Raw genomic sequence first — 144,179 nt, 5'->3', positions numbered from 1 at the left:
GACTCATTTGTTTGCAAATGTCAGGGAAAATTCTGTGCATAAATAGGGAAATTAATTTGATGGGGAGAGGAAAATAAAAGGAATTGAGGGGAGGATTGGGGGTGTAGCGAGGTCCAAGGCCAGGCTGGACGGGGCTTGGAGCAGCCTGGGCTAGTGGGAGGTGTCCCTGCCCATGGCAGAGGGTGGAATGGGATGGGCTTTCAGGTCCCTTCCAACCCAGGCCATTCTATAATTCTCTGAATAAAAGCAGGATTTCGGTTTCCATTCCACCCCCTGCACCATTTGGGTTACATTTTTTTTTTCCTTTTGTTTTTGGCTCTCCCCTTGACAAGCATGTGAGTTATTTCTGCCTTCACTGTGTCACTGCAGTCACCCCCATTGCCAGCAGCCCTAGAGCACCAAAGGCAGAAATTAATCCTTCTGTGAGCCCTACAAGGAGCAGAAGAGGACTGCAACCTTCTCTTTGTTCACACTGAGTTTTTAAGTGTATTTGGTGTTACAGGTGTGATCAGCTGAAGTGCTTTACAGTTGTTGCTGATCTCATTTTTTTATCCCAGCGCTTGCCATGGGCATAAACAGAGTGGAGCTGGGCTTTCAGCTCAAGGTTCGAGGACCTTTCATGTCTAAAAGCTGCTCCTCTTACCCATTAGCCCATCCCATTATTTGTTCTTGCAGATACACTTCTTTCTTCTTTCCCGTTTCTGAGGGCTTGCAACAATTTGCAGGAGTTTCAGGGTGAGTGTGAAGAACTCTGTGTCAAAAGGGCAGAAAATGCTTTGTAGTGCTGAGCTAGAGCTGCTTTCCAGGGAGTTTATTTTCTACAGAGATTCAGACTGCAGAGGGGGCAGAGAAGCGATGCTGGCAATGGGGATAAATCCTCAGGAGCTCAGAGGATTAGAACTGATTACAGTCCTCAGGAACTCAGGTTGGAGCTTCCTCAGAAGTTATAATCCCACTGACAGAACAGAGGGCACGTGGAGGAGGAGCAGCAAAGTTTCCCTGGATTTTCCAGGCAGAAAACCACCCCACTTTCACCAGGAAGTCGAGTGCATTTACGGCTCATTTGGGTCCTTAGGTTTTGTCTGCTCGGAGTTTGATCCTTGGGGTTTGGGAGTTGAAACAGAGACATCCAAGTCTGGTCACTCCTTTCTAGTCCTGCCTGATTTGGATTTCCTCTGCCCATCCATTTTAATTCCAGCTTTCTGAATTTTAAATTCATTATTTGATACAGGTTTTAGAAACATTAAACCTAAGGATGTGAAATGTTAGGGAACAATCACATTTTATTTACCCAGAATGTAACATTTGGCAACTATTAGGATGTTGATACCCTCAGCTCAATTACTGCAAATACTGGGGGAAAGAGCAGTTTTCACACAAGATGAATTTTCAGAGTGGTGAGCGATCATTTGATGTCTGGAATTTCTACTCAAGGATGCTCCTTGTTTATTGTTTTCCATAAAGGAGGCTGTGCATGAAGCAGTGCATTAAAAAACAGTAGCATGGGAATGGAAAAAATTAATAGTCTTTTTCATATATATTAGCAAACTGTGATCATATACTTGTGGGGGCAAAATAAATTTACACATTAAACAGCTCAGCTAAGTAACCACAATTTTAAGCACCAATACAAAACAATTCCTCTAAAATCTGATAGGAATTTTTGGAAGAGGGCAGCAGAAAACCCCTGACATCGAGATGTTTTACCTCAATTCCTTCCGAGAGGCTCGAGGGCAGGAAGAACAGGGAACCAAGCAAAGCTTTTGCATCATTTCACATGGAGGAAATGCAGGAGGAAGGAGGGACTGGAAAACATGGCACTTATGGACAGAACCTGTATTTCCTTGAAATAAACTGTTCCGCAGCATCCCAAGCCCTGGGGTGGAAAAGCCCAACATATTTCGCCGAAAGCATAAGTAGAAAAGACATTAAACTGATAAAGAGACTCTGTTAAATATCACTAAGGAAACTCAGAGCTCTCATTGCAGATGTTAAAAAAGAAAAAAAGTCCTCTCTATTACCCACTAAAATATAGGGAAAGTTACTATTGATGAGAAAGCCTGGATTGTTACGGGATAATAAAAATAAATTAGGAGTGTTAAGGCCCAAATTCCATTGTAGGTTTGTCAGTGTTTGCTGTAACTGCTAAGTTATAACTCCATTGTGCAGAGCAGTGCGAGGGTCCACTTGAAGAGTGTTGCATGCCAGTTCTTACATTTACTGTCCACTTTAATACCCAGCCTGGCTGATTTAAAACACAGCTCAAGTTAATTAGCTAGTTCAGCATTAAGATTATCTCTGAGAGCCAAAAAGTTCCGTTTCAGTGTTAATCACAGTGTAGCTACAGCTTTTTAATTTGATTTTTTTTTTTTTGTTAGTGGAGACTCAGGATCAGTGGAGTGCTCAGTAGTGCAGAGCATTCCCAAATTCTTCATTTAATCCAAACTCATTATTACCTACAATTCATACCGAAGGCTAAATACATAGCAAACAGCGTGGCAGGACTGGGCTTAAATTGAAAACCAATCCCAAGACAAACATTATTATTTACACTTTCAAATACAAGCCTCTGTTCAATACCATTATTCTGCTGTTTTCCTGCTCTATAATTTCTCCTGAAAGATTTTTGTGCTTTATGATTTCGCTGTGCTCATCCTCCTGGTTAGATTTTCCTCTAGATTAACGACACTGAGTTTGGTCTGATTTTTTTTTTTTTTTTTTTTGTAAATGAAAAGTTCTCTCTGAATCCTGTGGTTGGAGGGATAAATTTGAGAGCTGGATTTCTTTCCCCATTTTAAACCTGTCACGTTGATAATGGGGGGTAATAATATTTTAATATGACACAAAATCAGCCAGGAGATGCCCTTGGTGGTGCCGCACTGATCCCATGGCAGCGGGCTGAGCAGGGAACCTGATCTGCTGGCATTCCACAGGGATCAGTCTCCCAGTTAAAAACAGGAGTGTTAGGACCACTTTTTGGATGCAGAATGTTTATTTTGGAGCAGATGTTTGGGAATCAATGGTTTCATGGCCATGGGGCAGATCCTGCTTCTTCTCCGTGCACTCGCCGTTCCAGCGGGGATCTCCGTGGAATTTCTTTCTGTGGAGAGGAATTTCTTCCTGTGGATTCTTTCTGGAATCAATGCTTTGATTACCTCCTCTGATTTCACGCAGTTTGAAGCCCAGCTTATTGTAATCTTGGCTTAACAGCCTCTTCCACACTGGCCAGGTCTCCAGCTAAGCAGCTCTTAGAAACCTCACTTAATGCTTTTTGTCTCGGGGCGAAGCAAAAGATTTTGCCAGCCTCGATTGTGAGATAAATGGCTCAGATATGACTTGGTATGAGAGATTTCCCAGGTCTTTCACTTGAATCTTATCACCATATTCTTATCACCATATTCCCTGCATTTCAAAGGTGCTACATTAGCTCATGTGTTTTATTTTGCTCTGTGTTATGGGCTCGACACAAGCTCCCCCTTTCTTCCTGCTTTTGTTTAATTGTGATTTCACATCTCTTGTGCCTCTCAGTTCCCTGCTGGGATTTCTTTATCTAATCACAGAAAGATCTGATGGTTTGCAGGAGCACTGCTGCTCTTAAGAAACAGCCAGGGAGATAACTTGCTTCTGTGGTTGAGAGTGTATTTACCACTTCTGGGGGTATTATTTTACTGAATAATGATCCAGTCTCACCAAGACCTCAGAGCATGTTAAATTACAAACTGCCTGCAGGTTCTGGGCTCCTGTTTAATTGTTTGCAATTTGTTGAGGTATAAAATGCCTAAATGCATGAAATCTTTAGGACAGAACTCGTTTTATTTCTGCATTTGCCCTCTGAAGGCACACTGGGGTGAAATTAGGCCTTTAATTCTTAGCCTAAAAATGGGAGTTTATTATAGACTGGAAAACTTGGTTTTCCCAAAGAATACGGACATTTCCCATGGCTTGATATCGGGGATTTACACATTCGCAGCCTCATGGAAGCTTCACTTTCTGCCTCAGACTTTTGTTTTTTTATTAGCTTATCCTCCAACTTTCAGCATAGGGCTAGATGAAGCTGTGTGGATACCTCAGGCGTCAACTCTGTCAGTGTTTTCAGCCTTCAGAAGTTCAGTTTCTGCCTCCAGGCCCCTTTTCCCCACCAGTTTGCCCATCCCTGTGACTGAGTGGATGCAGGAACCTGGCGTGAGGCTCTGCTGAGCAAGATCAAAAGTTTCCTTCCCTGGATACAGAATCCCGCAAGCCCGGAACGTGAATCCCATTTTTTTGTGAACAGGAAAACTCTTGAAGATCTGTAAATATTTATAAACAACTTTCCAGGTGACAGTTCAGTTCATACAGAGAGATTCGGCATGAGCTGCTCTTCGTTCTTGCAGCAACTCCTTCAGGGAAGCCTCAGCATCCTTCACCCCACAGCTGTGGATGTGGAAACTCATTCCCTTCCACTTCTAACTATCAAGAACATTTTCAAACTACTGCCCTTCATGCCACCCTAGCTAAATTCACCTTAGGAAGGAGGTACATGTGGCTTTTTATCTAAATAAGATATAAAATATTCAGCAGCAGTGTGAATCACTGCAAGCATGAAGAGAAACACTTCGAAACCAACACAAGACCACGTTGAGTGACTCCGTTTTGGCAGCTACATTTTAGTTTTGTTTCCTTTTCCATTTTTTCCTGAGGTTGCTGCCACTTTGTGAGCAGTAGACCACACTGATTTATATTCTCCATCACTGCAATAGGATGGGCACTGTAAAGAAGTCAGGCGTTGTGTTCTGGCAGTTTATTTTGCTTTATCTCATTCCTCTGGACTGATCAAACCACAAGAGTCAGACCTGGGGTGGTGGAAAATGGGAGGCTCCACTTTAGAAGATGGATCCTGATTCTTAAAAATGACAGAATGTAGTGAGTAGGTGAAACAAAGCTTGGTTGGTGTGAGTTAAGGAAGCTGAACTGGGTTTGTCATAGATTTCACTAAATACCAATATCTAAATGTTCTTTGGGAGTGAGGGAGGAAGCTAGTCCAGCAGCACTGACAGTGGAGGTGCTTCTCCCATATCTGCCAGCTCCAAACTGCAGCCTGGCTCTATTAATGGCAATTCACAGGACATTTGGGGCAATAACTCCACAATTTTGGGTTTAAAAAGAGATGTTTTTGCATGTCTTTCTATTTCAGCCGTGCAAGGAGAACACGGATTGAGGCAAGCAATACTTGCTGCTCTCTCCCAATAATTTTGTGTTGCTCGTGAACATCTGTGCTTTAGTAAGGAATCTTTTTAGAATGAAATTTTGACTCTCCATAGTCTCTTAATAACGAGAAACAATTCCTGGTGAGGGATTCTCTCTCTGTGTATGTGCCCGCATGAGCATTCACATTCAGCACAATCTAAATGTTCAGGAAATAATCCTCCCTTTCCACAAGCAGAATGGGAACGACAGAGGGGTGTTGTCTGGGACAAATACAGCATTTATTCAAGAACTCTCTCTCAATTATCATCTCAGTTTTGTTTGCATGAATCCTGCCTGCCTGCAAATAGGATTTGCAATTCGGAGCCAGATTTTAATTCAATAGAAACCACAGTGGAGGTAGCCATGGTAGAATCACAGCTTTTTATTTGAGTAGAAAGTGTTGCAAGTGTTCCACAGCCAAGCCAAACCATTTGTTTGCTGTTTTGTAGTCAACATTTTATAGCCTTCTTTTATAGTACAGGCTGTTCATTTAAAAGAGGGGGAAAACTGGTCATGGAGGGAATGAATGCCAGAGGTTATCTGCTTCCCTTGAAGAGGAGAGGAGCTTTATCTCCACTAAAAAAAGCTGGTGTAGAAGCCTTCAGAGAGTCTGGCAAAATCACCAAATAATTTCAATTTGAGGTGAAGGAGTAGAGCAATGTGTGCTGTTAGACTGGGAATTTGGTGTGAACATTGCTCTTCCTCCAGTTGCATCTTCCCAAAATAATAAGGGAATAAAATGGTTCCTGAAATGAGAGTCCACTGAGCAGCACAGATTTTGAGTGCTGTGGGGATTCAGTGCTTTATAAATTCATTTCCCAGTCCTGTTGACTCCGAGGAAAAAAAATCTGCAGTTCAACTCCTGAAATGTGGGATCCCATTTGGGACGTGATCAGTCAGTCACCTCTGAGGTAAAGACGATGCAGGTAAGTGTTAAATGAAATGGGAGCAGGTGGTATCACATTTTTTATATCTTTATAGATCTGCTTGAACAGTTTACGAGGATTTGTGCCTCATAACCCCACAGGAGGGAGCTGGGGATGTCCTGGGCAGGGACAGGTCGGAGTGAGACTGATCAGGCACCAAAGCAGATGTGTGACCATTCCAGGCTGTTGAGAGGAGAGGAGGATCTGGGGGCTCCTTTTCATCAGCCAGAGATTTGGTATAAATTGTGTGAATGCCTGGGCTGAGCTGGATGTTGGAGATTCTTGGGGATTGATGGATGTGAGGAATGGGGCCAGGCAGAGGCGAGGAACAGCTCTGCTCAGCAGAATGAGTTCTGCAGTAATGGATCCCAAATGGAGCTTGGCTGCTTTGCTGTTGCCTTTTTTGCTTTTTGGAGGGGGAGAGGATTTTAATCCCTTAAATCATGGTGTGGAAGTTGGAATTAGATGATATTTTAGGTCCCTTCCAAAGCAAACCATTGTGGGATTCCATGAAATTCAGTGGTTCATTTTTTAAGATGCTTATCAGCCTCTCTTTTCTTTTCATTCCTCTTCAGTAGTGCATCTCACTCTTCACTCTCGGGACTTAGACACATTTTTTTCTGGGACAAAGTTGTAATTGAATGGGATTGGGAAGAGAGGTTAAGGCTTGTTTTACTCAGTGCTTTTAAAATCTTCTGCATTTCATACTCCTGTGATGATGCCTTTCCAGTGCTTAAAAATCTCCTCCACGTTGTAAGATGTCATATTTCCGATGGACCTGTGTTTACTGTTAATTTAGCTCTGATTTATCCTGAAAATCTTGGGCGTTTTCTTTCATAGCATTGCAGGGAGAAAGTCACTGAAAGTCTTGGCACTTGTGTTAGAAATGCTGCTTTAGAGCCCTGAGCTGCAGCGTGGGCAGAGGCTCTCAGATAATCAGCACAGATATTTTGATGCTTTGTTATTCCACCTGAATATTTCTCTAATCTTAATACAGTCAACTTTCTTACTTGCACATATGATTATTATTTTTCTTAGTTAAGAGTTAGGCAAAACAGAAGTGTTTCAGATTCATGGAAGTGTCCAAAGAAAATTTAATTTTGGGATTCTTTGCTACACCAGTGAGAAAGGTAAAAGGCTAAAGCTACATGATTTTGGGTGTTGAATTTCAGTTCTCATTTAGCAACTTGCTTTCATACTAAAATTCTCCTTTTGGGGCTAACTCCAGCATTGTTTATCTGTTTTTTGGGGGTTTTTTTAACAAAAGTACATTTGGAATGACTTCCACCTGCTTCTTCAGATCTATCTTAAGGGCAGTGCAGTTGGAAATGAAACAGCAGCAGGGACAGGCAGGGATTCATGCCCATGGAATAAGGAGAAGGAAATCAAATCTCTGTCTGATTCCTCCTGGGTCTGGGCTACGTTGCTCCCTCACATTTTAATCACACTTAAAATTTGGGTCATTGTTGATTTGTAGCACCTTTGGTCCTCACTGACTAAATAATGTGGGGTTGACAAATAGAAAAGTGATTTTGTGGGGAAAACCAAAAATTGCCATATGGTTGGAGAAGGGTATATGTTGAGTTTTGCCTGTTATTATTTCACCAAACCCCAAAGTTTCAGGAAATTCTGTCTGGAACAATAATAAACCTCAGAAAGGATAATAAAAAAGTATCAGGTGTTGGCAGTCTGTTGAGAAAGCAGGGAGCTGCTCCTAAATCTAATTCCTGGGTTTTTATGGCGTGGCAGTAAGAGAGGGAAGCAGACAGCCTTGTTACCCACAGAGTCGGAATTAAATTCAGATTTGTTTCAGCAGGGCATTAATGGGGTTCCTCAGAGAGAGAATCTCTGGCTTTCAGTTTGTTACTGGGTGGAAAATCATCTGGACAGGGGTTTTTGTGCTGTGTCAATATGTTACAACTTGAATTTTTTCAAATTCAATTTATTATACCCGTTAACTCGTTTCCATATGAGATGTCCCATTAATTATCTTTTTTTTCAGCCTTTTTAAACAACTAAGGGGGATTTCCTTTGCCTTCACTTCTCCTGTCTTTATGGTTCACATCTATACATTATAATTCCTAAATTAAAAAGTCCAAGTAGCTCTGCTGATGTTACCTTGTGGAAAATCCATTCTGAAAGGATCAGTTCCAGTTTCTTACTTCCCTGTAAAGTTCTGAAACATGTTAACAACAGAATTTTGAATCTAAAATACCAATTCACCATTAAAAAAAAAAGCCCGGCACAAAGATGTGTCACAACATTCTGAGCCTGCTGCTTCCTTAAAAAGTATTTTCAAGTCTTTATTTATGGGTTTGCATAGATAAAACCCATTTTAGGGGTGTTCATAATGTTTTCTACAAGTGTAAAAGATTTAAGTGGAGTGATCAAAGCAGGAATACTCCCTACTGGTCCTGCCCAGCCCCAAAAGTTCAGGTACAAATTGTGTTCCTAGGTTCCCTCACTGACCCATGGGTATTTTCTCACCTTCTGCATCTTTTTCTTTTGTTAAATTCCCGAATTTCAATGCATTTTGTAGTTTATCAGACAGATTCTTTAGCACTTTAGTCAGCAGGCAAATAATAAAGGTTTGGTCCTAGAACTCCATGAAATTCTTTGTGGGTTTCTGATCCTCATGGTTATTTTCTCATTTTTTGGGGGGAAGTTGAAGCCAGCAGTGCCCTTCAGCAGCCGGGCATTTGTATTTTTAGCTTTGGCCTTCTTTAAGGTGCAATTATTTGAATTGCTCTGCCAATGTCCAGTTAATGACATGAGCCTCTCTAATCATTCCTGCATTTTTGTCCTCGTGCTTCCCAGTTTTTGAACCTCTGGAAATAGCTCAGGACAAAGCCTCAGGATTCAGGAGGGAGCAGCAGAATGGGGAATGTGCTGTGAACCAAAGCAGTCCTGCAGTAACAGGGAGTGAGATGAGTGTAACCCTGCTAAGTACTAAATTAGCAATAAATTGGCCATTTTTAGCTGCTGTCCCATTTTAGTCAAGCATTTTCATTTGGTACCTAGAATCTAAAGACTTTGGATGGGGAAAAAAAAAAAAAGAAGAATGAAGCCTTAATCGTAGTAATATTTTAGGAAACAAAATTGGCCTGGATGCAGAGATGTGCCCTCACATGAGGGTAAGTGACCATGGTAAAATCATTGCTAAATTTAAAATATAGACCAAATGTACACGAACCTATTACTTTATGCAGACACTTGACTAAAAAAGTCGGAGTTTTCCTTCTTTGTTTTACTGGTCAGTGTCTAATTTGGGCCTAAATATGCTTAAAATGAACATTCATTTTGCTGTTTCATTGCTCCAAACTCCTGCCATGGAAGCAAACCCATTTCCTAATCCTAAACCAGGCAAAAAAAAAGTGAGTAGATTTATCCTCAAAGGCAATGCTTGACTTTCTGAAAAGATTAATGAATTTTATGTCTTAATATCTGGTAGCAGAGCAGATCCAGAAGATAAAATTGGCTCTTACTTTGCTTTTTCTTCTCTCTACTACAGAAATATTTTTAAGTGTGTAAAAAAGTTAATTTGAACAGTAACACAGTATTTACCTTTTTTAAAAGGTGATTTTTAAAGAATTTTCCCCTGATTAATAGAATTGTGATCTCCTGCCATTTCAATTCTGGTAAGAACTTCCCCATTCTTAGAAACCAGGCGTTTATAAATGCACATATTTTGGATGGTTTGGTATAAATGCCTGCCTGGTGTGGTCTCCTCTGCCCTGAACATCTGGCCTGATGTTCAGGCCCATAGCTTCTTTAATTCCAGTGTGAATTTCCAAAGCTTAGAGAGGTGGCAACTTCGTCCAGATTTCAGTGCCAGCCACGTCAATCCCTGGCCTTGGGTTGGGGGATGATTTGTGAGAGGTGAAAAAAGAAAGTTAATAAGAATTTTTTAAAAAGGGTTGATAAGGAAAAAGAGGATTAGTAGGAATTTGGGTGGTTTTTAAGGATTTTTTTGCTATTAGAGGGTGTGATACAACATCACTGTCACTGTTTGATCCCAAAATTTGTGAAGCCACACTGGGCACGTCACCACTGCCTGGGATAGCTGAGACCTCCCTGGGCCCCTGCAGGATTTGGGTTTTTGGGATAAGGATTCCATCCTGGTGGAGTTAGGTGTGAATTCCTTGCACACACAGCACCCTGTGCATGTACAGCAGCAGCAAAAGGAGTTTCTGGGTGGAAATTTGATAAATGGCTGAGCAGATGGCAGCTCCAACGTGCGATGAACTGATTTGGAGCGATTAAGACAAGTGTAAAATTGGATTTTGAGCATCTTAAAAAGTGCACAGCTCACTTGCTTGGAGTCTCATGCAAAATAAGTGTAAGTTCTGTGACAATTTGTAAATTTGGCTGAGGGAAAAGCCATTAATAATGCTGGTGGCTGTCTCACTTCTTGAGGGATGCAAATGGTGCAGCCTCCTGTGGTGGCAAAGGTGAGGATTTACCAAAGGCCTTTGGGAAGAGAACTTTTACCCAGCTGGCAACGGGAGCTAAAAATGAACTTTCACACATTGATTGTTTCAAACTTTGCTTCTAGTGTTGTGTGAAAAAAGAAATTCTTTAAAATGTTGGTGTTACATGGAAAAATAATTCCCAGAGTGAAGGTTCAGTCCACATTTACAATGTAGAGTTTAAAAGTAAATTAGTCCGAATAAATAAGAGAGTTTTTTACCTGTATGATTACACAGGAAGATCTGGGTGGATTTGCAGTATTTAGTCAAGTTTGCCTTTTGGGTTCAACATTTTTTTTCCTAACTGTGGACTTCTGAATTCGTTTTCACTGCTTTATTGAGAGCTTCAGCTGTTTGCACCCTTCAGAACCAGCCTAAAGGGTCGCTGCTTAATTAGGATGGAATTACAGGACACAAACCCCCAGATATCAGCATTTTTGATCCCTCCAGCTATTGCCATCAGGTATTTTCTGGAAATTCCTGTGTGTGGGGCTGGATGGAGCTGCAGCTCCTGCAGGGAGGACACACCTGGAGCAGCACTTAAAATTCTGCCTCACGAGCGGCAGCGATTGCAAATTCACCCCCGAGCTCCTGCTGGATATTCCTGCTGGATATTCCTGCTGGATATTCCTGCTGGATATTCCTGCTGGCTCCTCTCTGAACAAAGAGTTCCAGCAGGTATTACCAAGGGGAATGCTGAAATAATATTGCACAGTCAACACAGATCTTAACTTAACCTCTTTTTCCTTTTTTTCCCAAGCCCAGAAATATAAATGTAGCCAGGCTGCTGCTTGGAAAGTAAATTAGGCAAAGCACTAAAAACTTGGGTTGGTGCAAATCTTTTGATGATAATTTCTTAGTCTAAACATGGTTTCCTGCAATCCAAACCTCCCATTCCCATCTGCAGGTCAGCCTGTGTGGGACCAGATTCCCAGTTTGGGAATGGGAATGGGACAGCCTGTGCCTGAGGCGCTGAGAAAATCAGCAGTGAACCCAGAGCTGCTGGGGGATGTGGGCTTGGAAATGAAGTGCTGGTGATGAAATTTAACTTCAAAAACTCTCTGAGAATTCAGTCAGGAGGGACTGGATCTTCATTTTAATTGTTCAGCTAAACCCCACCATTCCAACCATTATAGTGCAAAGTCTAGAAATTCAGATATTTTCGTTTTCAGTAATAATCTTGTTACAGTTGTGTAAATTAAAACAGATGATGGGAGTGCTGACTATGGAAATGCTGAGTCAGTGAGCCCATCCTGCTCCCTGAACACTTCCTGGACCATCATAAACTCAGATCCTTGGCTGGTTGAATCTTGGAAGCCTCCAGGAATGGGGATGAGCTGCCAAGCAGCATCTCTATACCAAACAAGCAAAAAAAACCCTCAACCCCCCCCAAAGAAGTGCCAGACAAACATCTCAGTTAAATCATGTTTTTGCTTTCTGTTTTAGCTCATATCTGTTGGCCTTTGGAGGAATGGAGTGAAAAGGAAGCTGGCAGGGTTTGGCAGAAATGAATTCATTAAATCTGGTTCTAAAGTTCTGAAGAAACAAAGAGATGAGGAAATCGGTGTAGCCTGACGTGCCAGTAAAGGAAATAAGGGCAAAATACACATCTTGGAGAAAAATACCTAATTTCTTGTGCTGCCATCCTAGAAAAGGCAGAATGGAATGAAGTAATGATCATTTGGAACCTGTTTTTCCTGCATTTTGCTTATACAAAAGCTGTTGACTGCGTGCTATGCAACATTTACCTTATTCACAAATGAGAATTTTAATAGAATGGGTTGATTTGGAGTTGATATTTGCATATGCTCTGACAATTTTTTCTTGTGGAAAATAAATTATTCTCTTTAATACATGGGAGAAATGAGCTGACTTCCCACAAGCATCCATAGAAATGGAGTTCCAAAGTCCTTGTGATGTAGGAGGAGATTGGCATCTCCACGGAAAACAGGAGGCTGTGATTTTTCCCTTTGTTTAAAGCAGTTCTCTTTTTGCTTAGATTTTCTCACCTGTAATTTTATTTATTGAATTTTCAACTAATTTGGTTTCAAAGCAGGTGTGGTAAACAGATGGAAAAAATACCGATATCCTTTGCCACCATGAAGCATATCCTGCATGCAGGAAATATTTCTGTTTGCAAAGAAGGTAACATTGAAAATTCCTCTTTGGAGAGCCAGGAAATGATTCTTAAAAATGGGGGAAAAAAACCCCTTTGTAAAGAGATGTATCTGTACATGTTGCGTGGGATATTAGGCAATAATTTATACAGCCAGAAGTGTGCTCACCTATTTTCAGTTTATGAGCACAGATACACTGCGAACAAAGCTCTACCTTCTGAGAAGATAAGTGCTTTTCAGAGATCTCTGGGGTCTCTGGGGTTTTAATTAGGGATTTTTATAGCTTTTGTATACGAGCTTCTAAGACCTTTTTACTTCCAAATAAAATTCAGATTTTTTTGTGTCCTCCCTTGATCAATTTTAAGGCCAACAGTAAAGGTAGAAAGGATCTGTTTCTAAATACTAATGAGTGCCTTTCTGAAAGGAGAAGGAACCTTTGTCAGTGTGCATGGGTAGGTGTAGAGATATCTATAAATGGATATTTTATAGATACAAAAATAATTGTAGAGCACTTGTAATTAACAGAATCATTTAATTATGCTCCCAAATTTAGGCTTTGGCTGGTGAATGCTGCATTGTGGGATTGCTGCTCCATGCAGTCCTTAGGATGTGAGTGATGTGTGGCTTTATTTATAAATCCTCCTAAAATTTATCCTGTTTCTTGTGCTGGTGATTAAATTGTTCTGGTTCCTTCTTGCTGAGGTGGTGGTGGGGGGTTTAAAAACCCCAAATCTGTGTGAGGACCTTGGTTTTAAGCTATGAAAGTATAAATGAACGCCCAGCTTGATCCCTGAATGCTTCCAGCAGCTTCCTGAGCCTCATCCATCACAGAGCAGCCCAGGCCGAGGCTGGAAAACAAAGAACCTGTAAGAAAATGTGTAAATAGAACAGAGTGGTTCGTGGGGAGGGTTCACATCTCCTGCCTTTCCCACCCAGAGAGCATTGGGATGTGTCTGTGCCTTGCGAATGCTGATCTGCACTGGCAGCACAGGAGACTGGAGTGTCCTGACTGATCCCACAGCAGGAAAGGGAGAAAGAAAAGCATCCAGGGAGAGCTCAGAGCCCCTTCCAGTGCCTAAAGGGGCTCCAGGAGAGCTGGAGAGGGACTGGGGACAAGGGACGGGACACAGGGAATGGCTTCCCACTGTCAGAGAGCAGGGCTGGATGGGAGATTGGGAAGGAATTGTTCCCTGGGAGGGTGGGCAGGCCCTGGAACAGGGTGCCCAGAGCAGCTGGGGCTGCCCCAGGATCCCTGGAAGTGCCCAAGGCCAGGCTGGAAGGGGCTTGGAGCAGCCTGGGACAGTGGAAGGTGTCCCTGCCACGGCAGGGGGGTTGGAGTAAGTTGATTTTTAATGTCCCTTCCATCCCAAAGCTGGGATTCTGTGATGTCTCTGTGAGAACCTTCCCCCATCCGAGCCCGTGCCAGGAGGTGCCTCGTGGCACCTGCAGGATCTCTCTGCACTGCTCCCCTCTGAAGAGCTGGAACCTCTCAGTGCCACAGGCTGGGAAGGAAGGAAACAACCCTGGCACCCAGTGCCCTCCTCCCACAGACCCAAGGGAGCTGAGGGGATGCAGACCCGAACTACCCCAGGGAGGGCGACCTCAGTCCTGCTTTTCAAATAAATGTCCTTTTAGACACTTGCAGAGCTGAGAGCACTGCATCCAATTCAGCAGTTTTATAGGGTTGGGCTGAAATGTCCCAGGATATCATTCTGTGTCCTGGCTGCCCATGGGGATGGGCTCTGGGCTGGATCATGTGCTAAGTGACAGGTGAGTTTAAAGGGGTTTGAGAGACACGTCAGGAGCGCGTTTCCCGGCTGTGCACCCGCCCTGATTACAGCAGGGTGTTCCAAATCCGTCCTTTGCAGGCTCCACTGTTGGGATATGGTTAGAGGATCAGGGGCATGGATCATTGATAGAATTATGGGATCAATAAAAGAACTGTACAAGCAAGAGCCTGCAAGCAAAAGGCCTGCGTGAGAAAAACTGTCTGCATGAGGAAAATCCCTGTGTGAGAAACAGGCCTGGGAAACAAAGAAGGGAGTTGGAAGCGATGCAGCTGTGCAGATAAGATGTGCTGACCAGGAGAGAAGGGAGGCTGAACTCTGAATTCTTTTAATCATAACTGTAGAAGCTTGCCAGTGTAAGTCCAATTAGGTAGAAGCAGAAATGCGCTTTGATAAGTTTTAAGCCACTTAAGAGCTAACAAGCTGGTATACTGTATAAGTGCCTCTGGATTGCTGATAAACGGAGCTTGCTCTTATCAACCACATTGGTTTTGGACTGCAATTCCTCCCCCCGCAGGAGTCCACGGACCCTTTTTTTCTGACACTCCACGAGGGCACAGACATTAAAACTGGCCTCTGTCAAAGGTGCTGAGCGTTCAGGGCAAAGTGGGTTTGTGTTTTCAGGGTAATTCCAGAGCTAGAAAAAAAATCAACCACCCTGCCCTTTGTGCTGAGAGCTCCTCCTAATGCAAAGGCAAATAGGAACAAGGAATAAAGAAACAGGAAAGGGAGAAAAATCTGCTTTTTTCACAGATAAACTTCCAGAAAGTGCGGTGCCACCCTGAGACTCGTAAGAGCCGGAGCAGAGTGTGAGGAGAAACAAGACCTGAGGAACAGAGGAAGGAATAAAGCCAGCAGACACCTCATGACCAAGAATCCATCCCCTACAGATGGTGGCAAGGGCCTGCTTTGGGCTGAAAATAACACCAAACCACAATTGAAATGTAAATTATGTAGGGATTTCTTTTAACAGGATGAAGAAGGCGATTTGGAAGCTGGGGTGGAGCTGTTTTCATCGTTCTCTGGGACATTTGACATGTCTGGGTGCCACTGGAGATGTCATTATTGAGGGAGGGGATGGGCTGGGGGAAGGGAAAGTGGAGGCTGTGTTGGAAGTGGATGAAAGCACCCCTTGGAACTGGGTGGTCAGTGTGATACAGAACTCGAGTGCAGAAAAGGAGGAAAACTCTGGGATAAAAAGGATATTCTAAACTGCAGAAAAACTCCCAAGTTTAAAACAAAATTGTTATAAGGGAGTCCTGAATATTTTAGTTTGATTATTCTGTGGGAACACAAAGAAGTTGTGGTGAGTCTTTCTTAGCTGAAATCAGCCCAGACCCCATGGAGGTGGCCCGGGGAGCCTCATCCATGCAGGAATTGGAGCTTTGAGATGTTTGGAAGTGAAGGGATACTCAGGCAGCCAGAGGGGCAGGTCAGGACCACCTCACAGCCAGCCTGGTGCCCTGCTGGCACCTCCTGAGACGTGGTGACAGCTCTGCCCTGCTCCCAGCCCTGCTGAGCCAGCTCCAGAGCAGGGCTCACAGGCAGCTCCGCTGTCAGAAGCTCCTTCAGAGATTAAAAAGATGCAAAGTTCACTTTGCTCCAAATTATTTCTGGTCTTCAGTTGCCATGGCTGTGTTGAAACGTCGTCTTCAGCTGGGGTTCCACTGATGGCTCTGTCAGAAGCTCTCTGAGTCAGCAAAATATTAATAAATAGTTGATGGCACCTCGCATAACACATATTTTATAAATATGATTTAGCCCTGGGAAAGAGCACAAGTTAAAGGCATTGTTGGCAGTCGAGTTCAGAAGGGATTTTTTTTATTTTTACCCACTTTTTGTGCATCATCTGCCAAAAGAAAGCCCCGGGACTGTGGAAGTTTGACTCAGGGTGTGACGTGAGAGGAAGCAGATGGCAAATTCCTCCCAGATTTCAGGGTTAAGCCATGATGGGTAAAACCTGTAGGAAAAGTCGTATTTTTAAATATTAGTGACCTCATTTTTTAAGCTGAGGGAAGAGGTGGTTTTTCTTACACATTCAATTCATGATTTGATGCAAGTGTTTCAAAACAGGAAGTGTGTTCTTCTCTTCAGCTTCTGTATTTTGAATTGGGGAAAAAAAAGTTCGGCTCAATAATTTTAATTCCAAAAAATAATCCCAGATCCAGCATTTCTAAAGTTATGATTATCATTGCAGGGTTTTTACAGATTATGGCATATATTTGTGTCTTCCCTGTTAAAGCTTTGTGTTTATATACAAATGTATATGAATATATACAAAAATTTCTTAAAGGTTGGGCTTGATTCTATAATGTTATGATTCCATAATTTTATGATTCTAAGTAAAAGCTCTGATGTGGGAAAAGAATTGGGATTTACAGGATAAACTTATTATGACAAATAGGGAAAAAAAAAAGAAAATAAGGCTTAAATGAATGTTTTTCCTCCAAAAAGAGTTTAACACGAAAATATTTACAGCTGGATTATCTGAACAGTTGTGAAATCAAGACAAGAGCTATGGGTGGTACTTTCAGCCAAAAATACCTGACAGAAGTCCTTTTGAAGAAAAAAAAATCCCTTTTATACAGTGTTTTTATATAGTATATCTACTCCTTTTATATAGTATATGGTATTTTTTTGTTTTATATTTACAGAGTGTTCTCCTTGGTAGAAACTCTATTTATTTACACAGAAGTCTTCGCAGGGATGAAGCTAGTGGCCATAGGAGAAAAAAAGGTGAATATTCTTATAGAGGGGAATAACTATTCTTAAAATATGTGGTTTTTTTCCAAGTGGGAATTAATTTGTGGGAAGTCCTTCACACAGGAATTAATTTGTGGGAAGTTCTTTGCACGTGATTCTGCTTCTGCTGGGGCAGTGGTGCCCTCTGAGTTGTCCTCATTGGCTTCATGACCTGGGAAATCTGGGAATGTTGGCCTCTGCTTTCCCAAATGGGCTAAAAATTGAGGATTGAGGAAATGAAATAAAGGAATTTCCAAAATCCCATTGTTTCCCTGAAGGCAAGGGTTTCCAGTTGGCCCTGGGCTCATTCAGCCCTGCATTCTTTTGATTGACTGACTGACTGACAGGTGATGTTACAGCAGTCACTCAGTGCCTGTTTTAAGATGTTTTGGATGATTTGTCTGTGCTGGGATGATTCATTGCTCCACTTTTATTTCATAATAAAGAGAAAGTGGGAAGGATTCTTGTCTTCTCCTGCACTTCTGGCTGCACTGGGTTGCCTACCTGTGTCCGTGGCCTCTTTTATCCTGTCTTAAAGTTCAGGAAAAAAAAAAAAAAGGTGGAAAGGAACACAAGAACTTTATAAAATAAATATCTTTTTTTTATAATATTAATTTTAATAAAAATTTTATAAAATATTTTTATAAAAATCTTTCTTTTGAATTTCTGCTGCCTGCAAGTTGCCTTCAATCTCTCTGTCTGGAGTAAGTTTTTGGCACCTTAAAAGCAAATGTGGAATCTCTTTTTATCCAAAGTTTGCAGTATTTGAACTGTTCCTCTGTAGTTTGTCTTTCCTTCCTGTTTCATGCCACAGGATGGAAAAAGGTGCTGACTTGGAGAGTCGTGGAATCATTTAGGTTGGAAAAGACCTTTAAGGGGAGCAAGTCCAGCCTTTGACACTGACCACCATGTTGAGATTCACCCACTCTCCAGCAGGGAAACACCACAAGGAGTTACACCAACAGCACCCAAGAGGTAAAGATCCCAATGGAATTTCTGCTCCAGAATGATCTGTTACGTCTCACAAAACACTGTTCTGTGTTAGGAAAGAGCAAGCAAAGTGAAATGGTGATGGATGTGAGACACCACGTGGAATTTCCCACTTTTTTGGGTTCTGATTTATGGATGTTACTGATTTTATCATCTGTGCTTACAGAAGTCCTGAAGTCTGATTACCAAAGGTGATGCTCCTGTACAGCTCTAACTGAAGCCATAACTTTTCTGAAAAGAGTCCTGTAAATGCTTTTCTGTGCTCTGCTCAGATTTATCCAAAGAATTCTTACAGCAGAGAAAAAAGCCCAGATTTTGGTGGGGTGTGTGCTTAGGACAGCCTGAAAGGCCCAAACTATGGAGCACTAAGGGATTAACATCCTTAGATCACTTAATGCAGCATCAGAAGGAATATTAGAGGGCAAATCCAAAATTAATCATTCACTCTGAGCTGTAGATAACTGTATGGAAGAGCAAAAGGCAGAAAAATGTGGGAATGCTGAGCAGTGCGTGTGTGAACATCCATATTCAAGGTTTGTATTCACAGGGGAGGAGGTGTATTCTCACTCCATCAGGAATTTTGCCTCTTCAATCAACTTGAGACTCAAAGTAGATCATAAAACATGAAACAACCCTATTGTTACCATACAATCCAGCAGCCATGGCTTTAGCTTTATGTTAAAAATTAATTTAGGCCATTTAGAATACATTGTCTGGATTAGAATATTTCTAGCTTTAAATAATCACCGAAACATCGTGATCAATTCTGGTCACTGTTTTAAAAAATATCTTTAGTTTTAAGTATATTTTTCTATCCCAGTGTCCAAAAATTGGATCTTATCTCTTTCAGCTGGCCTGAATAATACATTTTCCATCTTGTTCACCACGTAGTTTCTGGTAGGCTTTTAAGTTTGTTTTGATTTGCACTGCAAGGAATTCTGTGACTCAAATATGGAATTTCTGAAGAATCAATCTCAGAACTGCTCTTATTTGATGTTTTCTCTGGCCCTCTGGAGAAAAATGAGAGGATGCTGATGGAACTGGTTGGAAGAATGGGATCTGTGGGGAAAAAGAGAAGGGTGACAACAGCACAGAGAAGCTCTGGGGTGACATCTGATGAATAAAATAGCACGGAGTGTTTAACACGTGAGAGGGTGAAGTGCAGTGAATGCAGTGAAAGATGAACAATTTAAAAATAAACAAATGGAAAGATTTTATCAGGTGAGCATGATGGATAAACATGGGGATGCATCCCTCAAACTGGGATGGGGTAGGAGATAAACTGGAGGGATCTTAGGGAAGAAAGAGCAAATGAGTATTGGCAAACATTGTTGTTGATCAATTTATTGGGATTTAATAAACTACCTCTTACCAGGTTAGGAATGTGCCTGTGGATTTCCTTCTGGCTCTGGCTGGTTGTACAGTGTTGGTTCAAAGTGCCTTGTGTGAGGCGATGACCCACAGAAACCCTCTCAGACATGAACCCTGGACAATCCCATCCCAACAGATTCCACGGTTTTAATTTTGGAACACAGTCCAGCTCATCCCATTTTCCACCATGTTCATTCCTAACTCTTTGAAATGAACCATCCAGGACCCAAACTAAATGTTTCTTATGTTTTCACCTTTCATTAATCAACCCCTAATCTTACAAAGAGAAACCTCATTAGCTGGGCAATGATCTAATCTCTATAAACCTGAGTTTGATTGGTGTTAATTACACTTTTTTAGTTCTGTGCTTAATGAGCTCTGCCTCGGTCGTTCCATTCCTTGGCCTGGGATCATTGTCAGACTGATAATTATAGAATTACTTTGTCATCCTGTTTTTCTCTTTATTGTTTTGATAAAACATGCCATTTCTTTACCAGTTCAGAAAATTCCTGGTTTTTGAAGAGGCATTAAAAGTCAGCGATCATAAAGAACTTGTTGGAAGCCTAAGGAAGGAGCCTGTTTTGACCTTTCTCATTTATGATGCCTCTGTTTAATAGCTGTGTTTGGCATCTTCAATTCCTTTTTGAACAGAAAGTTGACTCAGCATCTCATGAACAGACTGAACCACTTGTTTTTTGGCAAAATAACAGGTAAGTGACTACACAGTGAATTTATTTGGGTTAATTTTTCCCTGTGTCAGGATCTATCCTGTGACATAAAATAGAAGCAGAGGCAAAATCCAGAGAAACGGCTCAAATACTGCAAAGTTGGATAAAGCAGGATTTTGGCAGCTCTATTCCACGTTTGATTTTAAGATCCCAAAATAAATTGCTGTGCATTAGTGAGCTTTCTGAACTTCAGGAGAGATGTTGTTTTTCTACTTCAAAAAGCTGATGGTGAAAAGCTTCATTCTCTGACCCTTTCCTGTCAGTTTTCCACTGCTTCCAGCTTCTGCTTCAGCTTCTTGAGGCTGGTCACCAGTTTCTTCTCCCAGCCACGGGTGCTGTCCAGCTGCTTTTGCTTCCCAAGATTCTTTCCATGTAGTTTTGTTAGGTTTAGTTGCTGATTTTCTTCATTACTGGGGGCACCTGTAACTTCAGCTTGAGAAAGTGAATCACAAGTATAGCTTAGGTTAAAATTTCATCCATAAAGCAGAGGCAGAACCCCTGAGTATCTCCCTGGGCTGCCTTGCTCCATCCAGGTCTGTCCCTGTTCCTTTGTGCACAGGAAAGGAAGGAAGTGAGGGGAACAGGACACCTCTGGAGTCACCCGACAGCAGCAAAGCTGCCAAGCAAAAAGAGCCTCTTGCAGGCACTCTTGTTCATCAGTCACAGTTTTGACAAGCTGCTAACTCACTCTCTCCAAGATTCCCTGCATCTCCAGGCAGGAAAGGAATGACAAATCAATGACAAATCACTCCAAGTTTAGACAACAAGTTGATCAAAGACTCAGCAGCGATAAAACTGCAATTCCTGGGGGTGGTGGGAACAATCCCAGCCTCCTCCTAAAATATCTTCAGCTCAGCTTTGTTGAGGCTTTCAACCCCCCTGAAATCCAGGCAGTCCAAGGGACTGGCAGGGAAAAGAGAAGCCTCAAACACGAGTTTGTTTGACATCAAAGCTGAGCTCCTACATCTGCCAGGGTGTTTTTTGTCTGCCTCCCCCTCGTGCTGCTGCTGCCACTCGCTCGGTCCCTGTCCCTCTCTGCAGTGATGCTCTGACTCAGTGCTGGTGACTTCGAAACTTCAAAAAACCCAAACTTTGCAGCTTTTCCAAGTGGTTATAACTTGGTTTTTAATGCTTGTGTAGAGCTAGATTTTGGCTGTGTAAATTCTGGAGTCCCAGAGTCACTTGAGTGACGATCCACATTCAGGAGAAAACAGCTTTTTGGCATCCCTTGGCAATCTTATTTTATGAGGGTACTTTGTTCCTTTTTTCCCTGTCTGCTTACACCCCAGTGTGGAGGAGACAGCAGTGTATAAAAAGAGAAGCTAATGCCATGTAAAATGGAGAGGGCTGCTCAGTGACTTCATGGAACAGGAAGGATTTTCTTGGACAATTCACAGGCACTCAGTGTTTTATTGCTGCAGAGCACGGACTGAAAAAAAAAAAGACACCGTGTGCCCCAGTGCTCAGCCATTCCAGTGTGTAAATACAGGATCCCATAGGTGCTGCCCGTTGTTGGCAGATATTTGTGGAGGTTTTTTACAGTGGTGTAAGAAGACTTGAAAAACAGTGAGTCTCCGTCAGCTAATAAAGCCTTTATCTCCATGCTTTTTATGGATTCCAGTGGCAAGAGATGCGATGTGAATGTACTGGTATTGCTGTCAGTACCAGTTCGAGTTCTTACACCCAGGCATTAAATTTTTTGTGGAAAACAGCCCTCAGACCATCAGAGTGGAATTTGAATAGCTCTGATATTTCAGTAAGTTATTTTTACCCTGGAGAATTCAAAATGTTTATTTGTGATTCTGAGGCAAAGAGGATATTCCTGGAATAAAACTCTCAGTGTTGCTGTGTTGAGCACCTTTGAGGTGATCCAGTGGCACATTTGAATTCCCCTTTTATAGGTGTCCAGGACATGGACTCACACTGGGGACTCTCCCTCTCCTTTCCGTGCTTGCTGTTGCCTTGACTCGGAATCCTCCCACACCAGGAACTCGCTGACCAAGCAGACCATAATAATTCCCTTATTTAGGTGAGTATTCCCTTTCTGGGGTAATCCTGATGATGAAATCCTACCTGTGTTTACCAAGTGAAATGAAAGAACAGTCAGTGTCATTAAAATCTGAAGAAAATCAACATCCAAAGCCACGAAACTCAAGCTGTGGACTCCTGGCCTTCTGTTTCTTTCCTTGACCTTTCAGCAGCAGCAAAAGTGCTGTGTCATGAACTTACCTATTAAAGCAATTTTAAACCACATTAGAACTTAATGAAATCTGCTCAGGCCACTTATTTTTTCGTGTATTTGCTGTGTATCTAATGCCATCTTAATTAATTTTACCCTTTGACTGAATGGGAAATGCAGTGGAGTGACCATGAGGTGTGACTTTTTGCCACAGCACAATTCATTTTTGTCTCACTGCTGTTAAAGTTTGATGTATGGAGGCTTTAGTTTAGTAGCTCTCATGCACTGAGGATGAATAGCACTATTCTATTTTTTTATGTTATAATAGATGACCATAACACACAATGTGCATACTGATTAATATGTTATTTTTTTAAGAATGCCCTAATTTAGTTTATTTATTTTAGAGAATGCCCAAAATTCAGTTCATAGTTTTAATGGCAAATAACAGGAATTTAGTTAACAGTGCTTATTTCCTTGCAAAGTATTTGTCCAGGAAAGTACAGACACAACATCCTGTTTATTTATCCTCATTTATTAGACTTTGTCCAGCAGTAGCTTGGAATTTAACTATTTATAAAGGTGTCCTATGTGTCCATGTACTCGAAGATGAAAATTCATTAACTATGTTGTAAAGCAAGCTTTAATATTTGGAAAATCCAGTCTAGGGATATTTTTTTCTGTGCCACAGATTCATTATTTCAGTATCTTTTTCAGAACAAAGCAGTGCAATAGTAAATCAGCATTTCCACAGACAGTTCTTGATGCTCTCGGCTGCATTTGCTGTTTTATCACATGAATCAAAGGTGTAGCAGCGAAACTCCAAATGACAACTCAGGCTCATTCAGCTAAAAACCAATCTACTGAAGAAAGAGGAGAAATCAAAGAGAAAATGGGGATGAATTGCACTGAAATAGCAGAACTCCATAATGATCAGCCTGGTTTCATATTTATTGAGCAAACACACATCCAACTTAGCAGCTCCAAATGCAGCAGCAGCCAAACCAGAGCAGACCAAACCCTCTTCATGGAGGTGGTAATTAAATATTTCTGGGGTTTTTCCACAGAAGGCCCCTCCTCAGTGACTGAGTGAACACTCTGTGGAACACAATTCAATATATTTCCAGTCAATAGAAAAATCTGGCACCTAAAGCAGAGCTAAGGTGGGATTGAAGTGTTCAGGTCAAAAATTGCTGGCCCCAAAATGCATCAGTCCCAGTTTATATTCCAAACACCTCATGGTTTGGGGCCTATGGGTGGGATTCAGTGGCTGTGGAGACTTTGGGGTTTTGGGGCATAATCTTTTAAACTTCCTGTGGTTGAGGGAGTCTTGGAATCTGAGCCCTCTATTTCCTCAGTCCTGGTCCAACCACTGGTTTGCAGCATCAAATAAAAGATGAGAGGTGGGAATCCCAGAATGGTTGGGGTTGGAAAGGGTCTGAAAGATCATTTCTTTTCAACCCTCCTGCCATGGGCAGGGACATCTCCCACTGTCCCAGGCTGCTCCAAGCCTCGTGAACCTGGCCTTGGACACTGCCAGGGATCCAGGGGCAGCCACAGCTTCCCTGGGCAATCTTCCACCTGTGCTTTTCTGCCTTCCATCAAAACACTGTCACGGTGTTGGACTCACTGAGTTTGTAGGACAGGTGCCAGTGTCCATCTTCAGGAGAGGTTTCCAGGCCTCACATTTCCCTTCTGGATATCATGTTCCTTCACTTGAGGATGGGGCAGCAGCTCAGACCCTGACACCCTTCCTGACTGAACACCCCAGGCAGCCACTCTGTGTTTCCACCTCTCGTTCCTTCTGGGAAAAGTCTCACAGATTTCAAAGTTCCACCTCAATTTTTGACTCCTCTTCGTGCAGAGCAGGGTTGGAATTGACCGAACAGCGCTTGAGAGCTTCATTTTGAGGCTGCTCACTCTCTTTGCAAAGGCTGTAACTGCAACCAGCCAAACACTGCTGAGCATTCTCTACATCATTTTTATTTAAAATATTCTTTTCAGTCTTACTATTCGCTCTCTACGGTCTGCAAGGCCCAAATCTGTCTGTAATTTCCCTGGTTTTTTAGGGATTTCTCTTTCCCTTCTCACTGTATCCATGATGTTTTTTCTTCTGTTGGAAAGGTTCTGCGTCATCCTTTCATGCTGGGATTTTGAAATGCTTCTCCATTTACATTTCTCTCTTTCAGGTCAATCTCCCCTTATTTGAGCAGCAGTTACCCTCTCTTCATGCAGGTAAATGAATTTATCATTCGAATAGACTTGCAAAATACTTTTATTTTCTTATGGCACATTTAAATATTATCAGTCCTAAAAAATATCTCAAGCAGTGTGTGAATATTCAAGTTGCTAATTCATTATGTTTATGAATTATCATTTCCTGTGTACTAAGCCAAGTCCAATTTGCTTAATTATTGGTTAAATCTAACTCTGACTGTGCTACATTTAAAGAAACTGAGTCTTTGATGAAACTTTTGTGATAACTAATTGCCAGCCAAAGAGAGGTAAAATTCGGTGTTGGAGAAGTAACAAATGGGATTTTGCTGTGATAATTTTCTTGTGTGGTGCATGCTTAATCCTGTGAAATCACTATGAAATTGCCATTATTCCTCTTCAATACAGTGCCCAGAAATTCTTTGATACCATCTTTGCAGGTAATTTACTCCAGAGAAAAAGGAGGTGGTAGAACACGATGTAGCGAAACTTCTGTAAAATCTGATTTTGTGTTTCAGGCCACTCAGGGCTTGGCAGGGCACTCCTTTAGCAGTGGATTTGCTTCTGTGAGCTCCCAGCTGTGTGTGTGCACTGTCCCATCCATGACCCCATTGCCTTCTCCCAGGAATATTTTGGGAACAATGCCCAGCCCTGCAGGGACAGCGAGGTCACATGGGGAGGGCTCGCACTCAGCTGGGCTTTGGGGCAGCGGCCGTCACTGTCACCACCATCCATCCCCTGTACTTGTGGCTGTGCTCATGAATTGTTTACCTGCCTCTAATCCCTGAAATCCCTGAAATCTTGGTCTCTGTGATATTTGTGGCTCAGGATGTCACAGGTGTCACCCTGAGTGTACAGACACGGATCAATTCCTGCCTTTGGTGTGTTCCTGGCAGTTTAAATCCCTTTGACTTCTCTTCCCCTTGCTCTCTCAGTTCCCTCCTCTCCATCCACAGCGAGATTTAAGTGGAATGTTCAAGCATTAGGGGGTAAGGTTGAGGGCAGAAGGATTCCTCAGAGATCGAGGCACGGTACTGAGAAAAGAGAGGGAAGAATGTGTTGCTATTTCTGCCTTCTTGTGCTTCATCTTTAAAAATTCCCCACCAAAACAGCCTCTGGTTGTGTTAGAACAGCTTTCTTTCTGGAGTGACTTAAAAGGGAGAAGAGGAGAACAATAATCTCCGTGTGAAAATAAAACAATGGAATTTCTGCAGCTTCAGCAATATTGCTAATTCCTTCTGCAGCCCAAGGAGAGCATGGAGCTCAGAAAGCAGCTGAATTGAAATTTCCCAAGGGCTCCTTTCTGGGCAGAAATACCCAGCGTTCCTGTTTCTCTTCTGGTTTGTGGTGACTGAGCAGTGCTTTTTCAATGTGAGGATCACATTTCAGCACACTCATGAATGTCTGTCCATGTACCTGTTCACTTTAATGCACTCCAGTTGTGCCTCTGAGGTGATTTTCATCTGTTAATTGTGGCACTTCCAGATGCAACCACAAAACCACAGGATTTAGACACGAGACTGCTTTAAATAAACCCCGAAGTTACCAAGTGTCTGCTACCTTGAAGCAGCCCTCTGAAGTGATTTTTGTTTTCCATGTTCGCTCGGGAAAGCTGCAAGGAACGTCATAGAAGATTTTATTTCAGTCTTCCCTAATGATTCATAATTAACTTTAAAGGAAAACGATACTTTTAACTTCAGATTTGCATCACACGTCAAAACTGATCACTTAGTCATAGTAGAGCTCTGTTACCAAAATTCCACAAAGAGAGTGGCTGTTTTTAGTCTTGGTTTTCCATACCTGACTCCAGAGATGGGAAGAAGGGGATGGCAGCAGTGCCTGTCCTGCAGCAGGGACACTGAGGTGTGGAGAAGGACCAGGGAGGAGAGTTCAGCACTGAATTCTGCTTTTCTTGGCAATTATGTGACCGTAAGGTATTTTAATTCTCTATTTATACTTTATTATTAAACAAAATTGATAGGAAGATCATTAAAAACCAGCCCCAAACACAGTGTTAATTCCATTAGAACCATCCAGTAGGGGAGGTTCGGGTGGATCCCAGGGAAAGGTTCTTCCCCCAGAGGGTGCTGGGCACTGCCCAGGCTCCCCAGGGAATGGGCACAGCCCCGAGGCTGCCAGAGCTGCGGGAGCGTTGGGACAGGGTGGGATTGTTGGGGTGCCTGTGCAGGGCCAGGAGTTGGGCTGGATCATCCTTTGGGGTCCCTTCCAACCCAGCATGTTCCAGGATTCTTTGATTCTGTCAGGTTTGGTTTTGGTGTCACCTCTTTGCTGCGGATCTGAGGCTCAGAACCGCTGTGGCATCCATGAGGACAAGAAGAGGAAGGTGGATGTCTGGTGTTTGATTTCTGTGTCCCACATGCACCCAAACCTTACCAAAGGTAACACTTCTATAAATTGTCCACAAAGGCAGCAAAACTTACCCTGTTTTGGGGCAGACACAATCAGTTCCATCTTTAAAGATGCACTTTTAGGTCAGGAGGAGTTCAAATCCTGTGCTTAGAGCATGGGAGAGACAAATAAAGTTAATTTGTCACTCATTTGATTTATTTAACCCCACCGAAATGAGCAGATTGAGTCCAGAGGAAGAGTGGAATAACACAGGGTTTAATCAAATCATCTCTCATTTCTGCTTGAGCTCACTTCTGCTTTTCTGTTTTGATGCTGGCTGCAGATAGTCTGCTGAAGCAATAAAGGCTTGTGTTGTTTAGTACAGAATTGTTAAAAAAAATTAAATCCTGTCTGGATCATTGTGCACATTATTTTGAATATTACACGAGTGTCTCTCTTGATGCAAACAAATTAAATTGCTTTCATGTATAGAAAGCATAATTATGCTCCACAAGGGACAGTGCAGTAGACACCATGTTTCAATGCTCCATATGCATTTAAACTATTGATTAAAGATGCAGATAATCTATTTTGCATCATTTTGTCAGAATCGCTTCCTAGGAATCTGGGGCTGCTGCCTGTGCTCTGAGCTGGTGGCACACCAAGGGATTCCATAGATTTAAACCACAGAAGGCAACTGGGGGCATTACTGAAATGGATTCCCTGAAATGGAGGCAACTCCCTCACCAAACATCTCCAAAAGCCAAAGGAGGAATTTTCTGAAGTGAAAATATTTTGTTAAAAATATTTTTTAAATAACTTGTTTATTTTAAAAATAACTTTCCTGAAGGTAAAATATTTTGTTAAAATCCTGTTGATAAAATCTGGGCAACAAGAGGGAAAATGATGCCTTCTGTATTTTTAAAACACTGTGGTTGAGCTCAGCAGTTATGAACCAATGGCTCTTACCTCAGTATTTAGTAAATTAATTGAAAAATAACTATAGAATATTAATGAGAATGATATTCCAAGGATAGATTGCAGCAGTCCCAAAAGGAAAATTTTCTTTCCTCCAGGGTGTCAACAAAACTACAGGTAAAGAAGTGATACTTGTCATTTATTTGGGGTTTTAAAAAGCTCAGGTACCTATTAAGAAAACTTAGAGTAATCACAGGGCAGGTCATAATGAACTTCCATGGCCTAGCAGCTGCTTAAGGAACAAAACAAAGAATGGAATAAATGGGATTAGCCAGTTGGAAACTGGGCTGAAGACTTAATTCTGGTTTAGTGTCTGATGGAGGTTTATGGCTTGGGTGATGCATTGTCATTTTTACACTCAGGATTCAGATAACTGGGCACTGAAAGGTCCTCGCTATCCATCAAAAGCAACTCCTCATTTTGTTTTTCAGCAGATTTACTCAATTACCAATAACTGTCATTCCCAGAAAATCTAAATAGCTGTAGGAAGGGGAAAGTTTTTATTACCTGATTGATGGAGAATATTTTCAAGTATGCAGTTTACACTGCTCCAGAGTAAAAAAATCCTCCTTTATTTATTTGATTTTAGTATTAGGCTGACAGCGGGTGTAATAACCAATTTGCATTTGGATACAAACGTGTAATTAAAAAAAATCACAGATTTTATGGGGGAAAAAACATTTATGGCAGATCATGGAGTTGATGTTCCTGTCCAAACAGAAAATTCTCTGCTTTGTGCATTTTTTGGAGTTGGAAGTGACAGCATTGAGCATTTAATGAGCTTTGTTCTCCCAGATACAGGAGATGCTGGGAACTTGGTCATGCTGGAGCTCTTCAAACGATCTGGAAGGGCAACAATGAAATCTTTTCCTCAGTCTGAACACAAGGAGATGCTTCACATCCCAAGATCTGCTCCGTTTCCAGTCTGCAGGCTGTGAATCCATGCGTGTGCACACAGGGAGAGGGGAGTGCACGGGGGGCAGTGGGCAGAAGGTGTTTCCTGTCTTGGATGCACATTCCCAGGGCTGCCACATCTCAGGGAAGTTGCAGGGCAGCTGTCAAATGGGTAAAAATAGGCAGCAAGGCAAGAGGGTGAGGAGTGTTTCAGAAGAAGCATTTTGAGTGAATATTGAGGAAGAAAGTCTTCTCAACCAGAGTATGAGAGAAGGGGAGTGGTTTTACTGACCGTGGGTAAAGGTGCTGCTTCACTGGAGATTGGCAGAGCCAGGCAAACATCCCTGAGGCAGCAGCAACAGCAGAGCTAATTTCATCCAGAGGAGTGTCTCAGAAGTTAAGCTCAATTATGTTAATTGGTGAGACAGTTCAGGATAGGGAGCGGTCGGAGTGTTGGCTTTGAGGGTTATCAGAAGAGGCAAGTGCTCTCTGTGGGGCAGTGGCACCTGTCTGAATTTCAGGGCGTTCTAGATTTGTGAATTGCAGTTCCTCGATGAGCTGCTCAAACTCCTTTTGAAGCCTCAGAATCCCCTAAACCCCTCCTGTGTTTATAGACCTGCATTGTCACAACTCTGCTGCTCCAGACTCATCTGGGTCTTGGGTCACTGTAAAGGAGTGGTTTAAGCTGGACCTCAGTGGCTTTATAAAGCTGCAGCTTTTGGTTTTGTGATTAGTATGGAGAGGATTCTTTCACTGTGATAAATCCCAAAATTATTGATTTTTGTCGTAGCTTTGAAGGGGCTTCTCAGGCTCGTGGATCTTTTCAGGTTGAATGTTAGGCAGGCTGAGCTCCTGTTTGATACTGTGTGAAGTTCTGTTTGTATCAGCCAGGGTTGAACGGAGGGTGAAGATGTTCTATCAGTGCCTCTCAGGATGCTGCTGTTTAATGATGCAAGCTGCCTTTTATTTGATTAGGGACTCAGTGCTATCAAAACAGCCATGCAGCTTTTATTACAGGTGTGCAGAGAGGCTGTTCTGTTCTGTTCCTTGGATGGATGAGTTGTTTTTTACACAAATCTCTGGGAGCACCTTTGTTCCTCATTATTTTGGGAGGAGGCCACCCAGCGAGCTGTTCCAGCGGAACAAAAAAAACGGTGTTTACATGTACCTGGGGAGGGTGGGTTGGTGTCACAACAATAATAAAATATGCTGATGTGATCTTAAGATCATTTTCACGGGTGGAAACAGAGACTTCTGCTCCTGATGGGATCCTGCTGATGAATAATCAGCTCCATATCTCAGCGAGGTAAACACAATCTGGGGCTGAATGGATACCAGGGGAAATCCTTCATGTATTTTCATGAGTCTTTGTGCACGGGTGTTATTCTTAGATCCTTTTCCAGCGGGGTTCTTTCCCTTGCAGCCCACTCCTTTTCAGCACCGTGGTGCTGCTGGAGCAGCCCTTTCCTGAGCACTGCTCTGGGCTCTTCACGGGCAGGGAAGGGCCCTGAGAGAGGGGCTGGGCATGCAGCATCCTCATGGATAGGCGCTGGCCACATCTTGGAATAATTTGGGTTGGGAGGGCCCTCTGGAGATCATCCACTTCAACTCCCTGCCAAGGCAGGGTCTTCTGGAGCAGGTGACACAGGAATGAGTCCAGGTTTGGAAAGTCCCCACAGAGGGAGCCTCCACAGCCTCCCTGGGCAGCTGTTCCAGTGCTCTGTCCCCATCCACGGAGAGCTCTTCCTCATGATGAGGTGGAACTTGTCTTTTAATTTATGGCTGCTGCTCCTCATCCTGCTGCTGGACACCACTGAAAAGAGCCTGGCACCATCCTCTTGACATTCCTTAGAGATATTTATGTGGATTGCTGGGATCCCCTCTCAGCCTTCCCTTCTCCAGAAAAATCAGGCCCAGCTCCTGCAGTCTCTCTTCCTCAGAGATGCTCCAGACCCCAGATCATCTCTGTGCCCTCCTCTGGACCCTCTCCAGCAGCTCCTTGTCCTTCCTGAACTGTGGAGCCTGGAATCAAAAGTGACGTTCCAGATGTGCCTCAGCAGGGCAGAGCAGAGGGGCAGCAGAAAGAGCCAGAAGCAGCTCAAAAAAGGGAGGTGAAGGAGCAGAATCTGATACAAAGTGAGAAATAACCACAACATTCCCCAGCAGGGAGAGATCCAGCAAAGAGTTATCCCAGCAGGGATCGTGGGGAAGCAGCTCTGCCCAGGCTGGCAAGGAACTGATACAAAAATAATGTTTGCAGTGCTATTTTTAATACCAAAAAAGCAACATTTTAGAACTGGGCACTCAGCTGCCACTTCCCATGGAAAAGATGAATGGCTGCAGTGATGCAGGTACAGGTTGAGCACCAGATCATCCCAATTTTCAGGCATTTTTCTGGAGAGATGATAGATGTTTGCTGACACAGCTTTCCATGGGATCTTTTCAATACTAATTATTGCAGTAAACATTCAATAAGTAAAGCAATTTCTCTCTTTATCTCGGCCCCTCACACAGGCCTGAATTCTGTCCCTGATGTGCAATCAATGCAATTCTGTCGTTGCAGCATAATGCAGTTATGTCTAAATAGGTATTTTCAGGCCATGATAAAATCAGCTGGAATGGTAGAAACCATTTAGAAACATCAGCTAATTAGGGAAACTTTATAAAACTTTATTTCCCTCTCTTAATTTTCTTGCCCTGCCTTGTTTTTACCAAGCAAAGCCCTCCCTTCAGTACCCTAAAGGAGATTTGTTGGCTTTAATTCCAAGGTCTCTACTAACGGAGGGTGTAAAAGATGCCATGAAATGAGAAAAAAAAAACAGACCTAAGAGAATCTTCTTCGTAATGAGTCTGCCCCTAACTGTGACTGTAGCACACTGGATTAAGTTCCAGTCGTGTCCCAGTTAACTAGGAGAAATATTAAATGCCATAAAGACTTCCTTGGTATTTGAGAATCTTCTAAAAAGGATATTTCATCTAAGCCATGAGTTTTTGGAAATTCTGTCGGGATTACTAGATGGAGTTACACCAGCTTTGCAAAAATGCTGGAAAGTAGGGCAGTATTTTAGTCAGGAAATGTTGAGCAACTGCCAAAAAATTTATGTTGCTTCAACTTTCTGTTTCATCCTACACCTGATAGTTCTGAGGTGTTGGGGGTTTTTTTTGGGGCTACTATTTCACAAATAATTGTGCTCTCTTTAGCTCAAATTAATCTGTTTTTCCACTGTGGAATAATAAGAAATAGACAAACTAAATTTGCGAGTTTTTCACGGTAGGAGCTTCCTCTTGGATTCCGGAGCGCAGATTCAAACCAAGATGTTCTGTTTCAAACCAGCTCAGGTTTTCCTGGGTGAATGGGATGTTTTCTTTTTTAATTACATCTTTAGCCATAAAAACTTTGCTTGTTGACTTACTGTGGCAATATTTGCAGCTCATAATGCCAGGGCTAAAGAAATCTCTGCTGTGCTTTTTATCTGGTTGTTATCACGGTGTTCAGGATGTAAGTGATGAAAATGTTAATGGTTATGGATTTATTTGTTTACTTTCAGTTATCTGCTTGCAATAATATCAGGATTTGGCCTATTGTTCTGCTGCTGTTGCATAACTTTGCCTAGAGATGCAAAAAAAAAAAAAAAAAGGCTTTTATGGGTGTTGTAGGATTATTTCCTGAATTATGTATTAATAGCTTTACCTGGAGGTGAGGTTCTAGCACTGAAATTGCAAAAGGGCAGTAGTGGAAGCAAGGACTAGAATAAAGAAGGTGTTAAGTGTGTTTCCACATGGTTCCTGGTGGATAATTAGTGGTGTTTGGGGGCAGTTGGAAGACACCAGACAGTAAAAAGCAACCTTACTTTTTTGCCACATTCAAATTCACCGTGGTCAGGATGGGATTTTTTTTGGGTAGAGGCCAAAGTCCTCAGAGCTGTGCCTTGAATAAAGCTGAGCTGATGGGACCAGCCTCGAAAGGAGAGGAGAGATCAACCTATTCTTCCTTTTGGCATTGAGTTTCCATTTTTTCTGGCAATACGAAGCAGAATTAAATGCAAAATAGAATTAAACAACAATCAGTCATGAACGAGGGCTGCTGTGAAGTGCAGAATAAGCAGAGTTTCCCGGTGGGGGTGGCAGAACCTTCACCAACTCCTGCAGCTCAGCCTTCCCCTCCGTGGAGCCTCCTCCAGAAGGCAAACAGGGGAGGGTTTGTGGTGGCTGTTCACTTCCAGCCTGGGAGCAGATGGCACTGGGCTACCTATGACTAATGTTTCCCTCCTGATACTGCGAGTGCAACAGATTGAAGAGTTCCTGGGAGAGGAGCTGCGCGGAACAGAGCAGATCTGCGGGCCCCTGAGCGGGTGGTGTGTAGTGAGTTCTGTGCTTTACCTCTTTTCTGTTGGGATTTGGTCAGAGGATCAGGGACATGGATTATTGATAGAATTATGGGATCAATAAAAGAACTGTAGCAAGAGCCTGCAAGCAAAAGGCCTGTGTGAGAAAGACTCTCCGTGAGAAAATTCTTGTGTGAGAACCAAGCCTGAGAAACAAAGAAGGGAGTTGGAAGCGATGCAGCTGTGCAGATAAGACCCGGAGAGGGGAGGTGAACTCTGAATTCTTTTAATCATAACTGTAGAAGCTTGCCAATGTAAGTCCAATTATGTAGAAGCAGAAATGCGCTTTGATAAGTTTTAAGCCACTTAAGAGCTAACAAGCTGGTATACTGTATAAGTGCCTCTGGATTGCTGATAAACGGAGCTTGCTCTTATCAACCACATTGGTTTTGGACTGCAATTCCTCCCCCCGCTGGAGCCACCGGGCCTTTTTTCGATTCCAACACTTTTCTGACTTAGATCCCTAAGTCTGGCTTGATTTTCCCTAAAATCCCTTTGTGAGCATGGGGAATTTCTGCAGGACACAAAGGTTTTCCCAGTCCCCTGCAGCTCTGCAGCACTCAGGGATGTTTCCTACAAATCAAAACCACCACCCTCAGTTAAATCCATCACCTCCCGTTCCTGTAAATCAGGGAACACACCTTTAATTTGCTTTTTTAGTTTAGGGCTGTAGTGCCAGCAGTGGTGCTGCATCTGTTCTGTGTGTCCTGTGATGCTGCATGTGTGGCTGCTGTGGGGAGAAAATGAGTTTATGGGGGTGAATTTGGTTTTAATGACCCTGCAAAAGCAAAAAGAGCATTGCTTTGGGTGTGGATGATGCCAGGGTAGGGTAGGGACCAAAATCTTTCTGCCTGGAACTTCTGGTTTGCTCCTTCAGGTCCACAAATGTCACGAGTGCAAAGAAACAATAATGAAAGTCCTAAAAACATAAGGTCACCCTAAACATGCCAGATTTCCTCTGTCTTCAGCCAGCAGTAAATTGATGCTTTATAAAGGCATTTCTCTTAAAAAAACCCACATAGATGAAATCTTCACCAATTTGTCCAAAACCTTTGGGCAGGAAGTGTCCTGCAAAAGTCAGGCTGAGAGTCCAAAACCTTACATTAAACCCTCAAAACTTTGTCTTTTGTGCTATTGCTGGCCATCAGATTTGGTGTAAAAGGCAGAGGGTTTCAATTCCCATTGTAAGATGTCAGTACAGGATTTTTGCCCTCTTTTTCTGTCCTCGCTTTCTGTTTCTTTCTTAATTTTTTTTTTTTTTTAATTACCCTAGAAGGCAAATTTCTGTGGGAAACAGTTTGGGCTTCTTTTGTAGAGATGGATAGAAGGAAATGAAAAGTTGTATTTTATTTTATTTTTTTTTATTTTATTGTATTTTATTTTATTTTAATTCTATTTTATTCTATTTTCTATTTTCTTTTATTATTATTTTATTTTATTCTATTTTATTCTATTTTTTATTTTATTATTATTTTATTTTACTCTATATTTTATTTTATTTTATTTTATTTTAATTTTCAGTTCTTAGTCCAATCAAACCCTTAGCAGCAAAGGGAGGCTCCGTAGGGATATAAATAGGTTTTTTTGGGAACTGTTCTTGTAACAGGGGAGCACTAAGAGCGAAGGGAGGACAGAGAATCCTTCCTGCTTTAAGTGTGAGGAGAATTGGCTGGAAAAGGGATAAGGAATTAAACCCAACACATGAGGATACATCCAGTAGTTGAGGTCTTGGATTAGGCAATCTGCTGCCTTCTAGCAGCTGCTCCTGGAGGTTTTCTTGGTCATAAATACTCAAAACTCCTCCCAGCCACCTGAAAACATGGAAATATGGAGCATTTAACTCTTTGCCTCCCGGGGTGGTGGCAGTCTGTGGCAGCTCTGCTGATGGGAGATGTTTTGTGGTGCTGAGGTCCCTCTGAAAGGGCTGAACTCAGCTCTGCTGAGGAATCCCCTCCCTCATTAAAGCCCTTTCCTACATTAGCTCCCAAGCTTGGATTAAAAACTCCCAGGAAAATCTCTGGCTGCTGTCAGCTCTGAAATGATCCAATCCTGAGTTTTAATTCATTGAACAGTTCTGTGGAGAGGGGAGAAAGCCATCTGTAATCAGCTGGAATTGCTGACACAGTGCTTGGCAGAGGTTCTTTCCCAGAGGTTTTTATTGCAGTTATGTAAGAAATCATTGACTTAGGAAGTTCAAAGAAACTTCCAAAACAGGTCTTTTTTTTTGGTTATATTTTCAAGCAATGTAGCAGGAGAGAGGGAAGATATTGCTCATAATAATTAGAGTTGGGAAACCTCAGGGAAATATGCCTGGGGAAAGGGAAAGAAAGTGCTTTATTTACAGAAAGTTTGGAGGGTGTTTTTAAAAGGGAGGAATGTTTAAAATCCAAGTGGCCACTGGGAATCCTGACACAGGGGGACAGGACGACACTGGAAATGAAATTGTTCTTCCAAAGCCCTTTTGCCTTGCCTGGGGAGCAAGGCGTGGAAAAAACTCCATTGGAGGGACTTGGCCTTGTTTCATCGTTCTTGTTGCAACAAATGCTTAAATAATATTTATTTTAGTTCTCTTGTTCTCCTGACTCCAGCACTGGTTCCTTTAATCCCAGTCTGTGCTCTTGCTCATACATATATAAATATTCTATTAATAGCTGGACCAATACTCCAGTTCAGTGTGGAGGAGTGCTCTGAGAAATGATTTCTTGCACAGTACACCACAAATGGCATCCTGACCTCTCTGGAGCTGTGGATTCATTAATTTCGGCATAAAAATGGCAATTTCTGCTTTGAAAATACTGATTTCCCCAGAACATCCTGGAATGTTGTCATTAACACCTATTTAGACACCTGCAGCGAGGTGCACCTGGGTTGTTTATGGAGGTTTAACTAATTAATGCTTTTTTAAAATGTTATTTTTTGAAGAGGCACTGAGAGCACGTTCACAAAAACCACTGAACTTCAGTTAATTTTTTTTTTTTGCCAGCCGTCCATAAATAAAACTTTTAGCCTAAGGGAAAAAAATCCAATTTTCTCCGTTTCAGGGCAAACTCTAAATACTCACTGAACCTTGCACCAGGCTAACACACAGTCAAGATCAGTTAAGCCCAAATCATGGCACAGTTGTATTTTCACTTCTGTTTTTTAATTCTGTTTCAGTTGTAGACGTAGAAACAACTTCACAGGGAAATCAGTGAGAATAAATTTATTTTAAACAATTACAAGGACACAAGATCAGCGTTTCATAGGATCGTGGAATCACGGAATGGTAGAGCTGGAGGCTTTTAATCTGGTGTAGATATCAGCACTGCACAAGGACCAGCTGCTGGAGGGCTCTGTCCTGCTCCATGCTCAGCAATCCTGATGGGAATGCAGGGACATGATGGATTTAACCACAATATTTATTATTCTGTGACAATTAATTCTTTTTTATTCACGAAATCATCTGTAGCTCCATGTTGTAAATATCAGGCAACTTAGTTTTAGGAATTAGGCCACTTAGTTTTAAGCAGATCTTTTTATTCCCCAGACAGTTCTAGTTTTATCTACTCCTAGTTAAAATCGACATTTTTAATTTTATACAGTTCTGGTGTTCAGGAGATTTAAAATGTGCCAACATTGAACAGTTCTGTGACAATGAGTGAAACCCCCGTGCTTGGTGAGTTAAAATTGTGTTTGCATTAAGAGTTCAGGCTTAAAACACACACAGAGCTGGAATTAGTGCCAGAAATAACTTCTTTTCGATATTTAGTCCCAGTATCAAGGACTGGCACAGTTTTTCTGCAGATTAAAAATTCTTGGCACAAACCTTGGGCCGTGAAGAAGAGAAATCTGTTTGATGGATGATTTATCTCAGGTTTAGGCCTGTGTTATGCTTAAATTTCTAAATGGGAGGAGGACTCTTGACATCAGTGGGGTTCTTCCAAGTGCCTGACATTTGAAGAGGTGGAAAAGTCTTGGAGTAGTTGGAATTGCAGTGAGCAATAACGTGGATGTCCTGTCAGTCCTCCTGAGGAGCTTTTCTTACCTGTGGCTCCAGCATTTATAAAAACCCTGCCATTTATTCATCCCAGCAGCTCCACATCCCAGCCTCTGTGAGGCAGGGAAGGATCTTTCTGTTCCTCTTGTCCCACCTCCCAAAGGAGACCGCTCGAGTTGGTGAAAAACCATGGATTTGGGAAAGGTTCTTTCCATTCCTCCTGTCCCACCTCCACGTGAGACTGCTGTTGTGTGTAAAATAAACCCTGCATTCGGGGTTCTTTCCCACTGCTCTCACACCAGTTTTACAGACTTCCCAGTACAATTCAGAGTTGTAAAACTGGGATGGCCATGTGGGGATGCACAGGATCTTGGAGAATCCAAACCTGGTTGACTCCATCTGAATTAGGGCATTGAACAGGGGGCTAATTGTAATTCTTCCCCCAAATCATTCCTGAGGTGTATAAAAATAACAAATCATCAGTTCTGCAAAGGGAGTGTGACGTTTGGGAGGCCTGGGGGGTGTTGCACAGAGCCAGTGCCAGGGGATGTGGTGTGAGGTGTCCTCTGGAGCAGAATTCCAAAGGTTTTCATGATCCATCCTAACAAAGATGATCTGTAGTGATGCCTCCCTGAAAAATCAACCTAAAAATCCTTGCAGCACATGCTAATGTGTTCCTCTAGCTACGTGTTTTTCATAGGAGATATTTTAGGAATACTGAAAATATTAAAATCCACTTCAGGTACTCGTGCTAAATATGTTCAACGAGCTCTACATGTTAAAATTAATTTCTGGCAGAGATGGGGAGGAAGAAAGGAAAAGGATCTGTTAATTCGGTAACACTGCTGAAAAAAAATGAGCTTTTTTCATAGAGGTTTTCTAATTGCTGAGAAAAATGCTGTCAGTATTTTAAAAAAGGTTTGGCAGAATACACAGGAATTATCGAAATTTAGGTAGATTTTCTGTATAAATTGAGATGGTTTGGATGGAAGGACTGGTGAGTGTCACATCTTTTACTGGGTGACAGATGCTGACGCAGGAACTTGCTAAAGCCAGAATATTTTGTTTTGCACAGAATATCCTTATATTGAAGTGGGGCTGTACCTGTGAACTGAGCAACCCCCAAATTGTGGAGATCGTCGTGGGCACCACCGGGGCTGGATCCAGGTGAGGACAGCTGGGTGGATAAATTGCTGTGTGAACTCTGCCAGCATCAACCACCCTGAAATCTCTCCCTGTAATAGAGGTCAGGGCACCCTGACAAAATTGCTTTATCATAATTTTTCTTACCTACTTTCCAGTCTTGACAGAGAAGAGAATTAGATGGGTGCATCTGAGGGGTTATAAAATAGAGACGTCACTGTTCAAGGGCCACCTCGTGTAGTCTGTGTGCAGTGACGGTGTTAATGCAAATTCTAGCCCAGGCCATTAGTTAAATTTCATTTAATACAGTCCATTTATGCTAAAAAATGTGAATTCCACTAGGAGCTGCGCAGAGATGGGGAGAGCAGCAGCTACCCCTGAGGTTTGGGTTCTGAGAGTGGGGTGTAGTGACAGAAATGTCTCTGGGGCCTCTCCTATCCAGAAGGAACTTCGTGGATCATCCTCCAGGTGGATTTGGGCTCCTGGGATCCTGCCCAGGATTCTCTTTTCACCCTGAGGACAGGAATTGAGGTGAGGCCTGAAGCAGCACAATGAAATTGTAGTGTCACACCCAGGAATGGCTCTGGAAAAATGAAAATCATGTCTCAGCACCCAGTATTCCATTTTTCCCCTTCACATGCAGCAGCTGTGTGGATTAAAGGAGTTATTTCACTAAACCCAGCTCCGCTAATTCAGACTCAGATCTTTAGCTCACATCTGAAAGTCAGAGAGTTCTCGTTCTGGTGCCCTGTCATCAGTAATAAATGTTCTGCAGCCCCTGACTCGCACCTTGCGTGGCCTCATTGCCTTGAGTGGGGTGATCAGATGTAATTAATGCACTCTGGACTTGCTTAATGATGCAGAAGCAGGAATAGATTCAGGCTCAGTCTCGTCACTGCTTTGTCTCTGAAATCTTAACAGGATTAAAGCACCATTAAAGAAATCCAGGGAGCTGTGTGAGCAGCGGAGTTGCTGAAGCCAGAATTCCTCTGGATTTGTGTCTTGTGCTTGATTGACTATTTAACTGATTTACGTGGAGATTATGTTATCTCTTCGTACACCTATAATCCCTTTCTGCTGCATATTTTGGCAGTTTCGTGCTGCTTGCTGCAGATATTCCCCAGTAGGATCAATAGTTATTAGGACAAGATTGTTCAAAACCTGTTTTCTCTTTCACCTCACCCCCTGGCTTTACAAAATTGAAACAGTTTTGGTTTTTCTTTGCATCTTTTACTGCTGCATTTCGATGGGGAAAAGCATGGGGATGTGGTTATGAGCTTGATAAACCCTGATACCATAAAATAAAGAAGATCAAAAAAAAAGTGAAATAAAGAGGAGGCTCTTCAGGATAATTCATAGGCCTGGGAGAATAAAAAGAAACAGTCACAGAGCAATCTTGCAATCTGCCAAAAGGATAACAGCGTTAGCAAGAAAATATTTACGACTAAGAGAAAATTGGTGGGAGTCAGATCAAGGATTTGGGTGAGAGAACCACACTTTTATTTTTACAAAACCTATTGTTTTATAAACCTCTGGGAAACAGTTGTGCTTAAACGGCAGAGTAGGATTTGAGGTCACCTGGCTCATGAATAGGGGACGAGTGTAGGTGCCCCCTCTTTCCTCTGAGCTCCCCACAGTGCAGCATTCCCTGGGAAAGTTCCTGGATTTTATGGAGCTCTCAGATTTGGGTCTGGATGGCCCCTGAGCTCCAAAATATCAGAATAATTAATGTCAGTTTGTTTCATGGAGGGAAGGAGCTTGGAGCAGCCTGGGATAGTGGGAGGTGTCCCTGCCCATGGCAGGGGTGGCACTGGATGATCCTTAAGATCCCTTCCAACCCAGCCTATTCCAGGTCACTGCCTCAGCGTTGGACATTCTTTATTCTGAGGAATTTCATTCATTTCTTCAACAGAAGGATTTTTATAAGGTCCTGTTTTTATTGGTTTCTCATGAGTGCAAAATCAGTCAGCTAATTGTGTTTAAAATGTGCAGAATTACGTAAATGTCACAAAAGAATCTCACCAAAATTTATAGGTCCTAGAAAATGCACTGATAACCTGGCTAAACTCTTACTCAGCATGGCAAGCATTTCATTCAATCTTTGTGGAAGTAATGCTTGTGTCATTCAGGAATATAATAAATCATAATTTAAATGTCATGTCCACTCACTAAGTTTTAGAAAACTCAAGCTACTCAGTTAAAGAAAAAAAATTATGAAAAACCAAGGAATGGGGAATTCAGGGATAAGTCCAGTTCCTGGAAATTAAATCAGTATGTGTAAGTTCACACAGACAGGAAAAGCAATAGCATTTGTGTGTGCTTGTTCTTAAGTTCTTTACAGCCTTTCATAGAATTCTAGATTATCAATTATATATTATGACATTTTCCTGTGTTAAAAACTTGTGGGGGGGTTCTGATTTTTTTCAATTCTTGGAACTAATCTTAAGCACCACTTCTCAAATTTAAGAATCCCAGGCCCTGCCTGTTCCATAACTCACTAAGATCACTCTCCAGGAGTAACCAGAACTGCAAGGTTAATAATTTTTAAATAGTGTTCTAATTTACTTTATTGTATATGGCGCGGACATTGCTGTAACAGCAATAACTACATTGGAACTAGGCAGAAATAATTTGGGGAACATCATTTTAGCAGCTGTGGCTGAGATTAGAACAGACAGAGCTTGTTAAGTTCAAAGTTATTTGTCCATTGTGCTGCTTCTGATTCTGCACTGCGGGAGGAGTTCAGGTTGTACAAATGTGCTTTTTGTTCAGCTGCAGGAAAATTCATTCCAGACAAAGTCAATAAAAACAGGTCATTTTCATCAAGTTGATGTATTTCTCCTCAGTTACACTATTACAAATCAATGGGAGTAAATCCATAGTTAAGAGTGTAACTTGCATAAGGATCCAGGGACTTCTCAGTGGCTGGACAAAAGTGCAGAGAAGGAGTAATCAAAGTTTAATGTCTGAATCCTTCCAATGAGAAGATAATTTCTGTTTCATGTCAAAACCTGTGATCAGTACAGAAATTATCTATAGGATTTATTGCTTTAAACCCTCAATGTAATGAATTTATTTGTTCCTCCTCCCTTATGGAATTCTCTGCCCCTATTTGGAGCAGCTTTTCCACAGATGATTTCATTCTGTGAGTGAAATGTAGCGGCAGAATTTGGGGAATTGAGGTGGAAGGTGAAGTGGCTGAGGATGGGGGTTGATGTCCTTTAACTTCTCTGCTTTGGGAAGTTTTTCCTTTAGGAAACTCAGGAAAACAATGGGTGTCCCAGCCAGCCAGAGAAGGATTTGAAGGCGCCTTTCAAGATAAATGTAAGTATGCAACATGAAATAATTTGTTTTACCTACGTGAGATGATTTCTGAGAGAACAAGTTGAGAGTATTTGTTTGGCTGATGGAAAGGATGAAACCTGAGGTGAAGCTGAGAGAACAGAACTTGACTAAAATACGTCTCTTACAGAGAATTTCCCTAATTAAATTGAAAAGTTGGCACCTCTGTCAGTCTTGAGCATTGAAAAGAGAATAATTTATGACTCGTGGCAATCCCTGTTTAATGGTACAGGGCTCAGCTAAAACATTCCCTGCACCTTTGGAGATCAGATCTGCAGACCTAAGACCTGGAATTCATAAAATCCAGGAACACAAAGTTATTTTAAGGTTGGCAGCTTTCAGTGAGGAAGGTCAGGACAGTTCCATTCCATTGGTGTGGCTGTCCAGGAGGCACTCAGTGAGCTGGATCTGCTGTTTATTGCTCATGTCTCTTCCTGAGGGAGTTTATAAATTAATAACCACATTCCCATTTATCCTGAAAACTCAGGAGAGCAAGATTTGATCTGTTTTAAATACAACTCTTTAAAGTTAATTGTGTAAAATGGAACATCCCCTAGTTTAATTCGTGTACTGACTTAATTTAGGACACAAAATGCACATGGATTTGGGAGATATGAAGTATTTTAGGATTTTTTTACCGAATTCCTTGATACTGAATACCAAGCGAATCGAATCAGTTTCCATTTTGGTTTTGGAACTAAACTCCAGACAGTTCCTGTACGTGGTAGGAATTTGCTATTTTCCTAATGAATGAGCCCACTCAGGAGAATCAGAAATTACTGCTGATAATTAAAAAACCAGACAAAGAAACATTGTGGGGAGAAAAGAAGGTACAGCAATCGAAACTGAATCAGTTAGAAAATTGCAGGCACCATGAGTTTGGTGGTATTGGTTTATCTGTCTCAGCTGGGAGAGCAGACACCAAAGATCCTCTCCAATATTGAGGCGAGACACTTGTTTTTCATTAGCTGGCTGATATTTATCATTGAGATCAAGATTTGCCTTCTTGTATGGGGGGAAAATCTCAGGATCCAGATTTTTCAGTTTCTAAGGGGGGAGACTTAAGAGTCACAGATCTGTCTGCCTTTAAAGCTATAAAAAAATTGAAAATTTAACCTCTCTTCCTCACCACCTTTGAGAAATTTAATCTGGACATGACTAAGTTAAACTTAAGAAGTTTTGTCTGACTCAATACAAGCAGTCAAGTTTAAGACTTGGAAATATTTCTTGGATTTAATAGAGAAAGGAGCAGGTTTGGTCATTATTTGTGTGCCTGAATAGTGTCAAAACCTCACTTGTAGGATTAAATACGACACAGAGCAGGACCTGTCAGTCCAGAACTGGAAGAGTCAGCAGGGCTGGGTGAGTGCCAGGTTATTCCTGAAATTATTCTCATTGCATGGGTGCTCCCATCTCGAGGGATCACATTCCCAGTGTTCCTGCAGCCCTTCAATCAAGGAGGAACTAAGACAGGGAGTGTTTTCAGCCTGGTAAATGAGGTGTGGGCAGAAATGTGGAGCTCCCAGTTTATCAGCAGGATGAAGTGGGAATGGAAGTGGGGAGTTTATCAAACCCCAAGTAACTGGAAGGAGCAGGGGTTTGCTGGGTCGGTGGCAATATTTCACTGAGGCTTTGAGACAAACTCAGTCCTGCAGCTCGAGTGGCAGTGATTTTTACAAGGTTTTGATGAGGGGACATCTGTGGCTGTAGCCTCAGCACAGTCCGTGTCCTTTATGGCATCAATAATTTATGATTATTTAATGGAGACCTGCAGAATATAAACCATTCCTGGTGGGGGATGACTTTATTGAAACCATCTTCTGGGGCTGAAGAGTCTTTGAAGTGTCTGCCTTCAGTGGAACACTAAGTAACGGATCCATTATAATTTTATTGTTGCACAAGAGAAAACCCTGTTCAGCTGTCGTCTGGTGGAGAGGGTTGTAACATATCACTTGCTTTTGTGTGAACAGAACAATTTCTCATCTCTGGTCTGCTCCTGAAAAATTCCCAGTGTGACTTGAGGAGAAAAGCATTTAAGAATTTACATAATATCTATTTTGAAACGTGTCTAAAGAAGAGCTGATGTGTTGCTCAGATAGGGTTCAGTAAAAATGCACAGCCCCAGTTCTAATTTCACATCCTCCACCCTCCTAAAACCAGAATAATTCTGGTGATTTTAATAGAATTAATAGGGTAGGACCAAAGATGTCACATCATCCTTGATTTGTGAAGGATAAATAACCATTCTCTGTGGCTTGTGTGTGAACTCCCTGCCTCAACCAGTTTGGAGTCTCTTACTAAGGTGGTTTCAAAGAGAGATGGAGAAATCATTATTGCTGAAAATGAAAACCCAGAGTGAGAAGTGAAATCTTACAATCCCAGAAAGGTTTGGTTTGGAAGGGACCTTAAAATCCTCAAGTGCCACCCATCTTCCATGGGCAGGGACCCCTCCCACTGTCCCAGGCTGCTCCAAGCCCTGTCCAGCCTGGCCTTGGGCATTGCCAGGGATCCAGGGGCAGCCACAGCTGCTCTGGAAAACAGATCCTTTTATAAACCCCGCTGAGTTGTGTTCACCCTCTATTTTTCATCAGATAATGCTGATGGGAATCATCCTCATACATGGGAATCATCCTCAGACGAATACTTGGGAATCAGTTTGTGTTGTTTCTACTGTTCACACATCTCCTGGCTTCAGGATTCTCCTAATAACTTGCTTTTTAAAAAAGAAAGAGTAATGTGAGAAAACAAATAATGAGCAAAACACCTTCTGGACTCATATTATCCTTATGATCCTCATCCTTATTATTTGACATATATTCCAATGTATTTTGGATCTTTTTCCTCAGCCTTGGCAATAATTCAGTTTTCTATAGATCCTACAGCCTTCCAGGAGGCTTTTTTTGGTGTTAATTCCCCCTGAAATCAGCTGAGTTTGGCTAGGGAATTCTGAAGGTTAGAAACCCATTTCCAGTCTCCTGGAAATCTTTCCATTTCCACTGTTGTTGCAAAGCCTTTTTTACATCCCCATTATATAAGTTAAATTAAGAACATGGGTCTAGTCGTAGTCATAATCAATTTTCTGATTATGTAGAGAAGGAAAAAGTGCTGGAGCATTAACAATTTTTAAAAGTACATTTAAATCATTATTCATTTATAGGGTTGCATTAATTTCTGAATAATGCAGCACTGGAGATGGATGATTCACAGCCATGTAAAGTCTTTTGTAGTCGTTTAGAGCCTCATTATTTGAATCTATCACTCACTGTTTCCACCCACAGACGCTTCTTGAAGTGAGGAGGCAAAACCACTCTGGTGCAGATAAAAGGGAGAGCCTGGCAAAACAAATACAACAACAATTTTAATTAGGCTGATGTTCCTGAATTCCCACAAGGTGAGCAGAGTACGCTGGCAGCCATTCCAAACCCAGCTGGAGCAGGGCTCAGCGCTTCCCAGCCAGAATGAGGGGCTGGGCCCAGCTGCAGCACCAAGCAGGGGTCACAGCTCTTCCCAAAAAAAGGGGCTGAGGTTCTCCAGCTGCAGGACAAGTGGCAGATCCAGGTTGATGGGAGAATTTGCTGACTTAGCACATCAGGCGCCAAAAATGAACAAAAAGTGAACCCAAACCAAACAGTGAAGACAGAAATAATAAAAACCAGGAGACACCTGTGGAGCCAGAAGCCGCTAAGGCAGGAGGGAGGTTGGCTGCAAACTGCTGACTCAGGCATTGCTTCACTTTATTTCTACTTGATTTGCAAAAAGGGATTTTTTTTCCTATTTGTTTCTTCAGATAATGACACCTCTGCATTGATTTTTTTTTTCTTTTTTTTTACTTCTTTGTTTTCTCTTTTGAAAATTTGATCTTTTGTTAGAGGTAGGGCTGAGTTATTAATGGCAATGTGAGCCTGGTGAGGGAGGCTGGGGCACTGCATCAACCCCAAACAATGAGTTGGGTTTCATTTCACTCCCCACGGAGCAGATGAGAGAGATGAGCAAGTTCAGGTGAAGTACAACCAAGGGCTTTGATGAAAAGAAAGAAAAAAACATCTGCTAAATTTAATATGAAGATTTTGGTAGCTCTTTAGGAGTTAATTTAGGAGCCATTTTTTAACTTCTTCAGTGCAGTTATCAGTTTTCATATAGAAGCTACAGGAAGCAGGAATTCCTGTGTAAATGCCTTTGGACAGTTCTTGCTGGAAGAAAAAGTTATTTTTCAGACAGAGAAATTTTTTTTCTATGTGTATTCATTATCTTAAAAGGTGAAGGATATTATTCTTTAATTGCTGGCTTAACAATTCACTATGTCTTTTAGTACACCCTTGGTGCTCAGACTCTGCCATAAGTTTCTGTTGTCTACCTGTATTTTATCTCGGATCGCAGAATCCCCCAATCCCAGAATGGTTTGGGTGGGAAGGGACCTTAAAGCTCATCCCATTCCACCCCTGCCACAGGCAGGGACACCTTCCACTGTCCCAGGCTGCTCCAAGCCCCATCCTGGCCTTGGATATTCCAGGGATCCAGGGACACCCACAGCTTCTCTGGGAATTCTATTCCAGGGCCTCCCCACCCTCACAGGAGAGAATTTTTCAGTGAGAGGATTTGCAATGCCAGTGGTGTTTAGAGAGACAAAACCCCTGGAGCTTCTTCTCTTGGAGCTCTTGAAACTTTTGGAGCTGCTTCTTGCTGACCTTTGAAAATGAGAGGAGATCAAGGCATGTGTGTGACTGTAGGATGTGTAGAAGCTCCCTGGGAGTAATGATTGAGACATTTGTTCTTACACAGAGGGTTCTGGCTGTTTATTTATTTATTTGCTTCTGGTATTTGGGCAGAGATACGAAAAAGCTGCAAAGCACAGCTCAGTTTTAAAGTCTGACACTCTGGAGAGCGTGCTGAGATCAGCACCCTGTGTATTAATCCAAAGGTTCTCATAAATAAATTTCCACCCTGTTTATCATTTTCCCAGGAAGTTTAATTTTTTTAGGAAGACAGACAGATTTTTGGCAGCTGGGCTGAAATGAATCCAGCCTGGCTTGTGCATTCAGGAGGAGCATTGAAGGCTTTGTGTGGTGCTGGGCAGAGCCTCTTCTTCCTTCCCATGGCGAGAGCCCCAGTGGGACCTTTTGGATCATGAAAAAAAGGGACAAAATAGGAAAAAAATAGGACTTTTGGGCCTAAACCTGGCAGCCTGTCCTGCTGGTGGGAGATATTTGCCTCAGCAGCAGGATTTTCCCTACTCAAGGGGCCAAGATGCTTTGCAGAGTGATGGAGATGACAGAAACCCTCTCTGCTGGTCATCCCTGTCCATAATTATCCATACCTGCCGTGTTTCCACTCCTGAGGAGGAGGGGACAAGCAAAGTGACCTCGTGCTACCTGTGAGCAGGCCAGTTCCTCGTGGTTTAGCCCAAAATGGTCACTGAGGGCTTCAGCCCATGGAGAACAGGGAATTTGGGGCACTTTGCCATTAAATGTTCCTCCCTCCCAGCTGCCAGGAGCTTTAAAAGAGGTTTTCTGAGTGGTTTCTGAGCTGAACCTGCAGGGGTAGGGTTTGCAGCAGTCATCTCTCATTATTCCTGGGAATATTGGAAATGAGGTGGTGACTGCTCCTCCACAATAAAGTGTGCACAGGAAGCGAGCCATGAATATGTAAATGAAGCAGAAACCATTAATATCAGATAAATTCTGCAGCTCAGTGCTTTCTGTGTATCCAGAGCCGGCAGATTGGCTTCCCCAAGGAAAGGCAGGGTATGGAGAAGTTACATTTCTATTACCCAGTATTTGCATAGAAATGATTGCTTCCTGTGGGGCTGGAGGCAGGGGGAGAGGGGGAAAAAGGAGGGAGTGCAGTGGTAGAACACCACGATATCCTGATTATTTTTCAAAGATGGAAAGGGGGACTTGTTATATCCACTCATGGTGGTAATGATGTGGTTATTAAAGGTGTAATCACCTTGGAGCAAGGCATGTTTTTGATCTGCCTCTTGCCAAAAGCTGGTAATGGTTTGTGATCGATTTTTAAAAATACCGAAGAAAAACCAAAGCAAAAGGGACAAAGCGCGCCCCCCCCCAAACAAAACCACAAAGAAATCCAAACCAAAAGCCCCCAAAAATCTATTTTCTTGTTCTTAGAAAAAGCCAAACTTACTCTTAAGTCCTTGATGAAAGGCACCGTAGGGGAGCCAGGAGCAGAGTGAGACACTTTCACACTCGGGAGCTGCTGCTCTCCTGAGCGTGTTTGAGGGACATCAGCACAGAAACGCCTTGCACATGGAATGGAAATCACCAGGCACATTTCTAACAAGGGTCGTTAAGTCCAGAAATGCCAGCTGGGACTCTGGAACTTCTTGGAGCTCATGGAGGCTGCAGGAGTCACTTGGGTGCTTTTGGGGTGGTGAGTGGAGCAGGAACGAGCCAACAGAGCCATGCTCCCTGCACAGCCCATCTCTGGTGCCTGGGAAGGGCTGAGGCTGAGCTCTGGGATCTTCTTCCAAGGGGTTTTGGAGCGTTCCAGAGGAAAAATAGCACCATGTCCCTCTGCTGGCCTCGCTAGCAGTGATTTAATGGGGGGTTCAAGTCTTACCATTGATCTAGGCTGGCTTAGCTCTCATTTGTCATTGTTCCTGCATCTTTTCCAATTGCTCCTTGCCCAGAACTGGGATGTTCTACAAACCCAGTGGGAGTCAGGAGTGGTGGCTGAGGGCAGGTGGAAGCCAGGCCAGACCTCTCAGTATTTATTTTGGAATGGGGAAAGGACAAATCAGTCAGTCACGTGAGTTTCCTGAACTGTGTAGTGCGCAAACAGGAGCTGAGTCCTTCACGGTCCTGGCACAGAAACACTTTTCCCTCACTGAAGAGACTTAGAGGAGAACATTCTCATTACAATTTTTGTCATGAGGACAGATTGCTGGCTCTTTTTGCATTCTCATTAAAGCCTCTGTCAGCAGCCATTTGGAATTTTAATGCTTTATATTTCTTGTAATTCACGATGTTTGGGCTGTGAGGATCTGACCTTTCCACTGCTCTGTGGTTTGACTGACTGAGTGCTTCTCCCTCAAGTTGCCTCCCATTTTTTGCCGCATTAAAAGGAGAGGTAATTAAGGAAGATGTGCATGTCTGCTCATCACTCCTTTCAGGGGTGCAGGTCAGACGTGTCCTATTGTTGCAGTGGAGTTGAGGTATTCATCACCTCGGGTGAACTTACAAAGCATCCAGTTCCTTTCTCGGCGTTCATTGTTCTCAGGTGTGCTAAATGAGGAGAAAATATGCAACACTACTTCTCAGGCATGAAAATTAATGCTCAAGACAGAAATTCTCTGTAGCAGAGGCTTTGCATGGAGCCTGAGTGTTGGCTGGGGTTTCAAAATAGCTGTTTTCAACAACTCCATCAACAGCAGATTCCCTCACTCTGCTGAGTAACTCACAGAGAAATTTAATGCATTTCGTGAACACGTTCTAACAGAGTTTTCAGTTTATTAAAGCTGCTTTTGGTGATTCTCAGCTGTGGGTAGTTCCATAGGCTTTGTAGTGGCATTAAGGAAGTATCTCCACTGATATATTATCCCAGCCTTTGACTATTGCTCAGGTGCAATCCTCTCCCTCCCTGACATTTGAATTAAAGCATTTGCAGCATGCATTCCTGGGGAAAAGTCCTGGATAAAATCCATTCCTGTTTGGCTACACAGCTTGGGAAGCCACAGCCTGCTAATAAAAACAGAACTCTGGAAAGGAGTTTAGAGTTTACAGGCACCTATTTCTGAGCTTGCCACGTTTGTTAGATCTGAGTGCTCTGAGTTAATGTGAAACACTACAGACATTCTGTGTGGACAGAGATTTTATTCTTGCAGGGAGAAATCTGTTGTGAAGTTTAGCTCATCTTGCATTTGTCTGACACAGCCTCTGTTCAGTGCTTTTTGTTTGGTGGAAAAGCGCTCTCATATGAAAGGGGTTCTGCCTTGTTCCAACAACCTGCTTTCCTCCTTCTCTGGCCAGAGGTATTTTAGCTGTTTCTTTATAACATAATGATTCTGGTAACGTTTTGGTGCTAACATCTGTATGGGACTAACAGGAATTGATACCAGAATAGCAGCACCTCTGGCTTTGGAGGGGGGAGAGAGCCCAGCCCCAAGGCTGAGTGTGACACCAGCATTTCCTGGTGGTTTTGTGGGAAATTTTGGTGTGTTGGGCTGGTAAAATTAGATGCTTAAAGCCATCTCTGGATGGCTTCAGTGACTCAACCGAGCTGAACCACCACCAAACTCTGCTTCACTGGGGTTTTTGGTGTGGAAATGGCCCATTCGAGCTTCAGCCTCTTCCAGCCTCACCCCACATCTTCTGCCATGATCCCATTGCAGAGCTGCTTTTGCTCTCTTCTCACCAGTTTTAATGCTTGGCAGAGAGGTAAATGAAGTATTTTTGGTAGGCTGATTGGATCCTGTCTTGCTCTGCCCACAGCATCTCGAAAACTGAATTTATTCTCGTTTAGAGAGCCAGTGTTTGCCATCATTCCTGCTCCATCTCTTCCCAGATTTCTCTGAGGGTTTCCTTGAGGTGCTGCTGTCCAGGTTTCTGACTGTAAGTGAACCACCTGTTTATTGCTCTGTGCCTTCACCTGATCATAGATCACCCGTGGATCACCAGTGCTGGTCCCAACATTTTATTGTCTATAAAACTCTGGAAAAGAACATTTTCATATGCAGAGGTAAGAAAATCTTGGGTGTTGTCGTGCTGGAGGATTGCAAAACTCTGTTAGTGACAAGGCTCCATCTCAGAGCACTTTGGAAAGCTGCAGTGGTGATGGGACATTTCTTTTCCCATGGCAAAGATTTTCTGGAGCTGGTGCCAGGCATGCACTTAACCAGAAAAGTTAACTGGATCATCCCCTAAGTTTATGGAGTGAATTCCTGGATGTGTCTGTGCTCAAGGGGATCCAGACAGAAGCAGTTGCTGGCTTCTGCCATATCACCTTCCATCTCCAGAGGGGTGGGGACTCACCCTCACCAACACAGAACCATGTTTCCAGTCACTTGTTTCTGCCTCTTACGCCAAAAAAAATCTCAGTTTAACTCTTCTTGGAGATAAAAGGAAGGAGCAGAGTTGCTCAGGCATTTAATGTGGGTGTGAAATGCTTTGGAAATTCAAATAGGTTCTGTTTAATGCCACTTGGGCCTTGCCGTGCTCTACAAAATACAAGTCCTGGCACTTCAGCACCTCTGTAATGGTTTAAAGTTACAGAAGAAGCTGAAGTTTTGTAATGTGGTCCTAAATCTGAACATTTCTAATTTCAACCACTTCATCTTTTGAATTTATTCACCCTATAAGTTCACTTCAAAATTCAGTGATGAAGCTCTGAGACAGATAACAAAAACAATCAATCAGCTTGTCAGGCTGGGAATGAAAATGCTGATTAGGAAGTGAAACGTTGAGGAGAACAAATAAGAAATTATTCAACAAACTCATGGACTTTTGTTACTGAAATAAAAGAGTTCTGAGCGACCTTCTTTGGACACATTTGGTTGTGAAAGTTTCTTGAAATTCCTCTCTGGCCTGAAAAGATAGGAAAAAACAGAATTAAAGACCCTTTTGGATAAGGCATTCACTTAGGTCAGAGATTTGTGTTCCTATCTGAGCCACCTCCTAAAGGCTGAAATCCTGAAATACTTCAGAAAGTGTTTCCAACCCAAGTTTTGTTTGTTTAATTCATCTTCTCTCTGGTGGTTGCTGTGGTGATGGAAACTCCTCTTTGTGTCGTCCCAGCAAGGATGAAATTCTTCTGGGAAAAGCTGTCCTAGGTCACTGTGTGGTCTGAAAATTCACAAGGAATTCAGACCAGTGAGATCTCTTCTGCTTTTGCTCAGGGAATTCCCACTGAAATCTGGCTGGGGCAGCTTTGTCACCTCACTTGCACAGAATCTTCTGGAAATTTGAGGAGCAACAAGAGAGACTCAGCTCAAAGTCATGACTTACCACTTTCATTTAACTCTCCTGAGCATCTGAAGAGCCTCAGATTAATCTGCAGAGGGAAAACTCTGCTGTAGGCAGGGGGAGAGCACGAAATATCACCTGGCAAAGGTGAATCTCTGGGCAGATGGAGTTTCAGATACAAAGTGGCACTGAGATTAAACTGTTTTGTAAAATCAAGCACAATGTGTATTATTTAATGCCTGCTGGGGTGCAGCAGCAACTCCCTGAAAAAATGGGGTGAAATTTAGTGTTTCATTGGTTCACTTACAAATTTAAAGCAATTTATTGTTTAAATGGCTATAGCAAACATCTCCTGTCCCCTGGCTGATACAATTTCCTTAAATTGCTGCCTGTTTGTGGGAGCCTCTGTCTTTACATTTTGCTTTCCAGTTTTTATTTCGAACAGCAGATAACCCATTATTTTCCCCTGCAACTTGCAAATCTGCTGTGTCTGGATCCCTGTGAGCCCAGCAAAGGCCATTTCCCATTTTAAAGGAATGAGAAAAGTCATTGTGGGAGATTCATTTCTGCTGCCCTGTTTTTCTTATTTATTCCTAAAGTTCTGCCCATTTGCCACGAGCTTCTTCACATTTCAGGAGCAGCCAGTCTTCTGTGGGAACAAATTGTGCTATTTACTCCTGTCCTCAGAGGAAAGGAATGGTTTAGGGGGAGAAATGTCCAGGACAATGAGGAGAACTGGTGCTGAGTATTCCCAGCTGGGGAAATCCATCTCAGGGAAATTGCTCTCATCTGAAATCAGGGGATGTCATGGAAGTAGGGACTGATTTTTAGCCTGGTTTTTGTGTTTCTGTAGCATCAGAGCCTGTGGGGAGGAGAAGCATGGCCTGGGCATTGCTGTGCAAATGGTTTGCTGCTTTGGGGGGGAAAGGTGGCAAATGGGTTTTTATTACATTTTTCAAATGTGATATTTATGCATATTTTCTCTTTTTGTTTAAGGGGAGATGTCTCTGTTAGGAACCAAGAGGGAAACAACAAATTTAAATGGGAAAAAAACCAATAGGGTTGTTTGAATTTGCAAATAAATCTGTGCTGTCAAAAGCTTCAGCCCCAAGCCCCAGTCCTTACACTTCTCTGATAACATTTGAGATGTTGCAAGGCTTGGTTTGTTTCAAAGTAAGTAAAATCCAGGACTTCTTTCCTATTTTGTTTTGGCTGGCTCTGCACAGCACTCCAGAGCTGTGCTGACGTTCCCTGAGGACACTCAGTCCATGTGGGATGTGGGGATCCCTAAACGTGTCACTGAGGTTATTCCACTGTTCTTTATTTAAATGGGAAAGAACCATGGAGTTGTCAAGGTTGGAAAAGACCTCTGAGATGATCCAGTCCAACTTTCAACTGAATCCCACCCTGCCCACTAAAACATATCCCAAAGTGCCACTTTCACTCATTTTTGGGCACCCTCAGGGTGGTGACTCCAGCCCTGCCCTGGGCAGCCTGTCCCAGTGCTTGGTCACTCCTTCAGGGAAGAAATCTTTCCTAATATCCAACCTGAACCTCTCCTGGCACAACTGGAGGCCATTTCCCACTGGATAATAAAGGAATGATGTGGTAGGAATCCTAAAGGTGTGGGGCTTAGGCCAGGCCCCGGACAAAGTGGGGTCCAGTTCTTTAAAAATCTCCTCAGGGACCTCCAGGCCTTTGAAACTCAGCTTTTAGTGTATTTAACATGACTGGTAATGCCTCCCAAATGCTCTTTCCCTACATTTCCTTTGCATGTGGCATGATTCCATTGGAACTGGTGACAGCCCCTGGCAGCAGTGAATCCTGACAGGAAATCTCCCGGTTCCTTTTTTTTTTTTAAATTGTAGGAATATGTTGCAGGTGACTGTGGCTATAAAGACCTTTCTTTCAGATAGTTTCTGTTTGTTTCTCTCTCCTTTTGCTTTGCAAGAGGAATAGCCTGTGTGGTAAATAGAATTGTGTGCTTTCCCCTGAGCAGATACCCCATAAGCCTAATGTGGATGGCCTGGATTTGAGGACAGCCCAAGAAAATTCATTTCCTAAATCCAAATAGGCTTCTGGATGAGCTGTGGCATCACCCTGCATCTCTGAGAGAAGTTCAAAAGTTGAGTGGGCTGAGTTTTTGAAGTAAAAAAATTCAACTGGCTTTCCTGGGTGGGTCTTGGAAAAGGAAAAATTCCTTGTAGTTCTGCAGGAGTGGGATTTACTGCCCGGCCAGCGGAGCAGGAGCCTTCAGGAAATGGTTTCTGTGCAATCCCATGGGCCAGATTTTCCTTACCAGTCTTGGAGAAAGTTACAGAAAACATAAAAAGCACGAAGTCAAATATATTCTTGAAATTTCCAGAACTGCCTAAATCTAAGATTTGACTACATCAGATGCTCCACTTTTCCCTCAACAGTTAAAAAAGGATTGAAAAGAAGCAAACAGGGAGTCTTTTAATTAAAGTGGTGAACTGTAATTATTTTGGTTCTCTCAGCATTTGGGAGAGAGCTGAAGTGTGATATTCCATATACACATATGTACGTGCATGCACACTACACTCTGTACAATCCAGCCTCTTTGATTCCTGATTTTTTGGCTTTCAGCTCTGTCATCTGCATAACGTGGTCCCACAGCAATTAAAAAATGGTCTTTGTGAGATCCTCAGAGAAACCTGTCCCTGTGACTCAAGAAATTGAATCAGAGTAGCATCACAATGGGAAGATTCTGGGATGGAATTGGGATTGTGAGCTCTTGCAGGATTGACTGGGGAAGCTGGTGGCTTCCTGAAGCCTCATCCTAAAGGATCAGTCTCCTGCTGGCCTGTTTCTCCTCCTCCTTGTAAACACAACAGAGAAATTTGGTTTTATTTCCTTTCTGTTAGGTTTGAAGTGCTGCTTCTCCCAGTGAGCTTTAAGGAACTCTCCATACCTCAAGTTTGGTTTGGGGCTTTGTCCTGCTGTAGAAACCCAGTTCCTTATTTAGGGTCTAATTCACATACGAGAGTGACTCCTACAGTCTGTGAGGCTGTTCCTTAATTTTTCTTCTGGAGTGCACTCAATAAACTCGATTTTTATTTCATTTTAGGTTTGCAAAGCATTCCTACCACCCTGGAATTTGCTCCATCCCTCGGATCATCCTGGTGCCTCCTCTGAATTTGCTCCAGCAGCTCCACATCCTTCCCGTGCTGGACCCCAGGGCTGGGGCAGCTGAGCACAGGAGCAGAATTCCCAAATATTCTTGGCTTTGTGGTGTGTGGCTTAAAAGCAGAGAGTGCTGGGGTTTTACCTCCAAGGAAGGTGTTCAGGAATGATGTTCCTTGTGAGCTGTCTGCCTGGGAACAGCAGCTGTGATCAAGCTGGCTTTGTTTGAGCCAGACAGGCAGGCAGCTCCTTCCCAGCAAACAGCAAATTCCTGAGCAAATAGGTCAGGGAATCTTAAAAAGAGAAAAGATCTCCAAAAGAAAGAAAAAACCCCATTTCATCTCCCAAACTGTGCCACCTCCATCTCTGCGGCCATGGCAGAGAAGTGAGCAGGAACTTCAAAAATGCAGATTTACTCTTCACACTTCAGTGCTTTTCTCTAAAGATGTTGGTGTGAGGTGTCTGTAGTTATATACAAATAAACATGCATAGCAAATATGTATTATAATGTTTAACATGAGTATATAAAATAGAAGGTGCATAATAAATATTGAAGTATAATATAGATATAATTTTAATATGCATGCCTGATACCAGAAACTGAAGTGTCAGCATAAGCCAGCAGGTGTTTGCATGGATTCCTGGTCACTTATTTGATATTAACTCCACAAACAGAAAGAAAATTAAGAAAATATAAGAAAGAAATGATGAAATAAGAAAATTAACCCAAAACTTTATTAAAAATATAACTTGAGGCCTGGGCGCACATATATTATAATAATTTATGACCATCTAAGTGTGTTTTACTTACCAAGTGATGTGCTGTATTTTATAATATTTTATAGTTTTCATATTTTCACATTATATTTCATATTTTATAATTTCAATTGGCTTGGGAAGTTCTGAAATGAATCCTTAAGTGCTGCTTGCTTTGCCAGGTGAGCCCAAAATGCCTGAGACAGCTCCTGGCTTGTTTTCTGTCAGTCTAAACTATTTTCATTAGCTCCTGTAACAAAACAAAAATCTTAAAAACCTCTTCATGTTTTACTCTTTAAGAAAGGAGTACTTTGAAATGAAACATGGGAAGTAAAAAATAGCAACAATTCTGCTTTGAAATGCTGAAACAAAAGAATTGCCCTTTGATGTCTGCTCAAAACTTTTCCCCCCTCAGATGAGACAATCCTGTGAATTAGATATAAATAGTTCTGGTGACCTCAATCTGCATTTTTCCACAAATATGTTCTTACACCTGCATTTTGTCCCTGTTCAGCAGGGTTAAGAATCCCATCCCGCCCAGAGGGAACAGCTCAGAAGTTCGTGAGATCACAAATACTGCTATTAATGGATCAGATCTTTAAATAGGTGTTTGGATTATCTAAATATATCCAAGCTGCTAAATCTTCGTGTTCACTGCTCATGAATTGGCTTCCTCCTGGGTTTAGACTTTAAATTCGTTAAAGCTTTAAGTTTGAAGGTTTTTTGGTGAGATCTCTGAAAATTTTTGAGCGTTCAAAAAATACTCTTCATTCCCGTCATCAGTGTGGGAGGTGATTGTGTTTAATAATGCACAAAACCTGCTGGATTTCCAAAAATTTCCAATAACTTTCTAGGATATTTTGCTCCCAAATTTTTCCTTTGCTGGAGATTTCCTTCCTGAAAGGATGCGGTTCTGAAATCAATTCCTGCAGCAATCCCTCTGCCTTTTTTTCCTCTCTTCTTCTGCCTTTTTCTCCTCTCTTCTTCTCCCTTTCCCCTCTGCCATTCCCATGGAGATCAGTCCAGGATTTTCAATTTGTACATGAGGTTTCTCAGGACAAAAGAACCAACCAGCTCCATGGATAATGAGGATGTGAATGTACCAGGGGGTGTAAATCTACCAGGATGGTAAAAATTATTCCAGTTGGCTGCTGCACAAAGCCAAACAGGCTTCAAATTTATTTTAAGTAATTCTACTTAAAATAAATTTATAGGAAAAAAATATTGCCATCTAGAGAAGATACTCATTTTAAATGATCTCTCTGTTAAATATGCAGCGCAGAATTGCTTGATTTTCGGTTTTTAATTTGTTTTTAAGAACAACAAGTATAAATATGGAACAAATATTTGTTCTGCAGCAGGAATTGCTGCACCCAGGGGTTTTGTGCACCCGTTCAGATGTACTTTGTGATCTGTATTGACACATCCTCTGTAGTGTCTGGAAAATCCTGTACATCCAGCTCTAATTAAGGCTACACACGCCAAGATAAAAGACTCATTTGTATTTATGGGTATGAAAGCCAATCTCGTCTTTCAGAGCAAGAGATTTGCTGGCTTCCTATTTTTTGGTTTATTTATTTCTATTTTTAAGAACCTTTTGGGCTTTATATAATGTATGTATCTGACAAGAATCCCTGGCTGAGGCTAATTTAGAGGGAAAGGCAGACATCTTTATTTTTAGAGGCTTGATCTGAGTAAATGTTGAAAAACATTCGGTAAGCCAGAGTTATCTTTTCTCTGGCAGCTTTTCTATTCTTGTGTCCTTGCATGAGGTTTTGCCTTCCCTTGCTCGTTGTGAACTCAACACACCTTGACACGTTGACAGCTCACAGGGTTTTATTGTTAAGGGGGACACCAAGTGACAAAAATGCACCCTTGGATGCGTCCCCAGTCACTCCTGATGAGCCTCACAAAGCACATTTTTAATCTGCCCTTGATTGCGTTGTGAGATTTTGATCTGCTGGGATTCTTTTCCAGATATGCAAAATTCTGTCAGAAGCAGGTTCATCAAAATAGCCCTGACCATGCAGAACCACCCATGGAAATGGTGATTTGAAGTGACAAAAGGCGAGGGATGCCCGTCCAGGCAGCTCCAGATTTGCAGGTTTTGTAGCACAGCTGTTTCTGCAGCATCACACATTTCTGGCCCCACAGCACCTGTCCTACACTGGAGAAGGATAAGGTGGAGAGGCAGTGCTGGAATGACTCCATGGAGCAGAATTTTAGAATTCCAGACCACATCTTGCAACAGTTTTGAGGAGTCACCTTTTCTGGAATTCAACTCTTATGAATAGTTATTTAAAAATAATATTGAAAAATATTTTAAAATAGTTGTTAAAAAATTATTTCCCTTAAAATATTTTCCTTTACAGGGTTGTTTTTTTTTTTTCTTTTCTTTCAGGGTCCTCAGGAAAGCCCATCCCATTTTTTTGTGTGTGTGTAGAAATGGAGAGCACAGAGAGGGAGCACTTTGTTTGTATTATTTATTCTTTGCTATGTGCAAAAAATGTATTTCAAAGTGAATCGTAAGGAGTGGACAAAATTTTTGCTGCTTTATCCCCTTTGTTTGGTGATTTTGGCAATCATAGCCACAATCTTTATTATTCTTTTCTTTTTCACAATTAATAATAGGAAAGGAATTTTAAATCCATTTGGGCAATGCCAGTGTGAGCTGCTCAACATCACACTTTAGTGTAAAAGTAAAGGGAAAGATAATAAATAGGATTCTTTAGCTCTGTTCCTTTCCCTCCTGGGTTTTTTTATATAATTTTGTTCAGAATAATATGAGAAGCTTGGAAAATTGCACCCAGATTGGATCCACTCCACATTACTGGTGCTGGAATGGGATGGATTTGAGGGATGGGGAGAAGCCGCCAGCAAGGAGAGGGGGGTTCTGTGTCAGGTTTAGCCACTGATTCGTTCTAGATTTTAAAATCCCCATCCTTCATCTCTAAGATAATCCTTTTCCCTCTGAATTTGCTTTTATTTGTACAGTTTTAGGTTGCATGAATTAAATAACATTTTCACGTATTTAAATGACCTGCCAAATCCCAGCATTCAGGATTCAATCCCTCCCTGCAAAACCTGCTGCCTTAGGTTTTTAATTTCCTTGAAATGTCCTTTTTTTTTTTTTCCCCTTTCTTTCTTTCCCTCCTAACAGCAAGAATGTGCTAAAATGTTTATCAGGCCTTGCTCTTTTCCCTGAGAAACTCCAAGGATAATTACATTTCATAATTATCCGCCGCTGCCTGGAAGAGCCTTGCTCACCCTCTGGACCTGTTGTTCCATTGCTGTTCTATCTCGTGCAGCAAAATTCTCCTCAGCTCCCTGAAACAACATTAATCCCATCAAAAGTGGCTCGGATAATGTCATCAGCTCTGACACGGCGCTCTCAGAACTCCCTGCCTCTGCTGAGGTGTAATGTCCTCGTAGGTGTAATTAAATTATGTCAAGCGGATTTTCTTGGTAGGAATAGAAAGAGAACATTTAGGTACAAGATTGTTTCATTTCAGCCTAAGCCTCAGCAGCTGCTGTTGGGTGATTGTTTATCTCCACCCCGTCGTTGGGAGAGCTCATCCCTCTCCAGACTGAATCCCAAAAGGGCTTGGGTTGGAAGGGATCTTAAAGATCCTCCAGCCCCATGGGCAGGGACACCTTCCATGAGCCCAGGTTGCTCCAAGCCCCACCCAACCTGGCCTGGAATACTTGGAATAATGAGGTCTCTGCAACTTCTGGGCAAATCTTCTGCTTCCTCTCCCCTCCTGAGCCACATTCCTTAATCAGGATAAGTGAACGCACTCTAATTCGGGCTGATTTCTCGCAGCTGGAGAAGCTGGGGTGCTTTGTTCAGCTTGAAGCCGTGTGAGCAGCTCAAATGAGGTGAGTGGAGACCCAGAAAGGGTCACTCCAGCAGAAACATGGAATAAATCACTGAATCATCGAGGTTGAAGGGGCTGGTGTGGATCAGGACAGGGAAAAGTGCCTGGAGCCTTCTCTTGTGGGTTGGAGCTGCGGAGGGAGAAGGAAAGCTCCCAAGGGACCTGCTGTGGAAATAGTTGACTCACAATTCCTAAAGATCACCTCTCCCCATCCACAAAAGAGCATTTTAGCTCCGATTTGGCTCCACTATCCCGAAGTTTGCTGCTGCCTTTCTCCTGGGAGCGGCCCCCGCAGCGTCACGGGGAGAACATCACCGGCGGGGTGAGTGAAAGCGCCGGAATTCGGTCATCTGTTAATTTTATTAGCACTGTAAATCCTACTGCTCTGAGCTGTTATTTATGGAGCCTGGAGTGCAGGAACTGCTGGATTTATTGCCTCTGGTTGCTTCATTATCTATTTAAGATGCAAAGCAAACCATTATGTTTGTTGCATTATCTTAGTCAGATTTTATTGCTCTCATCGCTGGCGAGAGCTTTAACTCTGTTCCACCACGTCTGTGTGAGCAATAATTCTCCACAGGTTTTTTTCCAGCCATCCACTTCTTTTTGGAAGTGCTGTGGAAGCCTGATAGCAGCAATACTTGCACTCAATAAATCATTAATTTGATCAAAAGTATTATGGAAGGAACAGGTTCATTTTTAACGGAGCCTTTGTTTTTTTTTTCCTGCAGTCAGCTCTTGTTTAAAAGCTTTTCAGGAAGGAAATACACATTTATGAGAAATTAGAGCTGTTTGAACTTTGTTCTGGTTGCCTTTGGATGCATCCAAAATAGGAAAGAGGTGATGAGATCTAGAGGTGACACAGAATTAACCCCAAAATTCCAGGTGGATCTGGAGGCTGAGTTCCTTCCTGTCTGTGTTGAGAGAAATGAGTCTGTACCTGATTTGTTCACCTTCTCAAAGTCAGTAATTCCTGCGAAAAGAGCAACATTTGGAGTTTGCAGCGAAGACAAACAAGTTCCTGGTGTACAATAGGCTCTGCCCATCTTCTTTTTGAAAGACAGGTTTGTGTTCCCCTCCTTTGTCTGAGATCTACACGAACTTCTGTGGGTGGCGTTCCAAAACAACGCGCTCAGACCTCAGGTGAGCTTTCATTACTGCTAACTGCCTCCCACAGAACTCTGAAATGGGTGGAATTGGTGAAAAAAAATGTCTGGAGTGTTCAGGTATTTAGGAAGACACAAAGATTGACAGGGTGCATTTGTGGCAGGGGAGCCCCAGCATTCCCTCCTCAGTCCTGTGGACTTCTCTCTGTTGTGATTTTCAGAATTGAGACTCATTTTTTTGACTGCCACTGCAAAGTTTTCCCCACCTCAGACACTCCATAATTCTTTCCTTTCAGAGCAGTTTGTTAGAATGATGGAAAACAGTCAAATGCTTCCCATCTTCTGACTCTGCATAGGGAAAAAACTATTAATATTTGATGCTAATCTTTCTGCAGGAGACCAAACACAATCCTCTGCAAAGTGGAATAAAACACAGCACAGCTGAGCCTGCAGAGGAAATGCCCCAAACTTGGCATGTGCTTGTCATTATTTTTTATAATTTGCTAAATTGCATGATCACTGTTCCAAATAACAAACCTGAATGCTCCATGCAGCATTTTTTGATGCAAAATATAATATCTGGTGGCTTTTTGCCTTCAGGTTTCTCATTATTCTCATGGCAAAATCATCCAAACTCCTCAGGCCAGCCATGGCCTTTGGAGATGGCAGAGACCAAAAGAAGGTGTCAGCTTTCCCCTAAAGAAGGCAGATTTTATTGTCCCTCTAACCAAGCCGTAAGGGTGGGTTGTAGCATGAAACTTGGCACTAAAATCTCCATCAGTGCATTTTGTTTCCTGTTATTGTCCTCAGTGGTGATAACTTCATGGAGGATTGGTTTTTATGGAAGAGAGAAATAAAAATGGGGGGGAAAGAAGCCACCAGAGCAGTGTTCTTGCATGTGAAGGTACAATTTTAAGAGCCCTCTTGATACAGATAGACACAGGGTTATTGCTGAGTTAAAGGGAAACAAAGCAGCAGAGCATCTAATCTGGATGCTAGAGGATCTCTGATCCTGATAAAAATATCTGGTAGGAGACCGTTAAATCCTAAATTCCTTTCAATGTGGTTTGTAATACTTCCAGCTGAAATGTCCAGTATAAAGCCCGAGGCTGTTTCATGATTGCATAGGGAATGAGTTAAAAAAGGGTTAATAAAATGCCCAGCATTTTTCAGATTTTGTGTCATTTGCACAAGCCAAAAACTTTTGGCAGCTGTAATAGTGGAATATCTAGATATATAAATAGATTTATAGATAATATATACAGAGAGGGCTCTGTAACAAGCAAACAATATATCAAATAATTACTGATGGCACAATGCTGAGAGAAAAGGAAAATCCCCACTTTTAGGAGAAAATCTCGGATTTATTACTAAAACCAATTTAGGATTGATTTAAAACCAACGAGTCAGCAGAATCACAGCATCCTGGAATGGTTTGGGCTGGGAGGGACCTTGAAGCTCCTCTCATTCCACCCCTGCCATGGACAGGGACACCTTCCAGGTTGCTCAGAGCTCCATCCAGCCTGGCCTTGAACACATTTTTTTAGCCAAAATTTCTGGATTTTTCTCCAAACAAAACCCCTGGAGGTGGTTTAGCTCTAAATTACACTGTCCTGAATCCAGGGTCCTTTGAGTGGCTGAGTGATGCCTCCACCTCACCCTCCCAACTTCCCACCCTGAATTTATTCCACGCTTGTCTCTAATGCATTCAGCCCTGCTAAGCTGTTAAATAAGAAACCACAGAGCACTAAAAATATTGCAATTTCTGCCTTTTCAGCCTCCCTGGCTGCTCTACTGGGCCTTCAAGCACACCTTGGTTGCCTCTCACAGCACTTTGTGCCAGCCCTTGCAGACAGATCCCTCCTGCTGCCCCGCTCGGCTCCGCGCGCTGCCTCAGATCAAACTGGAGCTGATTCCCAGCTCCCTGACAGGCTCGAGGCACCAGAGGAACAGCAGAATGTGCCTCTTTTCGTGGCTTTGTTTCTCAAGTTGTCAATTAGCAGGAGGGAAAGTGTCACTCTCGCCAGCAGCTTCAGTTCCGTGCCCAGATTTTTTTTGGTTTTTTGGGAGCGTCGTTTGTCAAAGTGTCGCTCGTGGAAGCTTGCTGGGGGTTTTTATGTCTCTGGAAATATTCTTAAAGGATGTTCTTTCATTATCTGGTGTTCGTTTAGACCAAGTGCTTTTGAAGTGATGTTGTTAGGCTTCGGGAATTTCTGAAGTTGACAACAATAAAGAAGGCTGGGAAGTTGAAATTCTTTGGTTTCGACAACAGTGTTCTCTTTTTTTTTTTCTCCTCTTGTTATTAAAATCTGTGGCTTAGCATTTAAAAAAGAAGGGAAAAAAAAGAAAAGAGAAGTTTCCCCAGTTTTTAGGTTTTTCTCATACTACAAGCAAACTTTTTTTCCGCTCATTTGCGGCTCTTGGTGCTGCTCCCCTGCTCATGGCCTTAGGGATGCGCTTTCCCAGCCTCATCCCTCCCAGCTGCTGAGGAGCTGCAGGGATTCAGGGATACAGGGTGCCCTTGGGATTCAGGGATGTAGAGTTGGGGATTTTGGGAGGCTCCACCTGGGCTGTCCCTCCTCATCTCTCTTCTCGTGCTGGAGCGTGTCCAGGGAAGGGAACAGAGCTGGGGAAGGGGCTGGAGCCCCAGGAGGGGATGAGGGAGCTGGGAAAGGGGCTGAGCCTGGAGCAAAGGAGGCTCAGGGGGGACCTTGTGGCTCTGCACAAGTCCCTGACAGGAGGGGGCAGCCGGGGGGGTCGGGCTCTGCTCCCAGGGAACAGGGACAGGAGGAGAGGGAACGGCCTCAGGCTGGGCCAGGGGAGGCTCAGGGTGGATATTGGGGAAATTCCTTCCTGGAAAGGGTTGTAAAGCATTGGAAGGGGCTGCTCAGGGCAGTGGTGGAGTCCCTGGAACTGTTCAGGCCCTGTCCCTGGGATTGTTCAGAAAATGTGTGGATGTGGCACTGGAGGATGTGGTTCAGTGGGAGTGTGGTGGTGGTGCCAGGTCATGGTTGGACCTGATATTTTAAAAGTCTTTTCCACATTTTCCTGTCCCTGCTCTTCAGTAGGATGGCACTAAACCCTTTCATTGTCCCTGCAAGTGACACCCCTGGGTCACCTTGTGCTCAGGGCTCGTTGTGTTCCGTGGGCCTGTTCAAATTAAATATTGGTAAGGTACCCACAAAGCAAATACGAGCAGAAGAGTGATCCTTGCAGTGAAGGGGCTGAGGGACTGACGTGGCTTTTTCTCTTCGTGTAAAACATTTCCTGCTGCTGCTTGGGTGGAAAATTCTGTGGATTTGCTGCAGCACAATAACATTTGCAGCAGCAGCACATACTCAGTGCTACCTCTGGTGAGTACCTGAAGGTGTTCTCATACTTGTTTTGTGATAACTCCACAGCTGCTACCTTTACTTTTACAGGATACTGGAAACAACTGAAGGTTTTAAGGGTTTATTTTTTAATATTCAAGCAAATTAGAAAGGATCATGCTCCAGGAAAATTAAGTACTTATTTTGTCCTCATTCTTGAAGATAATTGCCCAAATATTCAGAATGTAACGTTTTAACCTTGCTACTGCAGGTGTGCTACTTACTTATTTTATTTCTAGATGTGGATTTCCACGTTATTTATGGATTTTCATTATTATTTAAAGTTATCTCAAAAAAATGAAGGAAGCAGACTGCTTATAATTCTACACAGGTGAACATATGTGAATACAGGGCATGTAGATAAAAGAGGAATATCCTAAAAACAAATCCAAATAAAAACAAACTCTGGACATGGTGACTTTTTACAGAGTCTCCATAGTATGAAAATTATATATATATATTCTTCAAAGATGCAGGAATTAATATTACAATATATTATATTTTATATAATGTACAGCATGTATTGTTTTTTAACATAAAAAGAAAAGAAAGGAGAGAAAAGAAAGGGGAAGGAAAAGTGAAAAGTGGGATTTTTTGTCAAGGAACCAAATATTTTCCTTTGACGTAATCAGTTCTGCAGGATGTGGAAATGGGAGTCTGCATGTGTAAATATTTATCATAACAAAGACATCCTCTATAGGCTGATGCTATAGATGAGTGTGAAAGCCACATTTCCAGCAGCTGAAAGTATTTCCTCTCTCAGGTGCTGTTCCTACACCAGAATAACAACAAAAAAATGTTCAGATTCATTCCCCAACATGTAACTTTGCATGTTGGAAGTATAGAACTTGAAATTTGACATTTTCACTATGTTGTCGTTATTTAAAAAGCTTCTTTTAGTTTTGTGCCCCCTTTATTTAAGGAAAAAAAATCACTTCATTTTGACCCATATATGCATTTGTATTCTCATAAATCAGCTTTATGGTATGGTGGGAAGTGAATTCCCTGTCTGACATCCAGAAGCAATAAATACAAAAATCTCACAGGATTATCTTGCAGGAGGTGGAGAATTTCAGCTTTTGTTATTCCCTTGCGAGGAAATGCTGAATAAAAGGAAAATCTGAACTACCTCTGCAGAGCCCTAATGGAAGACTCCATAAGAAGTGCATTAAAATGCATTGTGAGAGGCAAAAAGCCTGACCCAAAATTCTCCTCTTAAGATATTAATGAATGGTTCTATTCTCCAGGTACTCAGTGTTTAAATCATGGAATATCTGGAGTTGGAAGGGACTCGGAAAGGCTCTGGCCATGTGTGGGACACTGCCAGCGACAGCCTGGTAGCAACACTCACTTCTTGAAAGGCAGGAAAACATAAAAATGTGTGAAGAAATATCCAAAATTTCAGCTTGTGGGAAGTCAGCACAAGAAGGGCTTAAGTTATGTCCAGTAGTGGGAATGTTGGGCTGAACAAAGTTCCCAGGGTTCAGAGGAGAAACAGCAAACTCTGAGAAACAGTCAGAATAATCAGGCTGGAGAAGATGTGGTAATTCTCTTGTGGTAGGTTTATCCATGTAATTCCAGAGATTTCAGTGGTGACCTGCCTGGCATAAACCCTGTGGGAAAAACCAGATCCAGGAAATGCTGAGGAAATGCAGAGGTGCTGTTACTGCTCATGGTCTGCTTTGAGTTGGTCTTACTAAAACCAGTTTTGATTTATTGCTCTGTGTCCCTAGGTAAGAAAATAATTTCCATCTGGGATATGACAGTGGAAGAAGCGGGGTGGGATGTGGGATGAAAGGATATTTCCAAAGAAAAAGGAAAAAAGGGACAAAACAACCTTTGAATATGCCCCAAGCCTGCAAGTGCCACAGGATTTATAAATCACTTAGATCTGGGTAGTTTGAAACTATTTGGGGGACAAGGGGATTGATGGGAATTTGTTTGTCTGTGCTCTCTGAATGCAGAAATTCACTTCTCTCTTTGGAATTCATTTGGAAGCAAATATTAATAAGGAAGATTTTTACCTGCATCACTCTGAAGCAACAAGTCATTGAATACAAGAACCTGAAAGGAGGTAATGATACAGTTTAGAACATTCTAAGCCATATCAAAAAAAGCAAAATTCAGACCACGACAGGATTTTTAACATGTTATTTTTTCATTTATGCTGTATTTTCTTTAATTACTGTTGTTGTTCAACCACACACTCCCCCTGTGCTGAATTTTATTTAAAACTGTACAAACATCTTCGTTGTTGTGTTCCAGATCTCCGTGGTGGTTACATTAAGAAACAAAAGAACAAAGTGAAGCTGTGCCTGTGAAGAAAAACAATAAAAGTTATTTCAGCAAAGAGAGAATTTGATTTTGATTTCTGAGGTTATGCAAGAGCTACAGGAGAAGTGGGACAAGGATGACAAGGAGGAGGTCGATATCCAGAGTTCAAAGGTAGGCAGCTGATCAAAGGTTAAATACAAGAAAAGAAATTATTCCATTCTAGTTAAATATAGGACGTCGTAACCTAAATAGGGGCTTGGCTTCAATTAAAACCCTTGGAAAAAGCTTTTGTGCTGTGGGGAAGTTCTCAAAGTCAGGCAAACTTTGTTTTTATTGCTTGGAAAGATCTGTGGGAAGGGATTAGGCTCTCCAAAGGATGGGATATCTCCATTTTCACTCCAAAATGTTTCTGGTTATTAAGGGTAGAGGGCAGAACCGATGAGATCCATTTAGGATTGTAACAAGCAGAGGTGGCATGGAAATATTTCCTGTTCTAAGGTAGAGATGGAATAGCAGAGCCTAGAAAAGCTTTTTCTCCAGGCTGGTCACGGCTCAGAGCACTGAACAGAGCCGAAGGTGGTGGAAAAATGGGAAAGAGAGATCTGAGGGGGCCAGGAGTTCAATGGGGAGAGGGATTTCATGAAAGGAGTGAGCTGGAAACTTGTGAAGGAAGCAGGACCTGCCTGCATGGAAAACAACAAAATGCCCTTCCCAGCATCCCTGCACTGGAACATGGATGGGAATGCTGGAGAGCAAAGAGTAATTGGAGAGGTTGGATATGCAGAGCAGGAAATTCTGTTTTCTGTCATTAGTGAATATGAGGGAAAGGTGTGAGGAATTGTGTGGATCAAAACAGGAGAAAGAGGAGCTTCTGTGGCTGTTGTTGTTTGTCCAGAGTTGTGCTGTTCTGAGGAGAGGAAGTGTCACAACAGAGAACATTTATTAAATATTTATCTGAAAGTGTAAATACTTATAAGAGCTGCTTTTAATTTCTCTTTAATCTGTTAAAAATAATAACCAGTGGAATTAAATCTATTAGCGAAAGCAATAACAAGAAGTTGGACTTGAAGCAGAGCTCAGCTCTTTGCAGATTTCTCTTTGCTGGCTTTGTCCAAACACATCAGAGTTTGTCACTCACCAGTACATTCAAATTTAGGAAAAAATAGCACAAATCTGCAAATTCTGTCATTTTTAGGCAGCAGCTCTTTTGGATTCAACCCAACTCCCAAACTCCTCAGTCCTAGACTTTATCCGACTATGAAAACCAAGATCCCAAGGCCAGGTTGGACGGGGCTTGGAGCAGCCTGGGACAGTGGAAGGTGTCCCTGCCCATGGCAGGGGTGGAATGGGATGAGCTTTAAGGTCCCTCCCAACCCAAACCATTCCATGATTCTACAAAAACCAGATCTGAGGAGAATTTTTCTCCATGGACACAGGGTATTGGAAGCTCTTACATCAATTCCTGGACATACCTGATTTAATTCCAGCCCCTGTGTCCTGATGAACTGGTTTGGATATCCAAATCCACAAAGATGTTGAATATTTTCTCTTTTCCACAGCAGATTCTCCCAGCTGTTCCCATGCTGGCAAAGAAAACCACGGATCTGGAGGGCCTGCTCCAGATTGGATTCCTCGCTCTCCTCCATCCCTGGGCTACTTTCAAGACTCAGTTAATGGCAAATAATGTTTTTAGCAGGTACTTTTTGGACATCCTGCTTGCATGTCATTTTTATTTGCCGCTTCTACACCCGGTACTCAATGCAAATTTTATCCATTTTTAAAAAGAGCTGGAATATTTCAGTATCAGCTGCTTTCTGGGCTGACCCTGAGTGTAGGGTTTGTATCAGGGGAAGGAAAGGTCTCCTGAGATGATTAAAAAGGGACCCACTGGTCAGGGAGCATTTCTGAATCTCTTATGCCATAATTATAGTAATGTGCATAATGCCTCATATGCATTAAACATTCAACTGGAACGACTCTGAATGTGAGAGCAACCATATAATAAAAGGAAAACAACCCTTACTTTAAATAATACAATTTAAATATTAATAATTTAAGTAATAGACATAGTGTGTGTTTAAGTGTGTCCACTTAACCATGCACTTGTGAATTATATATTTATATATAGCACACATCCCATGTGTATTTAAACACTTCAGCTTTCCACATGGGCTAATTTGAAGTGCATTGCATTGGATTAATTTTTAACATTTCAGTTGCAAATAATGATAATTCACAAATTCATATTGCAGTATATTTGTGTTGGTAATTGAAAGCACTGCCAAGCTTGGCTTAATCCTTGGAGTCACAGGAGATTGGTATTTCCAGCAAATGTAAAGAGGAACTTCCAAACTCTTCATCATTTATCAAAGATTTCCTGGTTTAGCTGAAAAAACCCCAAAGTTCCTCAACTGACCAGAAGAACAATCACAAAAGTGAGCTTTTTGTATAAAAGGAGGGAAGGAAAAGGAAGGAAAAGGATCCCCAAAGGTGCCCAACCCTCTTTTCCCAGCCCACCACGCTCCAGCCGTGCTGCCAGATGTTGCCATCCAGCTGCTCCTTCCAGCTCCAAGGAAAAACCCAATTATCTGTGCGTGTGTGGCAGCTTCATTAACACAAGCACAGCCGAGCGTGACGAGGTTTTATCTTTTCCATGAGTGGAACTGTAATGCCAGGGCCATCAGTGTCTCTTTAGCACAATGTCTGCTCCTGTTCTACACAGCTACTCCACCCCAGCCCCTCACTCCTACAGTTTGTACCCAGGAGGAGCCTTTCAGTGCAGGCAGCACTTGGGAACCCTTTGGAATGACACTGATGGGAAATGAGAGCTGCTTTTCCATCATTTCCTCCCCACCCTGGTTCGTGGTGCTTTCCCTCTGAGCTGCCCTAAGCGGGTATTTCTCTTCAGCTGCTGTCAGACTGCAACAGTTCCAACAAAATTCCAATGGTTCCAAAAACTAAAGCTCAGAAAAGAAGATTTCCGGTGCAGGACTTTGTGTCTTTCAGGCAAGGCTTTGTGCCTTCAGCGGGGATTTTCTGGTGGGGTGTGCAGCAGGATTGTGTCTGTAGGAACCCAGAGTGCCGAGAATATTTCTCTGCCTTTTTTTAAGGGTTCTTACCCCCCTGGACACCACTGGTATAGCTTCAAACCTTGGAAGAAATTACCAACAGTCAGACAACAACTAGAAAATACAGTGGTGTGAATTAGGTTATAGACTACTAGGTAAGATTGTCACAGGGTGAAAAATTTAGAGGCTTTGGGCTTCTCTTTATAGTAAATAGGTAAGAGTAAAAAATATCAAAATGGAGGATTGTTGTTGTTCTCTAAACCTTCTTCTCCTTCTTCTACCACTCCATATTCTGCAGTAAAAGAAGTTTGGAATGAGTGGATAGAAAATTCTGCAGTTCCTGGTCGTGTTACTGAATAATTGGTAAGAAAGTAAAACTAATGTACGTTTTTAGTAACTATTGGTTAAAATATCTTTAAAAGGCTGTGTAAATCTTGATAATTAGACTTCACTCCTGCTTTCTGTGCTCTGTGCTGTACCTGGGTCAGGCTAGTGACTCTGTTCCTCTAGTAAGACTTAATAAACAACTATCTGGAAGCATTGAAACTCAAGGAAAAGTCTCGTTTTATCTTTGAAACTCCTTGCAAGGACTTTTAGAAAATTCTCTCCCATCAGGAGAGACTCGATTTACAGCACGGTTCAGTGTCAGTGTCAAACCTCTGGGTGTTGTTATTTTACAAGTGCTGGAAAGTCAAACTCCGAGGAGAGTGAGAGTTAAAAAATCCCATCTCAGCACAAGCAGGGTGTTTAATTCTGTGGGCAACTGGATTTTCGTGGGATTTCCTGCAATGGGACACATCTGGGCTGGATCCAGAGTGGCTGAGGGAATGTGGGATGGGAGAGGCTCTGCAGGGAGTGACCCCGGGGTGGCCAAGTGAGTTTGAAGCTGGGATTTCTCAACCTGGGCGAGTTTCTCAGGAATTGTTATCCTGGGCCCTCAGTAAAACCATCCCCTGGGGCTGAAACTTGGGATTCAGGCAAGGTGCTGGGCCTCTCCAAGCTGAAAAGCAGACAAGGATGTTCCCCAAGTAAATAAGAAGAAATTATTTTTTTGGAAGCCTCTCAAAGGTGAAAAAAAGACAAAAATGAGGTTCCTCAAATGAATAAGGACAAATTTGTTTTTTGGAAGCCTTTTTGCTGTCTCTAATATTTCCTATGTCAGATGAGAGGATGCAAAGTGTGGCACATAAGGTGAAAGCTCACCCCTTGCTGCAGCAAAAGGACACATCCTCCCATCTGCTTGCAGCTGGAGAAACAGGGAAGTTTTATTTGTCAAAATATGAAATATAAAATTACTCCTAAATGATCATTTTCTTTGCCAATTTCGTTACCATTTCACAGCAAAGTTTCAATAAATTCACCCCTATGATTGCACTAACCCACCTAGGAGATGTTAGCTATTGCATTTTTTACCCCAAAATTTTAAAGCAAGGAGGAATCCTTTAAATGAATGTAAAGCACAGTCCCTGGAGATCACCACTACCTCCAACAGCCATTTCTTCCCCTCAAATTTAATTGTAAATATGTTTTCCCAGTCTCTTTAGTTCACGTGCTGCACTCTTGGGATAAAAGGAGGCTTTAACATTAATTGTTATTATGGTAAAAACACAACAACAACATTTCCTTCCGTGAAATAAACACACAGAGACCAACACTCATTAATTAACCTTGAAACCTCAGGTTTAATTTTACAACTTCAGGTTCAAACATGGGAAACACAAAGATGTGGCTGAAGTTGTACAAAACCCCCTCAACTTCAAATGATTTTTTTAAGTATTTGAGTATTTTGTAGATCAAAAACTTGAAATATTATTTCATGCTAAATCAGTCATCTGAAAACATTTGCTTTGACTTCAATTCTTCTCCATAGTAGTAACTTGCATGGGTGTAATTAAAATTAGGATGGAATTTAGACATGGGCAAAATAATGCCTTCAACTCCACTTAGGTAACAACAGCTGCATCTTTTTTCACAAAATGTATTAGATACTAAGACAGGAATTCTACTCTGAAAAAACAGAGTTTTCCCTTCAGTTCTCAGCTTTCAAAGATGAAGTTCTCCTAAAGTGTCACCACTGGCACGTGACTGCTTTGTACAAAAATACCTGGGTACGAAGTGGCTGTGCTGGTGTGGTTTTAAGGGAAAAATTGAAAGAGGTTGTGCAAGTCTGAGAAAACCCAGTGGTGTGGCTGATGTTATTTTCCATTTCAGCTCCATTGCAGGGTGTGGTTCTGGCCCAGTTGCAGCTGGAGCTTGGTGATTGTCAGGAGCTGAGAATAAAACACACAAAATGGGCATTTAGGAATTCAGCCCTGAAGACCCACGGTGTTTTCTGTGCTCCAGGGAGATAGTGGCTGCTCATTTTAACCTACAGGAATTGATTCCTCTTTTTTTTTTCATTTGTGTTTTTATCACTACAAACAGTTTAACCGGCACAGATTTGGGAGTCTGACCATGACTCTCTGATCCCTTCCTTCATTCACAGGCTCTTTTAGAAGTCAGGTTCCTTTTACTTTAAAAATAAAGGAATTTTTTAAAGGCAGCCAAACTCAGAGTACACTGTAATTCAGCAGTGCCTATGATTTTTTTTTCCATCAGAAAGTCAACAGCAGAATGAAACGTTTCCATTCTCTTTTATATTTTTAACCCCCTTTTTTTTTTGTTGTTGTTGCGTACAAAAATTTTATATTCTGATTTTGCACTGAAAGAGAGGACAAACTAGAACATGAGAGAAGGCTGAATCCCAAAGGAAGGGTAGGAACATCCCAGTAACAAGAGGTTGGTAACTCTCATTGTCTGGGGAGACAGGAGAGGGTGAATCCCTGGACAGACACAACCCACAGAGATGGAAATCCTGGTGCTCTGAAGTTGGCTGAAGGTTTCCCAATAACCTTAGAAAAAGTGGGATTTGCCTTGCCCGGGTGGGAACTGAGTGCTGCAGTGCCCAGAGCCAAAATGGGACAGGACAGAGCAGGAAATGGTGGGAGGCAAACAGGGCTGGGAGAGGGAAATGTTGTCAGACAAGAACGACAACAGCGGGGTCATGCAGAGACCAGGAATATACTCAGAGATGCTTTGCCTCCTGTCACAGCTCCAGGTTGCAGGGAAGCTGTTAGGGAACAAAATCCACTTTTCCAGAAGCAGTTTGGTTTCCTCAACAGGGACTTCTGGGCTTGAAAGCTCTAGCACACACAATACTTTCTATGCATTAAATTGTATTAAAGAATCATTACCTGCTGGCAGCTTGTGCATCTTTCTGAAACGTGGTATATTTTAAATGTGCTAAATACAGAAATATTTTAAATGTGCTAAATACAGAAATATTTTAAATGTGCTAAATATATTAATATTTTAAATGTGCTAAATATATAAATATTTTTAAATACGCTAAATATAGAAATATCTTAAATGTGGTAAATATAGAAATATTTTAGATATGCTAAATAGATAAATAGGTAGATATATAAATATTTAAATATGCTAAATAGATAACTATTTTAAATATGGTATTACAGCTGAATCTCCACAGGTTTCAGAGCACAAACGCAGGTGGGAAACCTTTTTTAACCCTTCAAGCAGATCTCACCTTCTTGTTGCTCTCATAGACCCAGCCGGGGGATGATGGGATTGCCTGCCCATTCTGAGACACTGTCACCTGCTGGACACTGGTGGGCACCCCCAGGACTTTGATGTCAGTAAACATCAGGTTGTTTGGATCAGTGTAATTCTGATGTATAACTCTGATATCCAAAACAGTCTGAAAGGAAGAGGGAAAATATCAGCGATTGGGATTAGACTGGGACAAATCCAGAGCATCTGTGGCTGCCCCTGGATCCCTGGCAGTGTCCAAGGCCAGGTTGGATGGGGCTTGGAGCAGCCTGGGATGGTGGAAGGTGTCCCTGCCCATGGCAGGGATTGGAATGAGATTATTTTTAAGGTCCCTCCCAACCCAAACCATTCTGGGATTCTATGAAATCCACTTGAGTTTTCCATTTGCTGTCCTCACTCCAGGTTTTTTGTTCAAGTTTTTTTCCTAATTACCTGTGTGTTGTGATTTATTTTTCCAACACTGAAAGCTTTCCTCCACTTTGTTAACCTGGCCAAATCCTGGGCTTTGCAGGTCCTTAATTGCCACTCAGCTGATTGATGTGAGGAGTGAAGTAACGAGAAATTCTCAACCCCTGGATGGGCAGCAAGTGCTGCAGGACAAACCCCTCCTCCCCTGCCCCTGTCTCACTTTCCAGCTTCTGTGGGAGCAGCTCCAGGCTCTAATACTTCTCCTTTTTGCCCTCCCAGAACAGCTCCTTCCTCCCCATCGCCTCCCTCAGCACTCACAGGCCCCCTCTCGTGCCATTACTGAGATTTTAAGGAGATTATGGATTTCTTCAGGATGTACCCAGATCCCACACAAATGTGCTGTGACACAATCCCACGTATTTAGGGCTCAGAGGGTGAGTGTTTTTCATTGTTGGTTGATTCAAGACCTCTTTAATTAAGCTTTTCCTTACCAAGTTTTTGTAGGAGCAGGGAAAGGTGCATTTATTTTATAATCTCCTTACAACTGCAAATACTGAGTGTTAGCAAAACAAACTCCCTGCCTTAGCAATTAACACCCTTTTATTTGACAAAGACAGAATTAAAGGAGAAGAAAGAACAGTGTGGATAAAATTAGAAGCACACTGGAAAGTAATGAAATAAGAAAGTGTGTTTTCTGCTACAATAGAAAGAGCTTTTCTTTTAAAGCAAAACTCCCTATAATTAGAGCCTAATTTATTTGCAGATACTCGATGGTTATGATAAGAAGTGAAATCTGACAATTGTACTTAACAATACACTCCAGGATCACTCCTAAGCTCATTCTTAACACAGTTTAATCACATTTCTTCTAGCCTAATCAACTGTGAGCACAGTTTAATGTAAGGTTGGGATATGTAGACATTAGGAAGACCCAAATTAAAATACCCACAGTTAAAAATACAATAAAATCACCCAAAAGTGCCTATTAAATACATATAAGCTAATGTGATTACCTGATTAGCAGTAAATGATGTTAGCAGGTAAACACCATCTTCATATGCATCTGTTGTAAAGAAAGAATAAAAGAATTAAAAGGAATCAAATGCCTTTTCTATCCACCTTATTTAACACATTATTGAAATTTCAGCTCAAGGATTGTGTCCATGGACAACTTACAAATATAAGGGATGTATTTGTATGTAAATAAAGAGAAGTCGTGCATTTCCAGAAGATAAATGCTGTTAGACATAAAATATTTTCAGTGTGTTTCAAGTTTAAATGAGGACAAAAGGAGAACATTTTAGAGGTAAGATATAAAAGCAGACAAAGAAGCAGCACTAGGAAGATCAGGAGAGTTTAGATGAGGAGAAAAATGTTCCTGTTTCTCACTGAAGAGTCATTTCCCACATCCCCCTCCATTCACTGCCCAATTACAGGTGACACCTGACCATGACAGAGGCTGCTGCCTGTCTGAAATGGCTGTTTTTATTTTCCCAGCCCTATAATTCAGCTATGCCTGCCCTCAGAGCAGTGCTGACATCTGGGCATTGAGGCTCCTGCCTCGAGGGGTGCCTGTGAGATGCTCCTTGTAATCCACGTAAATCCCATTTATCATCAGATTCCCTAAACATCACCATCATCTCTGGATTCCAGTGCTGACAGCGTGTGTGAAGCACCTCCAGATCCACCCCCAGTCTCCTGCAAACTCCCCCCACATCACATTTCCCGCATTCCTGATGGGAATCTCAAGCCAGAGCTCATTGTCATTATGAGGGTAAAGCACTCTGGGAGGGGAGGATAAATGACATCTCAGCATCATCCCTTACCTGCAGACAATTTAAATTTAGCCATGTTGAGGAAATCTGTGAAAGTTCTCACATGATCTATGGTCATGGCTCCCATAGGATTGGGGATGGAACTTTGTTATCTGCGTTGCCTCAGGCCCAGGGCATGATTTCATTTATACAACATATTAATTCTATAAATCACAGCGTTGTGTGGCTCAAATCAGGAAGAATCATGTTTCTGTAATGCTGATCTGCAGGTTTAATTCCGGTTTTGCCTCTGAGGGCGGGTTCAGATCTGTCCCCCAGAAATGGGGTGGCTGTGGCTGTGTCTCTCCCTTCCCCTCTCCTCCTCCTTGGACACCCCACAGTTTGTTTCATCTCTCTCTAATTCACATCCTCAGATTTGGCTTTGTCTGCTTGAATTTGGTCTTTGAATATCTCCAAGGATAGAGCCTCTCTTGGCAGGATCCAGCCATTCCCTCAGCAAAAAAAAAGGGTTTTAGGGAGGTAAGAAACCCTGGACGTACCAATGCGAACCCCATCATCCCAATAAAGGTGTCCTTCTGCAAACAGAGCATCATCCAGGGCCACAGTGAGTCCCATCGCGTTCTTCCGGCTGTGGAAATCACAATTTCCTCAGCTAATCTCATTCCATACTTCCCAAATGGCAATTTCTTTACAGAAATGTTGTGTACCACCCAGCCGACCTCCTACAGCCATCTTCCCATCCCATACTGTTAAAGGAGACCATTAGGAAAAAAAACCAAAACCCCAAAAAAGATCACTTAAATTTAAAATTTTCGCTTCTTCCTACCTGTAAGCAGTTGTATTAGCAGGTATCTGCCAAGGCAGGATGTATCCACCTCGGATATGCAGGTTGATATGATCCAAAGGAGCTTGTAAAGTTTGGAGCTGTCCCCTAAAGCCAGTATCTGCCTCCTGTGTGCAAAAAAATTGAATCTTTTACAGAGTTTTCCTTCAGAATGCAGTGATAATATTTCTCTAGACAGGTTAATTAGGAGTTGTTACTGCAGGAGTAACTATTAACAAGAGGAACCCCGAAATTTCGGCCCTATAAAAGACTGGGCTGACCGTGGGTGACAGCAGCTGAACCAAAGGGGCCAAGCAGTGAAACACAAACCTGTGATTAATGAAGGGAGTTTTGATCCTGCTCTTCCTGTTGCCAAATCTTTTATTGTATTCTGGGAAAAATTATGCAGCTAAACCTGGTTTGTTTTTTTCTTTATCAGAGCATTCCGTTACAAAAACCTTCTGTGTCTTGTTCGAGGGTTACAAAAAGTGAAAAGAGCTCTAAGTTAAAGGTATTACTTCACCTTTTCATTTACTGTAACTCTGGTCATGTTGTTATACATTATTATAAAGGAATCGAGGATTTTTAGTATTTTTTTAATCAGCTGAGTAGATTTTATGTTTCTAAGAACTTCTATTAAATGCAAATCAGGCAGGAGAGTGTTCCCACCTCCCTGACACACAGCACTGTGGAAAGACAGAAGATACAAGTTAAAATATAAGTTTTAAAATACAATTTTTATAGGATGACTTACTGTGTAGTAATCATACCAGCGGGCATTGGGGAAATAAGCCTCCACACTTTGAGCATCCTGCAATTAAACACACAAATTTTAAGCACCTCAAATCAAAAAGTGAAGCTTAAATTAAATGACTTTAATAATTGGTGCTTAAATTGGTGCTCACCGGTTGCATCACGGGGCTGATGAGCAGGGCAGGACCCCAGAGGAACTGCTGGTCGATATCCCACGTTTTTCTGTCCTCCACAAACCTGTCAGGATGAGACAGCGAGAGCTGAACTTTCCCAAAGTGTTCCTCCTTGAAGACCCTTCTGTCAGTAATTGAACCCACTCTTTCTAATATCTATTGCCTCGTTACTGCTGTTAATAATTCAGAGATCAATTAATGGTTGCCAGGAACGCACAAAGTGAAACTCGTTAGAGAAATGCAAGTTAGTACTTTAGATTTCTTTCCATTTCTTCGCTTTTGCTTTTTAGTATGCTGAGACAACAAAACTCTGAAGGTCTTATGTTTATTATTACAATAATAACAACTTGGACAACCTGGGACAGATTTTCTAATTTAAGCCACTATTTTCTGAGTTTCTTGGAAAAAAGTAAATCACCACATGCAAAAACCTCTGTTTTTCCCAGCCAAGACTTATGTTTATAATTGAAGGGGAAAATGCTGTAAACTCTGTTGTTAGGGGGTCACAACTAGAAGAGTTTTAAAGGGAATTCCTGGTCAGGAGAGCAGGGGAACTGCACTTACTCGTGGAGAAGGGGGCGGACCACGGTGCTGCCGTGGGCGTGGGCGTCATGCATTAAGGTGTAGAGATAAGGCAACAGGGTGTATCTGATGTTCAGCACGTTCCTGGAAATGCTGTGGAATGTGGCATTCCAGGCAGCAGGATCTTGCCTCTGGAGGAGAAGAGAGTGTTGTTAGAGAAGCTGGATTGGACTGCCTGGGAAAGCTAAGAAAAAAAACCAAACCCAAATCAACGTAGCAAAACAAACCAAGGAGATTTCGCCTCTGAAGCAGAGCATCTTCAGTTATTTATTCTTCAGCTCAGGAGAGAGTGAAAACAGTGGCTGCCACTGTCATCCCCAAGATGGCAACTGAAAGGAGGAAAGCTGATAAAAACTGTGGGGAAATGCTGCAAAAACGTTTAAAGCAAGGTGTCCCCAAGGTGTGACACGTCCCCCTGTGCAGCATCCACCAGCCCCTGGGCCCGGCCTCGCAGCAAGGGTCTGAGGCACCAGTGACTGACGGCAGGAGAGCTCCCAGTCTTTAGGAAAGGTATGGAACAGTACCTTGGCAAAGTGGCTAAGACTGGAAGCACCATGATAACCCCAAATCTGCATTTTGAGGCTTTCCCAGGCCTGTGGAAGGTGTGTGCTGCGAGATAAAGCACCCGGCTCTCAAAAGGAGGCTTTAATCCATTAGATATTTGCCATCTAAATAGCTCCACTCTGCTAGACCTGAAGCTTTCCCTGGAACAGTAGTGCTGTTTCCCTTTCTTTTCTTTTCCCAGTTATCTTGTTGGACAGCTTTCTCCACTCCAGTCCTTAGCCTCCATGTAGGCAATTCTTTCCCTTTCCTTTTAACAGAACTACAATATCTGATGGTGGCAAATGTGCAAAGCACAGGAAATTCCTGAGTCTCACTCCAGCATCTTATTCCACTGCCCCATTTTCTCATTTGTTGTGTAATTATGGCCAATTAGGACTGAGAGCACTGAAGTCGGTTGTGCTCCTTGAAGTTTTTGCCATAAAATCTCCACTTTAGCTCTGCTGTAGCACATTGAAATCCAAATGGCCCAGAGGAGAAAATATGTAGAGTTTGATTCAGTCTGAGCAAAGTCAGAACATACTTCCTTCAAGTGTCCAAATCCCAGAGCTGCCCCTCTGTGGGCATAAAACCTCCCAGGTGATGGGAAGGCTTGTAGCAGAGCCAGCATAGAAAAAATGTCAATTTTCATTTGATAAAGAGCCAAAAGTGTTCTTTTCTTCTCCATTTTAATTGAAATGTGGGGAGTTGTTGTGCCAGGCCAGTTGTGGGTTGTTCTGGCTGGTTTTTCCTGGGTGTTGCAAGGGCCCAGGTGTTGACAGCTATTAAAATATTGCCACTCACCTTTGTTCCTTTCTGATTGTGATTCCTCGAATACGGGTAAAATGCACCCAGCTGCATCCAGCGGAGGCACATCTCGTACTCTGCGTCTTGGAAGAAGCCACAGATATCAGCTCCTGTCTGAAATTTTCAGAATAACCCAAATGGGAAACTGTATTACCATGTCCAGCATCAGAGTAATTAAATAGAAGTTAATAACTCATTAGCTTACGTAAGATATTCCAAAGAGACTGAACTCCAGCATGCCTGAAAAGAGAAACAAATCGGTGTTACTGGCTGGGTTTTTTCACATGATGGTTACACAGACAATGTTTATTGCACTGCTGAATCAAAAGAGAAAACAACAAACAAAAGCCCCACAATTTCTCGAATGTGTGGTGTTTTCCTACTGCAGGGATGTGGGTGGACAGGAGCAAAGAAAAAAGTGAGTGGCAGGACACAGTGCATTGAGGAGTCTGGTCCCAAGGGAATTAAAGGGGTAAGAAAGGTGTAAGAAGAAAAAGGAAAAAATAGGAATTGACCACAAATTCTGGTTGCTGAGCCAATTTTTTACATCTAAAATCACAGGAATACAGAAAGCAAGGAAGTGAAGGAGAAGTAAAGCCAGGCTGGATAAAGCTTGGAGCAGCCTGGGACAGTTCAAGGTGTCCCTGCCATGGCAGGGGTCCCTCCCAACCCAAAGCATTCCATGACTCGGTGATCCCAGGAATGCAGACCCTTTTCCTGCCACGTACCAATCACAGATTTGTGCAGCTGATCCCAGGCTGCCGTGTTGTCCCCCAGCCAGTGCCCTGACCACCGCCCGCTGCTGGGGTACGTGGACCGGGTGATGACGATCCCGCGCTCCTTGGTGGCACTCTGCAAAGCCCTGGATGGAAAACAGACAGAGAAACGAGTTACAGGAGAACTACTGCAGGAGAATTTATTGCATAAGGGCCTCTGAAAAGAAATCTGTGGGTTTATATTATCATAGGGAAGGGCTGCATTATATACATCCAATCCATTCGTGCTTTTTATGGCAATTCAGTATGATCCACACACAATCCCAGCAGTGTTGGCCAAGCTGCAGCTGCAAAGAGAACTGGCAAACAAAGAAGGATTAAAATACATTTTTCCAGCTCAGGCTCACTCCTGTATGGGAAAATAGGAACATAGCAAAGCTTTTCTAAGCACATTTTCCAAGGGCTCCACAATGTGTTCCAGGGCACATCATTCCTTTGTTAAAGTACCTGAAAATTTGAAGCAACAGTTGAAAATAATTCAGCAAAAATCAAACCAAAGGAGTGAAAACAGAGGTAGCAGGACTACTGGACGTCTCAGTGTAAGTTTAGTTGACTAAAAGGTACTGGAATAAAAGAAATTAAAAAAATTAAAGAGTCAGGGATTTGTACTCCCTTGAGAAAGACCAAGGTGACAAGATATCAATAGGAATATTAGTCAGAAAATCGCCCTGATTAAATCCCACTGTTCTTCCAGTGAGAGCTCCACATTAATTGCCCAAGCTGCTGCTTCACTAAGGCACTATTTGCTTATTTTTCTATAGGATTTGCAGCTTTAGTGACACCATAATTACAGCAAAGATACACAAGTCACTTAAATTACCGCAGCAATTAGACCAGACTAATGTGCCACAGTTATTTCCTCCAGGACAAACAGTAACTTTTCCAGGATCCTTTATTCTTTTGCAACACACTGCCCAACATTTTCATTCTCTCTTTGCTTTCCCTGTGCTAATAATGCTTTGGAAGTGGCAGCCAAAATTTCAAAGGTGAAGGCAGTGAATGTCACGTATAGACCCGCTCAGGGATGAGCACAACCTGAGTGTTCTGGGACTGGAGGCTCAGGCCTGCAGCTCCATAGCTCTATCCATGAAAATCAATTATTCAGATAAAGGCTGAATTAACCTCCAAACAGTTCCTGTGTTCACTAATAAGGGTTTTGGCCATGCAAAAACCTCATTACAAACGAACAGCATCAAGGTAATATCCTGAAGTTTCTGTGTTTTAAGGATGGAGAACTGAAATGACACCAGGTTACATAAAATACTGATGCTCACTTTTCAGTAACAGTCTTTGCTGAGTTTTGTGTGCAAATAATCTTTCTGTTTGGATGGTTTAGTATCAAAATAAATTATTACATTTCTTCAGTTTCACAACTACCCCTTCAGTTACTGCCAAAAAATAAGTTTGGGACTGAAATATATGTGTGTATATATTTTGTAGATAACATTTCCTATAAATTTCCAGTGTGAGAATATCTGTGGGAACTGAGAGATTTATTGTAGTGATTTCTGTTGCAGTGCCTTGCAAAAGAGAGGGGAATATTTCAGTTCATACTTAAAGCACAGAAATGATGGCAATGTTCCTTTTCCTATCAAACTATTGTCCATTCCATTGAGTTTGCACAGCAAGGTTTTGGCAATGGGGGGCTGCAGGGGTGGCTCCAGTGAGAAACTTCCTGGAGCTTCCCCATTTCTGATGGAGCCAAGAGGGACCTGCCCATGGCTGAGCCCATCAGCAGCACTGAGTGACTTCGGGATAACAGGAATAGGAAAGGGAAACATTGCTCCCAACAGCAACAGGAGCTGGAGAGAGGGGTGAGGGTATGTGGGAGCAGCAGCCCTACAGATCCCAGCTCAGTGCAGGAGGGGCAGGAGATGCTCCAGGCTCCAGAGTTGGGATTTCCCCAGGATGTTCCATGGGGGAGCAGAGATCCACCTGCAGCTCCTGGAGGAGCCCACACCGGAGCAGGAGGATGCCCAAAGGAGGTTGTGATCCCGTGGGACGCCTGTGCCAGAGCTGGATCCTGGCAGGAAGCTGTGGACCCCTGGGGAGAGGAAGAGAGTGGGGAGGAGAGAGACAGCGTGAGATGAACTGACTGCAACCCCTGCTCCATGTCCCCTCTGCCTCTGCTGGGGAGCAGGTAGAACAAGAAATGAATTAGGAAAGAAGTGAAGATGGGGGGAAATTGAGATTTAGTTTTCATTGTCATGATCCTCTCTGATTTGATTGGTTATAAATTAAACTGGTCTCCACAACTGAGTTGCTTCACCTGTGGCAGTAACTGGGGAGTGATCTCTCTCTGTCCTTGTCTCAATCCATGAATCTTTCTTTATATTTTCTTTCCTCTTCCCAGCTGAGGAGGGGAAAGCTGGAGGGGCTTTGGTGGCACCTGGAGCTCAGCCAGGTCCCAACCCACCACATTTTGTGATGCACAAATCCCGTGACATCCAGCTGACAGCACAGGGATCAGACATTCCCTCCTGTCCTGTCAGCAATTTCGCCCCTGCCTTGACTGGCAGGGCTGTGCTGGCAGGCTGCCAGTGGAGCATCCTCTCACAAATCCAAATAGCCCTGATATTTTCTCTCTTTATGGTAATATCAAAGTTACCAAGGGCTTTAAGGTCGTTAGGACCTGCACAGAAAATCTGTGCCTTGCTCACTCGTTGAATTGTAAATGAAACAGCCCAGCTCCATTATCATTAGATCGGGTGTTATCTAAAGCAGGCTGAGGACAATTCAGAGGGACAGATAATGACGTTTGCCTTGGAACTGGGAAAAGAAATGCTGAAAAGTAAAGCTTTCCTCTCACACTTTGCATTTTAAAAGTCACCCTTCCCCCTTTTCACTGCATTTTAAATAGAGAACATAATCGAGCCCGTCTGAAATTCACATGATTGAAAAACTCCCTTCACTTTCCCTCACTGGATGTGAAGTGTGAGGAAAACCAGAACCAACCTGGAGTAAACCAGGCAGTCCCAGCAACACCTAGAAACAGTAAGTACATGGTGTTTTAATTACAATAATTATGTGCCGAAGGGATTTATTGCAGGGGAACCATGGAAGCACAGCTCCAGCTCAGCCCAGCACAGACCCCCCTCACCTTCTCCTGCAGCTCTGGTCCCACCTCCCTTCCTGCACCACAGGGAGATCCCTGACTGGAATAACTCCAGGAGCTGCCCAGTCCTTGGAGCATCCAACTCCACTTGGAGCTGGATTGAAGAACCAAATTAATCAGAGTGAAGAGAAAGATCACTCAGGCATCTGAAATAAACCACTGACAGTTTTGGCTGTAGGAATGTAGACATGGAATATCCATTTGGAACACATTTTGGAGACAGCATGGAATATGCAAAGCACTTACTCCAGCGTGGGTTTGGCTTGGGACCATCCATAAAGGCTGTGGACATCGTAGTGTCTGACTGGGGTCCCATCTGCGAGGTATTGTTGAGCTTCCATGCACATAGTTTTGTAGGGTAATCCTTCTGACCTGTATCCCAAACCTTGTGGAAAGGGAAGAAACATATTTATTATTATCAATAGGCATATACTAATCATTTGAGTTACTTTTCCTTAATTTTCCTAATCTGTTAGGCATTCAGTCTCTTTATACTGTCACTTATTTATAACTATAAAAATGTCTTCTCCAAAATGGACTATTTCCAATATTCCTCTGCAGGTATCTGGGTCTGTGAATGTTTTAATAGTTCGGTTACAGATGCTCTTACTACAGAGGCTCAAAGAATAATCAGAGTAGATCAGAATATATTTCAAATCTTTTTAAACACTGTCACACCAACCACATAAACAGAAAAATGGGTGTGGTGGGGGTATGATCTGTGTCTGAATATTAATTTCCTGGAAATTCCTGAGAAACCACTCATGAAACCTGAATACAACAGTAAGCAGCGAGATATGCTAATAAACCATTAATAAATAATTCCTAATTAGTACAGCATTTCAGGAAAGCCGAGCTAAGAAACCAAAGCATTTCAAGCATTTGACTGCTCACATAAATGATAATGAAAGGAAACACATGGATATTTTCTAAATTTTTAATTAATTGCATTATTCATCTGAGAAAACCGCAAAACAGAGAGCTCAATTCTCTGCCATGCCTCAAGCAAAGCACTTAGACACAAAATAGGGATCAAAATCCATATGCAGCGAGGAACTGGAAAGAACTCTATTTTTACAAAGTGCTGCACAGCTCCTGCTCCTGCTGAAGTGTCTGGGCTTGCAGTGTGCCCATAATCTCAGAAATAAAGGGCCACGTTCAGTGAGGAGCTGTGGGTTTATAAACCCATCTTTATTTAGGCTTTTAGGCCCCATCTACCAGGTAAGAATTTACGTAGGAACCAGAAAAACCTAAAAAAACTGTTCTAAGGAGGGATCAGACTTACCAGGCATATAGGGAGGATTATTTAGGAGGTCATTCCTACAGCCATCCAAGGCACCATTCACAAAAGCTGCTGGTTCATTCATGTCCTAAAAACACAGAGAAAAACCCCATAGTCTGCTGCAGAACACTATAAATTCTGAATTACACATAAGGTTCCTCAGGAGCCCCTGCAGCTGCCATCTCAGCTGGACATCCCATGTTCCATAAAGGGGCTGACAAAAAGGCAGGAAAGGGCATGAGGGCATGGAGTGACAGAAAAAGAAAAAGGGGGAATGGCCTTGAGCTGAAGGAGGGCAAGATTAAGTGGGATATTGAGAAGGAATTGTTCCCTGGGAGGCCCCGGCACAGGGTACCCAGAGCAGCTGGGGCTGCCCCTGGATCCCTGGCAGTGCCCAAGGCCAGGCTGGACATTGGGGCTTGGAGAACCCTGGGATAGTGGGAGGTGTGGGAATAGAAGATTTTTAAGATCTCTTCCAATCCAAACCATTCTGTGATTCAGCGAGTCTTTGTTTCAAGGGAACAACCTCCAAGATCATCAAGTCCAACATTTCCTTAACGAGAATTTAACATGGATACTTCTGCCAGAGCAGTGCAGATATTGGGAACTGGGGCCCTCTCCACCAATGTCTGGCAGAGAAAAACAATCCAGAAATCAGATTTCTACACTTACAGTCCACAGGCCATCAAACTTGAGGCTTCTCGAGGCGTTGGGGTTGCTGTAGGCCTCCAGGATTTCCTTCTTCCACCACTCCGCCGTGGAATTGCGGAAGAAGTCTGGGAAAGCAGCATGTGCTCCGTAGAGCTGTAAAAACAGAAGGAAAACAAGTCAGATAAGGGGACTGAAGACATCCCATTCTGGAAAAATTCTGGAATTTTTAAATGAAAATTTTAAAAAAGACAAAAAATAATTACTTGTTCACTGATTTTTTTTGGCTCTTAGGATGATTTAGCCAGTTTCTGCAACTTATTTTTCCATGAGATTTATCAATGAGTTTGCTGCTATTTTCATTAATTAATTCCATTAATTAATGTCTGTATTTGAGTCCAGAACCAAACCATGTCAATATTTACCTGTATTTGTGTTTGTTCAGGTAGTGACTCATTGACTTGGACATTGGGAAGAAATGGCCAGACCTAGCAGGACAAAGAATATTTCAAATACTCCAACCACACTGAATCCAAACTGCACATCAACAACACACAGGTTTCAATACTCCTCCCTGCACAGTACCTTGGAATATAAAATTTCATTGGTATCAGGCCGTTTTATGAAGACATCATTGTCCACACCTCTGGAGAAGGTAGGATAATCGGTTTCATTCCCAGAAATGGCTGGATCCTACAATTAAAAACACTTTTGTCCTTATACTCAAAACTCAAGTTGAATATATCCTCCATTTTGTGATGCCGTATTGAAATTTGAAAGCAATGTTCCAAACTGACCAGGATAATGATAAATCTCATTCCTTCTGCTTTGATTTTGTCGATCAGAGCCGGTAATCCAGCAAAGCGTGGGCTAATGGTGAAGTCCATTTGCCTGTCCATGTAGTCAATATCTGCATACTGGACATCCTGCAGTTCAAAAAAAACCCAATTAATTTTAAATGGTTTTTTTCCCTTTTTTTGCCAAATATTGAAAATCCACCAAAATAAGTAAAATACAGAACTTTTGAGGTGTAAAACTGGAAGCAGTGGTAACATCAGGCTGCAGTTGTTAAATGAATATTACACATCTGTCATCAAGTCCAAAGCAAAATAAACCTTTCACTGCTGCATCTGATCTGAGGGTAGGAATTGATACATGATGATAGAGGAAAAAACTGGGTTTGTCCTGATGTGTGTACACAGAAATTGCACCTATATTTCCATTGCTATGGGGAAACAATGGAAACTGTTGTTCTACCTTGAAACACTGATATTATTACATTTAAAATGAAGACACATTCAATTTATAGCATAATTTTGTTAGATCTCTGTGCTATTCCAACTATCCCAACAACAACCTGGGCCAAATCACAGCTGATTTGACCAGGAGCATTACAGCACTGAAAAGATTGCTGCTTCATTTTTTCCTTGCTTGTTTTTCTTCTCGATCACTGCTCCTTCCTGTCATTCTTTGGTGTGAATGATAAAGAAAATTAAGCAACTTTTAACACAGCCCAGAGTCTGTGGAACTAAACCTGCTCTTCTCTACCCCAGTGGGGTTTTTTTGGTTGGTTTGTGGTTTAGCGTTTAAATGGTTCTAGTCAATGCTACAAAGCCAAAAAGCTCAAATGTTATTTGCTCCCAACGTACATAGGGAATCTGAGCTGCCTTCATTTCCTCCACCAGCTGGGCGATCTCCGAGTCGTTCGCGTATCCGTAGCGGCACAGCTGGAATCCCAAGGACCAGTAGGGTGGCATGACTGGGCGGCCAACCAGCTGAAAATAGGAAAGGAGGTTTGTGGTGAAGAGGTGAAGAGGAACTAAAACAACCCCTTCCCCCCCCCCCCCAAGCCCAGCATTAGTCAGGCTCCTACTTCAGTGTATTCTTGAACCACGAGTTCAGGAGTTGGGCCCAAGACCATGTAGAAGTCGAGAATTCCTCCGATGGTGCGGTAGGTCAGGGCAGGGGTGGGCTGGAAAGTCACATCTGGAAATGGAGGGAAGGAAAGGACAAAAGGAGGCCTGGATTTGCCACTAGTGCAAAACACTGACTGTAAAAAAGGAACACACAGAGGAAGATGGAGAGAGACAATTTACAAAGGTCTGGAGGGACTGGAAAAGAGGGAAAGGCTTCAAACTGGCAGAGAGGAGGTTTAGATGGGATGTTGGGAAGAAATTGTTCCCTCTGAGGCGGGGGATGAGGCCCTGAGGTTGCCCAGAGAAGCTGTGGCTGCCCCTGGATCCCTGGAAGTGTCTAAGGCCAGGTTGGATGGGGCTTGGAGCAACCTGGGGCAGTGGAAGGTGTCCCTGCAGGGGGGTGGAACAGGATGAGCTTTAATGCCCCTTCCAACCAAGACCATTTCATGATTTTATGAAATAAAGTGAAGGGTTTCTTACCCATCGCATTGCTGTTAAGCAAGAGAACACCGTGGGCATTGCCATCTTCTTCAAGAGCCATATAAAATGGCTGATAACCATAGGAGTTCATCTTGTACTGCGAATAAAATAAAATACATTTTACTGGGGAAACAGTGCAAACATTTGATTATTAACGTTTAGTAATAAATTCAATAAAAGACGAGACAATTACCAAACATAACAAATAAACCTGAAATTTATACACCTAAACCCTACCTAACCACAAAACAGATCTGCAGAAGGTCACTTTGAACTCCACAATTTGTCAGTCTCGTCCAGACTGCTCAGGCAGGAAGGAAAGCAAAGGTATTGCTGCACGTAAATGTCACTGATGAGAAGGTGCTTCCTCAGGACAAAACCTTCCCTGCTTTGCAAACAGGACCAAGTGTCTACGTGCTCAGGAGGTACTGGTGGCATTCTGTTATATTTTATTATCTCAAAATATATTCAAAACCTGAACTGGAAGTTAGAGCTATAATTAGCTGCTGCTATTTCATTGGCCATTCCCTGATAATTGGAAATTTGCTATCTTGTAGGAAATAAGATAAATAAATAGAGGTAAGATTTCTGCTTTACCCCTGTAAGTACTAAATTAATCCCCAAGCAATAGGAATTGTTCTGACTCATGTCTAATTTTCAAAACAATGAGCTGAGAGGAATGAAAAAAAGGAGGAACGTGCTGTTACTCCTAAGCCATTTGTCACCTTCCAACATCTGACTGAGGGCCTGAACTCTTCACATTGTTCTTGCAGATCACAAATAATGGGTTTACAGAAGGCTTTTGCCATGGAGACACCATCTAAATTATAAGTGATGATAAATACAGCCAGAGCCAATGCCCAGTACCAGCAGATACTTAGTGGATTTTAAAGTCCTGCCAAATATTTCTGCACTCTATTGGTCCAAAACATCACATTTTCTTCTTCTTTGCCTACTTACAGTTGGAGGCTGGTCCCTGGTGAACATTCCCCAGGTGTGCCAGTTCATGTTGTGTCGGAACGTGGGGTGCTCAGCTTCTCCGAATCCGTAGATGTACTGGGATGCCAAGCGGGTGGAAATCTGAATGAACATGTCGCTGAAGGTGAAGGTGGGCAGGCCTGAATCCCAGCTGGAATGGGAAGAGGAAAGGGAAAATAAGAATAGAGTGTGCTCAGTGCTGTGTTTGTGGCAGACACTTTGTTTTAGGCCACTCTTTTTCTCTGCAAATCAGTAAAAGTGGGCTAAGAGTGTTGTGGTTATCGAGAAAACTTAAAGCACACGAAATGGGGGTGTCTAATAACTGCTGAAGAGTTTAGGGACACGAAGTCCTCTGTGTCTCTCAGAGAGGAATTACACACAGGCATCAAGCACTGCAAGTTGCATCATATTTTGGCAATTTAGTGAGAAAATGCATTTCAGGACACTGCAATCCTATTTTCCTCTCAGACTGAGCACTGGAGCCACATGGAATAGAGTAAATAAAGTGCTTTATACAGTTCACTGAACTTTCTGCGCAGATTACACTGAAATTCCATTCACAGGTCATATTTATTATAGATCAGCTTCTTTCCAGTTAGAAACCAAACTGCAGCCTGGTGGGCTCTGCCAGAGAATTCCATTGTTCCAGGAGATTCAATTGCAGGCTGAATTACTATTCTGGTTGGCAAAAGGCAACTCAACTCACAATTAAGTTTTGAGTACTTTAAGAAATTTTTAAAAATTGTTTTTTTGACTAAAAAACACATTCAACTGTTCTCTGTTTTCTAGCTCTGACTTAATCAAGGAAGAAAATGCAGCTCATGCTAGACTTGTGTATCATGTTACCAAAATCCATCTCAAGGTAGTTGGGACACTACTTCCTTCAATTTTTTTCCTAACCATTTCCCAAAACTGACCCAAATGGCCAACCCTTAATGATCAGTGTTGTGGTCACCCTAAGGAACATTTTAGGAAGTGTAGAAAATCATTGTGCCTGCCAGAAACTTGGGAAGCGCATGAGGAACAGCCTTCAGAGCTGCCAGTGTTCCTCACTCCAACACACGCACAGAGAAAAGGTTTGGCTTGGAAAGAGCTACCAAAACAAGGAGAGATAAGATAAAGGGGCAGTGGCTTACATGACTGTCCCCGTGCTTTTGCGGCGGATTTGGATCCCAAAGGGTTTGATCTGGATTGCGACCTCATAGAGCCGGTCCTGGCTCGTGCTCGTGGGGGAGCTGGGCAGGTTCAGGGGCACTGGAACCTCGTATCGTGGGCTTTGGGAATCAGAGATCTGTGAAGCAAAAATCAGGTTATTTCAGCAGGTCAGTTGTCTGAAATCTGAACCTGATACCAGTTTAAAAACTCTTTCTGTGATGAGTATTTTCTTTCAAATGCATATTTCTTGAATCAGTTCCTTCACAGGATTTTGTTGGGGAAAAAAAATCCCAACCAACAAACCTTAAAAATTTATTTTGGATCAGGAGCAGCTCGTACAATTATCTATATTAATTTAAAGTATAAACTTATATTTAAAATATAGGTGCATATACTTTGCAAGTGTAATAAAATAATTTTCTGGTTCATCTTTTACTCAACTTTTAGAGATCCTTTTTAATGTTTTCTGAAAAAACATTAAAAATGTATTTATTTTTAATGCAATTTAATGTATTTAATGTATTCTGAAAGTGGAAAGAAGTTCGTTTTTGATGTCTCACCACTTGGCTCAATATTATTAAACTCATGGCAATAAATTACAGTTACCCAGTGTATAGAATATTTTAGAATGATTTAGAATAATGGACGTAAAAATAAGTTGTAGAGTCATGATAGCGCTTACAGATACGTTTACCTGCATATTAACAAAATATTTTCAAAGTTCCTGGTTGACATGACATCTACACACTGACATTACACCTTTGATTCATGTGATTTCTTTGTAAAATGGAGTGCTAGGATTCTAGGACGCAAAAAGATGCAAGCTAAGAGCAATAATAATTGGTTAGAAGGAGAAGCATATTTACACAAGGCTGCTACAGTCTAAGTATAAATTTGGCTGTAAAAAGCCCTTTGAATTTCCATAAATAAAACATTCTAGGAGTTCTGGGCTGGCATTACCTTGAACTGCAGCATGTTGTTGAGATGATATTTCACCTCCAGGAGTAGGGTGCTGATTGGGGCCGTGGCATTCTCGTTAGCTCTGACCTTGGCACTGTCCAAGCTGAGGGTGGCTACGATTCCAGTGGAGGAATAATTTAGGCTCATGACAGAGTAAGGATTGTTGGAGCTGTAATAGCAGGCAGGAACACTCGAATTTGGTGTCTCCTGGTGCAAAGAGAAAGGAGTTTCAGGTTAGTGAGCCAGCTGGATTTTTTATTAGGTATTAGCGTGGAATCCTGTTTTTATCAGATCTCTATTAAATGTAGAATTTGGGGGAAGGTTAATGGAATCCTGAATAATAAAATAATACAGAATAATCTCTACACTGAAGCAGATATCCAGTGAAGGCTGTACAAATAGTTCAGTCAGGAAACTGAATCCTCATGCAGTGAGGATGGATTTCATTTCCCCATCTCTGTGATCTTCAGGTCAATCCCTCAACATGGTTTAATCTTGGCTTGTGGAAATTCCTAAAGCTTCCTCCCTTTTAATCCCATTGCTCTCTGGTTGCCTTCAAGGGGATGTGCCCAAAACCCATTTCATACTCAGGCAACGTCAGAGCAGATCTTTCCACTGGCTTTATTCACACAAATTATCCTTAATATATCCAGTGAAAATTACATCCTGCTCTTCTGATATCTCCTGACATTTCCAAAAGTCCAAAATTACAAAAAATTCTTTTAATAGTGCAACAAAACCAGAGCAGTTCATCACCCACTTCAGCAGCCAGCACAGAATTCTGAGCTCCATTCCTATGGGAAAGGCCCAAAATGGACATTTGAGATTTAGAAGAACATGGAATAATTTAGTTGGAGGCACCTCTGAAGTTCAACCCTGCCAGGACATGTTGCTCCCACATGTTTATTAATAATTAATAATAAAACCACGTGTTAAAGAACTTCGCGTCAGGGATTGTGGTTTGGAAATAGCTCCTTGGTGTGGGTACAAACAATTAAGTTCACAAATGAACCAAAACTTCTGTGCAATTCAAGGATTTCCTCTCAAACTGAGATCCAGGGGAGTTGGTTTGACTTAAAATGTCCCTCAGTGACTGTGAAGGTGACACAAAGGGGCTGAGCCTTGCAGGCCACGGTGCCAGGGAGAGGCAGAAGGGGCAGCTGAAGATGCAATTCTACTTTTTCATAATTCTAACAATATTTCTTTCCATCTTTCAAAAAATACCACATGTTTCCTCAACTTCTGATATGATTTGGAGGAGAATTTACATGGTTGCCAACTGGTGAGGTAAATAAAATCCACCAGTCCAGGCCAGCTGAGGCCTGTGCCCCCATTGTATTTAAACCTGACAAATCTCCCAGACTACATTTATTCTGTAACAACCACAGAGGAAAACCTTTCATTCTGGAATTTATTTATTTTTGTCTAATTAGCTTAGTGAAATAACGACTTACTTCCCAGGTACAGCCAAGTTGTTCACATTTTTCTTTTGTTGGATCGAGGTTGGGATAACAATCAAACCTTTCATTGGTGCTCACACCGAGAGTCCAGTTGATTGTGTAAGATTTTCCCAGTTCAAGCTGAAGTCCTCTTATAACAGCAACCTTATAAATATTAAACAATAAACAGTTATTAAATGCCAAACCCCATCCAGCTTTCCTTTGGTCAGAAGACGTGCTGGTCCTCAAGAATAATACACTTAAAACTTGAAAATTCACAAAATCCCATCTTGTAAGATTTGGTACAGTCTCACTTTCACAAACGCACACAACTGATATTTTTACAGATAAAATCTGAAAAATTAAGATTCTAAACAAATGGAATGAATCCCACAGCTTCCTTGGAAGCAAACAGGAATAAATCCAGGAACAACTGCATAACTAAACTGCCTGCTGCACTGAGAGCATAACTGAGGTGCACTTTTATGCGGCAGAGTTGAATGCAATTGTACTTTTATTCTGTAATAAAACTCGCAGTGTATTTCATTGGAGCAACACTGGCACTAAGTACTGTCCTTTGCAATGCATAAAATAAAGGTGATGCAATTGTAAATATATGTTTACTTTCCATTCTCCTGTTATTGCTTTACCTTTCTCACAGGATCATAGGTGATATTAAGGGGATAATTTTGCACAACATTGTCCTGAGACACAGAAACTGCTGTCACTTCCTGGGACAATCCCAGAATCTTGATTTCCTCAAATATCAGGTTGTTTGGATCAGTGTAATTGCTGTGTGTAGCAGTCATTTGTAGAACATTCTGAAAAATAATATAGTAGTCATATTCTTATGGTAAAAATCTGCCCCAAATCCTCCTGATTTAACCATTTTTTTTCTGTGAAGATTTTCACACTGGAGCATAAATAAGCCAATACCTTTTTCTTATGCATTAATTATTACCCTGCTTGTTGTTATCACAATAAAGCTTTCTATCATATGTACAATAATCTTCAGATTAGTTTTTCAGCTTTTTCTCCTTGCTTGGGAAATAAGGAAAGGCTGGGGCGGGTCTGTGACAGGGCAGATAAACTCCACCTGTCTGGGATCTCGCTGGGTTCCAACAACCAAATGTTCTTACTCACTTCTCTTGATATAAAAATACCACTTCCTAGTCCATGTCATTAATTATTTTTAGATTAAGAGTCCAAGCAGAGGAACTGCACCATGGCTGTCACACGTGAGTAGAACTTCCTTATTGCTCTCCATGGGAACATTTAGGTTTATTTTTAATTCAATGTCATCACAGTCAAGGGATGATTGGGCTACAGGAGTTTCAAACTCCAACAGTGATCAGGGTGTCTTATCTACAAATGACTCTTTGGTTAATTATGATTTTAAAAAATAACATTCATGCTCTTCACTCGTGTTCCGCTGCATTCTCTCACTTGTTCTATGCTCTTTCATCAAGGCAAAGGAATGAATACCTTTAACAGAGATTATTATCATTATTATTATTGTACAAATAATATGTTATCATGTTATTTGCAATCCTTGTTATGCAATAGTTACTGTCAATGTTGGATAGAAGCACTCTCAGGACTCCACCCTGATGTCAATTAACCCTGCAAAGGCACTTTCAGCTTAAAATAATCAACACAATAAAACTTAACCCTCATGTAGTTTCTGGGGGTTCAGACAAGGTGTGGGTTTTCCTCACTCTTTGGAGACATTCAGCTGTATTTTCACAGTATAAAAACATATATTTTTTACATTCCCACTATCTTCAGAGTCACAAACACTCCATGCTTCTCCTTTTTTACTCCATTTTAAATGCCTCTTATGCTTTAGAGTTCTCTTGTTCAGTAAATATTGCTGCTGAGTTTATAATGTGAAAGCAAATAGGAGTTATTTAGATATTTGTATTAACTAGGAGGAGAAAAGACAACAGATCTCATCCCAGTTAAATGGGAGTACTTTGAACATCATTCCTCTTGGCTTTGGCAAATATTTTGTTTTCCAGCAAATCTTACAGGAGAAAAAAAGAGAGAAAAGAATGCTCTTGGAAGACACTGGATAAAAATCAAAAATGGAGAGAAGATCATTTAAAATCAAATACTTACATTGGAAACTTTAAACTCATAGTAAATGTAGGCTTTATTCTCAATTGTACCTAAAAGGTAAAGGGAGAAGTTACACTTGGAGTGCAGAAAATAATAAAAATAAAATAGGGCTGTGCCACTGCTAGAGACCAATAAACTATTAATTACCAGGACTGCATTCAAAGCTGCACTAAGCAACCCAAATATTTACTAATGTTTCTTTGAGGAACTGAAATGTCCCTTTTTCTTTTTTCCTTTGGCCAGTCTCCCAGGAGATCTCATTTTCTCTGCAAAAACTCATTGAAATCAGCTCTTCTAAAATGCAATGATTTTTATTCTACTGTTATTTCTTCTCAGTTTGTCTTAAATATAAAAATTTGGGTCAAAACTAATCCTTTTAAGTACCCTAAATAAGGGTTCCTCATGCAAAAATAATGGTGGTGAAGATGATGATGATAATAATGATAAATGCCATGGAACAATATGAGAGGAAATAACACATGACCAGGAAAAACAAATATAAAGCGTGGTCAATCTGGCAGTTTTTTCCATGTACAAATCCTGTCACCACAAGCAAATTGTAAATGGTTCCCCTGGAAAACTGCAACCTGTAAGTTTTGGGCAGGCCATGAAATGATCAAATGTTTTATTGCTTTGTTTGGCAGCAGCAGTGAGGGCAGTAATGGCTTTGTTATTTTAGGCCAAAGGAGCTCATCGAGCTGTCACCCCCACACACAGCAGCCACCCAAGGCCTGCCGTGTTTATGGCAGCAATAATCAGCTGAACCACTGCTTTATTTCTTAAAAGCATCCCTAACTTTCCCTAAATTCCCAAAAGCAGAGGCTTGGGAGTTTTCCTGGGAGATATGATTGGTGTAGCCCACAAGAAGATGGAGTTGTGCGAGTGGAATGCGCAAAGTTTTCCAATGTTGATATTCAGATACCTCCCTGGATGGGCAGTGGTTTGCCTAAATTCCATGGGAAAACTCTGTCATCTCCTGTCAATCTAAAGATTTCTCCTGAAAACCAGAGGTTTGACCTTAAAGTAGAGTCTAGTGTCTTTTTTCTTCACCTGTGTCATATTAAGTTGCTACTTTAATCTTACATTAATAATAGTCACAGTTTTCTACTTAAAAGTGACGCAAACCTGGTTTATGAGCAAGTAGCAGTAGTGTGTTACAGCATCTTCTGTTCAGTGGGGACACTGAAATTTGAGCATACTAAATCTTTGTTAATCTAATTTATTTCACTATTGATGGCTGCTCACCTGTAGATTCTCCATCATCCCAGAACAAATCCCCAGAAGCTTCATTGTTGATATCCAGGGCAATTATGAGTCCCATTGGATTCTTGCGGCTGTGGAAAGAGATTTATGCGTATAACAAATGTTTAAACAGCCTCACTAGATCCTCCATGTTCATGTAAGAGTGTGACACCCAGCAGGGTCACAGTCCTTGGAGAATTGCCTTAGCTTAATCCTCGGTTGCCTTTTATTTTCATGCAAATGCATTAAAATACCCAGTGGGTTTACAAATTGCTATGCAAATAAAGCCACAACTCATCCCTGAAGGTGTGGAAGGGAGGTTTGTCTCCCAGCAATTCCCACACTTCAAGGTGAAAAATCCTAAATACAATGGGCTGCTGCTTATTTGTAACCTGAAAGTCTTCAGCCCAGTTGTGGGGGAAAAAAAGAAAGCATAAAAGTTTTCAGTTTGGGAGCCTACCTTGCCACTGTGGTGTTGCCTGGTTGCTGAGTAGGGAAAATGTATCCTCCTCTCAGGTGCAGCCCCATTTGTTCCTTTGGGGTTTGTAAATCGTGCCACAATTTCCTCATAAGGACTGGTTCACCCTTATGGAATGGAAAAGAGAACAGGAATTTTGTATGACCCAGGAGTGATTTTCTTAACACTCTTGAGTGTTTTCTTAACACTCTTGAGTTTCATCACATTGTTCCTTATAAAAAAAGCTTCAGTTATGTAAATACCAATGGACTAATGGGCACATAAAGGTAAAGTAACTGCATATCACTGTGATTTAATGTCATAATCTGAGCCCTTTCTTTAGTCACCAATTCTTGTGCTTATCCCACCACCCTTCATCCCTTGTCTCCCAAGTAACACCAAAGGCTTTACTTCAGCTCTCTTTCCCCAAAGCAGGGCTGACAATCCTAGCTCATCACATTCCTATTTAGAAAATGGTGTAATATCCCATAATATTGCCTGCATTTCCTTACCGTGTCATACTCGTACCACGCTGCATCAGGAAAGTACACACGAGTGTACTCCACACCCTAAAAGGGAATAAAGAAACAACTCTCATTATTCAACTTCATCAAATAAACTCAATTCTCCCACAAAGCTAAAGTCCACTGTGAGAAAATCATTGATACTTCTACTCTTTGCTGTTTGCTTTCCTGGTGTTTAGGATGGTGCCCAGACAGGAGGAAGGGCAATCCAAGCACAATTTCTGCAAAGCTGCTGGGCTGTAACTGAAGTGCTGCTCTGCAAAGTGGCAGCTCATTGGAAGCCACCCAAAGTCACAGTGCTTCAAAGCCAGTGAACCAGATCATATCCACAAGAATCTCTCTATCTCCTCTATTTCCACATTTTTGGGGGCTGGCACCTTTCAGATTCCTCGCTTTCCCTTTCTGTATTTAACAAATGTTTTCTGTTTCTCCATGGCTAATGTGTTGCTGGCAGGAGAGATCATTATTTACAAGATTCTGCCACTGAATAACCCACAATCTTTTTGCTTTCTTGTTGCACCACAGAGAAGCTGAAATGCAGCAAGAGAAGCTGACTCCAAAGGAAGTTCAGAGATGATGTGAGGAAGAGGTAAACCAGAATATCAGACCAGATGTCTTTGATTCCATAGAGGAGTGGAAAAGAGGAGTGGGATTTAACTACAAGATTTTCCATCTCAGCAGGGATAAAAATGTGCTGTGGGCTCTCTCACTGGAAGCAATAAATGAAGGGAGGAAACGTGACTCAACATGGCCCATAGTTACAAGATAGATCCCAAAACATCCAAACCTACCGGCTCAAGAACAGGGGAAATCAGCAGCCCAGGGCCCCACAGGAACTGCCTGTCGATGTTCCATGTTATTTCATCAGAGTAGAACCTGGATACAGGTGAAGGAGAGAGCAGAAATTGGGTTTTTTTGTGATTTATATCAGCAGCAATCCCAAGGTTTCAGGGTACTGATTGTCCTCCATCATGAGTACAGAATGTCACACAAAAATCACCCTCCTGATTACACCAAAATGAGATTTCATAAATTGGGAAGTTGTCTACAGATATCCCGATGTGCATTTTCACAGGATAGAGGTTTAGAAAGTCCCCCAACCATATTAAATGTGTCAGATTTTCTCATTGGTTATAAAACTCCCAAACTCACTCGTGTAGCAGTGGCCTCACGACCGTGTGCCCTTGGGTGTGAGCTTTGTAGAGCAGCGTGTACAGGTAGGGCAGCAAAGTGTAGCGAATGTTCAGGTAATGCTTGGAGCTGTTCACCAACAAGGAGTTGGCTCCAAATACAGCTGGATCTTGAGACTGGAAACAAATATCCACTATTATTATTTCCAAGTTTTCAAAAACACTTCGCCAAGCGTGTGAAAAGCTGGTTCAGAGAGGCTGGGGTTCGGCAGGGAAGCTCTGTACTGGTGCTGTGACCTGATGTCCTGTCCCCCATCCCTCCTTGTCCACCAGGGTTATTCCAGATTTCATCCTGGCAGTCAGGTTGATGCCAAGGAGCTCCCAGGAGTCAGCCTGGTGGCTCACAGAGACCTCAGTGTTCCTTGGTGGTAGGAACAACCCATGTTCATAAAACTGTTGCCAAATAAGTGTATTCTCAATTAACCCTTACAAAAGCAAACCTCTCATATTTCATAAAGACAGTTCTGTTTTCAAACTCAGTGAGAGTGATGATTAGAAGTGATATTAAAGGAAATGTGTAACACAAAGTAATTTTTAACAGAAAGCACAACTTACTATGGCATCTATAGCATTGTGGTTCCTGGAGAATGGGTAAAATGCTCCCACCTGCATCCATCGTCTGCAAAGTTCCTCTGTGGTGTCGCCACCGAAACCACAAATATCTGCTCCAATCTTTAAAACAAAATTTAAAAAAACCCCAGAATTCATTGGATGTACAGTGTTCTGCACCTCAAAATCTACAACACATTTGTACCGTTCTCCTTCCAAATCCAGCTATGCTGTCCAAAAAATTAAACTGACACCCTGCTAACACCACCCATCATTCTGCTTCTTCCAAATCTTTACCTTCTTGTTTGGTGATAATATGCACAGAACGGGAAAAAAGCTTCAAAGCCGTTCAAATTTAAACCATAAAAAGGAATTTGGCTGTTTCCCTTCTAAATGGATGTCTCTAATTTGAAATGATAAGAAAACCAGGAAGTGTTTCACATCCCTCACTAGTGTTTAAAAATTACTAAAATAAGAGGTGGATTGGGATATAAAAGAGAATAAGTTTGTTACCCACATTTATGTCACCACAGCCACAAAAATGAAAATAAATGGCCTAAATCAAAAATCGACAATTGAAAAGAAATGTTCAAAGGAGATTCCTAAAAAGGGTTCATTTTGAGGTGACAATGTAAGTGGTTATTTAGAGAGTGCTTGGTCAGATAATCTGTTATCTGCTTTGAAAGGATGGCACGAACTGATGTCCTACATAAGGAATTCCAAAGAGGTTAAACTCCAGCATTCCAGGGATTGCCCATCTCAGGTGATCCCACGTTGCTGCATTATCCCCCAGCCAGTGTCCTGAGTGCTTTCCTGATCCCGCAAAAGTAGACCTCGAAATGAGGAAGCTTCTCTTTCCAGGAAAGACCTCCTCAATGGCTCTGAAAAGTAAATGAGACTGGAATTACACAGAGGAACAGACAACTCAGACATCGATAATTCTGTACGAAGCTTTATACTGATTTGCACTGATTATTCATCACAGGAATGGGGACCTCTTTGCAGCTGTATTTTAGCAAAGTTCAAGATATTCATTTGAAATAATCTTTTTACACAGCTCTGACAACCAATTTGTGGCTTTTCCTGCCAACTCCAGGCTCTGGATTTTGCCTTGGCTAAATTGGCTCAAGTATAACACAGTGTTTTCCAGGAATCTCATTCCTTTAGGAGTCAAGTCTCGTGGTACTTTGGAAAATGCAGGTCATGCACTGCTCCAAAACCTTTCTGCAGGATTTTAGGATGCTTTCCTTACTTTTTACTGGATAAGATCATGGAATATCCATAAAGATTGTGGACATCATACTGCTTCCCCCAGTTCTGCACTGCGTCCATGCAAATTGTCTTGGAATACAAGAGTCTGTCAAGAATATCTTGAAGAAAGGAATACAAATAGCACTGTTAAGGTACATTTTTATTATTAATATTTCCAATCTTTAATGCTTATGATATCCAAGCCCCTTTTTCCTCTTTATTTTTGCACTCAGGCAGTTTAATTACTCCAGACCCAAAATGCTGCTCTTGGCTGTTGGTTTGGTTCATCTTTGCTCTGTGAAACCTCCACTCCTGAGCTTTGCACCCGTGCGAGGAACTGAGAGCTGTGCTCTGAATTCCTGAATCACCACCTGACAACACGCTGGCAAAGGTTACTTAAACTACTATTAATACAAACCATGAACTCTGTTTTAGTTCTGCAAATATCCCAAAAACTACTGACAGTGCAAGAGGATCGTTACCTCATCAGACATAATTAATGCAATGACAAATATCCAGTAGTTATTTGGCAAGAGAAAAGAGGCAGTCCTATAAACCACACCTGAAGTAAACAAATACAAGCAGATCAATATTTTCCATCAACAGGAATGTCCAACCCCCACCCATAAGAGCTACACTAAAATCACGTTGTATCCTTGAAGGCAGTTAAAATTTTATTTGGTATTTTATTGTTCTGATAAAAGCAGCTGGACTTACAGGGAGTGTAAGGAGGGTAGTTTAACTCATTCTGTGCACAACCACCTTTTGAGCCTTGAACAAAGTTGCACACTTCATTCATATCCTGGGAAGGAAAGATGCAGGATGTAATAAAGTTACCTTAATTCCTTTTTTCTAAAAAAAGTCTTCCATTCTATTCTGTCATCCTTTAAGGAATTATTAGTAGCTATTCTTCAACATCTGCTTTCTGATATCAAAAATACTGTCCAATCCAATAAAAACTTAATGTAATAAACATCTGCTATCATCAATATTTTAAAAATAGAAATGAAAATTGTGAATTACTCACAATCCAGAGCCCATCATAGGGCACAGTGTCATGGAACAATTTGCACTCGTTCACCCACCAGCTCGTGCATTCAGGGTTGGTGAAGTCTGGGAACACAGTTTCCCCTGGCCACACCTGGAATATTCAAAGGGAAACGATTAATACACTTTGAGCAAGAATAAAAAGAGTTTATAGAATCATAGATCTGCTCAGGTTGGACACAGAAAGAGGAGTCTAACTTTGGGTTTTTCAATTCTTTTTCTTGTAAGGAACCATACACAGCTGAGAAAATTCTCAATAGAAGTTAAGAATATAAATTAAAAGGATAATGTGGGGTCAGGATCTTCAGTAGCTACTGGAAATAAATAGGAGCTGGCTGATGAAATGTCCCTTGAGCCTTCAAATCACACTTTAATGTATAAAAATTTTAGTGTTAATGTAAACAAAATGCAGAGCTAATGTGAACAAATGTGATTTTAATTGCAATTTTAATTCTATTTTTCTTTTAAAAACCTAAAATTTTAAAAAATATTAATTTGAATGTAAGATTAATGAAAAATACTGTTTTAATGGAAAAAATGGGAAAAAAGTTTAAAAAGTTTGAGAATTCATTCCGTCTACAAGAGACCTTACACACTTATCTGTCACTGGTAGATAGGTCCCCTGAGCTAAATTAAATCCTAACAAGGACAACAGATCAGGTCCCAGTGTGTGGAACCACGATTACCTCCCCAAGCAGTGCTGTTACTCCATCTGATTCATTAATCCAGACTTTTCTCTGCGTTCCCCTGACGTAGCTTCCATAGGAACTTCCATCAACCAGATTTTGGGTGCTAATGGCAGGATCCTAAAGAAATCAGAAAGCAACAAAGAAAAGAAGAAATCAGGATATTCCATCAATTATTACAGGCTATACGTGCAATAATTACATAGAATAAGAATAATAATAAATAAATAACTGTAATGAAAGTGTTTACAAGGGAAAAAATGAGTAATTAAATGCTTACCAATATGATGACATATTTTTGTCCATAGTCATGCAAATAAGCTGCAAATTCAGGGAGATTTTTGAAGTTCACTTTGTCATAAGTAAAATCTTTCCTTTCCTCCATATAATCAATGTCAATGACTTGGGTATCCTGAAAGAGAAGGGAGTTCAGCTTTTCCAGGAGAAGTGTTAGGTAAAGATTTTTATTAGTCCATTTTCTTCCCAAATATTAGCTTAATATCAGGATATTCTTATTCTGTTGAAGACACCAGATTCATATCCCCCAAAAATCTAATTTTAAAAGTTAATTGTACTTTGCCTATGACTGTCAATTAAGAACAATATATGGTTCCATACCTGTCCACAGACAATAAAAAAAATGTTCCATGAGAAGAAAAATGGATAGAGTTGGAAAGAATAAAAGACAAATTATTACAGTAAAGTGTTTGAATAAATCTTACTGCAGTTCACCTCTCCCCCCTCCCATGCTCTGGTAATGGGTCTAACATCAAAATGTACAAAAACATTTGACACCACACATTTCCTAATCCAAACTGATGGAGAATGAACCGGGGGCAGGATCTCTGCGTCCTTCCCTAATCCCATACTCACATAGGGCAGCCCGATGGCCCTGTTCCTCTCCACAACTTCCTTCACCTCATCCAGGGAGCTGTAACCATAGCGGCTGAGCTGGAATCCCAGGCTCCAGTAGGAGGGCAGTGCTGGCAGTCCCACGAGCTGCAAGGGGACAGCAAAAATCCCACGTGCTGTTGGACACCTTGTGTCAACTCATCCCCTTTCCCTGCATCCACATTCCCCAAATCTGCTCGAATAATGCACACTAAATGAGCAGCCCGACTCAAAACACAATATTTTTCCCCATTATTTCTTTATTTCAGGAATTACCAGTGTTTTGGGACAATGCCTGTTCTTTAAAGTGCCACTGGAACCTAAAGACACCCAGTGATATCTTATGATCATAAAATCCAGACAGCCTATAAACACACTCTCTATCCCATAACATAGCCATAGGAACAGGAATTTGTCCTTATGGCAGGAGCAAGGAAACATAAATTATTCTAGAGACCACCTGCAGCTCTAATGATTATGGTGTAAATTACAGATTAATGAATGTTGGAGCTCTTGCGCCTCGAGCATGGTCGCCTCTCCAGCACCCAGAGAAAAAATATTATAAAATAAAATATTATAAAATAAATCCCAAGCACTTAAAAAAAGTCTTTTCAATGCATAATCCCAGTAGGTGAAGGTACCTTCAGGTACTCCTGGACTACTTGCTCTGGAGTGTTCCCCAGGAAGATGTAGAAATCCAGGATGCCCCCAATGGTTCTGTAGGTCACAGCTGGAGCAGGCTGCACCACAAACTCTGCCAGACAAGAGTGCACAAAAACAGTTCTGAAGGACAGGAAATTCTAAAATAACTTTGCCGTTTTCTAATTGATAATCAGAGAGTTTACGGAAGTAAAAACCACAAAATGCCTAAGGAACACAAACTTTTAACTGAACAAAGAGGGGGAAATCAGACAACTCTTTATGTGCCCCTATTTCCATTCCTTTACATGCTGAGAGAAGAGAATCAGAAGAAATCCAACAGTTCAACCTTTTATCTTTTAAGTTTGGGTACAACTTTCCAGCCTCAAGACATGCAGAGCTCTGTAAATATAAATATGCTTATCAGAAGGGACTAAAGGACATTTACTTCCAAGTGTTGTTCACTACAAATTTAACCCTTTCTTCCAGTTCAGACCTGTACAGACTTTGGACCAGTTTCTGACCCTCAGATTTCCATCAAAATCCTCCAGTTAACTGGGAGCTACCCACTGCTTGTACTGTGTATGTGAAATATTATTAAACACAGAGTAATGATGCCTCAGATATTGGGGGTGTTTTTAAGAAGGGACATCTACATCAGCTCAGTTTTGATCACAGTCTCACAGATTTCAAAAGAATTTTAACTGCACTGCTCAGAGCCACAGAGAAAGGTTTCTTACCCATGGCATTGCTGTTCATCAGGAAAACACCAAAGGAGGCTCCAGTGTCATCTTCCAAACACAGGAAGAAAGTCTGGGCTCCATATAAGTTATCCATTGCCTAAAATAATGGAGGGAACAGGCAAGCTGGTTAAAAGCTAATAACAGGATCTGCTCTGGAATATTTCAAAATATACCATGGGTAGAACTTGAAACGTCTCAAAATAGAACAAACTACAAAAATTTAAGTCCTGACACTTCCCTGTTTCATATGTTCTGGTTTTCCTGGCGTTATTCTCCTTTATTTTCCATTAAAACAAGAGTTTCCCCAATAAATAGATAACAGATCTGATGGATCTCCAGGAGAGCTGGCAGATATTGCAGCTCTATTTCTGGAGAATAAATGTGCTCATCAAGGAGAACTTGAGAGGTGCTTCCATCCCCTTTCACCATAGATTAGATTCTACATCTAATCTATATTTCTATTCATCCTGCAAGGCAATAATTTTGATGTCTAATCTAAGGAAATATTGCTGCTTTTTCATTTCCTTGCTAATATTTTTCTTTAATTCCTTTCTGTTGCTATTATTAGCAATAAAACCCCTTAGAGCTGTTAACAATTGTTGCAAGAGTTGTGCTTTTTCTCCTGAAGAAGCAAATTCAGTTCAAATGAACAAGGAACAGAACATGAGCAATTTGCAACCAGCCTAACTTGGTTCACTGTTATTTTATCTTAATGAGTCTACATTCAGTGGAGCCATTGCGTTGAGCTATCTTCAAACCAGAGGAAAGAGTGAGAAGGAATCTCAAGGCAATGGGTACAAATTCCAGATTATTAATTAACTACATCCAGTCATCTCACCCTCAGGTTTCTGTCAGTACAGTTCCCACTGCTGTGGAACAAAAGTTCTCTCTCAAAGCAGGGAATTACTTTATGAAGCTGATGTAATGGTGAAAGTAATCTTAACAGTTATCAAAAAATGAGTGCCATAGAAATTGTTTCATACAGGGACAGCCAGAAAAACTCTAGAAACAAGTAACAGCTGACAGACATATTTTGTCTTGGAAAGAGACACCTGTTAAGGAGAATTTTTCCATAATTTGAGCTTCGAGGATGTTGCTGAATCAGCCTGTGCCATGTGAACTGAACCCTGCACACAGCAATGCATTAAGACGTATTGTTATTTATTAGTATGTTATTTATTCTGATTATCACTGGAAGCTGCAGACTCATCTGTTAAGGTTTATCCATTGGTTTTCCACTGCACACCAACACAAAAAATCAGGGACCATCCATCCGTACCACGGAGCTTTCGGTAACAACATGCAGTGCCTGAAAGATCTTTAGGGAAAACTCAGTGGATACAGGAATGTGTTCACTGCCCGAGAGGTTTGGGTTCCAGAACTGCAAAGAACGAGGGGAAAGAACCCCAAACTTACTGCAGAGGGGGCAGTGTCCCTGCTGAAAATAGGCCAGGTTTTCCAGTTGACATCGTGCCTGTACTGTTTGTGCACGTGCTCCCCCACGCCGTAGATGTTGCTGCTGGGCAGTTTGATGGAGAGCTGCAGGAACTGGTCAGAGTACTGCAGGGGGCCAATGGTTGTGTCAAACCTGGTGAAAAAAAGCAAAAAAAAGGGGAAAAAGAAGAGTTTTACAAAGAACTGTTGCGAGAACTCTTTCTGCTCCTTTTAGCTGGGGCTGGATGGCAGAGTCAAGTCTCCACCCAGATCTTTCAAGTTTTCTTCCAACTGTTGATGGAATCAGAACTCTCCTTCGGGGCCTCAGGTGGAAAAAATGATGATGGAAGGTCGCAGACTTTATCAGAATAATCAGGATTTTGGTAATGAACTGTTGTAACACATTGGTCCCTGCTTGTCCTTTTATAAAGAGGTCTCTCTTTTGTTGGGCTGTTTAAGGGTAGGGGAAAATCAGTGATCTTGTGCAAACAGATTTATCAGGGATTTATCTCTGAGGGGCTGCTCTTATCCCATGGTAGCAACAGCTTCCTTTGAGATCCTCAAACTCAGAGTCCAACATCACTGTCATTTTTTTTTAGAGAACCAAAAGCAAACACATTTATGAAATTAAGCAAAGGCCTAAGGAAAATTTTCCAGAGACAATATCCCAGAGAATTGTTTCAACATGGTCCCACAGGTGTCTTACCCACCTCCCTGTACCTGTTTCATCAGTCAGGCACTGCTGACTGCCAAGTCCATCTTCTGTGCCCTCTATAATTGCAAATCAATCATTACAGAGGATTCCAGGCAAGAAAACAATGCTAAGAAAAGCAAAAAGCAACCCTTAATTAATTAAACTCAAAGCCTTGCTAATCCACATGGCCCAGCCCTGTGACAGGTAATCATTCCTGGGTGATTTAATGAGCACCTTCATCCTGGCACTTCCCCTCTCTGAGGGCACTTGGGCACCTGTGGGTCAGTAGGTTTGGTTTATTTATTTAGTTTTAGAATGTAAATGGGATGAGAGAATTCAGTGTTCAAGTTCATTAAATATTTTACACACAGCCTTGCACGATCAGCTGTCCTTGGATATCACAGGTCTAAAGGGCAGCCTGGTTTTGGTGATTCAGGCCTCAGCACGGTTGTAGTAAAGAAGATAAAAGGTGCAATGAGGACTTTTCCCACATGGTTTGAAGCATTGGCAAAGAGTCCCTCAGATAATAAAAGTTCCTCCAATTGACAGGACAAAGTAGCTGTGGAGATTTCCCCAGCACTAGGGAAAGTGATCAGAGAGCCACACCTGAAACCTTTCAGACAGAGCTCACAGACTTTGTTCCCAAAGGCACCCCGAGAGTCCTTGAGGGACATCCATCAGCCAAAAGAAGAGAAGCAGACTCTGTGTCCAAGAGGACACCTCACAGGTGGCATCCCCAGCTTTCACAGAGCCCCAGTGACATCTGTGGCCCCGAGGGAGCCCCACCACGACTTACAGCACTTTGCCATTGCTCGCTCTGGTCACCACGATGCCGAAGGGTTCCTGCTTCAGCTCCACCTTGTAGTTGAGGCCGGTGGCCGCGGACCCCGTGAACGGCCGCACGTACTCGTGAGGGACCTCGAATCTTTGTGAGTTGGGGTCAGTGATCTGCACATTTTTACAAAACACAAGTGTTGGGCCTTCACAAATTGATCCCTAATGCAAATCTTTTACAGCATTTACACGTGGTTCTCACTCAGATATTTCCACCCTTACCCCAGTCTCCTCTTTCCTTTATTGTTATTCACTTCCAAGTTTAATTACTCACTTTCAGCCATTTTCCTCAGAATATTTGACTCTGTGTTTCCCTGGCTCACCAGGAACCCACCACAGCACAAAGTCTCCCACAGAAGGTTTTCAATCCTATAAACCCCTGATACCCCACATCCACGGCACAGAGTCCTGAGCTTTCCAGAGAAAACACAAATCTGGAAAAGCTGATGTTGTGTGTCAAAATGATTGAGAGATGTGACTGGGCCATAAATAAAAAGTAAGTAAATACATTTATCCCCCAAATCTTCCTGGGATGAGGACAAATGGTAGATAATAGAAAAGCTGAGCTTTACAAAGGTCTCGGTGACTTTTCAAGCAGAATTCCCACTGTGCCAAGTGCCTGTTAACCTGAGGCACTGCAACAGCAGGGAGGACAACAAAAGGGCTTCAGTGGGAATCATGAGAGTGCTCCAGAGGCATCAATCCTACATTCCCTGCACAGGCAACCTCACATCTTGCAGAGAAAATGGACCTTGAAGCAGAACAGGGCACGCACTGACCTTGAATCGGAAGCGATTGGGTGTCTGATACTCTCCTGTGAGCAGCACCGTGTGGATGTCGTTCCCGAAGAGGGAAGGGGATGGCAGCCTTTTCAACGTGGCCTCAAATCCTTGGGAGACAAGGACAAGGTGTTGTGTGGAATGGGACATCAGGGGGTGGGAACTGGGGGAACCCAGCCCAGAGCTTACCTGCCTGGGTGGATTTCTGGGAGCCCTGCACTTTGTAGCCGTGTTTGGGGGAGAAGAAGCACCAGGGCACACTGGTGTCGCTCTGGGGGCTCCAGCAGCAGCCACGGAGGGAGCAGGTGCTCTGAGAAAGGACAGGAGGGGCACAGATCAGCTGGGCTTACACATTAAATCCATACTGAACCAGCTAAAGTGCACACAGAGTGCATTTGACCCCAAACACCAGAAACCTTCACAATCTCTGCACTCAGGTCAAGTCCTTCTTTGAAAAACTCTGTAAGTGAACTCAGTGGCACAGAGCTCACAAAAGAGGATTTTTTTCTGGATTCAGAGTAAACTTGCTTATTAGACGTACATTCTGAAAACCACAAGATCCACAGGTAAAATGGACACTTCAAAAGAATTATCGAACCATTTGATCTGTGACAGATGCAGCAGAGTCTGGCCAAAAGTCACGCCCTGGAGAGGGGCTGAAATTTATATCTAATAAATATTTACATATACATAATTGAAACTGTGTATAATATCTACATCTTAATGTGATTTTTTTAGTATCAGAAATACTCCAATCGTTTCTACAAAACCTCGAATTGAGACAAATCAATTTTTTTTAAAAAAATAAGCCTATTGTTTCAAGCCTCTTTCTCAGTGTAGTGGCACCAACCTTTACACTCCCATTCACTAGAAAGCTGAAATTCCCTTGCTTTGCTGTTGGGAATTAACTTGCTCATGTGCTCTGTGTGTGAGGTTTATGTTTGGAGATAAGATTTGGGCAATTTATCACTAAGTTTCTCTCCTTTAAAACCCCATTCATTACTTAGGGCAAAGGGCAGTGGTAGAACAACCACTCTCACTGAGGGTGAAGGGCAATGTCCATCAGTGATCTCAGGTATCCAAATCCAACAGGGACACCTTCAAAACCTCACTTTCCACCTATCCTCTACCAGAAGCTCTCTCTGCCTTCATCTGATTGTACTCAAATGCTTTTGGTGTTTGTGATAAATATCTAAAATTTTCTGCAGCTTGGAATAGGTGGACACAACCCAAAAGCTTCATTGCTGCTGTCCTTGTTTTGGGGTTAGAGAGCCCAACCCGGTTAATGCAGCTCAAGTTATTTTCAGAGGCTCTGAACAGATAAAAGATAAGTCAGCTCCAGCCCAACAATCAGGCAGGTGCTGAAGGAAGCACTGAGGGAGCTCACAAAGCCACCACCTTGGGGAGTGTCTGTGCATTTATTTGATAGTGGTTTTACAGAACACAGAAATGGCTCAGAATCACCCAAAATAAACCCCAGATTCACCAAACAGGTAAATGTGTATCTGTTTGTAATGGATTTATCCCATCAGAAAAACATTTGCTGTCATTTCCATCAGGTTCCAAGTGACAAACGGTTGGAGGAGAGATGTAGGGACGCATTTTCCCTCCTTTGATACACAAAGCGATGTAAGCCCTTTGTAACGCTGGGAAAAACCCAGGCTCACTTCCCACCTTCCCAGATGCCACCAGGAGAACTCCCTATTTCCCCTTTAAAAACTATTGCAAAGGAGAGGAAGCACCAAGCCCTCCAAGGCTGCAGAGATCACAGCTTCATTCCCTGACTTCATTTCCTTCATATATAGGGGAATATCCTAAATATACAAGAACAGTTACTACCTCCATCCTCTTATCCCTCCCTAGACCAGTGATCATCCCATAAAAAGCAGAATAACTTGAACTGATTTTCCTAGAACCTGGCAGTTCAAGCATCCACATTCCCAGCTTCCTAAGCACCTTTTTCTTTTCCCCAGCCATTTCTCATGAATAGTTCTCGGCCATTTTCAGCAGCTACTTCACAGTCCAGTGATACTTTTCCAGCTGGATCTTATCCAGGCAGATTTCTATTTTGGTGGCCTATTGAGCTTTCTGCACAAGGAAGTAGACACAGGAGTTCAGGATTGGTTAGGCCTGGCACAGCGAAAGGAGCAGAGTTCACCAGAGACACTGGGGAGCCTGTTGTAAAAGCAATCATCTGCTATAAATAAAGATGTGATCCCAGCCTGTGAGCTGTAAAAGCAGCACAATAGGAAAGCCAACACCCAGGAAAGCCAAAGCTTAATTGGGAACAACCCTAGATACGAGGAAACCGTTTCCACTGGGGCACAGCATGAACTGAGCACCAAGGACTCAAAGAGCTTGGCCACGTGCTGAACTAAAATGTGCTGTTCTGTGCATCCACACAGCCCTCTACCAGCAGGGTAGTTTGGGAAGAAAAGCACAAAACCCAAAATCAAACCAACAATGCCCCTTTCCATGAGCTGGCAGAGGTGTCAGCCTGGCCTGCATGAGCTCTGCTCAGAGGAATTCATGTTTTACTGGTGTGTTCTGCCTGTCTGATCAGACCTCCCGGCAATGTTCCAGAGCAGTGAACAGTTACTAAATACCTTCCTTCTTTCAGCATCTCTATCTTCACCAACCATATGATCAGATAGGAATAAAAGAAGAAAGAAAATAAACAGCTATTTTTCTTTCTCTTAATTTTTTCCTCCCTTCCTCTTCTTTTTTTTTTCTTTCCTCCTGTTTTTTTTTTTTTTTTCCCCCTTTCATTTTCTTTCTTCTGTTTTCTGCAATCCTACTCGTTTTCTGGCTCCATCCTGGACATCTTCAGTGACTCAGGAAATCAAGGCAGACACTAAACGTTCCAGATCAGCTTAGGTGAATCCTAATTTTCCGTGCTGCTCTTTATTCTGAAAACCATTAACACAAACCACTGCAGAAGAGTGATGCAGGTACCTGTGGTTTCACAGGTTGCTGCATTTGTGTGGCCTGACACACCCAAATCACTTCCAGGAAAAATGTACACAAGAGTGAAGGGAACCACTGAGATGGGACCCTGCGCCTCACAGCACAGAGTAAAGGTGATATTTATCTCTAATCCTGTGAAATCTGCTGCCTGGTCTTCACTAATATTCAGGAATCATTTCTTTTACCCCAAATTCCAGATCTGGCACCCTCAGTGTTGCAATCTGCACCTACTCTTCTGCTGGGAGCTATGATTTGATTGTTTTCAATTCCTTCCTGCCTCCAGCCTTGCAGCTGCAAGCAGAGCACCCCGGGTTCCCTCCCTGCTTGAGGGGTGCAGCACGTAACACAGGGTGACTGCTTCAAAGGCAGTAATTACAGATTTAAATGATCTGCATGGCTTCTCCTGCAGTGCTGTGCCTGTTCCTGGGGCAGGGAAGGAACCTGAGGAGTCGAGGAACAGGCTGTGATTTGAACTTTTCCTAACCTGTCCCCTGCAGGACTTTATTGAACTACAAATCATAACAGAACCCGTGGCATGAGAGGCTTTAACAACGGCCAGCTCTGGAATTAGATGGGAAGTCCCTCAGAGGTTCAGACAGCTGGTGAACAATTTTTATACCTCTGTGAATGACAGAAGTAACCCACACTGGTTTTTTTCTCCTTAGCTGCCTGTCCCCAAATCAAAGAAGGATGTCAGGCATCCACCAGAAAACAAGAAAATCCATAATAAAGATGAATAATAATAATAATTATTAAAATAATAATAGTGTTTCCAGGCTAACTATTACAGAAAGGTTCTCAAAGTGGAAGCACTGAAAAGTAAAGAGCATCATAAAATCATAGAATGGTTTGGGTTGGAAGGGACCTCAGAGCTCATCTCATTCTACCCCTGCCATGGGCAGGGAACCTTCCACCATCCCAGGTTGCTCCAAGCCTCATCCAGCCTCAGGTGATGCTTTTCACCGGGAATTTTATCTCAGAGATTCTTCAGCCAAAAGGTCTTTTCCATACTCTGCTCTCTCAGACACTCCAACCAGGGGAGGAAGACGCTGGGATCCAAACTGGGTCCGAAAGGAAACTCTGACCACGTCTTGTACATTCTAAAATTGCATATCTCAGTAAAGCCCATCATTTCTGCATTATTATAAATGCCAGTTTTTGACCATCACACCAAATGAAACTGTTCAGAAAAAGTTGTTAAAAACCAAGAGTGACTTTTTTAACTGCTTGATGTCTGACCAATTTTGTTGCCACCTCTCCCCAAATCAGACCCTCTGTCCATGGGCTGAAGTGGTGGTAGAGGAGTTGAACTCCCCTGCAGATGTTGGGGAAATCACAGATTTAAAAAATATTAAGAAAATACCTGATCTAGTAGAGACAAATTACATTTTCATAAACACACAAGGAGGTTTTATGGGATGAAACCTGTTTTCTATTATTTTCCAGAATGTTTCCAGACCTGTGTTGCCAATTGATCCGGGATGCAGTCGATTCTCTCTGCTACTGGTATCTCCTGACATTGTGGGTAAAAGTCTGTCAGGGAAATAAAGGAATGGGTTATTACCAGCATCCCTAAACTGCAGGAATAACTTGATTCCCTCTGAACTCAGCACGTGCTTCTGCTGGCTGCCTCTCACCAGCTGGAACCCCTGAAACAACATGGGTTCAAATCACAATAAACCATTGCTTCTGTGACTTACTCTTACCTTTGGAACATGGTGCACAACTATCTCAAACGTGACACCTTCACCTCAAAGCTTTTGAGCATGTGGGTGATATTGATAACTTTATTTCATTAGTCCACTTTTCAGTGACTCCTGTGGGCCAACAGGCTCTGCTTTATGTGAAAATATGTGCAAAACTATAAATTGGAAGAACTTTATTTTCTTACACTCCTTCCCCAGAGCCACAGTTTCCCACAGGAGCTGTGGGAGCATCAGGGAAAAGCACCTCAAAGCTCCATTAAGATGCTCCTTTAGATTTAAGGTTTGTGGGACTGAATTTAGCATGGGCAGCTTTAGCTGATTAAAGGGAGCACTGAAGGTTACTTTATGTATTTGGGAACCTTGTTTATGTCTGGAACAAGGACTGTGAAGTGCAGGGATGTGCCCTGGGCTCAGATGGACGCGCTCCCCCACATTTGCCTCTTTGCATCATCTGCACTTGTGCTTTTTGCTCAGGGAAACTCCTGCTCATGACAGAAACAGGAAAAAATCTGCAGATCTTGGTCTGGATGGGCAGTGTTACTAAAACACCGAGGTGTTTGCTTTGTATAAGCAGTAATTTTTATTTTTCTGCCATTTTCACCTCCAAGCTTTTTTGCTTCAGTCCCTGTGTGTGAATGGAATTACTCACACAAAACAGAGCTGGAAGTAAAGCAGGTGCTCTGCATCACATCCCTGGAACACAGGGGGTTTCTGATGTATCAATTAGCAAGAAACACTGTTGGATTTTAGGATTGTAATGTATGTTCCACACAATTTGGCTGCTCTCACAAAAAGAAGGGATCAGAGAAACTGTTTTTTCTCTGTCACCTTGTTTTATACTCAAAAGAAAAATTGAAATTATCTGAGCTCTATGTTCCTAAAGAAAGTCCAGTCACGGGAGGGAGAGATAAAAGCTTTTTCATGACATTAAATCCTGAGTCACACCATTTATTACATTCATGGCTGGTGACTTTGATTGTATCATCCATAGGAAGTTCTGGCCATGATTCACCTTTGGCTAAAGATAAGCACAGAACAGAGACCCTGAGTCAGAGCTGAGCAGATCCTACTCAGGGTTTTTGATCCTCCGGCAGCCGTAGGAAGCACTTACCTGGAGATTTCACTCCGGATTGCCCCGTGGCCAGCAACCCAATGAGGACACAGAGGATCACTACCACCACGGAGAAGAGGATGATCAGGGTGAGCTCCAGCCCACTGAACTTCTTGCCCATCTAGAAATCCAGAAAAACCACCATTGGTAAAAGCAAAACACAAGGAACAGCTATAAATTACATTTCCAATTTATTAAATTAGCAACAATTGTAAATTATTCAGGTTTTAAGCCAGGCCACCTAATCCTGAGGCTTAAATAAAATGCTTCTTAAAGACCGTGTGCAATAAATCTCCAGTCCAGGATAATTCACCCAGCGCAGATTATGAAATTATTACACTGAGAAATGTATTTTGCTTCCTGTAAATCACTTAAACAGAACAATTTACTCCTGAGATTAACCACGGAGTTTCCTATAGGTTACTAAAATTCCTGAAACAGAAAAGAAATTAAATCTTCCTCCTCTTTTTTTTCCTTTTCTTTCTTTTTTCCCTTAGATCAATCACAAGTCTGTTCTTTCTTACAAGGGAGGAACGTGATTTGTTAAAAATATACCTGAGAAAAGCTCCAATAAACTCTGGGGGCGTGTCCAGGACACGCGGGGAAGGCAAGACAGAGGCACATTGGTCATTTGTACAGTGGGAGAACAGATTGTGTACAAGCTCATGGCACAGTGGTTGCTGCTGAAATCACAACTGAAATATGGGAAATAAGTCACTGGAGTCAGTGCCTTAAAAAGCTGTGGAAAACACGAGGTTTTTCCCAAATTCCTTCCGTATTTTTTTGGTGAGTAAATTGTGCTGAGCCAAGGGGGATGTGCTGGCTAAAAGAACAACTCAGAACCATCACCACTGAACTGTCCACCAGCAATCAAACTGATTAAAACTAATTAAAACTAATCTCAGCAGCCATGTCAATACACACACTGGCAGCTCTCACTGCATTTAACTTGTGGTTAAGAGCACTTAACCTCATAAAACAATCTCAAATACAAAGAAATTGGTTCTGTTTAGTTGAGAAAGTGTGGGAGCACACGTGCATTACACTGGCACATCAGAACACTTTTATATGTTTTAGTGATGACCCACAGGAGTGAAAAATACTTCAGAATAAACTATTTTGTGTGTGAAATAACAGTTTAAGCCATTGTATGCTCTTGGTGCCATTTTTAACCCATCAGCCTCCCTCTATCCAAGCCAAAAACCCCCTCTTGCTGTGTTGCCCCAGATGTTATCATACTAAAAGTTAAAAAAACCTAATGGTCATTTATCTGAAAAGTTGATTTCATTCCAATTCTTGTCATGAAAGCCTCCTATCTCATTGAATTTCAGTTCTTTCTTCACATAGTCTCCCTCCAAACCCTAAAACATTGGAAATAAGTATTTATAATTTATAAATTTAAGTTCTGTTGTATGATGAGCACTCCCCAGCAAGGCAAAGATCTCCAGAACCTTGGAAGCAATAAAACAAATGCCATACCTTAAAGTTTCTGTGGTTCCTTCATCTGCTGCTCCTCACTGTGAAGTCCAGCATCAACCCAGGGGTTTTATGAGCTGCTGTTATCAGTTCTCAGCTGTGTTTGCAAAGCCCTGGGCCAATGGCAGGCACAGCCAGCATTACAGGCAGATTGCAGACACTCTTTGGACTGAGCACTGGGATTATTGCAGCCTGGGAATGGCCAGTTAATTAATAATATTTTGTTTAATATGAAGCATCAGATTCTGCAAAGGAGAGATAAACATCCATAAAATGCCAGTCAGCTCATCCAGTTGCATGACTAGGTTTTTTTTTTAATCTCCTCTTTTTCTGTATCTTTGGTACTTTAACCTTCATGGAACTCTCAGATTCTTTGTCTATTATTTCTGCTTTAATCACCACAGGAAGTCATTAAACTTTCCCAAATGAGGGAAAGAGCTGCTGAACTCATTGCAGGGGAGAATCAAATTTATGACCATTAAAATTTTTATTGGAATTAATGATAAAATATGAATCTTAAATCAATATAAACAGATTTCATGGGATACTACTAATAAATGTCAAAAGCAGATGAAAAAGATGAAAGATTAACACAGAAATGTTAAAATTTTATAGCAAAGAGGCTTCAATCATAACCTTAATATGAATCCTTCACACTTAACTGGGTTTTGTCTTTTTCTCACAAATGATAGGTGGGATTTTAACATTAAATCCCTATTTTCCAAAAGCAAGCTTTCAATTCATATTATTGAAGCATTTACAAGTAATTTTTCAATAATAATGAAATGGCTGAGAAGGGCCACTTGCATTTTTTGTACTGCTCGTGAATTTATCCCAATTTCTCCTTCCCTCAGCTCTGCCTGTGGAGCCCAGGAATGAGAAATTTGGAATATTTCCTGATGAAGCACAGATAGGATGGGCCCCTTTTCCTCAGTCAGCACTTGAAGGAAAGAAAATCAATGCACATCCAGAGCACTGGGGGTCTCCTGCATCCTTCCTTCCATCCATCTATCCATCCATCCATCCCCTCAGATCAATGCCACCACTCCCAGAGACTCAGGGAAACAACAGGCAGAGTTTCCAAACCAATCTCAGTCCTCCTTTCCATGGGAACACCCCCCATGTCCAAGTAAACTCTAGAAACATTGCTAAAAATTGCTGAATACTCTGCTTTGTAAGTGTCTATTGAGACAAAAATAATGGTTTAGTGTGGATTATGAGGCTGATAATGGTTAGGGAAGCCTGAGGGGGTTGTTTGATGGATATTTGTTTTCCAAAGCTTATTTATTTCACGTAAGTGTTCCAGGAAAGCTCTGGGCCCAGCACAGCATATTCCGTGGGTCCCATTTAGCAATCTCCCTGCCATCAATAAAACCATTTGCTTAAGTGCTTCCCTGAATTGGTGGTGCCACAAACCTCTGTCATCCATCACCCAGGGAACGCTTTCCCTGCCACTCCAGAGCACAAAAGCAGGGAACACAAAGGTCTCCAGGGAGGGTTTCCCAGCAGGTTTCCCAGCTGAGTGCTTTTTCATTACTCCACAAAGGAGATCGAGCACGGGGCTTTCAGGGCAAGGTGTAATATTGAACTCCAAGGAGGAGGGACGGGGAAGGCTCCTCAGTCAGGGACACTGAGAGGCCGTAAAAACAATGAGAACTCCATTAAAAGAAGAGCTGGAGCAGTGTGGTCTCTGCTGGCTCCTGCTTTGGTTCCCAGGAATTCTGAGCTGATTCCTTTCTGACAAAAAGCTGGGAAGAAGAATTGCTAGAAGCCCAGGGGTACAGGCTAGGCTGGAGAGAATGGCACAGGAAAGCAATCTAGGAAATTAGGTACTGTTAAAAATGTGGTCATTTAAGAAGAGACATTTATCTCTTTGCTTTGAACAGGTCCATTTTTAATTAAATCACACACAACTTGCAAAGCTCCTGAGCTGGGCAGAGTGAGCTCCCTGGTTGTACTAATTCAGTCAGCTGGGATAATATTTGGGGTTTCAGCTAAGGGACCATGCTAGGAAATAGAAATACCTTATACTTTTTCTACAATTTCACAAGATGTGTTTTTTCACTGTTTTGGTATCAAATATTTAATATAAGTTACAGTTAAATTTCAGTCCTCCGTTCCTGTAAGAATCTGTTTGCAGTTACCAGTCCAGCCAGGAACATAATTACTATTATGGAAGGACATCTGGCACAGATCCAGTGGGAACACACTCCCCTACTTCCCACATTCCACGTTTGCGTGGCTGAACCCACCCTGCAATCCCAATTCTCCCAACTGGGAGCTCTCCAGGGCAGCACTGGTCACATCCAAGCAAGGAAAAAGATTGAGCTGTTTTCAGAGGTCTGGAGTCTCCTCCAGACATTCAACTGAGCAAGACAAGGAGCTGTGAAGCCTCACCAATGCACTGAAAACAGATTTTCCCCCAATGAGACTCTGGAGAGAATGAATTTGGATTCATCCCATGCTGTGTCATTTTCCCAAAGCACATCACAATTCAAGATCAGATGCTGTGAGCTCCGTCTCAGACAAAAGCAGTTTTCATTTTATAGTAATTGACAACCAAAATATTTTGATTTTGTTTACCAAACAGAGAAATAATTCAGCTGAGTCATTTCATTGCAGTGGGAAAGCAGAACATATTTGAAGTTCATTTTCAAAGTATGTGCAGTTCTTCTGAAAGAAATGCAAATAAACATTGCACAGAAACTATATTTTGAAAGTAAATATGTTTCTTTACGGCTAAACAATGATCTTTATCCTCGTTCCAATACCACTTTTGATCCAACAAAGTACGGCAGAGGTAATGAAAATTAAAATCGAATTTTTATGTGTTATTTATGAATTTTTATGAGGTCAAATTAGACACCAGTGATAATTAGATATCAGTGATCATGTGAATGATCACAAATATAAGAATTCCAGTGGATCTATGGGGTATAGAAAGAGGAATAAATTTTGCGGTTCTCAATGCAAATGAGGAAATGACTTGCTGGGAATCTCCAAAATGCAGTAATTACTGCAAGTCAGTGCAGAACACACTGCTCAGGTGATGACTCAGTGGGTAAGACCTGAAATCAGAGGAGAAACATTGTAACAATACTCCTAAAAAACCCCAAACCCTCTCATTCTTATTTTAATCGCTGCTGAACACAGAAAGCACGAAGCGAGAAGGTGTCTGATGTAGAAGGAACAAGTGTCAGGATGGTTTGAACCATAATCATGAATATAAATCACTTGATTATGTCTGAAAATTAATAACTGCTGCTGCTCAAGATAGCAAGGGTAGCTCTTAGCAGAGCCAAGTCTTATGTATTGCCAATATTTATTATCTACCTTCTCAGCTGACAAAGAAATTACAAGATTGCACTAAAAAAAAAGAATATTTTTCCTTTGGCCACTCATGCATAAATATGTGGAAATATCAAAATGTGCCTGACATTATTAATTGATCAAAATCTATCAGCTGCTTTTTGATTTTTGTAAGGTGTACTGGGAGAACATCAGGGATATTCCAAAATGGAAAGTGTCCTACAAGCAAGAGATTTGAACCTGGCATTTGCAGCTGACAATGCTCACTCCAGGATAGAGTTCACTGCCTGGAAATGAAGGGGAAAAGGACAATTAATGTTTGCTTCCAGCTAATTGCTGGCTCCTGATAATACACCAAGTTGAAAGTGACTCTCAGCTGCATCATCCCAGCTCTGCTTTGGGCAGAACGGAGAGAAAGGAATTCTTCATTTGCAGTTGGAAGAAAACACCAACCACAGCAAAGCTAAAAAAAAACCCCAAACAAGCAGAAAGAAATTTAATTCATTAGCAATTATCCTTCCTCCTCAAATACCTGAATTCACAATGCATTGATTTTTCAGACCAAGCCCTCTGTGGGTGCTGGTTTTGGGGTCCTCTTGCTGGGAATGATCCTCAGGTTTTACTCTCAAATCCTTCTTCTCTCAACTTCTTCAGCTTTTTGTGATTTTTTTTTCCATCTCCCTTCCTACCTGGAATGTACCAGAAGAAAGGAATTTTCACTCCTGCTAGCAGACCTAGAAACATCAGAGACATTTTCTGAACAGGGACATATCAAGGTTAATATTCAAGTTAAATTTGAATAAAGTTTTGAATAAAAAAATGGGTATTGCTTCCTATGAAACCTAATTGGTGAAAAGCTGAAGAACTGGTTAAAAGAGCTTGTATCAGGTTTTAAATCCCTTTAAAAAGACTGTCCTTCCTTCTCCTTTGATTCCTTAAAAACAGGGAGCACTCTTAAACCTCCCAAGGCACGTCATTAATTTTGTGCCTTCTAGAAATGGATAAATTCACATGTGATGTGCTTAACTAAAGCAGATACTCTTCAATAATTCAAATATGGGCAAATGAGAGTCTTGGATTTAAGAACCTAAATCACCCCTCTGTACTTAGGCTGCCCAAAGGCTCACTAATAAAAAATAAATATTGACACAACCACCTCTTCGTGCCAGTTTGGAGACACATATGCACAGACCACCAGGAAGCCCAGGAGCCTGCCAGCTCCAAAGTCATACTCCTTGAGTCATACATGCATCAGGCAGTTCCAAAATAGCCTTTGATGGGTTTTGTAATGCTAGTTAAGAAAAAAAACCCACCACAATAAATTGGGGACTCTTAATTTCTTGGCTTGTAAATATGCATATTTTTACAACCAGGAAGAGCAGAAACTTTAGTTATTATTTTTAAATGAAGGTTAATAGCTAGGTTGATAATTACAGTAATAATAATAATTAAAAGAAAGCATTTTAAGGTGAAATTACTGATCTGCAATAATGACAACACCCTAAAGGGAATAAAAAACTCCAGTTAATAAATAACACTCAAAATGCACCTTATTAAGTCCTAACTTCATTATCCACCATTCCTAACCTATTCCATTGAGTTTTCTCCTGTTTTTCTTGAACAAAAGCTGCAATGACAGATTTTGCAGAGAGGAAAAGATAATTCTGAAAGGAGCTGCTTAATGAAATCAGGGCTTTGACCCTTTGCAGTTTTTTTGTCAGAGCTTTTCTGCTGCTCCCATGACTTTCCCTGTCCTTGCTGCAGATGGTCCTCCAGCCAATTCCTGTGTTCCTTGCTGCTCCTGAGCAGGAAACAAAGCAAAGCCACCTTTATTATCTCTTGATTCCTTGCCAGCTTTTTGCTTATTTAGACATGATACTGCTGGATGTTATTCAGCTTTGCATTTCATACCAGTGAAAAATAATAGATGGCTATTGTAGGAAAACAAAAGGATTAAAGGCTTAGGAGCTTCAGGAGCAAGTTTAATATTCAGATATTTGTAATAACAACTGAGAGATGTGAACAACATCAGTGCCAAGAAAGTGATTTCCTTACACCTGTTTTTGTGTGGTAATTCAGGGAGCGCTGCCCAGGAGGGCTGGTCTGGGCAAGGGACACTCCTGAGGCAGAATCCAGCAGCTCATCCTGACACCATCCAAGGTGTGGGACACTCAAAGCTCACAGACACATGACCTTCATTGTCACTGTCACCTCCATGGAATTTCAACTTCTAGTGACCTCTAAACCTGCACCCAGGGGTTTTTTTGTATCACTGGGATGAAGGATTCCAATCCCTCACGAAAAAATGTTAAACCATGCCATTAGATGCCTCTGTCTTACACAAATCCTTGCCAATTCTGATCATACCGGTTCCAAGGTTTTCTCTCCAAACAGAGCAGCTGGATGATTTGTTTGTTTGGGGGTTTTTAATGATATTTTAAGTGGGAGTGGGAACGAAAGCATCAGACAGCGCCAGACTTTGAACAAAGCCTCGGGGGCCAGCAGGGCTGTGAGTGTTGGTGTGTGGGTGTTGTTCCTCACACCTTCTGCAGACACCAGTGCAGAGGGAGCTGCACCTACACCCACCCCAGAGAACCCTCACCCCGCCCCCCCAGTGTAAATCTGGGTGCATTGACTGGCTCTCAGTTGTTTTCTCCTCTCTGAAGATCTGCTGTGCTCAGCAGGAGGCTGCTGCTCCTTTCCCCTCTTGCACATGTCCAGATCACAAAATGGGATCCTGTTCTTCAGCCCACTGGATGGTCCTCTGCAGGCTCTGAGCCCGGCTGAGTTCAGAGCAGAAGCATCAAGCAATGCAAAGGTCCATGTGGAGGTGTGGAGGCTTTGCTGGGCTGACTTTGTCACAACAAACACAAAAACCCCATCAAGGCACAGAAGATGAAAATTCTTAAAAAGCAGCTCCAAAATCAGCAAGTTTTCCATGTTCAAGGAAGACACAGAGATCCCTTCCCTCTTCACCCTGAGGTGTTAACACCATCACTCACTAACCAGAAGATTTTATGTCTTGAAGCTCACGTGAGGTTAATATCTCTGTCACCAGAAATTTTGGCATTGCTCTATCCCATTAATATTTACCTTGTGATAATTTATTTACCTCGTCCTTAGGAGGTGTTTACCCTCTCCACACGACAAAACTCCCAGCATTTGTGCCCATTTATTTCCACTCTCAGCTGCTCTCTCATCCAAACTCCTCTCCTTTAAACACCACAGTGAAATTCTTGACTCAAGCTCTTGTCATTACATAATATCATGAAATATAGAGGAAAATACCTTGGGAATCAGTCTGGGGTAGAAATCTACGTGAACCAGGCAATTCTCTGCTCTTACGAGGCAGCTTTGAGAGCAAAGCTCCCCGTCCAGCCTGCAGAAAAATGATTTTACAGCTTGAGCGACCCCAAGGCGCACAGGGGGGACTGAACAGTCTTGATCAGCAGAGAAATGGACACTGAGGTGTCCCCAAGATCAGCAGAAGAGACTCCAGGAAAAGGGAGGGGAGACAATGGAAATGCAGGAGCAGGGAACCAGCCAAACCAAGGGAAAAACCTCAATCCCAGCATTTTTCCAGCCTAAAATTGGTGTTTCCACAGGATGCAGGAGTGGCCATGGAGCACTGATAACGCTTTTCCCTAAGAGCAGGATAACTTTGATGGTAAGAGTTCAGGAGCCAAGCTTGGAGACAGGAGTGCCTGCACCATCCCTGGGCAGACAGGAAAATTATGGATTATGCTAAAGCTGTGTTGGTAATGAATTTCACCGTGAGCAGTAAGAAACCCCCCACAAAATACTCCTTAAATTCCCAACTCAGCAGCAGGAGCTCTGCTGAGCCTTGGAAAACATTTATCCTTACAGCTAATATTGAACTGCATTTTTAAGGAAATATGGCTAAGGAAGGAATCGTTTATGAATGCCACAGAATTCCCAAAGCAGCACTCACTCCAGGAAAACTGTGCTCCAAGGAAGGAACACTGGACTACTACAGTGACCTTGTGCTGCCTAGAAAGTTTACTAGAGCTGCATAAAGGATTTCACTGCAGTTGATAATACACATATAATTAACCCAAATTAACACAAAAATTAATCAATAAATTAAAGAGAATGAAGTCATTACCATAGCAATATAAAACTTCCCATAACATCCAGATTTATTGGAAAGGAAATGTGAAAGCCAATGAAAGGAGTGATGGAGGGGTACTGTTACAGGTTGTTGGATCTAAGTTACTATAAATTAAGCACCTTTTTAAATGAAACATTTTTCTGTGTGGTTTGGAAGAATTGAAGCTGGTAGAACAGATCCCAAAGGAATGGGCAGTGATCCCAATGATAAAATAAAAATAAATGCCAGAACCGCTGTGATAATATTGACAGAAATAATTATTATTCACCCACAAGGAAACATCTCAGGATCATCAAAAATGAACTGGCCACAAACACTCAGGTGGAGATAGAGGTGAAAAATAAGAAAGAGAAAATAATATTGTGGCACAAAAATGTCTGAGATAGACATAAATGTCCCAAAAACTTGATGAAGAGAGTTACGTAATGCCATTAAAACACGGGAGAATAATAAAGCAAAGGACAATTGGTGACAATGATGACTCATGGATAGAAGGAATTTTTGATCCTTTTTTGTTAGAAAAAATGTAATGCACCTAATTTGAAATATAATGGTTGTCTGGTATTTGTACCAGGCTGAAGCAATAACACAATAGACACTTAATTGCATCATTTAAGCTTTACTGTCTGAGTCAAAAAAATTGAGATATTGTCAAATCAATATCACTACCTGGTGATTATTGCAATTAGAATGAGGGGAATGCTCCAAAGAAAAGGGTTAAACTCAGGATCAAGCAAGTTTTAAACTAATTTTTCCCATCCAAAAATCAACTTCCATCACTTTTTCATTTTTAACTCTTTTTTTTTTTTGTTTTGGTTCTGTACAACACTTCTAAAGTTCTGGGTGAGATTTAACAGAATCCCGAATTTCAGAGGCAGGGTAGGAAGATCCCAGCAACAGAAGAGGTTGGGGCTGTCCCTCTGTCAGAAAACTGGGAAGGTTGAACACCTCAGCACTTCTGTTCCTATTTGGAAGATTCTCCATAGGAGTGACACCTCCTCAATTCTTGTACACGTTGATTTCCATAAACACACTCATATACATTTCTTTCAGCTGCCTTTAGGAGTCCTTGATCAGGGAGATGCCCTGGTCAGGCACAAACCATGAGGATGGAAATCCATGCAGAGGTTTAGAACTGAGACAATTTGTTGAAATGTCAGTTCAACAAATTATTTAAGCACCTCCATTCATTTATTCTTCAGTCATGGAGAAAGCAACACTAAAAACAATAAGAAGGGAACTAAAAAGGGAAAAGCTGATAAAAACTGTGGGGAAATGCTGCAAAAACATTTAATGCAAGGTGTCCCCAAGGTGTGACACGTCCCCCTGTGCAGCATCCACCAGCCCCCTGGGCCCGGCCTCGCAGCAAGGGTCTGAGGCACCAGTGACTGACAGCAGGAGAGCTCCCAGTCTTTAGGAAAGGTATGGAACAGTACCTTGGCAAAGTGGCTAAGACTGGAAGCACCATGATAACCCCAAATCTGCATTTTGAGGCTTTCCCAGGCCTGTGGAAGGTGTGTGCTGCGAGATAAAGCACCCGGCTCTCAAAAGGAGGCTTTAATCCATTAGATATTTGCCATCTAAATAGCTCCACTCTGCTAGACCTGAAGCTTTCCCTGGAACAGAAGTGATGTTTCCCTTTCTTTTCTTTTCCCAGTTATCTTGTTGGACAGCTTTCTCCACTCCAGTCCTTAGCCTCCATGTAGGCAATTCTTTCCCTTTCCTTTTAACAGAACTACAATATCTGATGGTGGCAAATGTGCAAAGCACAGGAAATTCCTGAGTCTCACTCCAGCATCTTATTCCACTGCCCCATTTTCTCATTTGTTGTGTAATTATGGGCAATTAGGGCTGAGAGCACTGAGGTCAGTTCTATTTCTTTAAGCATGTTTGCCATAAAATCTCCATTTTAGCCCTGCTCATTGAAATCCAAACGGCCCAGAAGAGAAAATATGCAGGAATTTGATTCAGTCTGAGCAAAGTCAGAACATACTTCTTTCAAGTGTCCAAATCCCAGAGCTGCCCCTCTGTGGGCATAAAATCAAAACTGGGACTCACCCTTGTTCCTTTCTGGTTGCAATTCCTGGAATATGGGTAAAACACATCCAGGGAAGACACAGCTGATACTCAGAGTCTCTGAAGAAGTCACAGATATCACTTCCTGTCTGAAAGTTTAAAAATTATCTGATTGCAACACTATAAAACCAAGTAAAACTTCAAGGTAAATCAGTGTAAGGAGATAACTCATTAATTTATGTGATACTCCAGAGAGACTGAACCTCACACCTGGAAGAAAAATATTTCCTTACACTTCACCTCCCTTTGGTGTGCTGATGGTCACATAGATAATGCCTATTCAACAATTAACTCCATTCCTCAAATCATTGAATACATCACTCAGTTCATGGGAGTTTCTGCTTCCTGGTTGCTGCAGCAGGGATACAAGCACCTTTCTCTGTCTGGTGCGGATGCACTTCTGCTCCACTTCCTCGGAACAATCCCTTTGCACCCTGAATCACTGCAGCAAAAACCAAACACAAAACAAGTCAGAAAATCGCCCTGATTAAATCCTACTTCTCTCCAATGAGAGCTCCATAGTTGCCCAAGCTGCTGCTTCACTAAGGCACTATTTGCTTATTTTCCTATAGGATTTGCAGCTTTAGTGACACCATAATTACAGCAAAGATACACAAGTCACTTAAATTACCACAGCAATTAGACCAGACTAATGTGCCACAGTTATTTCCTCCAGGACAAACAGTAACTTTTCCAGGATCCTTTATTCCTTTGTAAGGTGCCAGCCAACACTTCCAGCCTCTCTTTGCTTTCTCTGTGCCAATAATGCTTTGGAAGTGGCAGCTAAAGTTTCAGAAGTGAAGGCAGTGAATGTCACGTGTAGACCTGCTCAGGGATGAGCACAGCTCAAGTGTTTTGCTGTTGAGGTGGCAGCTCTCTGCTCTAGGATTGAACCAAAATATCCATGGAAAGCAATTGTTCATGTTCGAAAGGTTGAACTTATCTCCAAATGGTTCCTGCATTCAGAGTTCTGGCCATGCAAAACCTCATTGCAAAAGAACAGCATCAAGGTGATATCCTGAAGTTCCTGTGTCTCACAGACGGAGAAATGAAGTGACACCAGGTTACATAAAATATTGATGTTCACTTTTCAGTTACAGGGTTTTATGTGTTTTGCATGTAAAAGGTCTTTCCTGCTTGGAAGGTTTACTACCAGAATAAATTATTATTACAACGTGTCTTCATTTGCACAAGTGCTTCTTCACCTGGCAGCAAAGAATAACTTGGGAGCTGATATAGAGACATTTTTTTAAAACTCACGTTTTTCTAGAAAATTTAAGTGCAAGGATATCTGTACAAGCTGTGTAATTTATCACAGTGATTTCTGTTACGGCACCTCTGCAAACAGGAGGAAGTTTTTCACTGCATTTCAGTTCATACATAATCCACAGCAAAGATGGTAATATTTCTCTTAGTGTTAAATTATTTCCCTCTTGCAATGCCCAAATCCCATCAGATTGGGCTGACAGGGATCAGACATTCCCTCCTGTCCTGTCAGCAATTTCGCCCCTGCCTTGACTGACAGGGCTGTGCTGGCAGGCTGCCAGTGGAGCATCCTCTCACAAATCCAAATAGCCCTGATATCTCCATTACAGCAACCTGGGAGTTACCCAGGGCAATAAAGTTGTTAAGACCTGCACAGAAAATCTGCGCCTTGCTCACTCGTTGAACTGTAAATGAAACAGCCCAGCTCCATTATCATTAGATCGGGCGTTATCTAAAGCAGGCTGAGGACAATTCAGAGGGACAGATAATGACGTTTGCCTTGGAACTGGGAAAAGAAATGCTGAAAAGTAAAGCTTTCCTCTCACACTTTGCATTTTAAAAGTCATCCTTCCCCCTTTCCACCGGTACTTGATTTGTTTCAAATAAGGAACAGAGTTTTTTCAATAATGGGAATTTCAGGAGGGCTCAATTATCTTCATTTTCTCTCACTCAATGTGAAGTGTAAAGGAAAACCAGGAATATTATTCAACCCTAGGAACAAACCAGGCAGGCCCAGCATCACCTAGAAACAATACGTATGTTATACGTTAATTACAGTAATTATGAGACTCTTGCTGAGCAATTACTGTTCACAACAGCTGATCCAAACCCTGCTCTCTGCTCTGCCCTGGGAATGAACATCCGAGTTCTGGGATCTCCTGCTCCCTTTGGCAATGCAGAGGTACCCTCGGTGCCTGGCTCATCCCAGACACCTCTGCCAGAAAGGCAGCTCGCTCTCTTGGAATGTGTCAGGACAGGGAAATGCTCGATAATTTGGAGTAATTACATCCAAATTAAAGGATCTGAGCAACAGCACCGGAGCCACCTCATTTCACAATGTGAGTCAGCAAAGAAACTTTTCCAACAGAACATTGATAGGGATGAAGCCCTCAGAACTGGAATACCAAGAATTCCTTCCCAGCTGGGTGAGAAGTGAGTTTCTTTAGGACCAGACTTGGGTGAACTGATTTTAAAATGTACCTTGTAAATCGTGTCTGTGCAGGATTGGTGATTTTAAAGCTGCTGAACTCAAAATAAACTCTTTTCCTGCTTGTCTGGAGCTGGAATGAAGAACCAAAGAGACCAGAGGGAAAAGAAAGATCACTCAGGCATCTTAAATAAACCAATGCAAGTTTTGGCCATAGGAATGCAGGCATGGAATATTCATTTATAACATATTCTGGGAATTCCAAGGTGACAAGAAGAGAGTATTTACTTATTTAGAAGATGATACAAATCTTTTCAAACAAAGGCATATCAGCCATAGGAAAAAAAACTGAAAGAGAACTTCCTGAAAATTCCTGAGAAACTGTTCTTAATAACAGAGGACAACAGTGAGACTAGAAATACTTTAATAAACCATTAATAAATAATTGCTAATTAGTACTTTACGCCCATACTTAAATAAAGTCAAGCAAGACAGAGAAATATTTCAATTATTTTAGTCTACAGATAAATGCTAACAAAAGGATAATAAAGGGATGTACTCAAACCCCCTTAGATATCCAGGCAACATAAAATGAGACCTCTCCATTGGCTTTATTCATACAAATTATCCTTAAAGCACCCACTGGGAATGCCATCCTATTTATCAGAGATCAAAATGATCGAAATGATTTCGGTGTCCTGCTAGAGCTGAACAGAAACACTCACATGAGGTGTCCCGTGGTTGGATGAGCTGATGTAGGTTAATCCATCAGCCTTCCACCTCTGGATGCTTCCCCTCAATCCTGCCTCGTTCTCCAAAGGAATCTGTGCTTGCTCCACACAGCTTAATTGCTAATGAATGCTTGTTTATTCAGCTGGTGTTGCCAAAACCAGAGCAGTTCATCAAGTTCAGCTGGTGCTGGTGCAGGAGCAGCCAGCACAGAATTCTGAGCTTCATTCCTATGGGAAAGGCCCAAAATGGACATTTTAGATAGAAGAACATGGAATAATTTAGTTGGAGGCACCTCTGAGGTTCAGAACCCTCCCAGGCCACGTTGCTCCCACATGTTGAGAGCTGTGGGATATTAATAAATAAACCAGGCATTAAAGAAATACACGTCAGGGATTATGGTTTGGAAATAGCTCCTTGGTGTGGATACAAACAATTAAGTTCACAAATGAACCAAAATTTCTGTGCAATTCAAGGATTTCCTCTCAAACTGAGATCCAGGGGAGTTGGTTTGACTTAAAATGTCCCTCAGTGACTGTGAAGGTGACACAAAGGGGCCGAGCCTTGCAGGCCACGGTGCCAGGGAGAGGCAGAAGGGGCAGCTGAAGATGCAATTCTACTTTTTCATAATTCTAACAATATTTCTTTCCATCTTTCAAAGAATATCAATTTTTTCCTCAACTTCTGATATGATTTGGAGGAGATCACATTGTTGTAACCTCTACTAACACTTTATTATCCTAATCCTTGTGGTAGAAGATTTCCCTTTCCTAACAGAAACCAAATTAAAGCTTTTCCTTTCTCCCTGTTCATTGGCAATGTGGGAGGTTATTGGCCATTGGAACATTTGACATTGTCAGACTCTCTTAAGTATTTTCTCTCTCTTCTCTTGTGGTTTAGATAATACATTTTATAGACCTTTAACTGCACTTTCTGTTCTCCTGATGTTCAATTGACCCAAATCTCTGCAGAGTAGTGACATTTGGCACAGATTGAGCTCTCCAGAAAAGGCCCACCAAAGTCAAGAGGAAAGATTGTTCATTGCTTTTCCACACTAACCCTAAGAACAGATTTTCTGGCCAGAAATCCTCTTTCCATAGGAACAAAGAACGTAAATTATATCTGAATTTACAAAGGTTAAGCGTATGTTAGAGTAACTGAAGGTGGCTCTGCTCACACCATTATTTCTTTGAGGAACTGACAGCTCCCTTACACTCCTTTCTTTCTTAGGTCACTCTCCAAAAAACCCAAATTTTCCACTTGGTTTTCAAAAAAAAAATTACTGATCTAAGCTTTTTTAGCGTGTACTAATTGTTCATCATACGGTTATTCCTTCTTAAAAGTAGATCTACAACGCAAAGTTAATCCTTTAAAATACCCTAAATAAGGATTTTTTCATACCATAGTATTAAATAATCCTCATCATCTATGCCATGAAAACATAAGAGAGGAAATAACACAACGCTGGGAAACAGAAATACAAAAGTGAGGTCAAGCAATCTGGCATTTTTTGTTTGTGTCTGAAAAGACAAATCCCGTCACCACAAGTGAACTGCAAACGTTTTCCCTGGAAAGACTGTAACCTGTAAGTTTTGGGCAGGCCATAAACTGATCAAATGTTTTATTGCTTTGTTTGGCAGCAGCAGTGAGAGCAGTAATGGCTTTGTTATTTTAGGCCAAAGGAGCTCATCGAGCTGTCACCCCCACACACAGCAGCCACCCAAGGCCTGCCGTGTTTATGGCAGCAATAATCAGCTGAATCACTGCTCTATTTCTTAAAAGCATCCCTAACTTTCCCTAAATTCCCAAAAGCAGAGGCCTGGGAGTTTTCCTGGGAGATATGATTGGTGTAGCCCACAAGAAAAAGGAGTTAAACAGCTGAAAGTCACAAAGTTTTCCAATTATTTTTCTTTTCTTTCCAATTAATTTTCTAATATTGCCACCACTTCACCTCTTGCGTATGAGAGCGTTGCTTTTTGGCATTTTCTGTGGTTGTCACATCAAGAGACTGCACAAAAACCTCCACCAGCATCTTCTCCAGGGTGCAGAACTCTGAGATTTCCAATGTCCACATCCAGGGAGGAGAAGTTTGGAATCCCAAGGTTGTTTTAACGGAGGTTTAGTCAGAGCCTTGGACCTTGAAAAAGTGAAAATAAAATTGTGAGTGAGGATAAAAGTAATTTTTAACATCTGGAGGATAAACCAGAGAAATTGGACTGGTTAAGTATTTAGAAGAGGGTGAGTTGTACTGGAGAAAAGGTAAAAATGCACAAATCGGGATCCTGGATTTGCACCTGCATGGTTGGACAAAACCTCTCCATGAACAGCTGTCTGCAGGAGCTCTGCCACTTCTTCAGAATGATAAATTAAACATCCACATAACATTGCAGCATTGATTATTTTTACATGATAATATTGCAACAAGAATGCAGTCAGAGTAGCTGTTCTTATTCCTTAAACTACAGGAAAACACCAAAGGAGGCTCCAGTGTCATCTTCCAAACACAGGAAGAAAGTCTGGGCTCCATATAAGTTATCCATTGCCTAAAATAATGGAGGGAACAGGCAAGCTGGTTAAAAGCTAATAACAGGATCTGCTCTGGAATATTTCAAAATATATCGTGGGTAGAACTTGAAACGTCTCAAAATAGAACAAACTACAAAAATTTAAGTCCTGACACTTCCCTGTTTCATATGTTCTGGTTTTCCTGGCGTTATTCTCCTTTATTTTCCATTAAAACAAGAGTTTCCCCAATAAATAGATAACAGATCTGATGGATCTCCAGGAGAGCTGGCAGATATTGCAGCTCTATTTCTGGAGAATAAATGTGCTCATCAAGGAGAACTTGAGAGGTGCTTCCATCCCCTTTCACCATAGATTAGATTCTACATCTAATCTATATTTCTATTCATCCTGCAAGGCAATAATTTTGATGTCTAATCTAAGGAAATATTGCTGCTTTTTCATTTCCTTGCTAATATTTTTCTTTAATTCCTTTCTGTTGCTATTATTAGCAATAAAACCCCTTAGAGCTGTTAACAATTGTTGCAAGAGTTGTGCTTTTTCTCCTGAAGAAGCAAATTCAGTTCAAATGAACAAGGAACAGAACATGAGCAATTTGCAACCAGCCTAACTTAGTTCACTGTTATTTTATCTTAATCTTACATTCAGTGGAGCCATTCCCTTAAAATCATCTTCAAACCTCAACACAGTAATTGTTAAGATGAGGCAGTTTATAAGTGGAATATTTAGCAAAGCCAGGAAATAAATGTGATTATTTCTATAACAGACCTTGTTTATCGTGAGAAAAATGTGAGCTAATTCAGACTTTGGTCCTGAAAACCAAATTAACTTCATGATGTTTCACCAAATCATGCTCTGCACTGCCTTCTTTAGTAATTACATCCTGACAGTGCATAATTAGTGTCTCAAGCTGAATTCCCCACAGCCATCAAATTTGCAAAGAAAATAAAAATATATTCAAAACAAGGAGCAGGTAGAAGGAGACACGAGGAGCAGGAGTGGGGGTGAGTGGGATGTGTGTGTTTAGCGCAGTCACACACGGGGCTGATTTAGAACCACAATTTTCCTGACTCCAGCTCGATCTACACACGAACAGGAGCCTCTGGGTCCTGTGGAGAGTCCACCAGCAGAGCCGGGAATATCCATTTTCCAGAGGAGGCGGCTGAGCACAGCAATTTTTATCCTATTCCTGCTCTTCCAGCACAGACCTTCCTCTGTGACCCCTCCTTGCCAGCTCTGGGGGGAGAGACAGGTACCAAAATACAGGAAGGACACCTTAAAGAGTCATAAATCCCCATGGCTCACCAGCAGAAGCATCTATCTGCATCTTTCATGCTTAATTAATTAACAATTTAGCTCCTGATGATGTTCACTCCATATATAACCACAGCTCTCCCCTGGAAGCTCCATCAGACAGCGCTCACCTCACCCCCACATCAACCCAGTGGTAAAACCTTCCCTCAGGAAAAAAATCCCAGAAAATGTGTCTGGAAGTAAGAGGTACAAATTCCAAATCACTGATTACACACTGAGGTCTGAGCAGGCGGAGGCAATCCAGAAATAATCTGTTCCATCAGATTTTGCAAACCAGGGGCAGCTTTTGCGTGCTGGGGAAAAGGAACAAGATCTGATTTGAGCCCTTTGCTGGCATCACCTCAGGAGGAGAGAAACTGTGGCTGTGTGCCAGCTCTGGAGCAAACCAAGCTTAGGTGAGCTCAGTTTTAAGCAATAACGTGATCCTTAACATGGTGCAGACTCCATCTGAAGGCTGCCACCTCTCCAGGGGCAAATTCTGCATAAAGCAACAGCTAAACTTTTAAGGAATAGGAAGTGGGCGTAGAAAATAGATTCAGAGATGTGTGTATTTATCTGTCCAGATGAGTGAATGTGTCTGTACAAACAGACCACACCAAGGTTCCCCTTTACAGTTGTTCACAGAACACACAGCAAAAGTCAATTCCATTAATAACTTTTCTTCTCTTAATTTAATTTTGCACCTTTTACCTTCCCCGTTCATTAGAGACAAACAATTCCTCTTCCAAATAAAGATTATGAGGGTTTTTAATATTTAAGCCAAGCTTAATTTCACTTCTTTTTTCTACGTGAAGGACTGGGGAAAGCTGTGACAGAGAAGCAGACTCTGGACTGGCTTGGCCAGTGAAGTTTCAGGTGTGACTCCTCCTGTGGTCCCTGATGGTGCCAAAAAGGCTTCAGTGGGCATCTCCTCCTGATGGATGGTGGGAAACATCCACAGGGATCTTTTCCACAGCCCACACCACCACTAAAATGTGGTATTTCCTCTCAGCTGAGCAGAATAATGGTATTTTGGTCATGTCTTTCTTAGTGATAAAATAAATCACCCCCGAGGAAGCCAAGTCGACCAGAATGCTTGAACCACTTTGTATTTCCTAAGCAACATCAAATATCCTGGGAAAGGGTCTCCCACAACTCATGGAAGCATTCAAAATATTAAATTTCATTCTTTTTGTAGTTAATAATGTTCATTTTCCTCTTAGATTTTGATTATTTCTCTTTGGCAAAGGCATCAGACTTGGAAGTGGCTTGAGTTTCCATCAGCCATCACTTTTTAAATGAAACATTCCTAAATAGAATGCAATTGTGAGTTAAAGCAGATTTAAAGCAGGGAGCAACTGCAATGAGGCTGATCCTTAGATTTGAAGGGTATTTTCAGCTTCATTAAACCCAGAGCTTACAGGGGTCTGCAGGAACGCAGCCTTTCCCTGAAAGCAGAGAAAATTGCTTACCTTGAGATGCCAAAATACCTTGGTGCTTATAGACATCATACACAGTTTCAAAGGAGTATCATTTTATCCACTCACTTCATGTAGTTTCAAGTAGAAACTCTTTTTTTGCCATATTTTTGTGTGATATTTGTGACATTTAACAGACATGACACAAAGGGAGAGTAGCACAACTTTTTCTCAACTTTACACAAACAGACATTAATTTTAAGGGTTTTACACTTCGAATTTTAAGGGTTTTTATCACTTCAGGTGATAAAACTGCAGGTAGTTATTAATACATAATTATATATGATTATTTGTTCATTAGAGCAATATTAATCATCATCTCATGACTGCACCACTAAAATTTTATGTCTAAAGAGGTCCTTAAACAAATAAACACACAGATAATTAGAGTGACTCTCTTTTGGGGGCTCAAGTGTGACAAATAATGATGGAAGCTCACAGGCTTTCTAATTACCTGGCTAATTAAGGGCTTTGGTGCACCATTGTAATTTTTTTCTCTAGAGACCACAATGTACTTTTATGAAATGAAACAAAGGCCTAAGGAAAATTTTCCAGAGACAATATCCCAGAGAATTGTTTCAACATGGTCCCACAGGTGTCTTACCCACCTCCCTGTACCTGTTTCATCAGTCAGGCACTGCTGACTGCCAAGTCCATCCTCTGTGCCCTCTATAATTGCAAATCAATCATTACAGAGGATTCCAGGCAAGAAAACAATGCTAAGAAGAGCAAAAAAGTAACCCTTAATTAATTAAACTCAAAGCCTTGCTAATCCACATGGCCCAGCCCTGTGACAGGTAATCATTCCTGGGTGATTTAATGAGCACCTTCATCCTGGCACTTCCCCTCTCTGAGGGCACTTGGGCACCTGTGGGTTGGGGGGTTTGGCTTATTTATTTATTTATTTATTTATTAGAACCTAAAGGGGATGAGAGAATTCAATGCAAAAGTCCATTAAATGTTTTACATCCAGAGTCACTTACAGGGGAAGTTCCTTTACAATTTGGGAATTGTTTGTTTGGAACTGTGAAGTGCAGGGATGTGCCCTGGGCTCAGATGGACGCGCTCCCCCACATTTGCCTCTTTGCATCATCTGCACTTGTGCTTTTTGCTCAGGGAAACTCCTGCTCATGACAGAAACAGGAAAAAATCTGCAGATCTTGGTCTGGATGGGCAGTGTTACTAAAACACCGAGGTGTTTGCTTTGTATAAGCAGTAATTTTTATTTTTCTGCCATTTTCACCTCCAAGCTTTTTTGCTTCAGTCCCTGTGTGTGAATGGAATTACACAAGTAAAGCAGGTGCTCTGTATCACATCCCTGGAAGGAAGTGGTTTCTGAGGAACCAATACAGGATTTTATGGTTATAGGGGGTTTCCCACACAGTTTTTCTGCTTCCACAGTCTCCTGATCCTTGATCAGGGTGTCCTGATGCTAAAATCTAAAGAGGACACAGACGTGTCTGTCACCAGGCAGAAGAGGGTGATCAGGGTGAACTCCAGCCCTCGAAATTCTTCTTGCCCATCCAGACCTAGAGAAACCCCACTGGCAAAAGGAAAATGAAAGTGACAGCTTTGAAAGCTCTGTAAATTACATCCCTAATTTATTAAATTAGCAACATTTATAAATAGTTCATAGTTTAAATCGTGCCCCCTAATCTCAGGGTTTAGACCATACACTCTCTAAGGACCACGTGAAATAAATCTCCAATTCAGGACAATTCACCCAGCACAGATTACAGCACGATTACACCAGTGGGCAAGCACTGAGAAATGTACTTTATTCCTTGCAAAGCACTTTACACACAGAGAACAATTTTCTCCTGAGATGGAGTTTCTTACAGGTTACTAAAATTCCTGAAAAGGAAAAGAAACAAAATTATGTTGGGGGCCTTTTTTTGCATTTTTTCTCCTCTTTTAGGAGTAATATTCTGCTGAGGTTGTTGATTCGTTAAAAATGAATTTACCACAACCTCTAAGGAGCTCTGATAAGATGTTCAGGCCACGTGGGAAAGCAAGACAGAGGTAACAGGGTAAATGTCTTATCTGCGAGGTGGGAGAACAGATCCTGTGCACAAGCCCCTGAGATGTCACCAGAGGTGCAGCTCAGTGAAAGCAGAAGGAACAGCCTCCAGAGCTGCACTGATTGCTGCTGAAATCCCAATTGAAATAAGGGAGAGTATTTAGATGGATCCCAGCCTTAAACTGCTGTAAAACCTCATGGTTTTCCCAAATCCCTTTTTTTTAGCGAGGCAGAGTGGAGCAAGGAGTGCTGAGCCAAAGGGGCTGTGCTGGCTCAGAGAACAACCCAGAACCATCAACACTGAACTGTGCACCAGCAATCAAACTAATTAATCTCAGCAGCCAGATCAATACACACACTGGCAGCTACCACTGCTTTTAGCTTTTGGTTAAGGGCATTTAACCTCATAAAACAGAGTTAAATTCAGAGAATTTGGCTCTTTTTAGTTAAGAAAGTGTGGAATACCTGTGCCCAGAGAAGCTATGGCTGCCCCTGGATTTCTGGAAGTGTCCAAGGCCAGGTTGGAGGGGGCTTGGAGCAGCCTGGGACAGTGGAAGGGGCAGAAAAAGATGCGTTTTAAGGTCCCTTCCAACCCAAACCATTCTGGGATTTGTTCTATGAAATAGTTGTAAGACAATCAAATTCATGAGAAAGGAATGAACAAGGAGTTACCAATTTTTATATTTACATGAACAGATTGAAAGGCACTTTAAAAATAAAGGTCAAATGCATAAGAAGAAAAGGTGAAGGATTATCATGGAAAAAGAGTTTCCAGGGAAGAAGTTCAGTGATAATTGAAACATGAAATCTTTATATGTCACCAGCTTTGGTCTTCTCCTCACAACAGACTTCATCTTCAAATGAAATATTTATTTTTTGAAGCAGAGGATTTTTGTCTTCTTCTGACAACAGATCTGATCTTAAATTAAATATTTTCCAAAGTGTAGATATGCAAGAGCTCCGTGTGGCATCTCCATTCCCACGCTCCCTCCCGCGCCACTGAACCTGCACTGCAACCCCTGAGCTTTGCCTCGCTCTGATGAAGGATTAACACCCTGAAATGTGAAATAATGCCCTGAAGATGCTTCTGGTTTACACAGACATTCCTCAGAACTCCTTACCGATTCTGATCATGCTCATTTCAAGGTTTCCTCCCAAGCACAACATCTAGGAGCATTTTTTTTAATTAAAAAACCCCGAAACAAACAAACTAAACCACCAAAAGTTGGTATTTTACTGTCCCTGGCCAGTATGTGACAGCAAATACTTTCATAGTGCACAGAATGCAAGAAGCACCTTAAAAAATACCCCTAAAATTGCCAAAGCAGCAGCTCTGTGGGAACTTGGTTATCCCTACAGCTGACAGAGCTCCTTATCCATCCTTCCCTAAAAACGTGGTTCCATCTTTTATTAACTCCCTGGATTTAACACATTCACCAAGGAGCAGCTTTACTCCTGGTGTAGCCTCGTAGTAGAGGTTTCTTGCTGCCTCTGATAAATTCCTGTGGAGCAGATGGACCAAGATCCCTTTAGAAAGAGGAGGACATTACAGAATCCTTTCTTTCATCCCTGCCATTACTCAAAACAGTTGTTTTTATGCTCTCTGTGACACTGCTCTCAATGAAATATTACACTAATATCTGAAGAGACATTTCTGTAAAATGCTCCTGGGATGCTGCTTAAATTCCTTAAGGGCAATTTTTCAGGAAATGTAGGGCTAAATATTTTTTTCCCTTTCAACTGCTATCTGCTTTCAGCAGAACTGCCAAAATATCAGAGAAGCCCTTTAGTTTACAGCAACTTAAAAAAAGAAACTCACCATAATGAATAAAAATGAGCAAATCCCCATCTAAAGGAGCCAATTACATCTTTATCAGAACCAAGCATGGACCAAATTTTTATTCATTCCAGTGACACTGAGACTGATATTAAGGCAGTGAGACCTAACCCTTGACCAGAACTCCTCAGATGTCCCTCTTCCCAAGTTTAAGATAAAAACAACCAAAACACAAAGGAGATTTAATCAGGATTTATGGGGATGAAGACTCATATCTCACACAGAATCAGCTCTGTACTTGCTTTGTGGCTGTGATATTTTCTGGGGGGCCATGTCCTGCTTGGGACTTCCATGGAAACAGAGGAAAAAACCCAAGATCCTGCCTTGGTTCTTTGCATATTCCAGTTCTTATTTAAAAAAAAAACAACAATATCCTTTCATTGGGTTTTAGGTGTTATTCAGGATAAGACAGAGGTTCCCTCTCTCTGCATGAGAAAGAAAAGCCAAACCCAACACATCCTCCTCTTCGGGGCCATGGATAGGCAGCAGATAAAAACTGCAATCTTTAAAATTAAACTTCCTTAAAATTAAACTTCTTTAAAATTAAACAGCAAACCATAGGCTGTTTTATTTAGTCCCTGTGGTTTTTAAGATACCATTTGATACAGAAACCACTGGTTCTGCCTATTCATGTGAGGAACGCAGAAATACAGCAACAATTTTATGTCTTTACCTACAAGCAGCACCTCAGGAAGAGAAACACAAATATTTCCAAGCTCCCTGTCTTTGTGATGAGTGTGAGTCAGACAAAGATTACAAACTGTTAATTCCTGTGCTGTAAACTCAAAATCCCCAGGTGCAAGTTGCCAAAGTCAGGTCCATATTAAAGGCAGGTTGCACGAAGAAAATACAATTTATAGTGAAACCAATAGGATTGAAGGGAAATCCTAAATACATGGGGAAAAACAGAGGGTAAAGTATTGAATCATGTTAAATAGAGGCTTGGTAGAGTTTTGGTACCTCTACTACAAATACAGGACAGCTTTAAAGGAGAAAAATCCATCATATGGCCAATCGGGAAGAAATTGCTACACAACCTTCCCATTTTCCAAGGAGAATTCTCATTGTCTCAAATTCTTGGATCACAAATTGGTAAAAACATGGTTATTAAGTTAACCCACCTCTCGCTGAACCTTTAAAACCCTTTAAAGGGTAGGAGAATATTGTCATTGATGGCAAGGACCCAGAGGGATTTAAGTAGATGGGATTGTCCTCAGGTGGGGACAGGGATTTAAAAAGCCTGAGACTCCTTTCTGACAAGGCAGTTTTCCAAACAAGCCCCATCTTTGTACTTCCCTGGTGATCCCCTAGGACTGAACACATTTTGGTTTTCCATGGAATCGTAGGGGTTGGAAGGGACACCTGGAGATCATCTGGTCCAACCGTTTTAGGGGTGTTTGCTTTGCTTTCTTAAAATGAGTACCCAGAGTGCAAGAATTCTTTCCCAATCAATAAATTCCCCACGTCTCACCTCAGTGACAGCAGCAAAATTACCAGCACCATTATCAGCCTTCACATCCCAGGGGAGATCCTGTTGGGACAGCTCCTAATTCCATGGCTGCCACCAAAATCTCCAGTTGCTGCAGCTCCTCCACATGAAGGGACTCATCAGAGGTCACCACAGAGAGGACCTGACCGCACATTTCCATCACCAGCAGTGGGAACAGGTCCCTGGAAGGAGCAGCACAGCCCTTGGAATGCTGTTCCCAGAACTGCAGCACTTGGGCAATTATTCAGAAGTATTCAGGCAGCTGTAAACCTGAACATCTACAAAAGTCTTCCAACTCAAGACCTTGAGTTTATCACAGGTAGAGAAGTCAAAGCGTTCTACCAACATCCAGGACCTCAGTCCTGGTCAGCCACATGCCCTGAGGGTGGGAGTTCATATTGGCCAGGTGTGTTTCAATTTGCAGTTTCTGCAGAGCAGAGACACAAAATCTGGGGAGTGTGGCTGTTAACAACCCCAGGCTGTGGTTTTAGGGAATTTCCCAGGCAGGAACATCAGCTCTGCTTGCTCAAAAAGAGGCAGAAGTTTAGGCACAACCACATTTTGCTGTCAGAGACAGTGGGGAGAAAGATTTTAAGATGCTTTCCAATCCCCCAAGGAATATGGGGAAAGCCAGGAAATAAGGGGAGGTAAGCAGTGAGTATAAAAAAGTCTGTTGTTGTACAGATTGTGAAAGAAAGCTTAAAAAAGAACAAAACAAAACAAGTGATGCTACATATCTTTTACCCTTAAAGTGGTTTGCTTCAGCAAGAAACAGGGGAAAGGATAAGGAAATATTTAATATTACATTTGGCTACTTATTGAGTTGTTGCTGGAAAAAACTACTGGGAGTTTAAAATATTCCATTCAAGGCAGCAACCAGGAGCTGCAGCCCCCTGGGCTGACAATCTAACCAAAAGTGAGATTATTTCTTGGGCTCCTGTGCTTGTATCTCCCCTCTTCCTGGGAAGATGATAAGGTAAGTGGTTCCTGTCACCTGTGCTGCCACTCATCCATGGTTCCCTTGCTCCACAGATTCCTGATTTCTCCATTTCCAGGGCTGCTGTCACAGCTTTCTGCGGCCTCTCTGCTGCTGCTGAGCCTCTGCAGAAACAACCCCGTGTCAGAAACCTCCTGCTGTGCCTCAGACTAAATGAGAGATGTCACCAAGCTCCTGCCTGTCCCTGTCCCTGCCTCTCACACAGAGGGCTCAGCCTTGTCCTCACATTTCCTATTTGCTCCAGGTAAGGACTCAGATATTTCTCACACTTTCATCTCTGGGTGCTCGTGCTGGAGCTCCAGCTGTCTGACAGCTTTCACAAAGCTGCTTGCACTCCCCAGGGAGCAGCCCCAGTTTGTAGTGTCACACCTGTGGGCACAGCTCCTGCTCTGGAGTGACCTGGCCCTGCCATGGTGACATTGATGGATCTCTTCTTTTTCTGGAGCTGCTGTTTTCTCTTCCCTTTCTCCTGTCCACTGTAAAGGGAACAAGTGAAAAATTGGCTTCCTCAGGGCGAGGTGAAATCAGCACATGGAATTTCCTGGCAGTTTGCTCAGCTCAAACCCCACACTGTGCCTGGCCCTGGGACAAAATGGACTTGCAGCTTGTCCTGACACCCTCCCTAAACACTCTGGCTGCTGGAGGAAATGCACAACCAAATCAGCTCCAAGGAAAGTTACAAACATTTTGAAACATCTGAATATTCAGTAATTTGTCCCAAAACTACTTAAATCAGAGAAATGGATCTACTTGTGACAGAAAGCACAGTGGAGGGCCCAGGTGCCTGACCCCTGCCTTGGGAAGGATGGTTTGGAAAAGCAGGGAAAGTTCAGGTGTTGTTTCCACCTCCAGCCTGGGCAATCACTCCAAAGTTACCAGCTACCTCCAAGTGATGATGACATTCCAGGTACTGGGGTAGAAGGAATTTGATCCAGGCCAACTCTTCAAGTCACACAGACAAGGAACCAGAACAACTTTTTGACCAATTCTGAACAATTTAAATTCCAAAAAACGTGCTAACAGCCACATTAACATGAATGTTGCTCTGAAAGAGGAAAGCATTATGTAATTGCAAATTATTTTTAGACAATGAACTGTTGGTTCTTAACGTGTAATTTTTCCTGTCTGAAGAATAACACGGACAATTTTTTTTTCTAGTTTTCTAAAATAAATCCTACCCTAAGAGTGAAAGTCAAAGCTGGTTAGATGCACTGTCAGACAGGAGGGGGAGTGCGCCTGATTCATTTAAATTAATTTCATTTACCCTCCAAGTACCAAGAGCTGAGGTGGAGAACCACTGGGGTCACGGGGAAAATCTCCTGTTTTTCTCATGTGACATCCAGGAGACAGTAAGAAAACTTTTCCTCAGCAACTCCTACCTCAGCTGTTTTTCTTTTAGTGGTGTTTTCCTTGGGCCAACTTACAGATTTAGGAAGGAATTCCTCCCTGTGAGGGTGGCGAGGCGCTGGCACAGGGTGCCCAAAGAAGCTGTGGCTGCCCCTGGATCGCTGGAAGTGTCCAAGGCCAGGTTAGATGGGGCTTGGAGCAGCCTGGGACAGTGGAAGGTGTCCCTGCCCATGGCAGGGGGTGGCACTGGGTGAGCTTTAAGGTCCCTTCCAACCCAAACCATCCTATGACAGTTTCAGTTTGATCAGGGGTAATCTCTTGGTAGGGTTTTGTCTTTCACCCACACTTAACCAGGACCGTGTGGCCACAGATGCTTTGTTTAAAACTCAAATAATACTGAAAAAAGTCTTGGAAATGTGTGAAATCATTCCTTCACCTTGCTCTTGAAGTTTCCATCACCTGCCTTAAGCAGCCGCTGTCATCCACATAGGGTGGGATGGGATTTTTATCCTCGAGATCTGCACTTTCCAAGCCCGTAGCTTTACATTGTGTCTTTGCTCCTTGACCAGGAACATGCCAGGACATCCCCAAGGGTGGCGGCTCTCACGCCCTGCAGGAGCTGCCTCTCCCGGCTCGCTCAGGTCTGCCAGAGCAGCAGTTCCCGGAGCAGGAGGAGTTTCCTCGTGCGTGTGGTTTCAGACAGGATGCCGGCTCCTCCCCCGCAGGAATCGCTGCTGGGAGCAAGACGAGGGAGCAAACCTTGCTTGGAGGCTTGGAGCAAGATCAAGTCTGCTCCTCAGCTGGCATTTGAAGCGTTTGGAAATAAGGGAAAACAGCAGATGCAAACAGAGCAGCACAGTCTGTAGCCCAGGGTGGGAGAGTTATTTCTGTTGATTTAATAAGTGGCTGCTCGGCCAGCTCCTGCTCTAAATGAGGAGCCAGTTCCATTTTTCAGGTGTACGCTGTCAGTGTTCAGAAAATCACCTGCAGTTTAGCTGGGAACATTGCTGGAGATCTACCTTGTAAATGGCCAGAACTCCTGGGTGTCTATTAGGGATATTTGCCCCTGCCAGGAGGAATAAAATAATTGATAAAAAGGCAAATAGTTGGGTCTTATGCTAGTAAAAAAAAATATTGTCAGTTCCAAAAGGATTAAGTTCTTGCTGTGTCTTCAAAAAACTTCTATATTTCATCTTCTGACTAAAAGGAAGAAGAAGAAATGTTTGCAATATGGAAGGACCAGTCAGTTACCGTTCCATGTCAGGAGCATTCCCTATGTCCTCCCTGCACAGCCAGCCCTGACTGAGACCCTGGAGATTCAGCTTTGGGAGAATTTCACTGTCTGCCCTGACATTTTACAGTTCCCCATCCAGATCCACATCTTCAGTTTGAAACTGGGAACTGTAGAAATCTTTTAGGCTCAGGGCTTCTTTTTGTGTTTTTGGGGTCCCCCAAAACTTATCGCTGCAGCTGGAAATCCCCACACAGACCCCTGTCTCAATCCTTCTGTACTTGCCCAAATTCTCTAGCCCGGGAGTGTTTTATTGAATGAAATATGTGCTCCTTGTGCTTTAGAACCTCATTTACATTCACTTTTGTGCTTGTGTGGCACTTACACAAAATTCAGAGAGTTCTCAAGCAAATGACTGTTGGTACTTAAATACAGAATATGCTTTTTAAACATATAATTAAACCCAAGATATTTCCACCAAGTGCACTGAAATCCACATGCCCAAATTCGAGGCTAAATCCCTGCCACGTTTTAAATTCGTGTTAAAACCAATTTTTAACTAAAAATCTGGATCTTTTTTCCCAGTATGTTCTAGGCATGATCATCTTGCATAAAAGGTAGAGATTTGGGGGTGTTTCCTCAAAGTAATTTTCAAGTGGGGGATCAGATTTCCTCCTAACTCCTTTCTATTTCTGGCTAACCACAGCTGAACATTTGTTTATTTCCCAGGAAAAATATTAAACAATACAAGGTTGTAAATGTAGAGAGCATCTGATGGAACAAATTCTTGTTTATAGACCAGGCCTGTACATTGGGAATTTTCTCCTGACAGTTCAGAGCTCTGCATCAAAGCCACATCTCCTGAAAATTAACATCAGAGCAACTCAGCTCGTTAGGGTGGTGTTTTGGCAAAGTCTACAAGATCTCTATAAAGTAAAATGGAATTACTGTTATCAACTTTATATTGAGTCTATGACAATGATATTGTATGGGATGCAATCCAATGGAGAGAAATGTTGAAGGAATTAAAAAGAAATCTATTTTAAAAAGAACTTAAGTTGGGTTTACGTTCCTACTACGATATTTAAGAAAGAGTAAAACCACACAAGTATTTTCCTTTAAAGAAAATACAGAGTGCACAGCGTGGTTCTGAAGGCAATAAAATAGGACATGATCAGCCCTAGACAGGATTTTATTTAGGGAGACAAAATCCCCAGTCAGGGAGTTCATGAAACAATGACAAATCTCATCAGAGGCCAACGAGCAGAATTTGTGTCTCTGTGGTTACGATGAGCCAGATGATATTTTTAACAGATTTTGATCATTCTGGAGAAGAGTTCAAGACCCACAGATCTCTGGAAGTCCTGAGGACATCTCAAAAATGATTGCAGTGTGTATGGTTTATATCTAAAAATATTCATGTGTATATAAATGAAATTACTAGGGTATTTATACATGGTTCACATATAAAAATGAGTGCATTTGAAGGGGTGACTTTTTATTTGTTTAAAACTGCTGCTGACATGTCTGGAGTTTATGTGGTTTCTTTTTGTGAAATAGATGATTTTAACATATTTTTCTGTTGAGTTACACCAATAACCAAGAATTATCCATCAATCCTAGTGGAGATTCTTATCCCTAGGTCAGCAAGATCCTCTCGACTCAGAGCCATGACCTCCGAGTCACAGCCTTGATTTGGCCATTTTTGTAATCTTGCGCTTTTTTTATGATTTGAAAACCAATTTCAAACTGTAAACAGAAGCATGACTCATTTTATAGGCACATTCTCCAAAAGATGCTTACCCAGGGTTTCTAAATGCTTGCTAGTTTATGCTTCTGTTTCCTGGAGATATTTAGAGAAGTAATTATAACTGGGAAGATGCAAAGCTCCAACTTTTATTAATAATGCACAAACTCGCGACATCCAACACAACTTGTACACAGTTAGAGCATCCAAATGCTCCAAAGGACTCCATAGATTTTAATTTGATATTATTTCCTTGGAAGTTTTAATATTCTGGATTTTCAAGTCAAGGTCAAATCAATCAAGTTGTCTCAATTTTTTGTTTAGACTCAGATAAAATATTAGCAAATGTGGGGATTTTGCATGAACTAAAATTTTATTTTTTCTTCCCTGTTTTGTATTCTATACATTTTTCTGTTGAGTACATGCCTTGAATCACAGTATATTTTCTGTTCTAGCTGCTGAGATAAAACCTTCATGATCGATGCAGCATCAGCCCTTCCTCTGACTGTAGTTACCCTCACTGGAATTTCTGATCACACACAAATCCATCTCCTCTACTGAGATTTTCCAGCCCAGCAGATGGGAAATTCTATTGAATAACACTAAGTACTCTTACAAAAGAGACAAACCCAACTGAAACCTGACTTTTTGGACTTTTAGCCTTTAAAAGACAGCGAGGAATTTGGAGGATATTTTGCCTACATAACTTCTGGGAGCTTTTTTGCTTTTCATCAGCAACATGCACAATCTGGCACAACATGATAAAATGGTGAGGGAGTCCACCAGGAAATCATTTCAGTGCTTCTACTGAGTGTTGCAAACTGCTTTAGTGGCTGGAAAGAAACTTCTTTCATTGAAAGGACCTTTCTGTTTCCATGAATTTCTATGCAGCTGCCAGCTCGCTTTGCTGGGCTCCATGTGTCCACAGGGATGTGCCCACACAAAGTCAGGGGAGGAACCATGCCCTGGAAAAGCAATCAGAAGAATTCTTTCCCAACCATAGGTGGTTATTTTTTCCCAAATAAACAAAAAAGAGGCAATGCATTATTTTTGTGTTCCTCTTGTTAAAGGCTATTCTTGTGACTTTTCAGTTCAGATTTGCCTGAACAAAATATTCAAAATAAAACACATTATCCATAATCCCTTCTGGCCTAATTCCATTCCGAGTTTACTGATGATGCAAGCTGACATTCCCAGTAACTAAGTTTAGGCTCCAAACATGCATGTTGCATGCAGCTTGATCAGTGTTCTCTGCAGACACGGATCTGCCGTGACTCGGAGGGATGGAATCTGCTCGCTCCGAGATGAGCAGCGGCTTCCAGCACGCCGGAGCAAAGCAGATCCTCTGTGGCAGCACCCCCAGGCCATGGGGCACATCTCTGTGTGCAGCTTGTCCCCAGGCCATGGAGCAGATCCATGTGTCCAGCCTTGTCCCCATGCCTTGGCTCTGCAGGTGCCTGTGCTGGCCCAGCCCTTCTCTTTAACTACTAAAACCACGCAGCTGCTGCAGAGATAAATCCCATAGGATGGGAAAGGGTGGAAAAGCTGATGCAGAAATATTGGCCCAAATACAACCTGCACCCGAGGTGGGAGGGAACAATTTTCACCTGGATTTAATTTTAGGCTGGAAAACAGGGCTTTTTTATGTCTGATCATTGCACATCAGCA

General features: G+C 42.0%; 1 protein-coding gene and 2 long non-coding RNA genes across 3 annotated transcripts; 2 read left to right on the top strand and 1 right to left on the bottom strand.

Annotated features, from left to right (window-relative positions):
* The first annotated feature begins 41,712 nt into the window (after window positions 1–41,712).
* Window positions 41,713–55,569, top strand: LOC121671079. The gene is made up of 2 exons (XR_006018379.1): window positions 41,713–41,798; window positions 54,822–55,569. It is a non-coding gene; the product is annotated as an uncharacterized LOC121671079 (long non-coding RNA).
* Window positions 55,570–64,559: 8,990 nt separating this feature from the next.
* On the top strand, window positions 64,560–69,392 carry LOC121671216. The gene is made up of 3 exons (XR_006018430.1): window positions 64,560–66,062; window positions 66,254–66,433; window positions 67,822–69,392. It is a non-coding gene; the product is annotated as an uncharacterized LOC121671216 (long non-coding RNA).
* Window positions 69,393–70,985: 1,593 nt separating this feature from the next.
* Window positions 70,986–114,130, bottom strand: SI (sucrase-isomaltase). The gene is made up of 48 exons (XM_042042415.1): window positions 113,894–114,130; window positions 112,415–112,535; window positions 111,057–111,130; window positions 106,820–106,940; window positions 106,631–106,740; window positions 105,814–105,965; window positions 104,306–104,477; window positions 102,887–102,986; window positions 102,149–102,261; window positions 101,490–101,615; window positions 100,897–101,028; window positions 100,617–100,736; window positions 99,911–100,024; window positions 99,601–99,685; window positions 98,885–99,002; window positions 98,342–98,513; window positions 97,639–97,755; window positions 97,046–97,200; window positions 96,685–96,769; window positions 95,882–95,938; window positions 95,373–95,497; window positions 94,916–95,004; window positions 93,671–93,720; window positions 92,200–92,370; window positions 91,565–91,714; window positions 90,111–90,317; window positions 89,132–89,286; window positions 87,978–88,146; window positions 87,018–87,114; window positions 86,495–86,607; window positions 86,271–86,396; window positions 85,419–85,547; window positions 85,207–85,314; window positions 85,047–85,109; window positions 84,646–84,777; window positions 83,977–84,061; window positions 82,938–83,076; window positions 79,529–79,662; window positions 79,006–79,040; window positions 78,798–78,914; window positions 77,436–77,584; window positions 76,851–76,935; window positions 76,700–76,756; window positions 75,949–76,073; window positions 75,662–75,750; window positions 74,361–74,410; window positions 72,917–73,087; window positions 70,986–71,600 (listed from the first exon to the last, which is right to left on the bottom strand). Exons 2-48 carry the CDS (start codon window positions 112,533–112,535, stop codon window positions 71,538–71,540), a joined length of 5,427 nt encoding a protein of 1,808 aa, XP_041898349.1. The 5' UTR covers window positions 113,894–114,130; the 3' UTR covers window positions 70,986–71,537.
* Window positions 114,131–144,179: the final 30,049 nt, after the last annotated feature.

Source organism: Corvus kubaryi, unplaced genomic scaffold (genome assembly GCF_017639235.1).
Source record: "Corvus kubaryi isolate FWS band 111438036 unplaced genomic scaffold, C.kubaryi_AGA036_p1.0 37397, whole genome shotgun sequence".
Taxonomy (NCBI): domain Eukaryota; kingdom Metazoa; phylum Chordata; class Aves; order Passeriformes; family Corvidae; genus Corvus; species Corvus kubaryi.
The sequence above is the reverse complement of the archived record's forward strand: the minus strand, read 5'-3'. Positions and strand labels throughout refer to the sequence as shown.

What these genes read in the sequence shown, in the direction of transcription:
- SI (XM_042042415.1), bottom strand. Translation starts at nt 112,535, where the DNA reads ATGGGCAAGAAGTTCAGTGGGCTGGAGCTCACCCTGATCATCCTCTTC. An exon ending in TGGTTCAAGAATACACTGAA is followed by an intron (nt 86,397 to 86,494) that starts GTAGGAGCCTGA and finishes TCCTATTTTCAG; the next exon opens with CTGGTTGGCCGCCCAGTCAT. An exon ending in CAAGCCAAACCCACGCTGGA is followed by an intron (nt 79,663 to 82,937) that starts GTAAGTGCTTTG and finishes TTTTCCATCCAG; the next exon opens with GGCTTTGCAGAGTGCCACCA.